At 37.9% G+C, this 144,179-nt stretch overlaps 2 protein-coding genes across 2 annotated transcripts in view; both read left to right on the top strand.

Annotated features, from left to right (window-relative positions):
- LOC127429784 (arsenite methyltransferase-like) overlaps window positions 1-41,924 on the top strand; it is a 57,491-nt gene extending 15,567 nt beyond the window's left edge. The window contains exons 1-3 of the transcript XR_007895339.1: window positions 6,152-6,648; window positions 8,501-8,568; window positions 41,649-41,924. The gene's annotated coding sequence lies outside the window, so the exon portion shown is untranslated. Of the gene's footprint in view, window positions 6,649-8,500; window positions 8,569-41,648 lie in introns of the transcript that reaches the window.
- A 25,890-nt stretch (window positions 41,925-67,814) lies between these two features.
- LOC127429660 (mucin-7-like) lies at window positions 67,815-106,365 on the top strand. Its single transcript, XM_051678772.1, has 8 exons — window positions 67,815-67,823; window positions 68,050-68,099; window positions 68,529-69,823; window positions 75,601-75,687; window positions 77,196-77,231; window positions 77,885-78,171; window positions 78,304-78,817; window positions 105,597-106,365. Exons 1-3 carry the CDS (start codon window positions 67,815-67,817, stop codon window positions 69,439-69,441), a joined length of 972 nt encoding a protein of 323 aa, XP_051534732.1. The 3' UTR covers window positions 69,442-69,823; window positions 75,601-75,687; window positions 77,196-77,231; window positions 77,885-78,171; window positions 78,304-78,817; window positions 105,597-106,365.
- Window positions 106,366-144,179: the final 37,814 nt, after the last annotated feature.

Below are 144,179 nucleotides of genomic sequence, written 5' to 3'. Positions count from 1 at the left end.
CTTTTTGCATGCACTTCACTTCTACCATTCGATTTTTGTTTAAAAATGTTATTAATTTATTGAAACACAAAAAGCTTAGACAAAAAATATTTCTACATTCAAGTTACATTTCAAATGAAACAAAAATATAATTAAAATAATGAAGTGGTAAAAAAACAATCTTATATAACCACCTACTCAAATCCAAATATTTTACCCTTTCCAACTTCTTCCTCTTTTGCAGTGACTTAAAAATCACTCTACAGTATGACAACAGGTGGAAAAATACCAATACAAATTAGATCATTATTACAATTGTAAATATAAACAATAATAATTATAACTGAAAAATAAATCATGAACTCTAGAAAGTTTATCACAAATCTCATACATTTTTGTGTCATGAAATGGCTAGAACAGTGATTGTCAGGGACATAATTTGATGTTCCACACTATTTTCAGATTTTCACATGAACGTTATTACCATCTGCTGGTGGAATCTCTATGCTGCAAATGCAGGAACTGAGATTAGACTTTGCGTTGACAATAGAGGTTGTCTATCTTAGCACATCTTAGCACATTGACCTATTTCATTATCATTTAATACATCCATAGTTTGCACACTCTCACGAAAATTAGATAAGGCATTGTGCGTGGCCGCTGCGCATTGGGCTGCACCTAGCGCAGTCACAAAAATAGAGCCTAAAGTGTGGCATTTTGTTGAATGTTTGTAGTACTGCATCACAATGTACATCATTGAGTTACAACAATGGTCAACATCATAGTCTGTCTTGCAGCATCTAAAACCACAGTGCAAACCTTGCTTCCTATTGTGAAATTGTATTGCTAGAATGCTGATGCTAGAAAACTGTTAATAAGAATTTTAGAATGTATTCCTAAATTATTCATAAAAGTCATTCAAGCTCATGATAGGGTTGTAGACCCAACATCTGTCTTTAAAAGTTTGTAAATATAAAGGTTTCACACTAATAAATGCTTTGATGCAATGATTTTGCTTTGATCCCTTTGGATTTTTTGATAAGCAAATATTTTTGTTCTTCACTATCTGCCTTTTGTGGCATTGTTCACTTCACAGAAGCCTCTTTTTTCTTTAGCATCCTTTCGTATAGTCGGTCTACTGTGAGTATACGTATTGATTCTCGTTATACTTCCCAGCATGAAGCAGCTTAGTCCTTGTTCAATGTCGCTTTCTGTTTTAATTAAAAGGTTATTAATACGGTATCAGGCAAGGAGATTAGCCCCGCGGTTATTGAGGGAGGGCTTTGTGCAATCACAATGTCCATTCTCTCGGGCCCTGTCAAATTTATCAGGTTCAAGGGCAACAATAGGCACTTGAATATCAGCTAACAGATCCGTGGAAGCCTTTGCCTTGGCCGCCGAGAGATCTAAATTGCCCTGTGTTGTTAAGCTAAAAGCTTATTCAAAGGAATGCTAAAACCCTCGCCTTTGATCTCTCAACCAGAAAAGGATGAAGGAGAAACGGAGGAGAAAAAACAGTGTTTGGTTTGAAGGATTTAATTATTCCCATTTGATCATGTGATTTAGTAGGTGCATTGATAGTATTTATTCCATTTCCAAGTGTCAGTTAATAAGGGAAATCCCATATTTGTAAAACAAACTGAATGGAGAGTGGAAAGAAAGGGGCTTTCCTTTTCCCATTGTGAGTTTTTTGATGGTCAAGAAGCCTGCAGACAGAACATCTTAGTTAAACATAACTGTTTCCAAATACAACCATAATAGTCCCTGAATCACCAAATAATCTTTTATTATTCCACTCTCTAGACATTTCGTGATTACAAGATAATTTAATATCCGATTTATGGAGGCTATATAATACTGATGTAGTCATTTCTTCATCCGCTGTTAATAAAGATAAAGAAATGGGAGGTAACCTGGAACTTTAAGGCAGGATGTCAGTGGAGATTTTGGTTATTATTTAAGAGTGTCAGAAAAATCTTGTCCTTTGTGTCTGTGTCATACTGCTCATTATCACAGGGGTCATTCCCAACGCAAGGTTACAGAAAATCACGGGAGTGATGTGGTGTTTTATTTTAAAACAGCACCTCCATAGAAATGCAGCAAATAACCCACACTTGATTCTCTCACACAGACAGGCTGTTTACTGTCACAAAACATCCAATAAATTTCTTTGCCTTGGCAAGTTGATGGGTCTGCCAGCTAAATAAATGTTGTTGTTGAGATGCTCATAAATGTGTTTTGCCCTAACTACCTTTGTTTAGTTTTATAGTCTTTGTGTGCTAGAAACATGTGACCATTTGAAGAACATGACAGTTTTATTACAAGTACTTAACAGTTAATAATGCTTTTAAATACTTTGAAATGTCATCATAGGGTTACTCAAACCCTTGAACTGCTCTTTTAGCAGAATGTTGTTAAAAAGCAATTGCTTGATTCTTTTCAGACCAAATATTTAATGCAATGGTATATATATATATATATATATATATCGTCCGATGACATAGGCTTTATAAACAATTTTGGTCATTTTTAATTTAGATGAAATTCTGTTAATTCCTTTAGAAATTTAGTAAATATATATCAGTACAGAAATATAGTGTGTATATATATATATATATATATATATATATATATATATATATATATATATATATATATATATATATATATATATATATGATCTAGTTTTAATCTGGTTACCTACATAAAAAGAGAGAGATTTCTTTTAATAAAGAAAATAACAAAGCTAAAAAACACACTGGAACGTTTATATTTGATCTTGGGACACGTAAAGGACCGAGAAATAAAGTGACACTTTGTCATCAGTATTTTTGCATACATTTTTTAATATGCTTGTGATCATTTTACAGTGGGCTAGGTGGCTGAAAATACTATGATGTGAACTGCACCTCATGAAATATTACCCCATTGCAATTCTAGAACATATGCAAATGGTAAGGCCACAGACAAAAAAAAATTAAAAAAAAATTGACAAAATGGCAGCTGATTGCAAACTGGTGAACAGCAGGATATAGTAGATCTTATTTTCTCAACATGTAATTATTACTGTTAATAATCATAATAATAACCATACAAAACAGCCTGTAAAAATTGTGTAATTCATGATGTTCGCTTTTCATGTGCACCTGGTGGGTGGGGACCAAATTTATCACTGGGTGGTGCCTAGAATGACATGAAATTATCAATGTTTCACAATGAGGGTAGAGCGCTCCAGGATTTATATTTTAGCATTTCACCCTCCTTACATAAACATCTCAAGGCTGTAGGACATTTCAATTCCCGGTAAATTCTGTTTGGGTGTTTGATGTTTTGATCTTTTTCTGTGTGCAGAAAAAAAAAAGTAGTTTTGGAATACATAATTCATATATTATGTTTGTTAAATCATCCAATTGGTGCATAACTGAGGAAAACTAGCCATTAAAGGGATAGTTCATTCAAAAATGAAAATTCTCTCATCATTTACTCACACTCATGCCATCACAGCTGTGTATCACTTTCTCTATTCTGTTTAACACAAACAAAGATTTTTAGAAGAATATCTCAGCTCTGTAGGTCCATACAATGCAAGTGAATGGTGATCAGACATTTGTAGCTCCAAAAATCACATAAAGGAAACATAAACGCAATCCATATGACTCCAGTGTTTAAATCCATATCTTCAGAAGTGATATGATAGATGTGGGTTTGAAATAGAACAACATTTAAGTCCTTTTTTACTCTAAATCTCCACTTTCACATTCACTTTCAGATGTGAAAGTAAAACTAAACAGGCACCACATGTTTCTTTCAGATGTAAAATTGTGTTCTGCAGAAGAAAGAAAGTCATACACATCTGGAATGACATGAGGCTGAGTAAATGATGAAATAATTTTAATTTTTGGGTGAATTATCCCTTTAACTGTTTAACTTCTTATTAATTCATATTATTAAAACAATTATTTTAAAAAGGTCCAGATTTGTCAGACATGAGCATAGTTAGGAAAAAATAAAGCACACAAAAATGTTCTGTGTGGTCATATATTTTTTCTTTCTTTTTTTTTTTTTTTTTTTTTTCTGTAAGGGCCTCATAGGTGGAGCAAACACTTTCTCCACTTGTCATTTGTGCTTTGCTGGCTTGAGTCCAAATGGGCATCTAATAGACCCTATTCTGGGCCCTCAGCACTGTGGTCTAGATCCCTGGGGTCTGATTAGTCTCAAGAATAATTCTCGAAAAGGGCACAGTGAAGACAAGGTTGATTCTAATTTAAGTGCTAAGCAGCACTGGAGCAAGTGTGTGGTCTGGAATAGACTTGAGCAGTTGATAGCTCTAAAGCCCTCTTGAGTTCTGCATATCTTGAGGTAGGAGTGCATTGCAAGAAATAGTGTTATTTTTGAAAAAGAGAGACTTCATGTCAGTTCATGTCTTGTGATTGCCTTAAGACAGTCTGGGGAAGGAAAAGGCCAGAGGAAGTGTATCCTGGTCATATGAGCATGAAGTTTGTGTTTATGGTCAACACTGATGTTCTGTTCATTGAGTGAGTGTGAAACCAGACAGAAAAAGTCTTCATGAGTTCACCACCTACATAAAAGCAAGTAACTTGCTTTTACTGCTACAATTTGATATGGAAAATGACCCTTGTCTCGTTTGACATCCAAAACATACACTTAAATAATAGTGAATGGAGAAGAGCCATGTGATATGATAAACTACATGTTTAGATCATTCGTTACATGACAGATATCATCCGATCCCCAGACATACACACTTGGAAATATAATGGTGGAAGAACGGTCCAAAATGACCTTCTTTTAACACGTCAGTAGAGGGTGAGTTGAGAAAATCTACAACCCATAAATATTTCTGACCAGCCATGAAACTGTATTTTGCATTATTTTTATAAAATATTTTTGTCCCTGTAAAAAATATAATCAGTTAGCTGTTATTCCCATGAATGTGTGACCTGCTCCAGTATTTTGAGTCACTTTGACCCAGAAACACACTTTGAGTTAAAGTAAAAAGGAAAGAATCAGTATATAAATGATCGTATCTTGGCAATGGTTTGACAATATAATAATTATTACATCATTAGAAAGCTGAGACTTTCCTTTATAGTTCAGTGCATTAATTAAAAATGTGTTCTGGGTCAAAGTGAATCAAAATTATGAAACAAGCCACAAATTAGTGACAAACAGAGCACCATTTTGACTTGCAGTATATGCAAGATGAGCCATTCTCTTTCTCTTAATACAAACGGAGCAAAATGTGAAGACACATCATGATTTTGTATCTAATATTTTTATTTTTGAGGCTTAATACGAGGAATAGTCAGGTATGTAATCAATGATCCTCAAGAGTAATGTATGTGGTAATTAATAAAAAACTCATATTGAAATACAAAGAATTTTATTTATTGTATTTTTGGTGCTAAATGTAAATTGTTATATTCCACTTTTTGAAACGTATTGTTCAGTTAAACTTTTATAATCATTTATAAGGTATCTGAGGTTTTTAGCTGCACATGTGCCTAGTCCAAGAAATATCCAATATTACAACTTCATTGTCATGACGACGATACGCCAGAAAACCCTGTAATCTGGTAAATGACGTAATGCCAGTAAATCCCTGATTCTGTCACACTAAAATTGTGTAAACACGTATAATTTTTATGTCTTGTGGCTATACTTTTGAAACACTGAGTGTTTTTATATTTTTAAGGACTGACCCCATTCACTTCCATTGTAACTGCCTTACTGTTTTTTTTTAAAAGAGGGATGAGTTGAAATTATTTTGTGCGGTAATCAACATTATGCCACAAATGATGTCGACTGAGCTTAACTTGTATTGAATATTCATTTTAACTACTGTATGTATTATGTTGCAGTTCCTAATAAGGTTACTAGAACTGGAAAGTAACATTTTATTTTTACTTACATTTGGCACTTGCTGAATATTAATTGTGGACTCAGAGTATTAGTGATTTTGATATATATATTATATATATATACACACACACACACACAGTGCAGTATATACGCATGTTAGTGTTAAACTTGAGGTCACTGAGAAGTGACTTGACTGAGTGGGCCTCTTGAAGCATGGCCTTTGCATTCCAGTGCTTAGACAAGGGCCAGAGGCTCATATGAGAGAGGGAGGAAGTTTCTGCAGGGAAGGGAATATGCGCAGTTTCCTCACTCGCAGAGCTTCGCCTCCTCCCCCTCCTAACCCTCTCGTTCTCTGTGCTCTATAAACTATGTCGGAAAAGCGCTGGCAACTTAAACCTGCTCCTCATGTACTCGACCCTGCAGACAGAATTATAAAGTCCTCGCTTCAGAGGTATCTTTTGCCCTTTACATTCCAACCCTTTTTTTTTTGAGTAAAAAAACACTGTCGTTGGAGAACGGATCGGGAAACATTACAGCTGCACAATGCTGAAGCCGGTTTTCTGCCTGACAGGCACTTAAAGCTATTCCACTCGTGGATGAGGTAGGAGGGGGTGCCGGATGGAGAGGGGAGGGGGTAATAGATTGTGGTGCTGTGGAAAGAGGACGGTCGTTTCATTTCTGTAGTTCCAAGTTTCAGCGTGGTCTAGACAGTAGATATTTGAAAACTTTAAATGGAATAGACTGTTATAAAGGAGGATGCTATACTCCCATTTACTCTAAACTATGGTAAGTGTGATCTTCCTTCTCTATGAAAAGTTTGTCTGTGCTGTTATTTGCTTGTGCGCATGCGAATGGACGGATTCTTTGGGAATCCAATACATTATTATTATTGTTTTATTTTATTTTTTCCAAATAATGGGGATTTTCTTTTTTTTTTCCTCTGTGCTTGTACTGACTCTTTAAACAAGCTCTGTGTGACTTATCAGCTGAAGCTGAAATTGGGCAAAAAGCCAGCTTTGTGCTTGAATTCCAGACAGGTTCACGGCCTGATCTGGATTTCCAGTCATTTACCTATTGCGTGAAGTGAAAACAAGAGGGTATATTTATTTTCAGCAGTTCCTGGTTCGATATTGTTTTTGGAGATTTTATGTAGGTATGTAATCAATGATTCTCAAGAGTAATATATGTGGTAATTAATAAAAAACTTATATTGAAATACATAGAATTTTATTTATTGTATTTTTGGTGCTAAATGTAAATGTTTTATTCAACTTTTTGAAATGTATTGTTCAGTTAAACATATCATTTATAAGGTATCTGAGGTTTTTAGCTGCACATGTGCCTAGTCCAGTTTTGTCTTTGCCCACAGCAAACAACATTAACTTTTCATCACTCCATGGTTCTACACACTCTCATGGCAAAATCATAAGGATTCATACGACTTTTCTAAATTTGGCTAATTTGTATGATATTGTATGACTGAATTCATATGACTTTCGCTACAGCCAATGACGTCGCTGGACATCATTTCCATTGAATACATGACAATTACTTGCTTCTGTCACACACAACAGCTTCCTATCATGTTTACACACTCTATTGATCGGTTAGGTTTAGATAAGGGGTTTGGGTATGGGAATAATATTAATAAGCATGTCCTTAACACCTCGTGTGTGAAACTCACGCTTACTTCCGCATTAGACATTTGCACGTGATGAAATCGTACAAATTTATACGAACGAACTCGTACAAAATCATATGAAATAGCCAACAGGTAAAATATGTGCGAATTTTCATGAGACTGGGTTGCATGTTTTTATATTAGAGTCCTATATGCTATATAATAGTGTAGTCTACCTAAAATTCCACTTTCAAGTTTCATATAAATGAGAAGAAAAAAAAATGCAAAAACACTTGCATTTGTTGTGGTGTCCATCTTTATCTAGTGCTTCGATCATCCATACAAACCATTTTTAAAGTTGACTGTAAAAAGATACGGACACATACTGTGGTGATGATTGACATTGCTGTGGGTGTGAAAAATCTTATTTACAGTGCAGGCGTTTAATGAAAGTTAAGTTAAAGACTAAAAGCAACCGTTTTGAGAATGCTTTTTTAAAGACATTATCGAGTTGGCATGATGACCCAATTAGCCAAGCTGAGGTTCCTGGTCTGAGTTGCCATGCATGGGAGTAGTAGGTCAAGTGTAGATCAAGAAAATTGGAATTGGAGTTCACAGAGGATCAAGACAGATTAGAAAAATCTTGTTTAAATTCCTCTGGTGATTGTGGAATTTCTTGAATCAAACAAAGTTAATTTGCTGAATGCATTTGTTATTTTTTCAAGAGCCTTTTGGGAGGCAATTAAAGAAATATTAGAAAAATTAATAACAGAAATGTCTGGCTAATGGTTGTAGTTTATATAAATATATATGTAAACGTATATTTAAATATTAGGTTAATATTTACTCTATTAAGATATACCCTAACTAATGGTATTTAGAAGAGCTGTATTAGACAGGTGAGAAGAGAGAACAGAGTTCAGATTTATATTGTTGTTGATTAGATGTTTCTGTTATATTCAATATTTATTGAAAAGAAAAGTACAGTTAATTTACTCTCATTTCCACTCCAATCAGTTCTTTGGGTTGAAGATGAATGTGTATGAGGAAATCCTGGTGCCTGCTGGAAAGAAGAGGCTTTCCTTGTGAGTTTATCTACCTGCAATCACTTATTACTTGCCATAGATAAAGGCTGATTAAACATTTACTTGAAATTACCATTCATGGAATATTTCAACATCAGAGTTCTAAATTCATTCCTGGCATGCTACATTTTGAATATTAGTTTTATGTTAATCTTGCTGGCTGATATCTCAATTAAACTAGAATCCAACTTTTGACTTTTCGACTTTTGAAGAGCAGAATTGTCAGAACATGCTTCTGCTGATGTTCTTTTCTCCTTTACAAGTATGTTGTACAAACACCTGTGACGAATACAAAGGAAGCATTACATTTCCAAAGTGTTTTGCCAAAATCAGGACACTTGTTTGGAGAAATGACAAGACAAAAGAAGCACTTCGGGTGTATAATGGTTCACTGATATCCACAGGAAATGTTCTCTGCTGTATTGCAGCGAGAGAAAGAGAGAGTCAGAATCAGCAAATTCATTCATGCTCATCACTATTGATGTGCGTTACAGTGTTTTTTGCAGCAAAGAAAAACAAAATGCTTTTTATATATACGTGTGTGTGTGTGTGTGTGTGTATATAAACACTGTTTGGTGTGGTTTATTATATGCAATATTCTGCCTGCCTGTTTTATGCTGTCTATTAATATTCAGTGTCTCTGACTAAAGAGGAGAAATGCAAGGAACTTTAATGATGCTATCTATTAATATAAGTGACAAAAATTAATAAGATAAAATAAAATATACATACATATTTTTACTGTGTACATATATACAGTATATATATAAAAACACTGAAAAGAAAGAAATGAATGCATGCCATTCTAGATATGTGGCAGTTGAGAATTGTAATGTTTTAATTGTATGGAAATCACATAACTACAGTCATTATACAATTGATAAATATTGGAACCATGACAACTGTAATTACTCTTGAATTATGTAACCCTACCAAAGACAGTTTATTATATTTAAAACAGAATGTGTTAAATGTGTTGACAAGAATTTGCACATCATGTTACATACCGAGCTAATCTCAAAATATATATTGTGAACAAAGTTTCCTGGGCAAAATTAACACAATACAATAAAATACATTACAGTTCAAACTTTTCCTGGACTGTAATATAAATGTAAATGTTTCTAGAGAATGTTCGTAAGAACCGTGTTTTATAGTCTTTATAAAGGGGGGGGGGGGGTTCATGTGATGTTATCACGTGACCACAGCCTCTTTTGTATTCTCAATTTGTGCCCAAGGGTTAAAAGTATCAGAATTAAGAGAGGAGGTGTATGATATGCCAGCTCTTCCAAGCTATGCACTTCCCAAACTATTGGAGAGAAAATGGTAGCGAAAACAGCTAGAGTTTCAGTTAAATAAGCCTCCTCCAGTCTGGGGCTCATTCTCCACTGTAATCCTTGAATAGATCTTCCAAATTACAAAGCCCTGATGTCATGCTCTCCTTCTATGTGTGTGTCAAGCTGGCAAGACATACCCTCGCTTCACAGCAAGATCTGTCCACAAGTCCAAAAACACTGATGAGTGAGGACATCCATGTCCACAAAGAGACGACTTAATCACGAGCAGAGCGCTGTATGAATAACAGATGCATATAATCACATTCAGCAGAAAAAGAGCCCTCCAGATACAAGTTAGACATGAGATAAAATGAGTTATTAAAGAGGAAGATTAAGAGATTTGAAATACAATAATCCGGAGATTTATAGGATATGATCATGACATGTCAGAAATAACTTTTTTATAGTGTTTTTTTATTTATTTATTTTTTATCTATCAATATTCAGTTAACAAATAAGTCAGTAGTTTACAACAGTTTGTGAACTTGTTTAATCTCTGACAGAACAAATAAAATGAAAATAATTTGAATTATAAAATGTAAGTCTTAAGTATGATGGTGATAATAAAATAGTTTTTATTATTATTATTGCATTTTGGGGTAATTCTGAACAGTGTTTGTGTTACTGGGTATTCAAGTTTGGAATTACTGTGTAAATACTAATTAACCACAAGTATTAGTGTTGTAATTTCGTAGATCTGCTTGTACATGCATATTACAATATAGTTATTACTAATAGGAAAATGTAATATGTGTAACTCAGTGTAAAAAGTGTTAACCATTTTTGGCTAAAGGAATATTCCAGGTTCAATAAAAGTAAAGCTCAATCGACAGCATTTGTGGCATCAAAAATGTATTTCGACTCGTCCCTCCTTTTCTTTATAAAAAGCAAAAATTGAGATTATAGTGAGGCACTTACAATTGAAGTGAATGGGGACAATTTTTTGGAGGGTTTAAAGGCAGATATTTGAAGCTTATAATTTTATAAAAGCACTTACGTTAATTCTTCTGTTAAAACTCATGTATTATTTGAGCTGTAAAGTTGTTTATATTGTCATTTTTACAGTCATTTTAGGGTTTGTTGACTACATCATCATGGCAAAGAAGTTGTCAAATTTGCTATAACTTTACACAGAAAAGGTTAATAAGTGATTTTATCACACATAAATCATGTTAACATGCTTATTGTTTATGTCTTGTGGATATTCTTTTGAAAAAGTGAGTATTTTAACGTTCAAAAATTGGCCCCCTTTCAAATCCATTGTGCCTCACTGTGACCTCGAGTTTTGCTTTTTTAAAGAAAAGGAGGGGCAAATCTATATTAATTTTTTGGGTAAACAATATTATGCCATAAATGCTGTCCATTCAGCATAACTTGTATTGAACCTGGAATATTCCTTTAACATTCATGTAAAGGTCAAGGTTGTAGATTTTACTACAGTTATTTAAATGTTTCTATTACATTAGGTAATACATTAGGTGAAACATTTGAACTCACTGCATGGTGCAAATATGCTAAATAAGAGACAGTAGGAGCAGGTTGATTTGTTGAGCTCCACTACCTTGTCCAATCATCATCTATCTCTCTAATTATTGGACAGCACACCTCTATGACATCACACAGAGAGGGAAGTCTTACACATTGTCGTTGTCAAGTCTGATGACCCAGGCTGATCTGTCTATGGAGGATGGGAGGGAATGGGGGTGTCTGTTTAAATGGATGGGGCATCAGAGGGCATGGGAAAGTGTGGCGGGGTCACTGGACACGTGTGTTATGCTCAAAGGAAAGTAATTAAACTGGCCAGCCCTTCAAGATGTGTCCTGCTCCATGTCCAGAAATCCCAAACTGTGATAGGCTTGAATATAGCTTATTTACCCAAACTAAAAATTTTGTGAAAATGCTTCTATTTTGCACTTTTACAATTTAATTTAAAAAAGTTTAACTATATAATTTTTTTAAATGACAGATTATATTATCAGCATAACAATTTAAGTGAAAAGTTGAACTAAAAAAATTACATGAATTTCTTAATATTTCTTATCCTTTTGCTTTAATGATATAGCATGCAACTTGTAAGGATTTTACAAGTCTGTGCAAAACCTGATGATCCATGTTATCCAGCATGATTTGAGAATGTTCCAAAGAGCATCTTGTGTGCTTCAATGGATGCAAGGAAGTCTGTACCTTTTGTAAAGGGAGTTAACATGGTCAATGTCTCAAATGTGCTTATTTGATTAGTGACCTGCTGCAGAATCCTCAGTTTATTATTTTACTTCACATAATTTCTTTGTTTTAAATTTGTCAAAAATCCCAAAGTGTTCTTTTTATTTCAAGGTTTAAATAAGATTTTGAATCCCATATTTTCAAAGTGGACTCAGATTTTTGAACCACACTGTACAGTATATATGAGAAGCCTCTGTTTACATGATATTGGTGTAACCATTATACTAAATCCTTCTTATCAGATAGTCTTATTACACAACAAAGCGTGACATTTTAGATGTGTATATGTCAAATGCATTGATTATTTAGGCATGAGTAATTTCCCATTTCGTAGTGTCTCTAAATATATGCTCTCTGTTGGTGTTTTATAAAGGCAAAGTTCACAGGTGGTTAGGCTAAAGAAGATTTTGTCAATAATGATGACATATGCTTTCGATGGGTTTAACAGGAGTGTTTCAGCTCAGAAGGAACAAAAGGGATGAGGCCATTTTAAAACTGAACGCCCCCTCACAGGACTGCTATTTTTTTTAACAATTCATATGGAAATCAGGGACAGGGAAGGACCAGATTCTCACATAAACTTGATGTGGCCATGAATGTGTCTCTGTGTTTGGCTTGACCCTGCTGTGGCATAAGACACTGCCTGCTAGGGCCTGAGGGGCAGACACAAAGAAAGAAATGAAAAGCAAGCACATTCCTGCATGGCACACAAAGGCAGCAGGAGAAAGGGAGAGGGAGAGAGAAAAGACAGAATGAACCCAATCTCTCTCCCCAGGCTTTTCTCCCAGTCATGCCTTTAGGTCATTCCTCTTCTGCTCAAACTCTCTCAAGATCAATAATCATACAGTTGGCACCAAAAGGGCACATTGCAAATCTGGAATCTTTTCATTGAAACTGAAATAAAGTTGTGGAATAAAAAATAAATAAACAAAGAAAAGCTATGACATTAAATGAAGATTAAATAGTTACGTTTCTGCACTATTTCAGCAAAACTAATCAAATGTAAACACATTTGTGACATTGACCATTTTAATGCCTTTATACAAAAGGTCAGATTTTCTTGCTTCCACTGAAGCACACAAGATGCTCTTTGAAACACTATCAAACCATGCAGGTTGACATGGATCACCAGGTTTTGCACAAACTTGAGGAACCTATGTCATCTCAAGTGCATGCTGTCATTAAAACAAAAGGGAGACATACCAAAGAAAAGAAAAAAAAGAAAAGAAAAGAAAGACATTCTGAAATTAATGCCCTTTTTTTTTTTTTTTTTTTATTGTTTTGGCTGGTAACATAATTTTAATTAAACATTTTGTATTATATTGAAAAAGAATGCAAAAGACAAGAACTTTAATTGCAATCTCAGATTTCTGTACCCCATTGCATGTTAGAACATGTCAAATAATCTCAAATATCTAAGTTAAATATTATACATTGTCTAAGAACATTTCAGTGCTGGATTCATATGTTTTATTTGTTTACTTGGACTTCTGTTTGCTCTATTCACATGTTTTTTCGCAAGACTCGTTTTATAGATATCTCAGACAAATGTTTTTATTAAAGCCGAGCCGTGTTTGCAAGTGACACACCAACACTGCTTTGGTTGGATTATTATAATTATTTTTTTTATTTTCTCCCCTTGTCTCCACAATTTGGAATGACCAATTCACAATGCGCTCTAAGTCCTGTGGTGGCGTAGTGACTCGCCTCAATCCGGGTGGCAGAGGACGAATCTCAGTTGCCGCCGTGTCTGAGACCGTCAATCTGCGCATCTTATCACGTGGCTTGTTGAGCGCATTACCACGGAGACGCAGCGCGTGGAAGCTTCACGCTATTCTCCACGGCATCCACGCACAACTCACCACGTGCCCCACCGACAGCAAGAACCACACATTATAGCGACCACAAGGAGGTTACCCTATGTGACTCTACCCTCCCTAGCAACCGGGCTAATTTGGTTGCTTAGGAGACCTGGCTGGAGTCACTCAGCATGCCCTGGATTCGAACTCCCAACTCCAGGGGTGGTAGTCAGCATCAATACTAGCTGAGCTACCCAGGCCCCAACTTTGGTTGGATTATTAAACATGGGCAGCAAAGTCTTATTGTCTGTTTCAGTGCTTCAACCTGTTTAAAAACAATTAAGTTTGTGTGTGTGTGTATGGTCAGGGTGCTTGCTGCATTTATGAGCAGGAGTCCTGCCTTTGGGGGGTGCAGGGGCAGTGTTGACCGTCATATTTTGTGGAATGACTCGTTTGAGCCACACTTCACAACAAGCTGTATCTTGACATATAAATAGAGGGCATTTATAGGTTTTCAGGCAATTAAACAGATACTGGTGTTTTATTAATCCGGGTAATGCAGAGAGGGACCTTTTTGTGCTGTTTACTGAGGGCGAAGTCCTGAACACACAAAAAAGAGAAGGCAGAATGTTAGGAACTTTTTCAGTAGCCATTCACTTTCATTGCATTTCTTTTTCCATCCAATGAAAGTGAATGGTGACTGAGGCAAATTTTTTGCCTAGCATCTCCTTTTGTGTTCCACAGAAGAATAAAAGACAAATCGTTTTGGAACAACATAAGGATAAGTAAATGATGACAGGATTTTTTTTTTTGAACTATCCCTTTAAATTGTTCATTTCTATAGAAATGAGAGATTTGTATGTATCTGTACCAGCAAAAAGGGAATTCTGTGTGTATGCGAGAAAGACAGATTAATGAGAGATAGAGAGACTAAAATAACAGCTCTATTAAAATGTATTATGAGGACAGCAAGGCAGCAAGAATGCTGGCAGATCGAGCGGGTTATCATTTGGTGACCAGAACGTGAATGTGCTGGAGACAATGTCATGCGGCAGGGTCAAGCTTTCAGCATAACCTACTGATGTGACTATAAATAATGCATAGAGTGAGCTCAACAGAAAATCACAGCTGGTCTTGGCTTCATTGTCTATTGTGAGTCACACGTTCGAGCGAGCTAAAAGAACATATTGATGGCTGTTTCAAAGTCAAAACACTAAAATGGACATTACAACTGACATGACCATTAATGCATACCACAAATCCTCAGTGATGTAATTGCAGTGTGGTGAAAGTCATTTGACGTTGGCCAATTATTGTCGTCTGTTTGTTTACTGCATTGGCTATGTACTCTCTCTTTGAACATACATTTTTTTTTTTTCTTTTTAAACAATTCAAATGCTTTTCAGAGCTTTTCCTAAAATTACTTTGAAGGGCACAAGGCATTAATTTAAATATAAAATATGTCTTTTATTTTTTTTTTCTTTCATAAAAATAATAACACTTGCTAATTCATATCTTCATGAGTCTAATTATACAAAATATTTAGCAAATCTAAAATGTAAAGATAAAAACAAGGAATTTTTTTAAAAATGGAAATAGCTTCTGTACATCAATATACCTACATCTCTCCTATGGATGCATTATGGCCTTAAGGCAGTAAAATTTATATTTAAAAATAATTAAATAATGGAGTGAAAATAATCGTAATATTCGAAAACCAAAAACTGCATACTCAGATCACAAAAACATGCTTAAAATGTTAAAAAGGCTTTGGCTTCTGAGCACCTGTTCAAGACACAAAGACTGGAAATGATTTACCAATTATTCTTTTAATGTTTTTGTAGTTTAATGTGTAAAAATGGCCAGTATTTTTATAACAATAGCCAGTAAAATGAAATCAGACAGAGTGTAATTTCCAGTCTAAATTCAGACCTTGAGCTTCCATTTTCTGTGACCTCACCGCCAGCTACTGACATGGCGCGTGTGGTACGCTGCACGGGGCTTCATCCAATCAAATTTCTCCAAAAATCCCTCTTAAACAACCTTAAACACCCAGTTTGGTGCATTCTCAATCTTTCACCAGAATTTAACTGAACAGGTCAAGAAAAATAAATTCATATTCACAACACTCAGTGAAACGATTAGTGGTTAATAATATACAAAGCTATTCATTTCCCATAAAACAGCAATGATCTAACAAATTTACAAATAAACAGCACAACTGAAATTTCTATATTATATGTAAATATATATTTTATACATTTAGAAATATATGGTACATTTTAGAAATACAAAAGCACAGAAATTGCAAGAATTTTTCACCCAAATGCCTTTTTTTGTTGTTGTTGGTTTTGCATAAAAGTAAACATTTATTTCATTTCATAAACATTTCATTTATGTTGTAATATTTCAAAATAATGTATTAAAACATAAACACTCATTACTTATTACTAACTTATTACACTTCTATATAATATATAAATTACTTTTATTTTTGCATATTATTTATTTTTCAAATTACAAATTTTTTATTGTATTTATTTTTTTTTTCATTTTTTACAAATACTTTTAAAGCACTAGGCAATACTGAGCACATACAAAATTTGAAGTAAAGGGTAAATCATATTTTTAATTATATCTTAAGCTTTAATGCTTTAAATCTTAGAAATACACTACACAATCACAAAAACATTTCTGTGTGCTTTTTCATATTAATATTATGTTTATACAGCCAGTTCAAACATAAATAATGTTGAAGTTTATATCACATATGAATATAGTGACAATTCAGTATATAAATAATTTCAACAGCATAAATGAATAAACTGAATGTTCTTACTTGCAATACAGCATGACTATGTTCATGTAAAAGGTCTTGCATTTTCATACCCCCAAATCAGAAACATAATGATTATCTAGCAAAATAATGATTTCTGTACTTCTGATATAATTTCAATGATGTCTGACATGAGTGAAAATGCACTCAGGAAATCTAATCACAGTGGCAACATAGTGAAAAGCCTAATAATCCCTCAATATTTGCAACACGTCATAGTGACCAGAGACACAGAAAAGTTTAAAGACTTACAGCTTTACTCGCAGCATATTTAACATATATGTTTAGGTAGACAATCAACATATTGTAATTTTACATCAACTAATTTACCTACATCTATTAAAAATTGATGCATGCAGTTGTATCAAATCCAAGACACAAGAACATAGTTACACTCACCTTATAAAAGATCAGTATTTCACAGAAAAAAAAAAAAATTCTCATGTGCATTGTTACGTGACTACAGCCTTATTATATATATATATTTTTTTTTCAAAGCAACTACTCCATTTGCCATGCAGACGTCTCTTTAAGATGCAATGGAAACATACCTAATAAAAGTAAAGCAATGCATTTGAAATAGTTTTTGATTCTATAGCTTAAAACTCAGTGGTTTGTCCTCATCCTGGTTGAGGCTGAAATCCACGGGTAACTGAAATCACATCAGGATCAATAACAAATGAAATAGCATTTATCTGAAGTATCACAACATGCTTATCCTGATGTTCAGATGATCAAAACAGAGAGGCGTGAGGACAAGACGAGAGAGAAAAGGGGAGAGAGAAAGCAGAAAGAAAAAGAAAATAACAGGTGAGAAAGAGGAATAAAGAGAAGTGGATACAGAAAAAGAGTGAGAGAGAGGGCGGGTTAGAAAGAGAGTGAGAGTGGTGGCGAAGTACGAGAGAGAGAGAGAGAGAGAGAGAGAGAGAGAGTGAGTTGGCCCACAATGCGAGCCTGATTAGAAAAAATGCTTACTAAGCTATCCGTTTCACACAAGCACAGACAGAGTGCTCGATATTCAGTCGATCAATGAGGCACAAAGGCAAAATCAGCCGGAGCTCCTTACAAATTCACATCTCCGATGTCCCCCCTGCAGCCTGCGGTGGTGCTACGCACAGGGAGCAAGGGTTACCTCAAGGCTGTTCCAGGGACCATGCAAACAAGTCTAGACCGGTGACCTGCTGAATTGCTTCCTTTGAGGGCCAGGCAAGTTCGGTCAGGAAGAAGAAAGTGAGGCGTGCCCTCTTTTCAATGAGGGAGCAAGGAGGTAAGGAGGGCAAGGAGAGTAGGCATCTGCTACCATGGTTACTAGCCAAGTATGAGGATTCTGCTATTCAAGCGGCTCCGTTCTCATGCTCTCAGCCAGCCAATGTCACACGATTAGAGGGAAGGAGAGCCACAGAACCAGGAGCACTTCTTTTAATACTTAAATGATACGTGGGCTGCCCACATGCCAGAGAAAAAACCATGGAGGATAGAAGGATGACTGTATGTCACATGACTGCGTATCATAGCTGGTTTTTATTTAATTATTTCCTTTAAAAGCAAAGCGTTATTTTTTGCTATTGCTTTGACAATTTTATAAAAAATGACCTGATACGGAGCATTTAATGTGTTGATCATTTACCCTACACTGCTTGCTTCCATTGAAAAATTGTCACCAAACGGTGACTACTTATAGAAGCCCTAATTCTTGACAATTTTGGTTAGCTGTTTTTGCTCAGATAGGGTGCTATCAGTGCAGATGATGAATTCTTTCAAAAATGTTACTGTCGCTTCTTGAATTTAGATAGTTTACACTTTAAAAAGTAGAAACCTGCAATTGTTTCTTTAAGAAGCTATTTCTACCTGATCTTACCCTTGAAATTAGTTTTGCTGGTGTTACCTGTATTAAGGTTGATTCAGTGATGTTAAATATTTGTGATTTATTTTTGATTTAAATAAAACCAGTTTATTGAGATGTTAGGTTAAAAAAAAATTCCCAATGTAATGTCTACATTTATCTTGGAGGTAATTATTTTGACATTTTAATTAGCCAATTATCGATTTAAATAATCTCCAAGAAAGTATCATTATGAAATTTTGATTCTTGTTATATTCTTTACAAACAAGCACAGAGATCATGGTGAAAATCATGCTTACCTCGGAAAAATTCCCTTTTCTTGTTCTGTCACAAGACTACGCTGAAAGAGAGAGAGAATGAGAGAGACATTATTTGGTGTTCCAACTTTTTCAGCAAAAAAAATAAATACTACAAATACTGAATGTATCATTTGTTACCAAAATATTTGTATGGCTGGCCAATTGTTTTGATGAAATCAGTTTTGGAATGCTGGACTTGTCCCAGCAGCTGACACTTGCTCTAGCATTCGCACTCTGAAACATAGACAGATGGCTGGGACAGAGGGAAGGGGCAGAGCAAAAAGAGATTTAGTGAGGGATCGTGGGAAAGTCTTGAGCTCAGTTCACCTGCTTAGAAGGAGGCAAGTGCAAGAATATGTTTGCTAACCAGTGACCCATGGTTAAAGGGAAGGCTAAAATTGTCCCATCAATATAAGCGTTGAACTTATTTGCAAATCTGTGATCATTAGAGTATGTTAGTTTAGTAAAATGCTTCAGCTTAGAGAATTTTAGTTTAATTTCATACAGGTTTAAATATCGACAGTGGTTAAAATAAAATAAAAAAACATTATTATATATATTCTTTTCTAAATATTTTGGCCAATGTTTGCCAATTTATTTTTAATCTTTGGTTTGGGTTTGGTTAGGCTGCCTTGAGTGTTTTTATTTATTTATGGCTTTGAATAGGCACTGGTATTTCTATTTTCTAGCAAGAGAGTTTATTTACTATGATCAAAATTCCATCTGGACATGCATGGATAATCAGCTTTTAACACGTTTTTATTTTATTTTTTGCCATGGCTGCTTGTGATACACCCTCTGTTTAAAACATAAGCTGAGGCCAGAGCAAGAACGTGTTGAAAAGAAAATTTCAACCCTGGACTCTGGCTGAATCCACGGTGTTGAAATTACTATTTTAATTCGTTTTGAAAAATGGCAAGATATTTTAAGGCAAAGAACATGAAAGATACATCTGAAAATGTATTAATTGCTATTTACCAAAACATTAGGTCCCAAATATTAATTCTTAAAAATATTGCTTTTATTTTTAATTTTATAGCTTGTATAAATCATGAAAATAACATTGTAAAGATAGGATTATTTGCTTTGATGTCAGTGGACATCTCAAAAAATGCTGCCATGTTACTTACAGATGAAAATGATACATCACACGACCTCAGTATTTACGCAGACCACCTTTTTAAGTAATTTTATCAAAAATGTGACCCACTCGCTCCACCTCAAATTTGTATCCACCAGGTTATAAAAACCTTTTTACAGTTACCACAATTTTAGTGCACTTGGATTTGAACAAATCAAAAACAAAAGGGGGATCATGTCACTCTAGGCACTTGCCCTACCGGGGTGGAGAAAGTGAGAAGGAAGTTAGGAAGTGTTACTGGTGTCTTATCCTCTTTACATCTATTGTTGTTAACAAAGGCCTGTCACAATAACGCCTGGGGTGGATGGCACTCCACTGAATAGCCACTTTGGTGGGATTTAACGGGTTAACCATACACAAAAGGGGTTGAGGCCATGTAACACAGCAGGGGTATAACATTGGAAACACCAGGAATTCACATGCTCCACTCCCCGGACAGTTGGCCTTAATTTAACTTTGGCTTTTGCATCTTTTCCATACATTTTGGGTTCTTTTTTGTGTGAATGCTGCCAGTTTGGTTTCATGAGTAATGCAAAAATGATTAGTTAGGTTACACAAAAGAAAAATCCCTCAGTGGTGTCGAGCATTCGCTGCCCTGATGTAGTGTACTTACAGTAAGCTGGAAAATGATTTAGACAAGGTTTAATTTTCTGCTTTACTCTGATTAGGTTATGCCAAATATTTATTATTGCAGTCTGGCTCTTTATTCGACTGGCTCTGATTTTGATTGTGAGTTTCTTTGGTTTGCTTTCCATAAAACTAGATCATAATAACCATTTATTCCCTGTCTCCCTGGAGTCATTTAAATCCTGGAGTCTGCTCTAGGGGGAATGAAGAGAGGGAATAAAAGCTAAAGAATGACCTGGGATTGACATCATTTTAAGGGGGTCGTTGCTGTGGATATTAGAGAGATTAAGAACTCATATATTCACACCTTTGAGCTCCATTAATAGATATTTTAAAGGGATGTTGTTCCACCCTTATGTTGCATGAATTACTTCAAACCTGCATGAATTAATTTCTGCCATGGAACACAAAAGGAGATGAATAACACAGACTGATAGCCTCAGTCACCATTAACTTTAATGTGGATGCTGCAGTCCTTAATATTCATCTCCTTTTGTGTTCCACAGATAGTTTCTGGGTGAGCTATCCCTATTAAAATAGGGTCAAAACTATGTATCATAACAATGAAAACATAGACTGTGTGCTATTTCTTTCCAGTGTATTGTCAGTTTAAGTTATTCATCAGATTTTTTTTTCCTGTCTGCTTCATGACAAATAAATATATTACATTAAATTACAAGGAAATATAAGTCTCTGTTTAATCCATGCAAGTAAATACAATGCCATTTGAGCAAGTCATGCATGTGTTTTTGCATTACACAGATTTGAGCCAACATCAAGTATTACTGTATTTTGATATATGTTTCTCATTCAAGACTTGATCTCAAAGCACTGTAATTTCAGAATCTTCTTTGTTTGCAACAAGCATTGATCACATTGTATCATGTGAAAAAAGGAATTATTCTCTTCTCGATGTAGTACCGTAATGATGAATATTATAGTAGGACTGAGTAGTATCACACAATCAAATCGTGCAGCAGTGAAATCGGAGTCTCAGTTTCATGAGGCTCCTTGTTTTGATTCCACCCCTGAGGAGTCCTTCGCCTCATTTGACCCCGGCTTTTATTATGATGCATTTCTACTCTCTTTCCATTAGGTGTACTGTTGAGGGATACCACTTTGCATTCCTTTTTCCTGTGCTGTGTACAGATTCCAAGATGCTAAACAATGCAAATATGTGGGAGTTTTCACACAGTCATCAAATGAATTTGGTTATGTTTAGGCAACAATATACAGTAGCTGAATAGAACAATTATAGAGATATCATACAATACAATACATTTGAGTCAAAACAAAAGACAATTCACTTTTTTTGTTCTTTAAGGTTTGTGTGTTGGGGACCCTTTACCTATAAAAACCATGATGATTCACTCGAGAGAGAAAAAAAAAACCATAAGTAGAAGGACAAACCAATCAACCATCATTTCGATGCAGAAAACTATTAAATATATATTACAGTAGTGTTTATTATAGTTTTGTTTAGTCCAAGTAAGAGTTAATGTACAGTCAGCTGGTTATTATTGAAAAATAAATCATAAACAGTTTGGCTCTCATTTTATAAAAATATTTAAGAGCAGAATACCGGGATTGACCAATCAGAATAAATTATTTTAAAGAGCCGTGAAATAAAGTGATATATATATATATGTATCTATATATAAGATTTGTCAGTGTCTTCTATTATCTGAATTAGATTTTATGTTATTTTACAACCATTGTCAAGAAAGCAGCCTGTATAGGTCTGGTCAATGCATGGCCATTCAGGTCCTATTTTTTATTCATTTAATTTTGAAAACCCATTCTCATGACCCTCTGAATTGCATTTAAGTTCCAAGCTTTAGTGACACCATAAAACATTGTTGTCTCACACTTTGTGGGGCTGTGGTAAATCCTTTTGTGTGTTTTTTTTTAAAGATATCAGAGAGGGTTGAGGTGCTATGTGTATACTTTAGGATATGGTGTCTGCTTTTGTGGTCCAGGCAAAGTTTAAAATATGATATTAAAATATGAACCAAAGTCTCCTAAATTAATTTACAGTTTTGAGCATTTTTGAAAATGGGGTTTACCATTTTCTGTCCTAATTATTACTCACCAGTGCTGTTATGATGGTGCCACCAGCACATTTGGTAATGTGTTCGCTATTCTTTATTGCAGTCATGTAAGGTGCTCTTTAGTAAGTATAGCCTGTAGCAATCGTAAGATCAGTGCTGTTCAGAATCTGAATGAATGGACAATTTCACTCGCTGTGATCTAGAATGGATCTAAAGGACAAGGCATAATGTTATTGATGTCAGACTTCTACGAAACTTAGAACTGGTTTTGTGAGAATTTTTATTTGGTACCCTATGTTTTTACTGTGATGTTTTACACCTTTTTGTGAATGGAACCTCATAAACAAGTAGTTTTTAATGAAAAATGCTTCTTGTTAAAAACATTCTTGTCTGGTCAGCTTCTGTTTGGTCTAGTATAGTCTAGTCTTTTCTGTTTTAATACTGAGTCATTGTTACTGGATACCGTGACATTCTGGATGCCTGGAATAAGGATTGCGTACCGTAAATCACATGAAATGGAGGGAATTTTTTGTTTTACATGCCAGCTGTTGAAACTAGGTTGTAAGCAATATTTTTGAACTAATGCAGGTGGGATTGTGCAGCTTGCATTGCTTTGTCAAGCTTAGTCAGGCTCAGATGAAATTTCCAGACTTTTGCAATTTCTCAGGAGAACATAAAAAATTAAGAAACAAAGTGGCAATTTCCTATATTAAATATATTTAAAGGTAAAGAACAACAGTGCTTACACTAAGTGATAGTGCTGGGTATTGATACAAATTTCCCAGTTTTGATTTGATTATGATTCACCAGCTCTCAATTTGATTTTGATTCAATTTGATTAAATTATTCTTATGGGTATATTTTAGTATTAATGTCCATTTTGCTTACATTTGAAGGAAATTATCTCTCAGCTAATGCTGTAAATTATACACGTTCTAACATGTTCATTAAAATTAACAGCAGGGCCCAAACCATGCAGTTAAAATGCTATTTATTTAACAGATATAATAATCACACAACTAAAACTGAAGTAAACTTTAAAGAAAAAGTTTGACCTTGGGATTTTACAAATATAAAAATTCATATTTTTACCCAGCCCTAATAAGTGATCAACTGAAACACCTTAAGAGAAACAGTTTTCGTATGGATTGCACTTTATATTGTATTAGTTCTGTTCATTTACATTTTCACATCCTCATTGTACTGGGCATCAACCTCTAATGGATAACATACACATGCCAATGGTAAGCAATTAACACTAAGCATAGTTAATCCACTGACAAGGAAAGTAATTAACAAAGAAAGTAATTAAACTGAAATGGCATTAGATTTTTTTGAAGGGCAGTTTAATTAATGCTTTCACGAGCCTTTTGAAATGCTGGGAGCATTGATCCTGAAATAATGCTTTATTTAGCCACATTCATGGCTATGTTTATTTTCAAGCCAAGATCATTTGAAATTCATAAAGTATTGATGTTTATCATAATCTCCAAATGTAGTGCTTGGCAGTAGTCAAGAAATCATGACAAGAAATTATCAATATATATGCTTCGAAACTCCCATCCATATTTCTCTTGGCCTCTACATGGCTTTTATGAGATGTAATTTTTCACAGAATACAAATGAACACAAAGTAAATGACTAAGCTGCCCAGCCCTTGTTTGGAAACTTTAGTCATCATGGTTTCTTTGTTACATTGACAATCTTTCCAGAAATGAAATAGCTTTTTACATAGTAAATTAAATACTTGGTCATACTGGTGTGTTATCATAATATTTACAATATTCAATTAAAGCAGCACAATGGAAAAGTCTGTCTATTAAAGGAATATTTCACCCAAAAATGTAAATTATGTCATCATTTCCTTAACCTCATGATGTTTCAAACCCATATGGACTTTCTTCTGTGAAATACAAAAGGATATGAGGAATATTACGAGTTTGATACAAGTTAAGCTTAATCGAGAGCATTTGTGGCATAAGCTGTGTCCCAAACGACACACTATACACTATGCACTTACAAAACTCAGCCATGTAGTGTATGAATTCTTAAAGTGTAGTATCGTCCCAAATGGAACACTTAACATTTTTTTTTTTTACTACACGGAAGTGTTCGCCGTTTAACAGCTGATGGAAGTGACATTTCAAGTGCTCGTGATGTGTTTCCACTAGCTTTAGCGCATTAGCCAACCTCAGTTCAACACTTGTATCTTAAACAATGAATATATTCATACAGATTGGGGTGATGGTAAATCATTCAACTCACATTTGTAAGGTGCTGTCTCCACTGAAGTTTTGCTAGCTGCTGTGTTCTTCATTATTTACAACTGTTTTGTCAGACCAGCAGCGGAGCCAGGTAACTCCGTCCCTTCCACTATGTACAGCAAGCCGCTTGCGCTGAGTGCATGAAGTGTCCAACATTCCCCAATCCTTTTTGACAGCTGAAAAAGTGCATCATCCAGGTACTTATAGTACACTCCTTTTTGTTGCATTTTCAGTGTTAATATACTACTCACACTACTTACATTACAAAATGGCGTAGAATAGTGCCGAAGTGTGCGGTTTGGGACGCACCTATAATGTTGATTACCACAAAAATTATTTCAACTTTTTTCTTTTTTACCATCTTTCCTTTAACCTCCTAAGACCAGAGCATGACTGATGTGTGCATTTTCCATTTTCCTTTTTGATTTGTGACTAGTAGCACCTAATAAACAAGCAATATAAATAAATAAATAAATCTAGAGAAAATAGTTTTCCTAAAAATGTATGTCGAAGTTGTGACATTTTAAATAACATCAAGCTATAGAAAGTCTATAGAAAAGTCTTTTCATCAAATTGTTTATTATGTTTCCAGGAAAGTTGGTTATTCATGTTTTTGAGACATTACAGACATCACAGACATTACTGTAAAACTGAATAAATAATCATGATTTAAAGTAATGGCCAGATCATCCAATCACTGCCAACCATGTTAAAATAAAATTTAGCATTACAAAATTCTGAATATATGTACTGATTATCATTGTCCCATGTCTGCCAACCATGTTGAGTGGTCCAAACATCATCTGCAGCCTGAAACTGAACTTTTGGTTGGATTTTAGGAGTGAATGCACTTTGCTGTATAGAAAGCTATAGGATGCTGGAGACAAGTGAATGACTTAACCTCCATTGAGCTGTCTGTCTGCACTGGTCTCAGAATTAAAAGAGTACTCAAGTAGTGAGTAATATCACTACAAATGACATAATAGATGTTTACTCCCCTATAGTCCATTACACAATACACACTGAACATGTATTACTGAATTATTATTATTATTATTATTATTATTATTATTATTATTATTATTAATGGATATTCTGTCATCACTCACCATCATGTTGTTCCAAACCCATATGACTTTCTTCCATGCAACACAATAAGGAGATATTAGACAGAATGTTTGCCTGAGTCACTATTTACTTTCAGTGAATGTTTATATATATATATATATATATATATATATATATATATATATATATATAGAAAGTGAATGGTGACTGAGACTGTCAGTCCCTAACATTCTGTCTAACATGTTTTGTGTTCCACATAATACAAAGCATCACGCTGGTTTGGAACAACATGAGGGTAGAGAAATGATGACAGAATATTAAATAATGGCTGAGCTATCACTTTAAAGGGGTAGTTTACCCAAAAATGAAAATTCTCTCATAATTTACTCACCCTCATGCCATCCCAGATGTGTATGACTTCCTTTCTTCTGCAGAACACAAATTAAGATTTTTGAAGAATATTTAATCCATAAGACTCCAGTGGTTAAATCCATGTCTTCAGAAGTGATATGATAGGTGTGGGTGAGAAACAGATCAATATTTGTCATTTTTTGCTAGAAAGCAGGGGGCGATATACAGAGAAAAATGTGAATCACCAAAAACACAAGAAGAAGAATGTGAAAGTGATCTGTTTCACTGTTTCTCATCCACACCTATCACATCACTTCTGAAGATACTGATTTAACCACTGGTGTCTTATGGATTACTTTTATGCTGACTTATGTGATTTTGTTTAGCTTTAAAATGTTGTCACCCATTCACTTGCATTGTATGGACCTACAGAGCTAAAAATCTTCATTTGAGTTCAGCAGATGAAAGAAAGTCATACACATCTGGGGTGGCATGAGGGTGAATAAATAATAATTGTAATTTTTGGGTGAACTATCCCTTTAAGGGCTCTTGTCAGGTCTGGAAGAATTTGTCAATAAGAAGAGAGGTTTGGAAACATTTCTAGTAATTATTACAGTGAAAACGTGAAAATTTCCCACAAGGACATTATATATAATGCTGAAATATAAACCAAAGCAAGATCATTCTTTATTAATGCCTTCTTTTGCTATTTCACAGCTTTTAAAGTCCTGTGTGGATTCATATTTCAGTGTAGTTACAGTTTTCAATGTCGAAAGAATTTAGATAATTAGTTCTGTACAGCAGTACTGCTGCTCTCTAAATGCAGAGTACACAGCCTAGTGCGTAGGGCACCAACCCCGGTCGTGGAACACTTGCTGTGTCTGAAACCGCTCCCTATCCACTATATAGTGCACTATTTCGGGTGTCTGCCATTTTTTAGGAGTGTCTGAATTATGAGTGAGCCACTCGTTCCTTACTTTTGTTCACTCATTCTTACCCACAATGCACTCTATTTTCAAGTGTACATTTGATGTACACTCGACAATGGTTAATTTCCCACAATCCACCACGGGGAAGACGTATGATCTGGGAGTTTACTGCTTCCTTCACTCCTGCAATGTTTTATTTCATGCTGAATGTAGTAAATTACTTTTTGACCAATCATTACTTGATTAAAATAACATAATAATATATAGAGAGACAAAACATACAGATACATTTTAAAATGTACTCTTTATTTGATAAAATGTCTTTACTCTTTATATTAACACACAGTATATATTAAAAATGACAAACAGATTGAAGATTTATTGTATTAATATATGATTTAATAAGAATAACAAGTAAGGTACAAGTATTTTAAAATTTCATATGTGACGTTTCTGCGACAGCCCCAAAGCTCCGACACTCTGTGAATACTTCAGCGTCCGAACTCACTCATTTCATTCACTTACTGCTGAGATATAGTGCACTAACTGCCATTCACTATATAGGAAATAGTGAATGAGTGAATGATTGTGGACACAGCCACTCTCTTCGCTATACAATCGCCTCGCGGCCACACATCTCACACGTGTGTGCCCCGCGCTGTGCACACGCAGATATGCTGTCTGTTCGTGCTCCAGTTGTCGATCACGCGAATGGCAGCGATTTACACTTAACTTGGATGTTTACATGGATTTATACAGTTAATCCACCTGAAGTAGCTGTGATAGTTTCCAGTACCCCCACAGGGTAAATGCATAAATACTGCTCATGACATGCGGGACGCGGGACAAAGTGCACTGATATATTGCTGCACTGATTTAAAAATGTACACTTTAAAACTGATGTCATAAGAGCCCAGTTACATTATCACCCTGAAAATTACCATCACATTCACACAGAAAAGCCCGCGTTAGGATTAGAGCCAAAACTTACCTTAGCGTGCTGCCTTAAATTGGAGCTGTAATTTTAATCTTGAAATATCAGCTTGTCTTGGTGTTAAATGAAGGCATTGCATGACGAAACTATTCGATTGGCCCCATTTACCTCCTTTGTAAATGCCTCACTGTAACCCAGATTTTTTTTTTTTTTTTTTTTAAGAAAAGGTGGGACAAGTCCTCTGAGCTTAACTTGTATTGAACCCCAGAATATTCATTTAAGCATGATCAAAAAATAATAGTTAACTTGTGCAGTAATGAAAATGTAATGTTTAAAACATGACCATGACATCACAAATGAATTACACTCTAAATAGGGAAAACTCTCTATAGTGATGGCCAGATTTCATAAATCTCAGGCCAAATGCTACTTTTGCAGACTTCCTAATGTATGCGAGTATGTTTACCGCAGCTTTATGTAACTCTCCCTGAGAAGGACCTGACTTTTCCCCTCAATCGCTTTCCTCACAGCTTCAAATACGACAACTGCTGCCAACAATTCCCGCTAAAATACTGACCATGTTTAGTCTGGCAATGTGCAAGGAGATTGATTGGCAGCTGGGTCAAACAAAGCCATTTTTTTTGGCGACTCTCCCAGCAAATTGCATTGAACTAGTGGTATTGGGTCCCTTTTCACAGGGGCTGACAAAAGACCTTTCCCTGCATGCCTCAGTACCTTTAGCCCATTCGACCATCCATCAAATCAATAATTGCTTAAACTTGACGCAAATGGATGAAAATGAGTGAAGGGCAGCAGGAAGAGAAATTACAGCTATTGCTCTGAATTATGATGTATGGAATATGAGCACCTCATGGACCTCATGGATACTCTACCTCCTGTGTACTGAGTCTGGGTAAAGATGGCTATTTATCAAGCAAGAAAGTGATTTGCTCTGTGACAACACTACAGTACATCTGGAAAAGTGCACTTTAAGTAGTCTTTGTGTAGTGCATAACACTTTGGGCTACAACATCCTCCTGGACAACCACACACAGGTGCATAACGCTGTTAAAATTGGCCATGAGTTACTGCGGACAGGCGTTGCCTAGGACCGTCTTTCAATTTGTCTGAATTTTAAACCGGAACTGTTTTTGTCATAATTTTTTCTATCATCTTAATCTATCATCTGATCTGTCATCTTAAAATCCATATCATTTGTTCATCTTCATTTTCTGTCTCCTTTTTTTTTATGGAATTTTTACAAGTATTAAAACAACTTTTGAACAGATGTGTCGATAAATGCACTTGGTGAAATACTAGATATTGACCGCTATGGATAATAAGTAACCTCCATTAATGTAGAGCAGCTTTATATAACTGGGAGCAGACTGATCTCACTATGAATTTGGCAAGAGTAGGTCGGAAGTTCTGCTTCTGAAATCAGACTATGCTTACCAAAATGTGAACCACAACACTCAGTGGCCAAAGCTGGAAGTGTTGTTGAACTTATGGACATGTGAGCTCCAATTTTCAGTTGAAATGTCCACAAAGTGGTGGCAAAAAAGGAGTTGTTTTTAGTTGTAAATGATGTAATACAGTTAACAGGAATGCCTTTTTGTTAACCATACACCCAAACCCCAACCCTAAACCTAACTGTCAGTGGTGTAAAAATGTCATCTTAGAGGCAAGGACTAAAATCCAAATGTTTTTCACTTCGGTTCGTTCTCAGCAGAATCAGTATTTTTTTCCCCTTCCGGTCCGGGCATTCCACAGCCGTCTTTTCAAATGGTAACCGGTTAGAATAAAATAAAAGAACAGTTAATAAAGTTATTTTTTAAAAATAACAGACTCTGTGATAATTGTTGGGTGAAATATCGGTTGCAGTGCACAATGTGCATTAAGGCAAAGAAATGTGTAATGCAGCAGTTTCTTTCAGAATCAAAGTACATGCTTATCATGTTCAACTAAAAAGAGTGAAGCCCCATGTTTTGGCCAACAGGAAGTGGTGTAAATCCAAAAATGTACTGTAATAAATCTTTTGGCCTTAGGCTTAACGAACATTTGAATTTATGCAAAACAGACTTACTGGAGATGGCGCTTCAGTTAGTCATTCGTCAATATGGTGTTGATTTCAGGGTACTGGAACATTCAGTTGCAACATGTCGTTTTCCAGTGAAATCATGTTGCCAGAAGACTGGATGTTTTTGTTCCTAAATTTTTCATGCTTCCTTATAGAAAAAAAAAAAAAAGAAAAAAAATATATATATATATATATATATATATATATATATATATATATATATATATATATATATATATATATATATATATATATAAAATATTCCCTAAACAGTTGGAGATTTAAATAAAATTCTGGTGATAGTTCCCTCTATGAACACATTGCTTTTAGATCATTCTAGGTGAGTGGTCATTGTCAACTGGTGGGTTGCAACCAAAAAATATGTTGCAGATCTATCAAACTTAAGAATATTTGTGCACAAATTCACCTGTCACCTGGTAAAAGCTATCCAAATGCATTGCATTAAATATGGGTGTGCATGCGACAAGCAAAATATGGTTGAAGCCAACCTCAATGTGTTTTGTGCTTTGAACTGTTTCTGAAAGCATGAAATCATAAAAAATAAATAAATAAAACAATGCTTCTGAATGGGATCAAAAAAATAGTTTACTTTACATTAGAATCTGGTGCTGTGTTGGGTCGACAATTGATGTCCAATGTAAAACCTAGTTCTGAAGCAAAACCTGTTGAGAACCATGGGTCTAAGACACAGGACTGCTCTTAAAATCATGCATGTGAGAGTTGCAGTGTGCAGTGTGGTGCATTTTCTCAGTGAATTTAATAAGATTCAGACAAGTCTTATTTTCACTCAGGAAAATACGGTGCAGTGTGTGAGTCACGAGTCCCGTCATATGTTTGAGTAATTGCTATGAACCGAGTGACTCCTCAACGCATGTAACACTGCCTTGTAGCCAAATGGCACGTGAGAGGCCCCACTCAACTGCTGCTTGCCTTTGCTTGTTTAAAGGCATCATTGAGTTCACTTCACGTGTGCACAAACAAATCAGCATGTAGTCCAAAATATTTCACTTTTCCAGATAAACTGCCCCAGCAATCCGTATCTTTCCATGACTTCATTATTTTTCTTAATGCTCGGGATCAGACTAATCGATCAGTCTAGGTTTCCATTCTCACGTGGAACACCAGGCATGTCAAAGAGTACAAATCAAATATAAGGGATGGAATTCATTATAGATTAAACTATTCTTCATAAATCACCAAAATGAACAATACTTTGTTAAACTCTAGGCTAATATTTAATATTTACAATGAAGTAACAGGCAATCTACAGTAAGTTACTGGAGAGAGGAAATAAACTGAGTTACGCAAGCATGTTTTTGAGGGCACAGATGTATAAAAGTCTATTTCAGATGGGTATGTAATAAGTGTAGTGTACTTATTTATATTACACAAATGCACTAGCAACAGTATACCAAACTGTGAAACTAATCTGGATTTAGTGACAGTAACAGCATGTTCTTTTTGGTGATGCTGGTTGACTTGCTGGTTAAGCTATTTTACCAGCTTAGTGCGGAAACCAGCATCCCAAACAAAACATATGCTAGTGACAAGCTATTCTGTTTTTTCAGCATAGTTAACACCAAAATATAAATTTTCTCATAATTTACTTAACCTTATGCAATCTCAAACTTGTATGAATTTATTTCTTCTGCAGAACACAAATGAAGACAAACAAAGTCAATGGGGTCCAAAAAGGACATAAAGGCAGCATAAAGGTAATAATAATAATAAAAAACTAAAAAAAACTTGAGTGGTTTAATCCATGTCTTCTGAAGAAATCCAAACAGTTTTGGGCGATTATCAGTCTGAAATGTAACATTTTTCACTATAAATTTTGACATCTGCAGTCTCCTTGGTGCGATCATGATTTGAAGCTCGATTACACTTCCTTAAACTTCCAAGTGATAGAGTTTGTAAATGATGAGAGAATGATCATTTTTCATATCAATTTATATTATCATTATCATTTTATCAGATCAAATATGACAGGTTTTTATTGTTAGTTCCTTGCATGAACACATGAGCCACTGTGAATAAGCTTCTCTCATAGTGCTCATGAACGTGCAATGGATGTCTAGATTTTAGTTGAAAAATGACTTTAAATTACGTGTTGGTCATATGCTGTCAAAGGACTAAGAATATGATGCACCAGTTGCATGGACTACTTTTATGATACTTTTAGGTGTTTTATCTTTAAAGTGAGGCACTTTTCACTGCCACTGTATTGCAAAGATGAAGGGTGATCTTTATAAAACATCTCCTTTTGTGTTCCACATAATAAAGATAATTATATGGATTTGGAATGACATTAGGCTGCGTAAATAATGACTTTCATTTTTGGGTCAACTATCCATTTAACTTTTCATGTTTTTTGGTACCAAAAAGAAGTAGAGATGTACAGCAGCAGCAGAAATATCTATTCTATATTTTTAAGACTGCCGAACTTGTACTTAAGTCTAATGCATAATACTAACACGGTCCATCCAGTTACCACCCTTACAAAAATCGAGAGTTCACTGCATATTTGCTGCGAACTTTCCACAAATTCGCCACTGATCATTTTCACATGCAAATGAGCTTTGTGGCAAACTTGCTGCAAATTATCTATCGTTGCCAAAGGTTTGATGCAGGTTTACCACTACTGGTGTAGAGCTGTAAACTTCTGGCACAAGCTCATTTGCATGTGAAAATAATCAGTGGAGAATTTGTGACAAGTTTACGGCAAAATTTGCAGTGAACTCTCGATTTTTGGAAGGTCGTTGCTGAGATACAGCTTTGCTCTCATCTGAGCAAGAGAAATCAAGTCTTCTCATCACAGAACTAATGTTGACAGCCCAGGGCGTGCCGGTATTTGAATTTCTGGCATGATTTTTGAAAAAGCAAGTTTACCTCAGTAACTCATGAGCACTGAATTGGGAAGGGCTGTTTTTTGGACTAGACAAGGGTTCTGCGCTATCAATCAGGGCACTTGTCAAAGATTTTAGTGGGGAATATAATCTGTTGAGGTATATGTTTTCTTAGAACCCTTTTCTGTGAACTAAGCTGAGAGCTTTCATCAAAGTAGAACTCCCCCCAAGCATCATTACTCTTTTACAGTTACATAAAGTTATAAATATTAGTGAGGGTTGCGGGTTCATTTTATTTTTACTTATCCAAATTCTGAAATATGTGCAAACTCAAGCAACCTCAGAGCAAACTGTGTGGTCAAGATCTACATACATTTGCAGATCTGATACATATGCTGTACAGATGATAAAACTGATGGTGTAAACTTCATGTACAATATTTTTTTTAATTCATGTTTTTAAATGCATATTGGATTTACAGGTATGTGCAGACAAAAAGAACTTCCCTTGTAGTGCACATTTCTTTGTTCATATGACACTTAAATACATCACAAAAAAGAAGCTTGTAAATATCTGTGTATTTAATGTTGGTAAAGTTTTGACTTCAGTAAATACTGTAGTTTACAATCACTGCAGTCTTTTGCTTTTCAAGTACATGATCAGTGAGCAGCCACTTGTCATTAACCCGTAGATCCGATCTTGTGATAAGTTTGATGGCACAAGCTTGTTTCTATGGGTCTCTGTCTCTGTGGTAGAAAATCAACCAACATTTTTCCAGCATGCATTAGAAACAATGCTGTTTGAGTGTTTGTTACTTTTTGCACATAATATTGGATACTTTTCCTTTGATCCCAGGCATAGCAAATTGCACAGACTTGTCTTGCAGTTTGATTTATTACTGATTGACGTTTGTATAAAATATTTCAAAAGTAAAGCTCAACAGGATATGCAGCAACCGAAACTGTGTGCATCCAGGTTGAGGTAGTAGGTTGTATGGTTTAGAATTTTGCCCTGGGAGTTAACTGTACAACCTTCTAGCTTTCCTTGGAGCTCACAAGCCATCGAGCAGCATTACAATACAGTGGCTGAAACCAAATTATAACTCTGAGACATACATTCTGCTTTTGAAAACATCTTAAAGACAATGAAGCAATATGATGTAATGCCTGATTGTCTGGAATGAGTGTATGGATCAAACGTATGTGTGTGTGTACCTTGACAAAACCAGGCAGTATATTTATATATCCTTTCACTGGTATTGAATGGGATTAAAATTTAATGCATAGTTGTTAATAATTGAGGATTATATCTGGCAGAAGTAAAGCTGCAGCCAATAATTTTAATCACAGCTGAAGTCAATAAAATACTCTGAAATGAATGTTGTTACAGAACAGTATTGCTAAGAGCTTTATTTCTTCTAATACTTTCTGAATCAAGATCATTTGTCAGCTTCCTTTATATTATTTGTTCCTTTTTTTACAGTTCATCTCAAGCATTTATTTTTTGGTAAAATATGCAATACGTAATGCTCTTATTTCAGCAACAGGTTGCACAAAACTGATTCTGGATTTGTCTACATCTCAGCTCACTAGTTTTAAAACCACCTGACTTGAACTTCAATCATAATCCTGGCATTTCAATAGCAACCCAAAAAACGTTTACACCCTACCATTCAGACTAGAGCAGTTTCATGAGCCCAGTGGCTGTTGTTTTTTTCTCTGAAGGTCTAATACTAATATGCATTTTGCTTAGCTTTGCCATTCCTCACAAACAAGTGATAAAGCTTGCTTTTGCTTCATGTCCAGTAAATAACCATAATGGATACATGGTGCACTGAGGTGTCATCGATTTGTCTGGACCTGGTCCTTTCGGTGCTGTCTGAGAGTCTCACAGATCAATGCTGACTCGCCCTTTGACCACTAAGAGAAATCAATAGCATTGCGCATGAGGGGCATGGGTAGCATCGATAGATTTAGCTGTCATGTAGTGTGACAAGACATGATAGTTATTAATGTTTGCACACTGCACCGTTGGTGAGTTTAGTCAATCTTGACTTGGAAAATTTGGACTGAGCTCAGTGTATCAGGACAGATTTTTCTTCATGTTCTTTAAGGTATTTTTAGCATAGTAGAGGAGATATTGTGAGTAGACTGTTTAGATTGATCTTTGAAAACTGGAAATATAAACGCAGGATCCTTAATGTCCAAAGGTGAATGTGGTGGGTGGGTGGGGGTCACCAATATCCAGACACCAAGGTAGAGGCTGTAATACAGTTGATTGATTACAGGCACTAGTTTAGGGCCTGCATTGATTTAATTTGCTTTAAAATTCCCTTGGTCCTTCAGAGTCTCCAGTGTCTGCAGTCTGGAGGCCATGCGGATTTGGACTTGAATTATGTGTTGCTGTGGAAATCGCTGCCTTCCTTGTGGTGCAGTGTAGATTATATACTGACATTCTGAGCGTTGTGCTCCACTGAGGATGGCCTACATAGCGCAGGGGTGTTAATGAAACGGGGAATAATGTGAACGACAGGATAAGCCATTCTGCAAGTCATTATATCATTACATGCAGTCACTCTCTCTTATTCATTGTTTGTGCTGTTAGGTTCGACATAGTTAAATTGGTCATTAGACATACACTACCAGTCAAACGTTTTGAAACGCTTGACTGAAATGTTTCTCATGATCTTAAAAATCTTTTGATCTGAAGGTGTATGCTTAAATGTTTGAAATTAGTTTTGTAGACAAAAATATAATCGTGCCACCATATTAATTTATTTCATTATAAAACTAAAATTTAATAAAAAAAAAAAGTTTTTGAAATTGATGACTTGGACCAAATAATAAACAAAAGCAGCCAATAAGTGCCCAACATAGATGGGAACTCCTTCAATACTGTTTAAGAAGCATCCCAGGGTGATACCTCAAGATGTTGGTTGAGAAAATGTCAAGAGTACATGTCTGCAAATTCTAGGCAAAGGGTGACTACTTTGAAGATGCTGACACAGTTTTGATTTATTTTGGATTTTGTTTAGTCACAACATAATTCCCATAGTTCCATTTATGTTATTACATTGTTTTGATGACTTTACTATTATTCTAAAATGTGGGGGAAAAAATTATAATAAAGAATGCGTAAGTGTTTCAAAACTTTTGACCGGTAGTGTAGATATTCATAACATGCTACAATGTTGAATCAGCAATAGTGTAAATGATTGCTTAACGGTTAATTTATCAAAGAATATGTCAGTGATCGACCCAGACCAACCGCAGAATAGTCCATGCTAAAGGTTTATTGCTCTCTTCAGTCAATTAAGGTTAGCGTCCCCTGAGCTGGGTTGGGGTTGATGAGTTCGGCTGTCAGATGGAGAAAGACATGGAGTCTGTGAGGTCTTTCTCTGGATTGCAGCAATAAGCTGACACAGAGATGACTTCTTAAATTAAGTGAGACATGCATGAGATTGTCAAACAGACAATCTTTATTTTTTCAAAGTCCATTTACCTGTGCCTGAAAGGAGCTCTCATCTTGCTGATGTGCCGTAGCTTCCTGCCACTGCGGGACAGGGTGAATGATGTCTCCCGTGCGCCAATGGCAGGGCATGCCGAGGCGGGAATAACCTGCGCCTTCAACCCGCCCCGCCCCCCTCCTCAGACCAGTCTGTGTCTAATTCAGCACCCAGCTCATCTCTTCATCTCAGAATCCGATTCTTTCCCTCAAAGATGGATAATGGCAGCGATAGCGTCTCGTTTGTTTGGAAAGCCAGAGGTAAATTGGGAATGCTGATAATAATCTGCTCATTCCCCGGAGCATCACCTTGGTCCATTTCCCCCCATCCACCTTAAGGGAGGACAGGGGGCATATGACCATGGTGGGGGCGAGAGGAGGGTGGGGGAGGAGCTGGGAGAGGTGATGAGAATAATATCACTCGTGTTTTGGCTGGGGTGAGTGACTGAATTGCCACCACAGATAGGAGAGATTTTATTGAGCAGACAGAATAGCGGCGGCAGAGGTAAAAGAGGGGGTGGGGTTTGGCGCGTGGCTGTTTGGCACATCTGTATGTAGTTGACAACTGGTCTTGAGGTGGTCTGGTGCATGCCAGGGGTGTCTAGAAAGAGAGAGTCTGATGCAGCTTGTTTCAAAGTATCCTAGACTTTAGCTGAGGGTTATTTTCTGTGTCTGCCGACCATTGTTTGATGTATATAACTGCAGCGTATGGTCGCTTTGCCCTACCTGTGATGTGGGTTGCAGCACCTTGAGTCTCTGCTGGGTGTCAGTGAGTTTGCAAACCAGATTTGTAATGTCATGACTTACAGACAGCACAGAGGACAAAGAGGAAGGACTGACCGTCTGCTGAGAGATAGGGGTGGGGGGGTGATTCCTCAGACAAAGACTGCAAAGCAGAGGGCATTTGTCTATCGAAGTGCAATTCAACAAAAAGAGGAAACAAGTGTCAGAAGTTCTCATTCAGCTCTCTGCGGTTACATTGTTCTTTTCAGCCCCATTATCTTGTTGTTATTTTGTCTTCTGTCTTGTGTGTAACAGATAATAACAGAATGTCTTTTTATTTTATTTGCTCATGAATGTCACTGCACTTCTCATGTTTAGGGATAATCTATTGTAAGCATAGCATAAAAGTAAATAATTGGGGAAGGGTTTACCATCTACCATTTTTTCTCTTTTCACAGGACGAAAGGTGCTATAGGACAAAAAGGCAAACAGATCATGACCTACACAGCCAGACATGGACACAGACACAAAGTATTGGCTAGGCAGACATGGCTAGCTTGGAGGCAGGGCAGTATTGGAGCTTCAAGTTCAGCTCTAATGAGAGCAGACCGATAGGCTCAGCTGGTAATGGCTGCCCTCCTCCTGTTCCCTGAGACCCTAACTCGTGAGTTCTTCTTTCAAAATCACGGGTCAGGAGCTTGGGAGACAGGTGGGGGGCTTCAGCACCTCTGACCAAAAACCTCCCTCACAAGACATAAGTCAAACAAGGAGACAGACAGCATAAATTGCACTGTGCAACAATGGTCTTGCCTTTGTGGCTGCTTCCCAAATGCTGTAATGTAGTAGGAAATGTTTTAAGCCCTGAACTTAACACAACTTAAAATTCTTAAATTTAACACATTGAAATCAACTTGAGGCACAACCGGTTTGTAAATTAGCAGGATATAGATAGATATATAGATATATAGATACTATAGCAAGAGTCTAATTAAATGCATCCAGTTGGACATCATAATAATTATGTGTAGTTTCTGTAAACCGAGATGTATTTTGTGTCTCTTTCACAAGCAGAGCTAATGCATTAAAAGGTGCATCAAAAGAAGAATTTAGTAGGAATTTAATATGTAAATAATGCATTGGGTTTGCTTCCTGCTGGGCATATGGTTACTATTACAGTATACTGGCATACAGTATAAAACATTTTTGAACAAAGTTCTCCGGCAGATTAATTAAAAGCAGATTGTCTCCTTTATTATAGAATTATCATGGAGGCAAGATATGAGGTGGAAATAAAAGGTGGAAAAGGTCTAGATATTCAATTACATCTCTCTCTAAGTGATGTCTGTGAATAATGAGGAGGATCAGAAATATATTTACAGTATATCGTCTAGATTGTTCTAAGAAGTCATTCTTAGAGGCGCTCAGGATTGGATGGGACTTGGTATTACTGTCACTGAAATATTTTCTTGTCATTCGCATTTTCCTGGACCAGATTCTAGTGGTCTTCTAAGGATGATTGCTTTGGTTTAAAATGTTATTGCTGAGATTATGACAGGTGTAAGCGAGTCTTCAAACCACTTAAAGATGGATTGCATAATTCTGCAGTCCCAACGCCATTTGGTATATTCCTGCCTGCTTCTTATGACATTCATATGAATAATTCCCTGTTCCAGGATCTGGTCTTTCATTTGCATTACATTAATTGTGGAAGTTTAATCATAAGGCCATGAATGGAAAAATATATTTTGTCTACAAAAATGTATTCAAAAGTTCACCCAAAAATGAAAATTTTGTCATCAATTACACACCCTCATGTCATATGACTTCCTTTCCTCCCTGAAAGACTCATTCAGAGCATTCACTTTCGTTGCATTGCTGAGGCTGTCAGTCCCTATCATTCTGCTTAACATCTCTTTTGTATTTTAAAAGAGTGTTGTTGTTTATTTTTGGGTGAACCAACTTTTAAAATGTTTCTAAAAGCAACAGAAAAATATCTGATTACATCATTCAGATTGAATCTCGCCCCTCTTATTCTTATTATTTTTCCAAATCTATGTCTCTTTTCAGTGAGTCTGAGAAAGAGGACATCTAAAAATGTAACCTCAACAAAAATGATTGTCCTCTGATGCCAACCATCCAATTACGCATGGTGTGCCTTTTATATATTTATTATATTTCACTCCAAGCAGTGGCAGTTTTCCAGCTAATAGGTGGTTGCTCCACAGAGCCCCCAGCAACAGTAGTGAGATAGTCATTCACCATGAATACAAAACAGTCAGGCATGGCACAGTAAGCCTGAAGCCACTAGACTCAGCAAGATGCACATGCCCACTAACAACCAGCCACAGCTATAAGATGGTCAAATCGGCAGACACCGTATTTACTTTGAAGTTATTTACTTTTGGGGTTCTATTCAGAATTGAATAGTAGTTATTTTAAATAGTTCAAAGAGGAAACAACTGACTTTATGTTTTATAGCTTCCTGAACATTTGTAATAGGATAAAGATTTATGATATACTATGCACACAGCAAAATAGATTTGGCCAATGTAAAAGAAAGAAGCAATACATTATGAGGTTAGTTGGGTCTTTTACTTGGGACGTTGGTTCACCATCAATATTTTTTTTAAATGACATATTTAAGGAATAGTTCACCCAAAAATAAATTCTGTAATTAATCACTCACCCTCATGTAATTCCAAATTAGTATGACTTTCTACCATAGAACACAAAAGGAGATGTTAAGTAGAATGTTAGCACACAAAAGGAGATGTTAAGTAGAACTTTAATCTCAGTCACCATACCCTTTCATTGCATATTTTTCCAACTGGAAATCTTTTGTGTTCCACAGAGTAAAGTCATATAGGTTTGAAACTACATGAGGGTTCCTTTTTACACAGTCTGAGATGGCACAGTCTTTACCCAATTTAAGCGATGCATTAAATATGTACTCAAATGAAGGAGAGGTCAAGGAAGGCCTTTTGGCAAGCAAGAAGCTTGAGGGTAAAGCTATTGTCTCCATTTACTAATTGAGAATGCAGTCAAATAAGAAAGCAGATGCTCCTTTGGTGCCCAATCTCTTTCTCTTTACTTTTCTCTCTGTCTCTTCCTTTCTATTATAATTTGTCAGACACAAACACACACTTGGGGGGAAATCAGTTGGCTGATGTCTGGTTTTTCAGACACTGCGTCATGCGACCAGACAGTCACCTGAAAACTCACTCTTTCTTTGAGATTACTACCGCCACGACTTTCACGCTCAATACAAATGTTATAAATTAATGCTGCATTTAAATGACAACATTTTCATTTAATTTTTGAATTGTAATTTGTGTACAAGATTATACACAATCATAATATTTTCTGTAAAATTTAAAATGTTGCTAAATAAATATTTGTTTGGATTATTTTAAGCATGCACTGACTACCATTAATGCCTGTGAGATTCACTTTAAGGTTGTGTGGTGGAAATAGTCTCTAACTGATGCAAATTATATTCTGGGTCCAGATCTCCCATTGTCCCCCCTTCACTCGGCTCCATCTCCTTGGCGCCCTCTACTGCACTGCTTTGTAGGTGTTGCCATGACAACCCAGTCCCTGTGCACCAATATTTCAGTTTACAAGGGACAGTGTACTCTGTGGCATTATTTGTAAGGTCACTTTTGCTCTGTTTGGTCCATTCTCACCACATGTGCCAAAGTCTGTAACCCTCACACCAGCCAGTGTGCTATTCTGCAGTTGTGTGGAAAGACAATATTTTAATTTAATATGTGTGTGTTCTAAAGCTATGATTGCATTTGTCTGTAAATTCTCAGCCACCAGGTCACATTTTGCTGGCATGTTTTCTTTAAAGCTGGCTAAATAATCCAATAAATTGAGGAAAACCTCACTGCACATCTCATATGCACTAAACCCAAGTTTTAACTTCACAGTAATTGTAGGGGTAATTTAATGGAATGTTTACCATCATTTTTCTCTGTTTGCAAAATTCTGCAAGTATTGTACCTCATATGGAAATGTAGCTGTTATTTATGGAAGAAATGTTGGTTAGCCACAGGTGAGTCTAGAGCCAAACTCTAAAACCTCTCATAAGCTGGTAAATGTGTGGTTTCAGCTTGAACCGAAATCCCACAGAGTGAGTGCCATTTTCAGTGATGTATATGTCCGATTGTTGCTGAAACAGTGCCGTGTGTTTCATTTACAGGCAAACGGCGGTGTTTAAGCGAACCTCCTCAGACTTAGCACGTCTCCACACAGATGAGCTGAGAGGTCATTGAGTTCCCTGCTGCCAAAGTGACTGCCAAGTACAACCAGACACACACTATTAGATGCAAAATAAAACTGTTGAAACTCTCTATCTCACCCTTTCTCTCACACTCACATATTCACTGTTGCATTACCCAAAACACTAAATAAATAAATTCTTTCATTACTTTCCAAAATGTGTTTTTACCAGACTTTTGTCAAATAAAGTACAAAAAGCAAATCACTTGTGTTCTTTTCTACAAAACAATTGATTTCAAGACTTAAAAAGTAAAAGGTATTAAAATACTTTAGCACCTTAAATACACGTTAGTGTTTTTAACTTAATTATAAAAAAAATAATAAAATAAAATAAAATATTTTCTTTTCTTTTTTAAATACCATGAGTTTTACAATTATGAATATCAAGAAGTGTTATTAGGTTTGACCTGAACGTGTCTTCATACAAATGTCAAAATATCTGATATTTTTTAAAACTTCACACACTGTCATGAGGGTCTAGAGGGGTCCTCCTTGTTTTACAGGGTGTATTCAAGTAAATGTTTTGTGTGGATTGCATTTTAAATGTATTTTTGACTAAATAGATCTGAAAAAAAGAGCCATAAATCCAACACATTTTGGTGAGGTTTGTGCTTTTACACATTGTGTATTGCCAGTGGGGTAAGAAAAGTAATGAGAAAAATAAAACTAAATTCTCAGAAACATTTTACTAGAAAACAAGACACAAATACTGATATATTTTTGCAGTGTAGTAGTAACAGGATATAATGTCATGTATGTATAGAATACACCACATCCACGCCAATCATGGTTGCAAAGACAGGAAAACAGACTGGTTTTTGCATGGCATTCTCCCAGCTAAAATCATTCATCTCTCTGCCATAGCCACCTCTCTCCACCAATCAGCCAAGGAAGGGGATAATGGCTGAATTCTAATAGTGCCACAGACACTACCTGCTACACAACCTTACCTTCTCTCCTCAATGCCTCCTCTATTGTTTGCTTGTCAAGGGCACACAAAGAATAGCTCCTTTTTCCCATAAGAGTGCTTTTTTCAACAAGCCACACTTTGAGTATTAGTGCTTTATTGAGACGTCCACTGAAAATGAATGAGGCAGATTAAAATGAAGCAGTGCTCTTTGTTTGGTTTAGATTTGGCAGACTGGCTTCCTAACATCCACAGGTCTCCAGTGGGTCTGTATTATCATATTACCATGAGTCTCGAATGTCAATTCATTAGTTATTGCAGTTGGATTCGTCTGCTCTAGCTGCATGCGTCAGATTTGCGTCAGGCACAAACCAGACAACCGTAGGTCTTGAGCTTATACGGAAGGACAAGTAATTCCCTGAGACAGCCAAGTCAAACATTCTTTGAAGTCATGCATTTTGCAGAGACATTAAGCAATCTAAAACACAAATATACTTTATTGTATTCCTCAAAGCATCAGATAGCATGAGGTCAAAATTATACAGGCGTTTCTTCAACTATGGGCACTTTTTGCCCTGTAGATTTTAGAAAAATATCTCTCTTAAAACACGCTTTCCACAAACTCACTAATTTGTATACTGACAATGTCAGTAGTGGCCATACATGCATGACAGGAGATTTATGCCATTCTCAGTTACATAAATCACATTTTAAGTTATGTATGGTGTTTAATAGAATTATCCAATAGAAAAGACTTTTTTAATGTTTTTCAAATAGAATGGCTGACTTTTCTTGCTAAGGCTAATTTCAGAGCTAACGAATTGTATGTATCCTTAATGCACACAATCAAATCATATTTTCAACATTTTTGCATAGTTTGGTAAAATTACAGCTTGATTGAAAATGACACCTTATAAAAATATTCTGCTCACTGCTTTCTTCAAACATCACTTTTATTTTTATATTTCATCTCAGACATACTCTTCACTGACACTTTTGTCAATTTGGTTATAAAGTACACTGACTTTTTTTTTTTTTTTTTTTTTTTTGGTGTGGTGGAAATGATATGGCATTTGAAAGGTAATAAAAATAGCATGGTTAAAAAAAAAAAAAAAAATCTGTCGGTTTTAACGTGACCTTCAAATAACAAAAAGAAAAAAGTTTGTTTTAATAAAAATCAACCCTTGAGACAAGAAATTGCCTGAAGTTGAAGAAACACCCATATACTGAGGCACTGAAGCAATGTATCCAAGGCCGGCCCGTGGCATAGGTGACATAGGCGGTTGCGGGCACAAAGTGACTTGGGGGTGCACAAGGGGCCTTACTTTGTGTTAATTTTCACTTAGGTGACCCATCATTCTCTGGTTTTACAGCATGAACATATGCCAATATTAATTATCTTTAGTATATGGAATAAAAATCATGTATTCATTATTGAGTAGATTAAGTCATAGTTTTTTCATATGACAGTAAGGCAGTGTTATAAGGCAACTGTAATGATAATTATTAAACACTAAGTGCAAATAGCCCATCTTGTTGGCAAAGGCTATTTACACTAACTCCGCCCACCATTGCTGAAACCAAGCTCAAGATAGCCACAACAAATTTCTTAGGGGACAACAGCTGGTCAAATGAAGGTGGGCATGTTTGAATTTTTTGCAATGGGGCAGAGACGTTGAACAGTTTAACGAGTTAGACGTTTAGTGGTTATTTGCACTCTAATAGTCTGATGGAAACACATGCATTTAAGACAAATTGCGTCCCCATGTGTTGCTGTGGTAGGGCTGAGTGTTATGAAGATGTGAGGATGTATTGTCATGCTTAAGATCTAGGTTCGAATCCGCCTTTTGTCATACTTTTTCCCATGTCTCCACTCTTAATATTTTTTAATAAATGTGATTCCTCGCAATGATTTGGTCACAGTGAAGGTCGGGCAGTTGAGAGAAAGGTTTGATCTGGCTAAAATTAACCATGATTTTACTGTAATATTGTAGTAACCATGTTTTTTGGCAGAAACTATAGTTTTGATGCAATTAACCATGGTATTACTACAGTAATATGTTGTTAATATAGTAACCATGTTTACTGTAGTAAAACCATGGTTAATTTTTTGTAAGATATGGTTAGGTTTAGGAGTAGGGGTTGGTGTAGGGTGTCTGAGAGACTCTAAATAAACACAATAAAAATGCTGCAGTGATGCCACTATACTGTATGTTAGTATTTAAACAGGGTGTAATAGTATCTGCCACTATTTGCACTAGAGTGCAAATAGCATCTAATGATATTTGCACTTTGTGCAAAGAAGATGCTTTTTGTTGCTTTTTACAATTAGTATAAATAGCATCTTAGTGCAAACAGCCTCTGCCTTATTAAACTGCAGGGCAATAGATTAAAAGTCTTTGGCAGTGTTCAGAGAAGTGTCTTTTGCTTTTGGGCTATATAGCATTGGGTAATTATCAAGTAATTTTAAACAAGTAATTTCATAATAAAACCACACTGGCATCCATTCAGGCAACTTTGCTCAGGACAAGTAATGTTAGGTAGAGCCCGACCGATATGGGATTTTTGAGACCGATTTTACAGGGGGAAAATTCACAGATTACCGATATGATGGCCGACATAGTTCATTTTTGAGCTGGAATGAAAACCTTTTCTATGTGGATCAGGCACCGATTTTGCACCGATATGTCTATGCAAAGGTACTCAGAAGGCATTATCTTCAACAAATATTTTTATCAAAGAATATTTGACATTATTATTATGCACTGTCAACAAATTCTAGAAATGAACACTGAGAAAATAAAGAATAAATAAAAATACAATAAATAGCTAAATAAACATCAGTACTGTATGTTCAGTATCAGTAAGTTGCTGACCATTTAAATAAAGAATAAATCAAAATGCTAAATGAATAAAAATCAGTACTGTATATTTAGTATCAGTCAATGGCTGACCATTTTTATGAAGAATAAATTAAAATTATAGCTAAATAAAAATCAGTACTGTATATTTAGTATCAGTCAATGGCTGACCATTTAAATAAAGAATAAATTAAAATGATAGCTAAATAAAAATCAGTATTGTATATTTAGTATCAGTCAATGGCTGACCATTTAAATAAAGAATAAATAAAAATTATAGATAAATAAACATCAGTACTGTTTAGTAAGTCAATTGCTGACCATTTAAATAAAGAATAAATTAAAACTATAGCTAAATAAAAATTAGTACTGTATATTTAGTATCAGTCAATGGCTGACCATTTAAATAAAGAATAAATTAAAATTATAGCTAAATAAAAATCAGTACTGTATATTTAGTACAAGTCAATGGCTGACCATTTAAATAAAGAATAAATAAAAATTATAGCTAAATAAAAATCAGTACTGTATATTTAGTATCAGTCAATGGCTGACCATTTAAATAAAGAATAAATAAAAATTATAGCTAAATAAATATCAGTACTGTATATTTAGTATCAGTCAATGGCTGACCATTTAAATAAAGAATAAATTAAAATTATAGCTAAATAAAAATCAGTACTGTATATTTAGTATCAGTCAATGGCTGACCATTTAAATAAAGAATAAATAAAAATTATAGATAAATAAACATCAGTACTGTTTAGTAAGTCAATTGCTGACCATTTAAATAAAGAATAAATTAAAACTATAGCTAAATAAAAATCAGTACTGTATATTTAGTATCAGTCAATGGCTGACCATTTAAATAAAGAATAAATAAAAATTATAGATAAATAAACATCAGTACTGTTTAGTAAGTCAATTGCTGACCATTTAAATAAAGAATAAATTAAAATTATAGCTAAATAAAAATCAGTACTGTATATTTAGTATCAGTCAATGGCTGACAATTTAAATAAAGAATAAATAAAAATTATAGATAAATAAACATCAGTACTGTTTAGTAAGTCAATGGCTGACCATTTAAATAAAGAATAAATTAAAATTATAGCTAAATAAATATCAGTACTGTATGTTTAGTATTAGTCAATGGCTGACCATTTTTATAAAGAATAAATTAAAATTATAGCTAAATAAAAATCAGTACTGTATATTTAGTATCAGTCAATGGCTGACCATTTAAATAAAGAATAAATCAAAATTATAGCTAAATAAAAATCAGTACTGTATATTTAGTATCAGTCAATGGCTGACCATTTTTATGAAGAATAAATTAAAATTATAGCTAAATAAAAATCAGTACTGTATATTTAGTATCAGTCAATGGCTGACCATTTAAATAAAGAATAAATCAAAATTATAGCTAAATAAAAATCAGTACTGTATATTTAGTATCAGTCAATGGCTGACTATTTTTATGAAGAATAAATTAAAATTATAGCTAAATAAAAATCAGTACTGTATATTTAGTATCAGTCAATGGCTGACCATTTAAATAAAGATTACATTAAAATGATAGCTAAATAAAAATCAGTACTGTTTAGTAAGTCAATTGCTGACCATTTAAATAAAGAACAAATTAAAATTATAGCTAAATAAACATCAGTACTGTTTAGTATCAGTCAATGGCTGACCATTTAAATAAAGAATAAATTAAAATTATAGCTAAATAAAAATCAGTACTGTATATTTAGTATCAATCAATGGCTGACCATTTAAATAAAGAATAAATTAAAATTATAGCTAAATAAATATCAGTACTGTATGTTTAGTATCAGTCAATGACTGACCAATTAAATAAATAATAAATACAAATTATAGCTAAATAAAAATCAGTACTGTATGTTTAGTATCAGTCAATGATTGACCAATTAAATAAATAATAAATACAAATTATAGCTAAATAAATATCAGTACTGTATGTTTAGTATCAGTCAATGACTGACCAATTAAATAAAGAATAAATTAAAATTATAGCTAAATAAACATCAGTACTGTTTAGTAAGTCAATTGATGACCATTTAAAAAAAAGAACAAATTAAAATTATAGCTAAATAAACATCAGTACTGTATGTTTAGTATCAGTCAATGGCTGACCATTTAAATAAAGAATAAATTAAAATTATAGCTAAATAAAAATCAGTACTGTATATTTAGTATCAGTCAATGGCTGACCATTTTTATGAAGAATAAACTAAAATTATAGTTAAATAAAAATTAGTACTGTATATTTAGTATCAGTCAATGGCTGACATTTTTATGAAGAATAAATTAAAATTATAGTTAAATAAAAATCAGTACTGTATATTTAGTACAAGTCAATGGCTGACCAATTAAATAAATAATAAATAAAAATGATAGCTAAATAAAATATCAGTACTGTATATTTAGTATCAGTCAATTGCTGACCATTTAAATAAAGAATAAATCAAAATTATAGCTAAATGAAAATCAGTACTGTATATTTAGTATCAGTCAATGGCTGACCAATTAAATAAATAATAAATATAAATGATAGCTAAATAAATATCAGTACTGTATGTTTAGTATTAGTCAATGGCTGACCATTTTTATAAAGAATAAATTAAAATTATAGCTAAATAAATATCAGTACTGTATGTTTAGTATCAGTCAATAACTGACCAATTAAATAAATAATAAATACAAATTATAGCTAAATAAAAATCAGTACTGTATATTTAGTATCAGTCAATGGCTGACCATTTAAATAAAGAATAAATAAAAATTATAGATAAATAAACATCAGTACTGTTTAGTAAGTCAATTGCTGACCATTTAAATAAAGAATGAATTAAAATTATAGCTAAATAAAAATCAGTACTGTATATTTAGTATCAGTCAATGGCTGACAATTTAAATAAAGAATAAATAAAAATTATAGATAAATAAACATCAGTACTGTTTAGTAAGTCAATGGCTGATCACTTAAATAAAGAATAAATTAAAATTATAGCTAAATAAATATCAGTACTGTATGTTTAGTATTAGTCAATGGCTGACCATTTTTATAAAGAATAAATTAAAATTATAGCTAAATAAAAATCAGTACTGTATATTTAGTATCAGTCAATGGCTGACCATTTAAATAAAGAATAAATCAAAATTATAGCTAAATAAAAATCAGTACTGTATATTTAGTATCAGTCAATGGCTGACCATTTTTATGAAGAATAAATTAAAATTATAGCTAAATAAAAATCAGTACTGTATATTTAGTATCAGTCAATGGCTGACCATTTTTATGAAGAATAAATTAAAATTATAGCTAAATAAAAATCAGTACTGTATATTTAGTATCAGTCAATGGCTGACCATTTAAATAAAGAATAAATCAAAATTATAGCTAAATAAAAATCAGTACTGTATATTTAGTATCAGTCAATGGCTGACCATTTAAATAAAGATTACATTAAAATGATAGCTAAATAAAAATCAGTACTGTTTAGTAAGTCAATTGCTGACCATTTAAATAAAGAACAAATTAAAATTATAGCTAAATAAACATCAGTACTGTTTAGTATCAGTCAATGGCTGACCATTTAAATAAAGAATAAATTAAAATTATAGCTAAATAAAAATCAGTACTGTATATTTAGTATCAATCAATGGCTGACCATTTAAATAAAGAATAAATTAAAATTATAGCTAAATAAATATCAGTACTGTATGTTTAGTATCAGTCAATGACTGACCAATTAAATAAATAATAAATACAAATTATAGCTAAATAAAAATCAGTACTGTATGTTTAGTATCAGTCAATGACTGACCAATTAAATAAAGAATAAATTAAAATTATAGCTAAATAAACATCAGTACTGTTTAGTAAGTCAATTGCTGACCATTTTAAAAAAAGAACAAATTAAAATTATAGCTAAATAAACATCAGTACTGTATGTTTAGTATCAGTCAATGGCTGACCATTTAAATAAAGAATAAATTAAAATTATAGCTAAATAAAAATCAGTACTGTATATTTAGTATCAGTCAATGGCTGACCATTTTTATGAAGAATAAACTAAAATTATAGTTAAATAAAAATTAGTACTGTATATTTAGTATCAGTCAATGGCTGACCATTTTTATGAAGAATAAATTAAAATTATAGTTAAATAAAAATCAGTACTGTATATTTAGTACAAGTCAATGGCTGACCAATTAAATAAATAATAAATAAAAATGATAGCTAAATAAAATATCAGTACTGTATATTTAGTATCAGTCAATTGCTGACCATTTAAATAAAGAATAAATCAAAATTATAGCTAAATGAAAATCAGTACTGTATATTTAGTATCAGTCAATGGCTGACCAATTAAATAAATAATAAATATAAATGATAGCTAAATAAATATCAGTACTGTATGTTTAGTATTAGTCAATGGCTGACCATTTTTATAAAGAATAAATTAAAATTATAGCTAAATAAATATCAGTACTGTATGTTTAGTATCAGTCAATAACTGACCAATTAAATAAATAATAAATACAAATTATAGCTAAATAAAAATCAGTACTGTATATTTAGTATCAGTCAATGGCTGACCATTTAAATAAAGAATAAAAAAAATTATAGATAAATAAACATCAGTACTGTTTAGTAAGTCAATTGCTGACCATTTAAATAAAGAATAAATTAAAATTATAGCTAAATAAAAATCAGTACTGTATATTTAGTATCAGTCAATGGCTGACAATTTAAATAAAGAATAAATTAAAATTATAGCTAAATAAATATCAGTACTGTATGTTTAGTATTAGTCAATGGCTGACCATTTTTATAAAGAATAAATTAAAATTATAGCTAAATAAATATCAGTACTGTATGTTTAGTATTAGTCAATGGCTGACCATTTTTATAAAGAATAAATTAAAATTATAGCTAAATAAAAATCAGTACTGTATATTTAGTATCAGTCAATGGCTGACCATTTAAATAAAGAATAAATCAAAATTATAGCTAAATAAAAATCAGTACTGTATATTTAGTATCAGTCAATGGCTGACCATTTTTATGAAGAATAAATTAAAATTATAGCTAAATAAAAATCAGTACTGTATATTTAGTATCAGTCAATGGCTGACCATTTTTATGAAGAATAAATTAAAATTATAGCTAAATAAAAATCAGTACTGTATATTTAGTATCAGTCAATGGCTGACCATTTAAATAAAGAATAAATCAAAATTATAGCTAAATAAAAATCAGTACTGTATATTTAGTATCAGTCAATGGCTGACCATTTAAATAAAGATTACATTAAAATGATAGCTAAATAAAAATCAGTACTGTTTAGTAAGTCAATTGCTGACCATTTAAATAAAGAACAAATTAAAATTATAGCTAAATAAACATCAGTACTGTTTAGTATCAGTCAATGGCTGACCATTTAAATAAAGAATAAATTAAAATTATAGCTAAATAAAAATCAGTACTGTATATTTAGTATCAATCAATGGCTGACCATTTAAATAAAGAATAAATTAAAATTATAGCTAAATAAATATCAGTACTGTATGTTTAGTATCAGTCAATGACTGACCAATTAAATAAATAATAAATACAAATTATAGCTAAATAAAAATCAGTACTGTATGTTTAGTATCAGTCAATGGCTGACCAATTAAATAAAGAATAAATTAAAATTATAGCTAAATAAACATCAGTACTGTTTAGTAAGTCAATTGCTGACCATTTTAAAAAAAGAACAAATTAAAATTATAGCTAAATAAACATCAGTACTGTATGTTTAGTATCAGTCAATGGCTGACCATTTAAATAAAGAATAAATTAAAATTATAGCTAAATAAAAATCAGTACTGTATATTTAGTATCAGTCAATGGCTGACCATTTTTATGAAGAATAAACTAAAATTATAGTTAAATAAAAATTAGTACTGTATATTTAGTATCAGTCAATGGCTGACCATTTTTATGAAGAATAAATTAAAATTATAGTTAAATAAAAATCAGTACTGTATATTTAGTACAAGTCAATGGCTGACCAATTAAATAAATAATAAATAAAAATGATAGCTAAATAAAATATCAGTACTGTATATTTAGTATCAGTCAATTGCTGACCATTTAAATAAAGAATAAATCAAAATTATAGCTAAATAAAAATCAGTACTGTATATTTAGTATCAGTCAATGGCTGACCAATTAAATAAATAATAAATATAAATGATAGCTAAATAAATATCAGTACTGTATGTTTAGTATTAGTCAATGGCTGACCATTTTTATAAAGAATAAATTAAAATTATAGCTAAATAAATATCAGTACTGTATGTTTAGTATCAGTCAATAACTGACCAATTAAATAAATAATAAATACAAATTATAGCTAAATAAAAATCAGTACTGTATATTTAGTATCAGTCAATGGCTGACCATTTAAATAAAGATTACGTTAAAATGATAGCTAAATAAAAATCAGTACTGTATATTTAGTATCAATCAATGGCTGACCAATTAAATAAATAATAAATAAAAATGATAGCTAAATAAAAATCAGTACTGTATATTTAGTATCAATCAATGGCTGACCATTTAAATAAAGAATAAATTAAAATTATAGCTAAATAAATATCAGTACTGTATGTTTAGTATTAGTCAATGGCTGACCATTTTTATAAAGAATAAATTAAAATTATAGCTAAATAAAAATCAGTACTGTATATTTAGTATCAGTCAATGGCTGACCATTTAAATAAAGAACAAATTAAAATTATAGCTAAATAAACATCAGTACTGTATATTTAGTATTAGTCAATGGCTGACCATTTAAATAAAGAATAAATTTAAATTATAGCTAAATAAAAATCAGTACTGTATGTTTAGTATCAGTCAATGGCTGACCAATTAAATAAATAATAAATAAAAATGATAGCTAAATAAATATCAGTACTGTATATTTAGTATCAGTCAATGGCTGACAATTTAAATAAAGAACAAATTAAAATTATAGCTAAATAAAAATCAGTACTGTATATTTAGTATCAGTCAATGGCTGACCATTTTTATGAAGAATAAATTAAAATTATAGATAAATAAAAATCAGTACTGTATATTTAGTACAAGTCAATGGCTGACCAATTAAATAAATAATAAATAAAAATGATAGCTAAATAAAAAATCAGTACTGTATATTTAGTATCAGTCAATGGCTGACCAATTAAATAAATAATAAATATAAATGATAGCTAAATAAATATCAGTACTGTATGTTTAGTATTAGCCAATGGCTGACCATTTTTATAAAGAATAAATTAAAATTATAGCTAAATAAAAATCAGTACTGTATATTTAGTATCAGTCAATGGCTGACCAATTAAATAAATAATTAATAAAAATGATAGCTAAATAAATATCAGTACTGTATGTTTAGTATTAGTCAATGGCTGACCATTTTTATAAAGAATAAATTAAAATTATAGCTAAATAAAAATCAGTACTGTATATTTAGTATCAGTCAATGGCTGACCAATTAAATAAATAATTAATAAAAATGATAGCTAAATAAATATCAGTACTGTATGTTTAGTATCAGTCAATGAATGACCAATTAAATAAATAATAAATACAAATTATAGCTAAATAAAAATCAGTACTGTATATTTAGTATCAGTCAATGGCTGACCATTTAAATAAAGATTACATTAAAATAATAGCTAAATAAAAATCAGTACTGTATATTTAGTATCAATCAATGGCTGACCATTTAAATAAAGAATAAATTAAAATTATAGCTAAATAAATATCAGTACTGTATGTTTAGTATCAGTCAATTGCTGACCATTTTTATAAAGAATAAATTAAAATTATAGCTAAATAAAAATCAGTACTGTATATTTAGTATCAGTCAATGGCTGACCATTTAAATAAAGAATAAATTAAAATGATAGCTAAATAAACATCAGTACTGTTTAGTATCAGTCAATGGCTGACCATTTAAATAAAGAATAAATTTAAATTATAGCTAAATAAAAATCAGTACTGTATGTTTAGTATCAATCAATGGCTGACCATTTAAATAAAGAATAAATTTAAATTATAGCTAAATAAAAATCAGTACTGTATATTTAGTATCAATCAATGGCTGACCATTTAAATAAAGAATAAATTTAAATTATAGCTAAATAAAAATCAGTACTGTATGTTTAGTATCAGTCAATGGCTGACCAATTAAATAAATAATAAATAAAAATGATAGCTAAATAAATATCAGTACTGTATATTTAGTATCAATCAATGGCTGACCATTTTTATAAAGAATAAATTAAAATTATAGATAAAAATCAGTACTGTATATTTAGTATCAGTCAATGGCTGACCATTTAAATAAAGAACAAATAAAAATGATAGCTAAATAAATATCAGTACTGTATGTTTAGTATCAGTTAATGGCTGACCAATTAAATAAATAATAAATAAAAATGATAGCTAAAAAAAATCAGTACTGTATGTTTAGTATTACTCAATGGCTGACCAATTAAATAAATAATAACTAAAAATGATAGCTAAATAAAAATCAGTACTGTATATTTAGAATCAGTCAATGGCTGACCAATTAAATAAATAATAAATAAAAATGATAGCTAAATAAATATCAGTACTGTATATTTAGTATCAGTCAATGGCTGACAATTTAAATAAAGAATAAATTAAAATTATAGATAAATAAAAATCTGTACTGTATGTTTACTATCAGTCAATGGCTGACCATTTAAATAAAGAATAAATTAAAATTATAGATAAATAAACATCAGTACTGTTTAGTAAGTCAATTGTTGACCATTTAAATAAAGAATAAATTAAAATTATAGCTAAATAAAAATCAGTACTGTATATTTAGTATCAGTCAATGGCTGACCATTTAAATAAAGAATAAATTAAAATTATAGATAAATAAAAATCAACACTGTATGTATAGTATCAGTCAATGGCTGACCATTTAAATAAAGAATAAATTAAAACTATAGATAAATAAACATCAGTACTGTTTAGTAAGTCAATTGCTGACCATTTAAATAAAGAATAAATTAAAATTATAGCTAAATAAAAATCAGTACTGTATATTTAGTATCAGTCAATGGCTGACCATTTAAATAAAGAATAAATTAAAATTATAGATAAATAAAAATCAACACTGTATGTATAGTATCAGTCAATGGCTGACCATTTAAATAAAGAATAAATTAAAACTATAGATAAATAAACATCAGTACTGTTTAGTAAGTCAATTGCTGACAACCTAAACAAAGAATAAATTTAAATTATAGCTAAATAAAAATCAGTACTGTATGTTTAGTGTCAGTCAATGGCTGACCATTTAAATAAAGAATAAATAAAAATAAAATAAATAGCTAAATAAACATCAGAAGTACTGTTTAGTATCAGTCAAATGCAGTCTGTATTAATACTGCCATTCAATTAGTGTCAAGTTGTAAAACAAGAAGCATTTACACCTGCCGAGTCAAGAGATAAACAGCGGCAGCGGTGTTACACCGTATTCTGCTATACAAGTTCAGGGGAAACTTTCAACAGTGGAAAACCAGACTTTTAAATATGACATTTTATAAATGCAATGACTGGAATTGTTTGCTTGAAGGGGGTACCAAACTGCAAATCCTGAACAAAACAGTTTGGTGAATACATGTTTTCACATTAGATTCCACTCAGCTGCAAGGTATGAAAGTAGCTACGTGATTAGCTAGTTAGCTATACGCTTGTTGTCATGGAGAGTAAAAGATGGACGTTGTTTATTTACTTTCCAGCACTGCATCTCACCAACTAGGTAACAACGTAGTGTGAAATCAACACTCAGCAGTCACAATCCACCACCGCACCGTTGTCTGCTGAGCTGCAAAAAGATGATCTGTTTACCTTTCAATCCGCTACGTTACTGACTGCATTGACAAACTATAGCTGGCTAACAGCAAACAGACGTGATAAATATGAGTGACATGGTTGTCAGGGACAGGGTTAACATTATATTAGTTATATTGGAAAGGGAAAATGATGGGGCCATTGTTTATTAACTTTCCAGTATGTATTTCACAAACTAGTTAGCAACTTACAGAGAAGACACCGCTCAACTCCGCCCTGTCTGCAGAGCCACCGTCAGCTCAGCTCTGTAAACAATGGAGTCTGAGTGTGCTCTGCTGGACAAACCACGTTATGACACCAATTCTAAATCACCCCGAGCATTGTTTTCTACATTATATTTTCGGAAACAACAGTTTTCATATCTGCGCATATCAGTAAACATATACACTGATACCGATAAATCTGTAAAAGGTTAATATCAGCTGATAATATTGGCCTAGGTGTGTCGGCTGTTTTTTAATTTCATAAACATTACGCAATAATATTTAATGTCAAAAATAATTATGTATTTTATCAATAACATTATATCGCCAAAATGGTTTGACATTTTGTTGTTTCAGAAATGTTTTTCTTCATATATGTTGTGCTTTTTTTTTATTTTGCTAGATTATGTTGAATAATTTACCACCTACCCTGAGAAATAGTCACTTGAGTAAACAGTGTGGCAAAAAGTGTGTCAAATTTCAGGTGACAATAGCTGCAACATGCAGGACCATACCCTTCCTTGTATAAAAGTTATTAACTCAGGTATAAAAGTTAATACAACTCAAATACTTTGCTGATTTTTTAAAGTGACATACACAGAGGAAAGGCACTCATCTTGAGCTCAAATTGCCAGTTCAAAGTGGAATGTTCCAGCTGCATATTGGAGGGAGTTATGAATGTTCTGAAGCTGGTAGCCTAAGGGCTGGAGAGATGCCTACCTCTCTCCCTTTACCAGGCCCCTGTCTAATTATACATTCCATTGAAAGATCTCCACTCAAATGGCCTGTTCCCTACATGCAGAAATTCATATTTCTATCCAACTGTAAGTTAGCCCAGAAAGACCCATTTGAGAAAAAACAAAACAAAAAACTGATCTAGTCAAAACAAGAATATTTCTAATATGAACAGCTTTGCAAACATAATAAATAACAGTGATCGAAATTCATTTTAAACCACAGGAGTAAAAATCTTCTCGTAATGTTTAGAGAACATGAGCACTTTCGATTGCTGAAATATGGTGACCTGCCAAAAACACGAGGTCCGAACCTCTTACCTGGTCCATAAAGAGCCCTGAGCTCTGTAGGAGGCAAAGCATACAGCATGTTCCTACCTTTCATCAAAAAGTGCTGACGTTTTACCTTGTGCTGCCAGGGCGTAGTATTTTACACAGAGAGCACTGCTTTCACCTACCTTCTCTAGTGTAAATATCAAAAGAAAAAGTAAGTGCTAATGCAAGGATGTTTTGTTCATAGCTCGAGTGTTTACACATGCTCTAAAGTTCACGTCTCTACTCTTAGACTCATGGGACAGCAGCTGTATGTATGCCAAAAGAACCAGGAGAAATTCATGAGAGAATTGACAATCACCACATTTTACCTGACTCTTTTGTCTTTAAAAAACATTATAATACATAATAAACACAGAAAAAGAAAAAAAAACCATTATCAGATTTTGATCAATCTTAGACAGCTAATTAGGGGTTTATGTTGTTTTATTCTTATTTAAATGGACATACTAAAGGGAAATGATTTGCTGGAGTTGTCCAAGCATGACTAGGCTCTTCCCGAATATATCCTGAAGATGGCGCTCTACTAAATGGCCAGAGCAAAATAGGTGGGTGAAGCAAAAAGATCCAGCCCAAAGATGAAGCTTTTCTGCCATCTAGTGTTGTAAAGCATGGATCGCGTGTATTCATTTTAGAAATGGGCATAACTCTCATGACATGAGAAAAAAGAAACATATCTGTCTTTACAGTTTTGAATGTCCCCCTGTTTTATAAGCAAACAAGCATTGTATATGGATATTCCTATACAAGGTGTCTAAACAAAGAACAATTCTATTTTTATTAACTAATATTGACAAAGATTAATATATACTGTAAAAAAAATCTATTGTTAATTTTTTGATCATGATACCTAATATGTTAATATATTAACGATAATTTAAGCTGTCAGTAGGCCTAATGATAGCCTAGTAATAAAAACGTGGTTTATCAATAAAATACTGCTATGTGTGACATTAATTAGATGGTCAGAAAGGATAATAAGATTTTCCAATTTTTTTAAATTACAAACATTTTTGGCGCACACAAATGTCATCCTGCGCATCCATTAAAATATTACATAAAATAAAATACAGTATTGTTATTACGCAAGTACCTATATTGCCCACAAGAGGGCAGTGTTTGTTTACAATGCAGCAATGGCGCTATAGGTTAATAAAACAATAATCAAACTCGCTTTGTTACATAGCAAGAAGGCCTACAATACAAACTTAAATATAAGTAAATATATATCATGCAGAGTCCACTCACGCAGAGAAAAGTCAATTTAATTAATCAGCACAATAATCATAATAACCAATTTCCTGCATCCTAATTTGCATATATGGATTTCACTAATATTTACACAATTGACTATCATTCATTCAGTAATTTCAAGCCTCACAGTTTCCCATTTCAATAAAACCAAATGATACACGGATCAAAATAACATCTCAATACCAAATGCTTCCAGGATATGCGATCAAACAAAGGCATATCATGCTGTACTATAATTAACTCTTAATGAATCTTCTCTCATTACCTGTCTCTACCTATCTCATTACCTTATGCAAAGTTTAGAACCAGTGTGGAAACATAATTGTGTGCAAACACTCTCCTGAGCCTGTGTACTCAGTATTGTTCAACAGAGTGCCTGCCACACAAACACACCATGATACTGTCAAGTGCTTCTTGTACACGGATACCTCCATGTCCTTGCGAGGCTGAACCGTGTTATAATAAGATTCAGGGTTACATAGTGACATAGTGCTGTCAAACCCTTTCGGAATTCCACCTTAAAGACATCACGGTGTTCTGCTCCCCTGCACATTTGATCAATCTGAGCTACAAATAGGAAACCTTACAGACAAGGCACACACTGTTCCATCCATACATATTGGTAGGTTTTTTTCTTAATCAAAGTGAATCAGGAGGAGCAGAACTGGGGCAATAAAAGCTTTTTCTCTCTTGGGGAAGAAAATCACTCCAACAGATTTTCAGGGCCTTTCTTTGTGTGTGCACATTTATTTCTGCCTGTGTATTTTCAACATTTGCTTTCATCCATCTTGTTGAATGACAATCGCAGAACTCTGCCTAGGCCAGGGCATCAATCTGGCCAGCACCGACCCTGGTCCATATGGACCATGTATCATTTACAGGTACTCTTCATTTTAAAGCACAAATCGAGCCCTGATCATTTAGAGATGGAATTTCGATCCTTCTCCCCTGCTGTCATCCATGTGATATTAGATGTCATATCCATATTTCCCCTGCCTCAGCCTCTCTCAATTTCTTTCTATCTCTGACACATCTGTGTGCAGCTGATCAAGAGCAACTGCCCCTTTGCCCCAGCCTCTCAACAAACCAATGAGAGTAAATGACTTTTTAAGCTCTCAGTAGACATTCTTAGTTATTCAGGCATACTGTACTGTATATGACTATCCACTCCAGAACCCTGCTGTATTATAAATAACTCCATACTACTGTGGCTGTTTCACAGGTGGGCTCAAAGCACTTCATGCCTTTACTGTGCATTTATGCCACCTCTTCAGATTTGTTTTTAGGTTTTTCTGTATTTTATGTTCTTAATGTATTTCTGAAGTTCCAAAACCATGCATATAATTTTTAAGAGCTCAGTATCTCAAATAAAATTTCAACCCCTGTACCTATTATTTCTCTTTTTTTAAATGCTGGTACAAAACCTTTCAAATCTTGTAAGTCTTTGAATTTTTGTGAAAGGAATATTTTGGGTTCAATACAAGTTAAGCTCAATCAACAGCACTTGTGGCATAATGCTAATTGCCACAAAAAGTAATTTTGGTTTGTCCCTCCTTTTCTTTAAAAAAGCAAAAATTTAGGTTACAGAGCGGCACTTACAATGGAAGTGAATGGGGCCAATCTGTAAACTTTAAAATACTCACTGTTTCAAAAGTACAGCCACAAGATGTAACAATATTAGCATGATTTTAGAGTGATAAAATCATGTACTAACCTTTTCATTATAAAGTTATGTCCAATTTTACAACTTCGTTGCCATAACGGTAAAACCTAAAACCCTAAAACAAGCGTAAAAGCGCAATTTAAACAGCTTTATCGCTCAAATAAAAAAGTTTTCACAGAAGAATTAATGCAAGTGCTTTTATAAAATTATAAGCTTCACATTTCTGCCTTTTAATCCTCTAAAAATTGGCCCCATTCACTTCAATTGTACGTACCTCACTGTAGCCTCGATTTTTGTCTTTTTAAAAGAAAATAGAGATGAGTCGAATTTAACTTTTGTGGTAATCAACATAGGCCTAATGTCACAAATACTGTCGATTGAGCTTAACATCTATTAAACCCAGAATATCACTTTCAATCTTCTGTTTTTATATTTTTTTTTTCTAAGCCAATCTCTGAATATAGAAAAGAACATTGGATTTTTGCTATGCCTTTATTAACTAAACAGCTTGCACTTAATTTCTTAATTTTACAAATCTTTAAATACAACACTCAATTAATAAGCAAGTCAAGATATGCTCTCAAAACACTTTCATGGCTTTCAGTTTTTCCAAAATGTGTGTGTGTGTAAATCAGTAGTAAAACTATTCTTACATACAGTGTCCCATTGAAGTCAAAGGGAATTTTTTATATATTGTACACACAAATATATTCTGGTCCATAGAAATTAAGAGCAGCTGACACTATAGTTGTGGGAAGACCAAATATAAATATAAATTTAAAATATAAGTAACAATCATCTTCTCTGTGATTAAAAATAAATAAATCTATGTAAAGACAATGACCACCGTTGTTGAAAGTGTACTCAATATTTACTACTTTATTTTTTTTTCTGTTGTCCTTATGTCAAAGAATCAACAAACAATGGCTGCTTTTTGATGGACAGTGAGTCTAGCAGTGTTTGCCCAACTTCCAGAAAATATTGGCAAAATTGGATTCAGAGTGACAATTGAAGAGGGAGCTGGGGGCCTGCAGTTGTGTCATTAATGACCTCTCCATAGCAGGTGTCTCGCCTATCTGACAGCAAAGAAGAGAAGGTGGGGATGTGTTTACAGGGCTGTAGGTGAGAAAGCACAGAGCACCTCTCAGGAGTTGACACTGTCAGTCACTGTCATTGAAGCTCATTTACTGTGTCATTTTCTATTGTCTCTAGAAGCACTGAGACCGAGCTCCAGCAGTCAGGCTGGGAGATATACTCAAGCTTATAAGATTGTGTCTGGATGATGGTATATTTTGAGGGTTTTATGCACAGTAGAAACCATAGCCATGTTTACAAGGGCACAGCTTTTCTAAGGCTTGTGGAAAGCAGCCTGTTTGCCCTTCTAGGCAGGGCTGGGGAGTAACGAAATACATGTAATGGGATTACGTATTTAAAATACAAAATAGAATTAACTGTATTCCACTACAGTTACAATTTAAATCATTGGTATTTAGAATAGTTACATTCAAAAAGCATCTTGATTACTGAAGAAATTGCTTTGAATTCTATTGTCATTTGTTTCATTTAATATTTAGTCCTTTCAGATGAAAAAAAAAAAAAAAAGATACATATAAATGCAATCCAAAGTACATTTGAACAGCGGTGAAACACTTTCTAATGAAGTGTTACATTCATACGAGCAGACAGAGAAGTTGAGCAGAAGAAATAGAAATAAACCTTGTATAAATTGTCAGATTTACACTAAGCTAAAATGCTATTGCTATCCATTTTACATGCACATGTTACCAGGCACGATCATTTTTGTTAATCAAGAAAATTCACGTTGGATCATAATTTATTTTTTCTTGTAAGACCTTTGATATTAGGGCAAAAATCATATTCTTGATCATTTCTGTATTGTTTTCCTGTAAAAATATCTAAAAATCCTTAACAAGATCAATTAAATGCAAAGATATTTAGGTTTTTCAGAGAATGTATTTTTAATATGTGTATTTTGTCTTACAGTACAGAGTTTTTATTGTCAAAACAAGTTGGAAAAAAAAAAATCTACCAGTGTGTAACGCTGGGTTCTTGGAGAGGAAGAGAGGAGACGCAGGAGCAGAATCTTTAAATCCTTTAATTATAAATGCTGGAGTGGAACAAACGATAGAGCTAACGTCACTAAATAACAAAACAAGGAAACACTTTATCATCATAAACTCAACACAACACTTCAAGGACTGACAAATGAGTTAACAAAACTAGAGGGTGTTTATACACAGAAAATTAATAAGGGAATGGAAGGCAGGTGAGGATGATGATGAACAGATGGAAGTGATTAGGGCAGTGAATTCTGGGAAATGTAGTGCAGGGGAAAACTTCAAAATTTCTTTGTTCTTGAAGACATGAGGGAGACAGACTGTGACAGTGCTGAAGAAGTAATCCAAAGTATTTAGAATACATTACTGACCTTGAGTAATCTAATGGAATACATTACAAATGACATTTTACAGCATGTATTCTGTAATCTGTAGTGGAATACATTTCAAAAGTAACCCTCCCAACCCTGCTTCTAGGTATTTAGTTGGGTATTTATTGCCATAAGAGGCCATTTCAAAATAATTGTAAATCTTTAGCCTCAACTGTATTACAGTGTGACCAAAGCTCATAACATAAAATATCAGCCAGGCCATGGAGAAGAATAATCTCAGTTTATGCTAACAGTTACATTCCTTTGCGAGTACACCGTGCACCATTCCTGGTTTTGTAGTGAGCATTAAAGCAATTTCAACCATGAGTTGCTTTACTATGCTGTCATGTAGTAAGTGTTTTTATGAGGCAATGATCATGTTATTGTTATTAGCATATTAATCTCCTTCTCTGACTGCAGCTGTCAACATTTTGCAAGGGAACTATCATCTACACAAGGTTTTTCAAACAGAGATGGTTCCTTTTCAATGGTAATGTAACATTTACTGATGTCTGATCTATACTAGCTGAATTAGATGCATTTTGAAGTGATTCATGGATGATTAATGCCTTTGCATGCAGAACTCAATTTGGATGGCCTCAGTGAATGCTTTTAAAAATGACTCCGATCCAGAAACCAATCGTTTTAGACCTGCTCATGATAGCAAACACTGTAATTACAAAATAGAGCACAAATAGACAAACAGGCACTCACAAGCAACACATTGAGCAATTTTTAAAACAACAAATTACAGCATTACAACTTTCTCAAATTCACTGCAGTATAATAACACTATAAATGCGATTTCCTTCATTTTTAATGTGCATATAGACATAAATGTTAAATGTGCATATAAGTCTATAAAAACATTTTAATATATAACTGACTATATAACGTTAACTAGCCTGAAAGAGCACTATTAACTTACCTCTTTAGGATTTGAACTTAAGTAAAAGAGTACTTTCAAAATTGAAGTATTCATGCAACCTCTCTCAAGCTGTCAAGTTGTTTATGCATATCATAATGAAGTGGTCCTTCAAAAGATGTGTCAAAAACTGTGTGCTAGAACTGCCTTTTATCTGGCAAACTTGCATTGCAGATTAGCACACACTGGCTTTTTTACTTCTTTGATTGCATTAAAAAAGAGCCCTGGATTTGTCAAAGAATTGGAAACTTAAGAAGATTAAAGAATGGATTTGCAGACATCCATGAAATACTAGGGAAAAAATTAAAGCTTAGCCATTAAAAATGAACCTGTTTGTGGTTCAGATCAGTCAGAATGCTAAAACTCTCAAGGACTGCCCTAATTTTTAGAACTCTGTTGAATATGATGCCACAATAATACTAATAATAGGATAATCATATTCTAAAAGTCGGAGGCTATGGCAGAATAAACATACACTGTCAATTTAAAAGCAATTGATTACAATACTAATCAGCTTTTTTGGTAAATTCTCTGTAGCCTGCCAGACAATTAGTTATTTAAAGTGGATAAACTGGACACAAATCAATCAATAGAGTTGATCAATGGTTAAAATATGCAGAGGTAAATCCAATCATTGTCTTTGTTACCCCATAGTCCTGGATGTTAAGTAAAATCTTTGGAGAAAGCATAATTTATCTTGTGAATTCATGATGGGATGAGTGAGTTACTGTATTTTCCCAGACCAGAATTTGATTCGAGTTACTGACAAAAAGACTGTTTTGGATTTCTTCACAAACGTGCTCATGCCAGGCTGTTTTTGCATTTTGGGTTCATGGTCTGAGACTGACTGGTAGAGCTGGGAAACAGAAGTGCAATTAGCACTTAAAAGTTTTTATTAGGCCTATAAGGAATGCTAATGACAGAACTCTTCATGTGGTAATTTCCAAATGAAAATAATTTGCCAGCTTTAAGTGAGTCAATTAAGGGAAAAAAGATTGTATGGCTGCTAGTGCCCGACCGATATATCGGTCGGCCGATATTAGCCTTTCACCGATATATCAGTATCGGCGTATATGTTTACTGATATGTGCAGATATGAAAACTTTTTTTCAGAACATATAATGCAGAAAACAATGCTTTAGAATTTAGAACAATGCAATGTCATTACGTAGTTTGTCCAACAGAGCATGCTCCGACTCCATTGTTTACAGAACTGACTCTGAGCTGACAGTAGCTCTGCAGACAGGGCGGAGTTAAGCGGTGCAGAGTTGAGCGTTGTCTTCTCGGTAAGTTGCTAACTAGTTTGTGAAATACATACTGGAAAGTTAATAAAAAATGATCCCATCATTTTCCCTTTTCAATATAACTAATATAACGTTAACCCTTTCCCTGACAACCATGTCACTCATGTCTGTTTGCTGTTAGCCAGCTACAGTTTGTCAGTGCAGTAAGTAATGTAGCAGATTGAAAGTTAAACATCAGAGCATCTTTTTGCAGCTCAGCAGACGACGGTGCGGTGGTGGATTGTGTCTGTTGAGTGTTGATTTCACGCTACGCTGTTACCTACTTGGTGAGACGCAATGCTGGTCCATCTTTTACTCTCCATGTCAACGAGCTTATAGCTAACTAGCTAACCACATAGCTACTTTCATTGCTTGTCTGCTGAGTGGAAGCTAATGTGTAAACATGTATTCACCAAACTGTTTTGTTCAGGATTCACAGTTTGGTACCCCCTTCAACCGAACAATTCCAGTCGTAGCATTTATAAAACGTCATATTTAATTAATACGGTTTTCCACCGTTGAAAGTTTCCCCTGAACTTGTATAGCAGAATACAGTGTAACACTGCTGCCGCTGTTTTTCTTGTCTCGGCAGGTGTAAATGCTTCTTGTTTTACAACCTGCCAATAACTGACTGGCACTATTAAAATAGTCAGCATTTAACTACTAAACAGTACTACTGATGTTTATTTAGCTATTTATTTTATTTGAATTTATTCTTTATTTTCTCAGTGTTCATTTCTAGAATTTGTTGACAATATATAATAATAATGTCAAATATTCTTTGATCAAAATATTTGTTTAAGAAAGCAGCCTTCCTGAGTACCTTTGCATTGTCATATCACTGCAAAATTGGTGCACAATCCACATAGAAAAGGTCTGTTTTCATTCCAGCTCAAAGATTAACTATATCGGCCACCATATCGGTCTCAAAAATCCCATATCGGTCAGGCTCTAATGGCTGCTTCCTTCAAGAGATTGCTTTTCAGAGTGATTCTTGAATTAGCATTGAGAAATAGCTACTTTCTGTGTGTAATGTACGTACGTACATGGTAGTTACTATACCTCTCCTTTTCATTCTGTTTCATTGTGAAGAACAATAGAAGAGAACTGCAATGCAAAGTCATGTAAGCCTTAATATTAAAGTCTAGCCTGCAATCATTATTTTTCTGAATATTGCATGATTTGCATATAGCAATAACCCAGATAGCAAGGAGACATCGATTCAGTGTCTACACTGCGTGCCCAATTATTAGGCAAGTGAGTATTCTGATCTTATCATTATTTCCATGCACATTTTCCAACTCCAAACCATATAAACTTGAATGCTTTTTGGATTCAATCATTTTCAGGTGGTATGTATTTGTATAAAGAGGGAGGGTGTGGCGAAAGTGACTAACACCTTATATCAAGGTGTGCATAATTATTAGGCAGCTTCATTACCTCAGGTAAAATGGGCCAAAAAAGAGATTTAACTGACACTGAAATGTCAAATATTGTAAATTGCCTTTCAGACGAATGCAACACTCTTGAAATAGCTAAACTATTGAGGCATGACCACCAGACAATCAAACGTTTTGTTGCGAATAGTCAACTGGGGCGCAAAAAACGCATGAAGAAAAAAAGGAGCAAATTAACTGCAAAAGACTTGAGAAGAATTAAACGTGAAGCTACCAGGAACCCATTATCCTCCAGTGCCACCATATCCAGAACTGCAACCTACCTGTATTGTCCAGAAGTACAAGGTGCCAAGTGCTCAGAGACATGGGCAAGGTCAAGAAGGCTGAAACACGACCACCACTGAATATATTCACAAGTTGAAGCATCAATATTGGGCAAAGAAATACATGAATACAGATTTTTCAAAGGTTTTATGGACAGATGATATGAGAATGACTCTTGATGGACCAAATGGATGGGCCTGTGGCTGGATCACTAATGGACACAGGGCACCACTTCAAGTCAGATGCCAGCAAGGTGGAGGAGGGGTACTGGTATGGGCTGCTATCATTAAGGATGAGATAGTTGGACCTTTTTGAGTTGAAGATGGACTGAAAATCAACTCTCAAACCTACTGCCAGTTTCTGGAAAGTACTTTCTTCAAGCAGTGGTACAGGAAGAAGTCCACAGCATTCAAGAAGGCCATGATCTTTATGCAGGACAATGCTCCATCACATGTATCCAAGTACTCCACTGCTTGGCTAGCCAGCAAGGGCCTCAAAGATGCCCAAATAATGACTTGGCCCCCTTCCTCACCTGACTTAAATCCTACTGAGAACTTGTTGGCCCTTCTCAAACGTGAGATTTACAGTGAAGGAAGACAATACACCTCTTTGAACAGCATTTGGGAGGCTGTGGTTGCTGCTTCAGTGAAAGTTGATCGTGAACAGATCAAGAAACTGACAGACTCCATGGATGGAAGGCTCATGGCAGTTATTGAAAAGAATGGTGGCTATATTGGTCACTGAATATTTTTGAAAGGCCAAAAATGTTATTTAATTGTCACTTTGTGTTACTTATTTGTTGCACCTACTCTAAAAATTGAGAATAAACAACTGAGTTGGGAGAAATTCTTTTTGTAATTTAGTTGCCTAATAATTGTGCAGACTAATAGTTGCCTAATAATTGTGCATACTTATATATTCCCCTGAGAAAGACAAAACTGACTTTTTCTTTGTTAAACATTCAGGTTTGAGGTTCACTAACATTTTGGATTGACTGAGAGCATTGTGTTTATTCAACAAAAAAATGTATCCTGAGGAATACAATCTGCCTAATAATTGGGCATGCAGTGTATTTTTAGTTGAAAGGGTCTGGATCAGTCAACATTCACTATTTGGTCGGTACATCAGAACATTGTTAGGTCGAAAATAGAACATACATTCAACGTCGGAATGAGGTTGATTCATCAACATGTACCGCTGACCAATTTGGTCAAAATCATAACGTTTGTTCTATGTTGAAACTTGGTTAGAGATGTCGGAGATCTGTGCATGCGCGTTTTTGAATCTACAAGGGGCCAACCGTCAGTGGATGCGTCGCTAGAAGAAGGTAAGCATAAATTTACTTTTATTCATCATTTTACACAATGTTTTGTCAGTCTATCTTTGAACATCACTTTAGATTTGAATTGTTTTTGAATTCCCACTTGGTAATGTTGCAATTAAATACCCTATTTGCACACTGCCCAGTTTTCCATGAGGCAGCCGGTAACTGAGGTAAATCTAGATAATTCACCATGTTTGACTCATTTCAGTTGTTGTAGAAGGTCAACTTCAGCATGATCAATTTCACTCATATTTTCGAAACTTTAACTTTAGTTCATTAATTTATCTGTCTTCCGCTCATGAATGTCCTATGACGCGCGTGATCATGAGTGAATAATACACAAGGTGAATAAATGTTAAAACTATCATTACTTTCTCAAAGACTGTTTTAATTTTAGGGACAAACCTTAAGGCATTTTCTGCACTAATGTTCATAGAGTTCCAAATGAGCATGGCAAAGGTAGACGTCTAAAGTTATTTTGATAATATTACAGTTGTATGTCTCACAACAATATAACATACATTTAAATATATTGCCACCTGCTGTACCTATCAATTGTGTTGGGAAACAATTGGTGTCTTTTGTGTTTTACTTAAAGGATTAAATATGATTTTGTGATTATGATTAGTAGTAGGACTGTTATACTGCTTAATAATGTCACTTGTATGTATTTTTTCTATTTCAGAGAGACATCCAAGGCCTTATCCCTGTTTCATTTGCTTCATGCTTCAGAAGGTAATAGTTTTTAGACAATATTTTTTACATTGTTGAAACTTTTCAGCTGCATTTTTGTTTTGTTTTTGTTGATTGCCTTTGCAGTAAATCCACCCCGAAGAGGCTCAAATACAGAAGATAGTGGTATTCTTTTTGAGTACTGTATTGTAATGCCAAATATCTCAAAATAATGTTTGATATTGTCATGATTCACTGTTGTTTTGCCCTGTGTTTTGCCTCTGTCATCTGTCTCTAGTCTCTCTTGCACTACATTTCCCATAATTCACTGCCCTGATCACTATAAGCTGTTCCCTATTGTCTCACCTGTGTTTCATTTACCTCTTTTATCCCTGTGTATATATTTCCCTGATGTCTGTTTAACCTTTATCAGTTTCTCTCTAGTTCATGCTCTGGTTTGTATCCTATTTGTTTTTGCTTTCTGGTTCCCAGTCTTGCCCGTTCCAGCATTTCTCTGCCCGTGCCCACGACCACAGAGATCATTCCCAAGGCTCCACGCCATGTCACCCCCACGCCCGAGTCTGCTCCACGCCATGTCACCGCCACGCCCGAGTCTGCTCCACGCCATGTCACCGCCACGCCCGAGTCTGCTCCACGCCATGTCACCGCCACGCCCGAGTCTGCTCCACGCCATGTCACCGCCACGCCCGAGTCTTCTCCACGCCATGTCACCGCCACGCCGGAGTCTTCTCCACGCCATGTCACCGCCACGCCCGAGTCTTCTCCACGCCATGTCACAGCCACGCCCGAGTCTGCTCCACGCCATGTCACAGCCACGCCCGAGTCTGCTCCACGCCATGTCACAGCCACGCCCGAGTCTGCTCCACGCCATGTCACAGCCACGCCCGAGTCTGCTCCACGCCATGTCACAGCCACGCCCGAGTCTGCTCCACGCCATGTCACAGCCACGCCCGAGTCTGCTCCACGCCATGTCACAGCCACGCCAGAGTCTGCTCCACGCCATGTCACAGCCACGCCTGAGTCTGCTCCACGCCATGTCATAGCCAAGCTGCCCACGACTACTTGCTCCACACCTGCCACGGCCACCAAGCCAATGCCCACGCCTGCCATGGCCACTGAGCCTGAAGCCTCGTCCATCCCAGAGCCAGCGCTGCCAGCCTCGTCCGTCCCAGAGCCAGCGTACACGTCCGCCCGGAAGCGGAGGAGAAGAAGGCTTCTGCTCCCAAGTCTCTGCCCGTGCCCACGACCACAGAGGTCGTTCCCGAGTCTCCGCCCGTGCCCACGACCACAGAGGTCATTCCCGAGTCTCTGCCCATGCCCACGACCACATGTCATTATTCACTGTTGTTTAGCCCTATGTTTTGCCTCTGTCGTTTGTCTCTAGTTTCCCTTGCACTACATTTCCCATAATTCACTGCCCTGATCACTACCAGCTGTTCCCTATTGTTCTCACGTGTGTTTTATTTACCTCTTTTATCCCTGTGTATATATTGTCCTGATGTCTGTTTTACCTTTGTCAGTTGTTGTGTTTCTCTCCAGTTCGTGCTCCGGTTTGTATTCTGTTTGTTTATGTTACGTATATACTGTAGGATGAAGTTAAAATAGAATAACCTGTTATTTCTTTATAATTCTAGAATTTACATTCATAAGACTTGATTTTATTATGGAATGACCCACTGTTGAAATGCAGTTTCACTGTGATTGACGCCTTCTATTTTACCTTAAGGAAGGAACTCCTCAATAGAGCCACAGCACATCACTGAATGGTAAAGGCTTTCTCATTATTGATCACAATTTTCCACCTTTGCAAGCTTACATGATGCAGACCAAAAAAAAATAAATAAATGTCAGTGGAAATGTTGCCTGTACACTTACTGATGCACATTAATTTATCTGGGAAAAAGTACTTGTAAAATATTTTGTAAGCCTGCTGATCATTAACCCTTAAAAGGGTAAGAACATAAAAATATCTCATAATATAATTTATGAAAACAAATTAATTTATTGCTATTTTCTAACATATTAAATTTCTTCAACATACTACTTTTATTGACAATTTTGCAACATGTAGCCTGTTTGTCATTAATTAACATGTAAAAGGTAGGAACATTTGGCATGAGGTCAGTGGTAAAACATCTCACTGCTGTACATTTCTCATCTACTAATTATGGTCTTTCACTGTAGAATTTATCCATTGAGCATCAGCATGAAAACAGTTGAAAACATCGTCACACAGACAGTTCAGTAAAACACTGTTCCATTTTATACTCCGTAATAATGCCAGTTTCAAAACACGTGAAGCACTCACAAAAGCCAATGCTGCATAGAAATGAACAAACTCTCAAAATGTCTAATGAACTTTCAGCACATGTACACACACCTGTTAGCACAATAATTCTATTGTTTATGTAATTCATTGCGCTCCGTTTCTGGGCGTCTATCACAGCCGGACCGTAACGGTGGATAATATATGTAATCCCCGCTGTTGACTTCTTGCCAATAAAGTGAAAAGAGCACACAAACTAATTAATCAAAGCTTTTTTTCAAACAGATGTTTCTAATGCCTCCTACACATTACACGACTTTCAAAGACGTTTGATTTGTGGTACCGTTCATATTACACAACTGTCTGTCTTGTCATGGAAGTCGTAGGGTTTTCAAATAACACGAGGAATCGGCGACAGGGGTGAACACATTACAAAACATTTCACTATTGACAAATCCCCGACGACTCTGCCTGGACTCCAAATTACATTTCACAACAGAGTACACGCGAGAAGTGATACGAGATAAGAAAACAAATGCATGATCATATGTTATGCATTTCAGAATATAATGTGTATGTTTGCCTTTACATAATGTGTAAAGTCATCATATATTTTATTGGTTACAATGAAAAAGTACCTCCTACTGAAAAATCTGCCTATTTGCTTACCTGACTGTCCAAGAGAATTGGCAATTTCTCTCCAACACTTCTCTTTCTCCACCCAGTTGTGGTACAGTTCAGAGGAAACATCAAATAGGCACTGGTGCTGCTGCCAATGTTCCACAAATTTTTCCTCCATTTCTTCAGTCCAATGAGATTTTCTTGATACCGCAGCCATGCTAGTTGATGTTCTGTTGCAGGTACATCAGGACTTCTCCCACTGAAACTTCCCGTGCCCCGTTTCTTGCTCTCTCATTGGCTGTAGGTCAATTGTATTCAGTCAAAACACATTTCACATTGCGCGATTTGGAATCGCAGACAGGTCCAGATATTTAACATGCTAGATATCTCGCTGACATCGGCGACGCGTCGGCGCTTCTCTCAGATCGCCTCTTTGATAATTCATACATTGCGTTTGTCGCTCACGAGAGTGAGCTCTGATTTGCCTATGATTTCGGGCTTTTGTCGGCAATCTCCACAAAACTGTCGGCGAGTGAAAATCGGGCCTAAAATCGTGTAGTGTAAACTCGGCATAAGTCAATCCATCTGTTGGCAGCTGATGGAAGAAGCAGCACCTGGGACTGGAGCGCTTTGCTTTGAAAGTGGTTTCTGATCATAACATTGCTGTTTTAAACTAAACTTTAGTTTCGCTTGATTAATAGAATAACCATTAACTGCACACATGGTCTGGGAAATTTATAAGACATCTCGCAACATTTAAAAAGCAAGAATCTAACCGCATGACACGCAAGCAAGTTGTGACAGGTGTTGTGCCGAAATCGGTGACCTAGAGAAATTTGTGACTAGAGGTCGCTGTTCATTAAATGTTCGCACGAGAATGCGCCTGACGCTCGTGCACATCATCGCGAGCGTGCCTGGAGGAGAGTGTGTTGACGTGCTTGCAAAGAAAGCTGACTCGCTGAGTGAATGGTGAAAAACAGATTCCTTTTCGCATTTAATATGGTTATTTGACGAGTGCTGTTGCATTCTCTAATATCATGATTTATTTTTTTCGGTTTGTTTTACCATTCTGAATGTTATTTATTAATCAAAATCATTAATAATGATAATTATTCATTTTAATTATTTGTAGTTTTAACATATAGTGTGTGTGTGTGTGTGTGTGTGTGTGTAAGTAATATATTATCTGTATTATTTATTATTAATAATAATACAAATATTTTCACAAAATTCACTCTGTCTAATCTCCTCTGTGTCATATTTCAGAAAGCATTTTGGTCTGATGTGAGCAGTTGCAGACATACAGCAGGGTTACCAAATCCGACAGGGCAGTATTAGAGGTTACCGAAATTCGTTACCCCTCTCTCACACAAAATTGATTTATTGTTACCCAAATTCACTCTGGTGATGCCTGGACTGCTCTATTTTTTATTTTTTTCCTGGAAACCGCATTGTTCTGATGTGAACTGCCATAGAGATACAGCAGGGTCACCAAATCTGACAAGGCAGTATTAGAGGTTACCAAAATCTGTTACCCCTCTCTGTTTCACACAGAATGTATTAAATGATACTCAGATTCACTGTGGTGATGTCTAATCTCCTCTGTGTCATATTCCAGAAAGCACAGTTGCAGACATACAGCAGGGTCACCAAATCTGACAGGGCAGTATTAGAGGTTACCGAAATTTGTTACCCCTCTCTATTCCACACAAAATGGATTTAATATTACCCAAATTCACTCTGGGGATGCCTGGACTTCTCTATTTTGTTTCCTGGAAACCGCATTGTTCTGATGTGAACTGCCATAGAGATACAGCAGGGTCACCAAATCTGACAAGGCAGTAACATATTTGTAACATACAGTATTCACTATTAGTAGTAGAGCTCTTTTTTAATGTGACCATTCATTTCAATTACTTGAATAAGGAGCTCAATGGCAGACTGACATGTGTTTTCGCAAAAAATAAAAATAAATAAATCAATAAATATTAAAGGTTCTTAAAGTGAGATGACTCTGTGTAAGGTGTTTTAAAGGGTTTGTGAAGTTTATTCACAAATGGAAAAAACATTTAGTTAACTATATATAGTATAACAAATGAAGTCTATATACTACTTGTATGCTGTGTGAAGTACATTGTCAGTCCCACCACAAAGTCTTGAACAGAATAAATAAAATGTTGACACAGGACAAATAAATTTAAAGGCATGCTGGACAAAGAAATTATTGTCAGTCCCAACAGTCTTGGTGGAACCACCTGCTACAATTTTCACACTGAATCTGTGAGAAAAAACAAAACAAAAAACCCCAAGAATGAAAAGCACAAGACACACATAAAAATGCTTCACCTAGCAATGTTATACAAGTCCATATTCTGTCATGGCTACTTCTATTATGTTGTGTCTGTATAGTTCACAAAACAGCATCAACTGAATATATAACCTATTTGTTTTGGAGTTCTGAGTAATACTAAACAAAGTGATTTAAACATTTTCAAATGATTGCTGTTCTAATTGTAAATAAGCACTGTAGAGAGGGCCAGTGTATACTGTATGCATTACTGGGGCTCCTTGATGAAACAAGCACAAGCACAAATTTCAGCGTTCAACTTTCTTAAAACCATTCTTCAGTTACTGCATTGAAGTGAATGTGACAATTTATGTAAGAATGGTTTTACAAACAATTTACACTGAAATTTGCTCTGCTCATTCTCATCTATTGACTCACTAAGGATGCTCCTTACCCAGTTGATGGTGGAGCGACGGGTCTGGAGCGACACCTTCTTCTGAGGCTTTTGTTGCCATCTTTCATGCCACAGTAGTGGCACAGGTCAGACAGATCATCTAGATGAAATACAGACGTAGAAAGGCCAGACCAAGATTTAACATCATATGTAAATTTCAGTGGTTACATACAGTTGTGCTCAAAGGTTTGCATACCCTGGCAGAAATTGTGAAATATTGGCATTGATTTTGAAAATATGACTGATCATGCAAAAAAAAAAAAAAAAATTAACTGTCTTTTATTTAAGGATAGTGATCATAAGAAGCCATTTATTATCACATAGTTGTTTGGCTCCTTTTTAAATCATAATGATAACAGAAATCACCCAAATGGCCCTGATCAAAAGTTTACACACCCTTGAATGTTTGGCCTTGTTACAGACACACAAGGTGACACACACAGGTTTAAATGGCAATTAAAAGTTAATTTCCCACACCTGTGGCTTTTAAATTTGCAATTAGTGTCTGTGTATAAATTGTCAATGTGTTTGTTAGCTCTCACGTGGATGCACTGAGCAGGCTAGATACTGAGCCATGGGGAGCAGAAAAGAAATGCCAAAAGACCTGCGTAACAAGGTAATGGAACTTTATAAAGATGGAAAAGGATATAAAAAGATATCCAAAGCCTTGAAAATGCCAGTCAGTACTATTCAATCACTTATTAAGAAGTGGAAAATTCAGGGATCTCTTGATACCAAGCCATGGTCAGGTAGACCAAGAAAGATTTCAGCCACAACTGCCAGAAGAATTGTTCAGGATACAAAGAAAAAGATGGTGTGGTTGTTTCAAGGAGCACAATACAACGATACTTGAACAAAAATGAGCTGCATGGTCGAGTTGCCAAAAAGAAGCCTTTACTGCACCAATGCCACAAAAATACCCGGTTACAATATGCCCAACAACACCTTGACACGCCTCGCAGCTTCTGGCACACTGTAATTTGGAGTGACGAGACCAAAATAGAGCTTTATGGTCACAACCATAAGCGCTATGTTTGGAGAGGGGTCAACAAGGCCTATAGTGAAAAGAATACCATCCCCACTGTGAAGCATGGTGGTGGCTCACTGATGTTTTGTGGGATGTGTGAGCTCTAAAGGCACAGGGAATCTTGTGAAAATTGATGGCAAGATGAATGCAGCATGTTATCAGAAAATACCGCGAGACAATTTGCATTCTTCTGCACGAAAGCTGCGCATGGGATGCTCTTGGACTTTTCAGCACAACAATGACCCTAAGCACAAGGATAAGTTGACCCTCCAGTGGTTACAGCAGAAAAAGTTGAAGGTTCTGGAGTGGCCATCACAGTCTCCTGACCTCAATGTCATCGAGCCACTCTGGGGAGATCTCAAACGTGCGGTTCATGCAAGATGACCAAAGACTTTGCATGACCTGGAGGCATTTTGCCAAGACGAATGGGCAGCTATACCACCTGTAAGAATTTGGGGCCTCATAGACAACTATTACAAAAGACTGCACGCTGTATTAGGAACTAAGGGTATGCAGACTTTTGAACAGGGGTCATTTTTTGTTTTCTTTGTTGCCATGTTTTGTTTTATGATTGTGCCATTCTGTTATAACCTACAGTTGAATATGAATCCCATAAGAAATAAAAGAAATGTGTTTTGCCTGCTCACTCATGTTTTCTTTAAAAAAAAATGGTACATATATTACCAATTCTCCAAGGGTATGCAAACTTTTGAGCACAGCATAAAGGTTGAAAAGTTTAATATAAAACACAAACAAATGTAAACACTGGTGCTTGTTTATCATAGATACTAAATAGCAAAACCTTGTAAACAAATGTATAAAAAACTAAAGAATAAAACGTGTCTTTTCAAGGAGAGTGAGTGCTATCTCCTTTCTGTATTTCTCCAGGTCATTGGTACAAGATGGGAAGTGAATGCTCTCAGCTGTCTTTTCATTAAGGACATTTTCAGCAAACTAAATGAAAAGACAAAAACAGTAAGTTAAAAATAGCAAGCTATATTAAATTTAACAGTTTAACAATAATAATTTAAATTATTATGACAAAGAACATAATATTGATATGAACTAATTACATTAAACATATATTATTAACAGCAAAAAAGAAAAACAATTTCCAAAGTCTAAACATGAATTCTAGTTTTTAAACACGCATCATAAGTGCAACACTTTTGTATTGCTTTCAATACAGTTCAACATTAAATTTGTGTTTTGGTGATTAAATCTGTCTTGTGCCAAAGGCAGGCATTTGCCATTTCACATACAATAATACATACTTTCAGAACAAATACACCACGCAACGTTACATCTGCTTGCACTGGGTGAGGAAGCATCTCAGAGGTCCACCTTCAGACTACACAGCCTCGGCTCCGCATAAATGCTCTTTTAAAAAAATAATTCAATTACTCCACTTCATTACGGTCAACCCAATCATTGTCAGGAAAATAATCAAGTATCTACATACTAAGTATCAAGTAAAATATCAAGATATCCAGATACCACAATGTACCTTGTGGACTCCAGGCATCTTGTGAGTATGAAAGCTGTTGCTTTCAAAGGATCCAGCAGCACGGTCCTCTGCTGTTTTGGGTAGATTATCTAAAATTTTGAAACCCCAAACATACCCAAAGAACATGTGGTTACACACAACAAAGGCTGCTGCTATAAAACATATTGCTATATCAGTTTTTATGTCTTACCAGTGTTGGTTATCATTAACAACATCCAAAATTATCTCAGAATTTTCAGGATCATGCTATAACTGTCATGTTTATGTGTTTTGTTCTTGTTTTCAAGTTTAGTTCCTGTTCCTGTTCCTGTTCCTGTCATGTCATGTCATGTCATGTGATTTCCTGTTCCCTCATGTGATCTTGTCATGTGTTTCCCCTGTTCATGTGTCTTGTTTTCATTGGTTCACTGTTTGATTACTTTGTTATTAGTCTTGTCTTTTCATTGGTTAAAGTTAATTTAGTCTTGTTATCTTGTTTTTAGTTTAGTCTTGTGATTGGTTGTCTTGTTTACCTGTTACCCATGTCCTTGTATTTAAGCCCTCATGTTTGTCATTGTTTGTTGTCTTGTCTTGTCTTTGGACTTCCCACTGTTCCAGATTCAAGTAATTTCAAATGAAACAGGAAAAAGGGCCTTTTCCTGATGGAGCATGTTGTACTTCTCACCAGTAACAATTCATAGGCATTGACAACCTTGAAATAAAAATGGAATAAAAAATAAATAAAAGACCTGTAAAGGAAAAACAAAAAATGGTGTCAAAGATGACCTTCACAGAACAGTTCTTACCTCACTCTCCAATTCTTGGTCTGGGCCTGTCTTTCTAATGTCCCAATAAAATATTTTATAGGGACCAATCCGAGACAGTAGTACATGTACATGCTTCCTAGCCCAAGCATCACTTATGTCTGCATAGAATAATGACTGATATTTGTTTTGCATTTTTTTTACCAAGATAATATTTTTTTCCTGTTTCACAGGAGAAGCGATTTATCTACAGGAGTCTGCAGTTGTGTGTAAGTGTGTTTATTTCATTGTTTTACTTTGTTGTAGAGTGGTATTCATTGCTAGACTTGTGCTGCTTGTTTACTGGCTTGAACTCGCATCGCTTAAACATGTATTGGTGTGTGTGCTATATTATTTTGACTTGTCCCAGGGTGTTCACTGCTAGATTTAGAGTTGTTTGTCCAGTGTGTGTAAAACCATCATTATTTTTAGTGTCTATAAACAGTGCTTCACTTGTTTTACAGTATTATTTATTGCTAAAATGTAGCATAATTTATTTACAGTGTACTGAAGTCGCATTTGTTCCCACGCTGTTCACCTCGCTCGACCCGTAGTTTCGGTTGCCCACGTGACTAGCTTTGTGCTAAGTAGCATTAAGGCGTGTCCTCCTTTTTTCACTGTACGGCTCGTTAGCATCGTGTATATATTTGACGTGAATGCTGAAGCGGTAGCAGCAGCGGAAGTGGTAGCCCTCATGTAATGCCCTCTATGTGTGAAGACCTACTTGTGTAAAGACCAGTGAGTCTACCTGTGACAAGGCGCCACTCACCATAGCACTTAAGTATCTTTTAATTTGATCTCTTTTCTTATTTTCCTTGTTCATACTAACGTCTACTTCACGAGTAACATATGCCTTCAAGCACATCCCTGTTATCTGTTACAGACTGTTTACACGATATAGATGCAAGACAAAACGCAACCCACACAACCTACGGCCACTTTGCACTTCAGCACCTGCTCCACTCTCTTTCTCAGTGGGACTCTGGAACTGCTAGTCAGCTATGAACAAAGCTGACTTCATTCCAGCCTTTGCAACACAGTCCACCCTTAGCATCCAGGCACTGACAGAAACATGGATATGTCCAGAGGATACAGCAACACCTGCTGCTCTCTCCAACAACTTCTCCTTCTCTCACACCCCTCGACACTCCGGTAGGGGTGGGGGAACAGGTTTGCTTATTCATAACATCTGGACTTTTTCACCACACACTTCTCTATGTAACAATACTACTTTTGAATTCCATGCTATTGCTACAATGCAACCCACAAAAATACATGTTGTTGTCATTTATCACCTTCCAGGTCAGCTGGCAAACTTTCTTGAGGAGTTGGATGTCCTGCTGTCCTCCTTCCCAGAGGATGATAAGCCACTTGTGGTTCTTGGTGATTTCAACATACACCAAGACAAGCCCCAGGCCACTGAACTGAATGCTCTTCTGGCCTCATTTGACTTGGAAAGACTAAGCACCACAGCAACTCATAGATCGGGCAAAGATCCCATCTACATTAAAACAGACTCCACCTTTGGTTTCCTTTCGCCGTAACCTCCGTTCTCTTTCACCATCTCGCCTTTTCACTGCTGTCTCTACCTCTTTTCCCACACAAAATGTATGTTCCACCCTTGATGTAAACACTGCCAAAGACACACTAAGTTCTACTTTAGTAACCTATCTAGACAACATCTGTCCTCTCTCCTCAAGGCCAGCGTGTACTACACCACCCAGCCCCTGGCTCTCTGACGCCCTTTGTGAACATCGGACTGACCTCAGGGCAGCTGAGAGGAGATGGCGGAAATCTAAAGATCCACCTGATCTAGGTAAGTATCAGTCTCTGCTTGCAACTTTTTCAGATAACATTAAATCTGCAAAAACTTCCTACTACCAGAACAAGGTCAACAGCACCACAGACACTCGCAGCTTGTTTAGAACATTCAACACACTTCTCTGTCCTCCCCCTCCGCCTGACACATCACTGACTAGATCCACAGATTTGCCATCTATTTTTGTGATTGTAAAAGGACCAAGAAAATCAGGGTCCAGTTTGCCCCCTTTTCATTGCTGTGCACGGATATTCTTCCTCCAGACAAAATCGCCGGTGTGATATTTCTTGCCCATCTTCTTTTCCATTCTTTCTTTTGCTTTCTGTCTTGAGGCCTGATTGCACTGCTATAAAACTTTCAAAAGTTCTTCATGTTTCTATATGCCAGAGAACACCTCCTCTTCTCCAATGACGACTTCAATGCTATTTTCAATCTACACAGTCACCATAAGAAATTACATATCAAGAAACACTTCATTCAAAAATTCAGAAATTGACAGAGATAATAAAATAGCTTGCATCATTTTCTCAAACCTGGTAGTGTTCAGGGATCTCAGATGGATAGCGTGCCTCTTTGCCAAACATCAGGTAGAATGGAGAGTGTTTGGTGGTTATTTGTTTTTTGTCCCGAGGCCGAACATCACAGCATCCAAGTACTGATTCCATGTGTTAGGTTTACTGTTAACCAGTTTTCCCAGGGCCTTGATTTTTCAGACATCAGGTTGCAAGAAAGCCATAAAAATAATTTTCAAATTGGGTGTAAATCATTTATTGTTAAAACAACTTATTTTGTCTTTGTTTCCTACAACATCAATAATAATAATAATAATACATTTCACCTCTGCACGGTTCACATACCAGGCCATTGGTTTGTGGGTGATAAGGGGCACACAGGCTCCTCTTGATGCCCAGTATTCTGCACACATCACTGTTGATCTGAAAATAGATAGACAATTGAGAGTTGCTCTGGAATCATAATTTTAGAATAAAATTCATATTTTAACATGTATTATGGTATGTAAACAATGAGTTCAAGAAAACTACTTATGATTAAAGGTGAAGATAGTAATTTCTGTGCCAGCAGTATCTCCAAACTGAATTACAATAATAACCAGATTACAGGTACATTATCTGAAGAAAAGTCGAGTGGTGCTTGCCTGTGGCAACAGCTTGCTGCCTCAAATGTCTAAGAATGAATGAATGAATTAATTAATGTTACATTTATATAGCGCTTTTCTGACACTAAACTCAAAGCGCTTTACACAGTGAACAAGGGGAATCTCCTCAACCACCACCAGTGTGCAGCATCCACCTGGATGATGCGATGGCAGCCATAGTGCGCCAGAATGCTCAACACACACTAGCTATTGGTGGAGAGTAGAGTGATAGAGCCAATTAATGGATAGGGATTATTAGGAGGCTATGACTGATAAGGGCCAAGAGGGGGGAATTTGCCCAGGACACTTCTCGAAAAGAGTAGGGGTGTAACCCCGGTGTCCTGAGCAAATTAAAAATCCTGGGATTTTCAATGACCACAGACTGTCAGGACCTCGGTTTAACGTCTCATCCAAAGGATGGTGCCTTTTTACAGTATAGTGTCCCCATCACTATACTGGAGCATTAGGACCACAGGGTGAGCACCCCCTGCTGGACTCCCTAATACCTCTTCCTCTATGGCATTCAGATCTGCAGATATGATCACTCTGGTCACTTTTCAATGTAAGTCTATGGGATTTTTTAGCCCAGAAGGCGTGAATTGTACGCTCGATTGCTCATGTCCATAGCACAAACAGTGCAGGATGATTTAGATGTAAAAGTTTAGAAGAAGATGTATGTGAGACAATAATAGTGATGCAGACACCACTGAAGGCTGTTCCCCTATTCTGTCATTGATTGTACAAACTTATATTCCCTCCCCAAAATCATGCCATTGGTTAAGCCAGAAGTTGACATTTCAGAATGGTTGATCAAACAGCTACTGTATGTGCAATTTTTGGAGAATCGGGCAAAGAATGGCTTACTTACAGTTGTATCTGCACATTAAAGAATTACACACTTCACCTTTAACTTTGACATTTAGCAAAATAAATTTTTAACGCAAACTTACTAGATTTCAATTCAATTAATTAATTAAAAGTAATTTTGTAATCTAGGTACATATGGAATTCACAAATTCCTTTCCTTGATCAGTGAGGATTCTTTTTGGTGCCTCGAACTGATAAAAGAACTTTACTATACAGTTGGTAACCTCACTGGCTGACTTGGACTTCAGGGGATAGGCCTGAGGCCACTTTGTGAAGTAATCAATGAGGACACAGATATATTGATATCCTTCCTCTGTCATTGTCAGCTTCCCAATGAGATCCATTCCAAGGAGCTCAAAGGGGGCAGTGACCTGATAAATTATATAAGAAAACATTAAGCATAAACAGAGCAAACAATGTTTATTAACCATGATTGCACTTGTTGAAAAAACCTAAGTAAAAAAAAAAAAAAGAAAAGCTCAAATATTTTTCCATTTTCTCCATAAAGTGTCATCCTATTCAATGAGGGGAAAATTTGTACTGCAGATAATCATAGGGAAAAGAATAACAAACTGAGTTGATGCTCTTCATGATTGAAATGGCTGATTCACAGCTGTATGTAAACCAAATATAATCCGGATATTTGCAGGTTCAGTTCCACATTATCACTTTTTGACAACACCCTGCACAGATGAGACCATTTAACACTTCAAGAATAGTGAATAAAATCAAACTTTTCATCACATTTTCTTTGAACGTTCGGTTTTCATCATCGATTTATCTTTTACATTTATTCATTTGGCAGACGCTTTTATCCAAAGTGACTTACAAAAGAGGAAAACATAAGCGAATCATCTTAAGGAGACAGTTGTATGAAAAGTGCCATGTTACAAAGTTTCACTAACATCAGAATAGTAGCATTCAAAACAGATTAAAGTGCAAGAAGAGAACATCTTTTGTTGCCTGAGATGTGCATACACACTGACAACATTTCTGTAACAACTGCGGTGATAATTTTTTACATCTGTAGATTTGACCGCACTCCAAACAACTAAGCAATTTTATATAAATATTTGATTGAAAAATATTTGATTGAACTGTGTAGAGAGCGCTCTGGTATTTCAGACAGCGAGGCCATTTTATAAAAAATCAGTTGGACCAAGATGACTGGTGGGTCAGATTTGGGCTACGGGCTGCCAGTTGACTAGCCCTGGTATACACTCTCAGAAAAAAGCTACCATTGGTGGTATCCTTCTTTTGGATACAGACTTTGAGACAAATAGGTATTTTTTTTTTTTTTACCCAGATGAACAAAACATATAAATGTACCTTTAAAGGTACACATTAGGGTACACAATTCCATATTCTATTGTATTTTAAGGAAAATACAATCACCTGAGCTGCATTACAACGTCTATGTATATGGAAAACAAGTACTTGGAGACTACCTTCTTTATTCACAGACAGTGTTGCACAGATTTTAGACTCACACCCACATTTAATTTTTCCAATAAAGATCTAGCTTCACAATAATTTATCCATCATTGAAAGTGGAAAACAAAGGACTATACCCTGTAAACCTGAGTTAAAAAGTGTGGTAATAAAATAAGATGATAGGACTTCCTATCTCTGGGGGACGTATACTGTACATGTGGTTTAATATTCATGAGTGCAAATTTATGTCTGCATGTTTAAATAACACAGAGCCTCCAGCAGAAAGCGTGAACTTGCCACGCATCTGCCACTAACCAGGGTCCTTCCACTTGTTTTATCATTTTGTTTACTTCTGAATAATTCATAAAGTTGAAAAGCTGTGGGCAGTAACAGGGATGCAAAGGATAGCCAACAATCGTCTGTCTACTGAAGATGATATTGAAAAGGGCTTTTCCATAGAATTATATTACGTATTCAGCTGCCATTACAGGAAAGTACTCTCTGTATGACTTAGTGTTATTTTTTTTTTCTTCTTCTTTTGGCTCTAAATTTCAGCCAGGGCCGTATTCACCATAGGCATTGAAGACTTTAAATGTATTTATTTTTCCCCGTTGTGAAGTCATGGAGCCAAAAACAAGTCACTTGCCAAGAAATAACAAATGTATTTACTCTTTTTTTTTTTTTTTTAGTTATTAGACATAGGAGAGAGAGCAAAATTTCATTTGTAGAGTGGTATGAAGTTAGTCTTCCCGTCTTTCTCTGAAGATGCTAACTCGTACAGGGCATATTTAAGTACATCCGTATAAAAAAAAAAAAAAAAAAAAAATCCTTCCATTGTTTAAAATGAGCACATTTTACTTCCCCATCCCTCCTAATTTGAATCACATGTCTCTGAAAAGTCCTTCTCGTATGTCCAAACAATACAGATGTAGGCAACTTATATAAGACTTGCATAAAGGATTTATAAAGTTTGACTTGCACTAGGCATACATATTAGACATAATATAAAAGCATAAGTGTAATAATGTAATAGTAATGATCAATAATGCTACTTGTAGCAAGGACTCCGAGGCAGGAGTGTTAAGATCCATATGCAGTTTTAATAACAGTATAAATAGTAAAACAAAATTAACAAAACAGAGAAAAAAGGCAGGCAGTGGTTCAGTACACAGGCAGACAGTCCAGAAAGGCTAACCAAGTAAATCCGATGGGCAGAAGGGTAATCCAGTAAACAGGCAATAAATCCACAAAACTCACAAGCAGGCTGGGAAATACGAGAAACAGGCAGGAGTCAAAACACAGGGAAAACAGGATGGGTAAATAACGCTCAGAAATGTTGTCAAGGCAAACAAGACTTTGCACTGAATGCGAGAAAACAGGGAACTTAATGATGGCGATCTCTGGCGGCGTACAAGAGAGATAGCAGGCGCTGCAGGTATAACAGAGCCCCCAACCCTGCGAAGGCTCCTGACGTGAGGAGGTTGTCTACATGGGGGTCTATCTCAACCTCTGGGAGAGGGACGATTAGGAAAATTGTGGTGGAATTCAGCGATAAAAGCAGGATCTAGAATGTCCTCTGAGTTCCTCAGGGCCATAGCCCTCCCAGTCCAACAAGTATTGAAGCATCCGACCCTGGCGCCGAGAGTCCGGGAGCTTGTGTATCCGAAAGGCTTCCTCTCCGTCAATGAGGAATGGAAGGGGTCTCTGGGGGTCTTGAGGGTCCTCCTCTCTCGGAGGCACCGCGGGTTTGAGCAGAGAAACATGAAAGGTAGGGGAAATGCGGTAATTAGCAGGGAGCTGAATTTAAATGATACTGGATTGATTTGACGAAGAATCTTGAAAGGACCCACATACTTGGGACTTAGTTTCTTGCACAGGAGTCACATACAAAGATCTAGGGTAGATAGCCAAACCCATTGTTCAGGAGCATAGTTAGGGCCAGGGCGCCGATGGAGATTGGCCTGTTCACTCTGTCGGCGAATGGCATGCTGTAAGTGGATGTGAGCTTGATCCCAGATAGCCTCGCTGCATCCAGTCATTGACTGCAGGTACACTGGATGGCTCCCCGGACCAGGGAAAGAGTGGGGGTTGAAAACCTAGGATACATTTGAATGGCGTGGTTCCGGAAGCTGGTTTGAATAGTGAGTTCTGAGCATATTCTGCCCAGGGCAGGAAACGGCTCCAGTCATGCTGGTTGACTTGAAAGTAGGCCCGGAGTAATTTACCAAGGTCCTGATTTAGACGTTCGGCTTGACCATTGGATTGAGGATGGTAACCAGAGGTTAGACTCACATTGACATTGAGTAGTTTGAAGAATGCAGACCAGACTCAGGATGTGAATTGGGGACCACGGTCAGAGACAATGTCTTCGGGTAGGCCATAAAAGCAGAAGACGTACTGAAACAGGTTCTCAGCACATTCCATTGACGAGGGGAGCTTGGGTAGAGGGATGAATCTACAGGCCTTAGAGAAAACCTTGAGTTGGGTAGATCCGTGACAAAATCTACAGCGATATGGGACCAAGGACGTTGAGGGGCAGGTAGAGGCTGAAGGAGACCAGACGGGAGCTGTCGAATAGATTTAGAGGTAGCACACACATTGCAGTTCTTTACATAGTCAGCGACCTCAGTCGCTAGGTTCTCCCACCAAAACCGGTTTTGCACTAACCTGCAAGTAGCTTGAGCACCAGGATGTCCCGAGCAGGCTGAGTCATGAACCCACTGTAGAACTCTGTTGCGTAAGGAGCTGGGAACAAAGATCTTATCTGGAGGGCAGTCAGCGGGAGTGGGTTCTTGGTTCTGAGCTTGGGTGATGTCTGCCATTATGTCCCATTGTACGGGAGTGACAATGAGAGTGGGTGGAATAATGGAAGTCACAGGGTTGTTGCCAGTAGTGGACCCGTGAATGCGGGACAAGGCGTCAGCTTTGGTGTTCTTGGAGCCAGGTCAAAAGGTGATGGTGAAATCGAACCTGGAGAAGAAGAGACCATTGAGCTTGACAAGGATTTAAGTGTTTAGCAGATTGAATGTACTCTAGGTTACGATGATCTGTGATCACCATAAAAGGATGACGAGCTTCCTCTAACCAATGTCTCCACTCCTTGAAAGCCGCCTTCATGGCTAAGAGTTCTTGATTGCCAACATCGTAGTTTCTCTCAGCTGCAGATAACTTGCGTGAGTAGAAGGCACAGGGATGGAGTTTGGCGGGAGATCCTTGTCATTGGGAGAGTACCGCACCAACACCTGAATCAGAGGCATCAATTTCCAACACGAAGGGTCAAGTGGGGTCTGGATGAAGAATGGGGGCAGTAGCGAAGTGCCGTTTAAGGTCATCAAAAACTAAAGTTTAGTTTCTGGGCTTTACCTCGGAGCAGTGAGGTTAGTGGGGCCACCACAGAGCTAAAACCTTGGATGAATCATCTGTAGAAGTTGGCAAAACCAAGGAAGTGCTGTAGTTCTTTGACTGACACAGGCAGTGGCCACTGCAGTACGGCTTGTACCTTGGAAGAGTCCATGGTGACCCCCTCGGAGATGACATACCCCAGGAAAGAGATGGTAGACTGATGAAACTCGCATTTCTCCATCTTGGCATAAAGTTGATGTTGGATGAGGCGGTTGAGTACCACTCGGACATGCTGAATGTGCTCATCAAGGGAAGAAGTGTATATCAAAATGTCATAAATGTAGACTATAACACATTTACCAGTGATATCGTGAAAAATGTAATTTACAAAGGCTTGGAAGACAGATGGACTGTTGGAAAGTCTGAAAGGCATTACCTGGTATTCGTAGTGGCCGATGTGTGTAGAAAAGGCTGTCTTCCATTCATCCCCCTCCCGGATACGGATTAAATTGCAGGCGTTACGAAGATCCAATTTGGTGTCGATTTTGGCATTTCGTAACTGCTCCAATGCTGCTGGTACCAGGGGAAGGGGATAGCGATACATGATGGTAACAGTGTTCAGGCCTCGGTAGTCAATACATGGACAAAGACCCCCGACCTTCTTTCCTATGAAGAAGAAGGCAGCAGAAGCAGGAGAAGTGGATGGTCGAATTAAACGTTTTTCAAGGGACTCCGAAATGTACTCCTCCATAGCTTTAGTCTCTGGTTCGGATAGGGGTATATCTGTCCACATGGAGGAGAGGAGCCTGAAGGTCGAAGGTCAATGGCACAATCACAGGAATGGTGAGGAGGAAGCTGTGTAGCCTTAGATTTGCTGAAAGCCTCCTGGAGATCAGAATAACAATGTGGTAGGATCGAAATCTCCTATTCAGGGGGAATCATCATGGTGCTTACAGGAGGGAGAGAGATGGGTTCAGGAAGGTTGAGGCAAGACTGGAAACAGGAAGTACTCCAATGAGTAATTTGTCCATCTCTCCAGGAGATCTCTGGGTTGTGAAGTCTCAGCCATGGCAGGCCAAGAACAATCGGATTCTTAGGAAAGTGAATGACAAGGAACTGAATCTCCTCATGATGAAGGATTCCAACTTGAAGACGAATGGGTTGAGTGATTTTTAGAATCTTGCCAGAGCCCAGGGGTCGTCCATCTAGCGCTGAGACATGTAGAGGAGGGACACAAGGGACAAAAGACAAATTTAGATTCGTGGCGAGACCCAGGTCAGTAAAGTTACCTGCAGCCCCTGAATCTAAGATGGCAGATAATTGATGTTCACTATTTTGAACATACAATGTAACAAAAAGTTCAAACTGTTCAATAAGAATAGTGTTTGAAATTTCTAAACTCACTGCCGTGTCCCCCTTCCTAATGTACCGACTGTCCACAGTAAATATACAATCTCTCTCAAAGACTGCGTTGTCGTTCCTCGGAGGAGAGAGAGAAGAGTGACCCACTTGCATGGGCTCGTGATGACTGGTTACAGCGATATCAGAGTGAAGTGTCTGAAGGGAACTGACTGGACGACGGGCTCTGAATAGATTCAGGCGAATGGCTAGTTTGATGAATTCATCAAGAGATCTCCCCTCATCATGACATGCTAGCTCAGTCTGAAGATCAGGATTTAACCCCTGACAGAACAACAGCTTCAATGTGTCCTCCACCCACACAGTTTGCGCTGCTAGCGTGCAGAAGGATAAGGCGAATTCAGCAGCAGACCTATTCCCCTGTTTTAAACTCAATAGAAGTTCTCCCGGGTCCTTCCCACCCTCAGAGTGCTCAAAAACCTCCTGAAACGAGCAAGAAAGTGAGACAGGGACCCCTTTAGAATGTTCTCACTACTCCAGAACTACCGTAGCCCAGTCTAGTGATTTTCCTGACAGCAGTGATACGACGAAGGAAACACGAGCTTCATCATTGGGATACGTGAGAGGTAGTTAAGACAGAAAAAGCTCACATTGTAAGAGAAAACCTCGACACTTACTGGGTGATCCATCAAACTTTTCTGGAAGCGAGAGTCAAGGATTGACAACAGCTGAAGAGTGCATTGTGCAGCCGGGAGAGTTGTTAGTGGAAAAACCCTTCGGAGATACTTGCGGGTTTGGCTGCATGGATTAAAAAAATGTCTTCCGTGATTGAGGTGAGCTTGCACAGCTGCTGGTGGTGACTGGTAAGCATGGCTGCTTGCGCTGAATCAAGCTTATGTAACTGTTGGAAAGCTGCTGGATCTAAGTTTGGCGAAGTCTTCTGTAGCAAGGACGCCAAGGCAGGAGTGTTAAGATCCATATGCAGTTTTCATAACAGTATAAATAGTAAAACAAAGTAACAAAACAGAGAAAAAAAGGCAGGCAGTGGTTCAGTACACAGGCAGACAGTCCAGGAAGGCTAACCAAGTAAATCCGATGGGCTGAAGGGTAATCCAGTAAACAGGCAATAGTTTGATACACAGGTAAACAGTCCAGAAAGGCAAACCAAGTAAATCCAATAGGCAGAAGGTAATCCAGTAAACTGGCAATAAATCCACAAAACTCACAAGCAGGCTGGGAAATATGAGAAACAGGCAGGAGTCAAAAAACAGGGAAAACAGGATGGGTAAATAACACTCAGAAATGTTGACAAGGCAAACAAGACTTCGCACTGAATGCAAAAAAACAGGGAACTTAAATAACCAGAGTTAATGTGAACTGGATGTGAGAGTAATCAGTCTGAGTGGAGGATTATTGGAAATGTAGTTCGTGAGAAGTTAGTACTCTGGGGATGGCGACCTCTGGCGGCGTACAGGAGAGATAGCAGGTGCTGCAGGTGTAACACTACTAAATGATTATGAATACTGGTGATAATAACATTAATAAGCATAAGAATTTAGTCTACAGACATTGTGGGGAATATGTCCCACCCCCATGTCCTTATTATTCATAATAGTGGTCTATTGATATGTTTTTTTTTTCTGTGGTTGATTATTAAATTATTATATTTGGTCCCCCCAATCCTGAGTATGTGGTTACATCCTTGATGTCAGCCATGTTATTTATTTATTTAATTTAGCAAAATTGCAGAAATCGTATATGATTTCTTTTGTTGTAGGGAAGAACTACCAGTTCTTGATTGTTTAGTGTGAAATGTTTGCCAACTGCCAGTTAATTTCTTTGCAGTGAATCTTCCAATGAAATTCTGATGTATTGACTGTGCGTATAAGAGCTGTAAACTTTTTATCGTGGTACTTTAATGACGAGTTGGATGTATGTACTGTATAGAAAATGAACTTATTTTGTGGTTTAAAAGACTGTATGAGTAACTGTTTGAGCGAATATAAATAACAGGCGCTTGACCGGTGCAGCCTGTGTCGGCACAAAAGCCGATTTGAATCTGGCAGCTTGTAACGTAACTGGCTGTTGCAGAAACACATTCTGTATGTGTGACGCTACTCTGCGGGGCCCAGTTGGTACGAATGAAAGGTGTTACAACCCTGGGCGTGATGCTATTTTTTGTCTACCAGATGGCGGTGTCTCTTCCAAGGTGGAGTTTAGGAGCATGTTATTCTGAATTACCTGAGATGAGAGCTGGAATGAGCAGCCCATAAAAAGGCCCTTCTCCCCAGTGTGTTTGCCTCCCCTAACCAGCACTTTGATTTGTTTCTGTTGATTTTTTTTATTTATTGTTCTTTGTTTTTCTTTTCATTTCTTTATTACATACTTTGTTACTTTGACTTTAAAATAAATAATATTTTTTGTTTAAATCTTATCCATGTGTGGCCTCCCCTTTATGTTACTCTGCCTTGAGCCGGGTGGTTTGTAACATATGGGGGCTCGTAGTCCGAGATTTTAGCTGGAATCAGGTCAGAAAATATTTGGGAATATTTGTTTTTCACAACACATTATGTGAGAGGTATTGTGTTCCCTTTCGTAGGAACTCGAGCTGTGTAATCGCATTGGGACACACCCTGATTGTCACGTGGTCTGAAGCCCTTATACAATCATGGCAATTTATTGGCTGATGGTGCTTAAGTGACACCCCTAGGGAGCCACATCATGGGCTCCATAAAGGCGCTCGCTTCGTGCCATTGAGTCAGAGTTTCTGTTCTTCAGTGCACTATCTCGTCTGGTCTGTGTTGTACCAATGACTCACATTGAAGCGAGGTTTATTATTATTCTCCCTTTTGAGTGGCAACACAGGATAGAATTTAAGAAGCGACTCATGTCATTTTATACAGTGTAATTTCAAAGCAATTTTGATGTGGTTTTTTCAGACATTACAAGGGTCCGACAGGGACAACGGCACTGTTCTAGGCTCACAATTTCTCACCACTAGGTGATATCCCCACTTGTTCCAGTTCCACGGATTCCAGATTGGAGCTCTGTGTGCAGGGGCAGTTTGGGATTTCGGCTTTGTGTCTGAAAAGACAGGAATGTGAACGGACATCGGATTCTTCCTCGTGTTTGTTGCCCTCCCCTTGAGCTGAAGCGTGAGTCTCGCTGGACATGCTTTGAGGCCTATCCCTATTGTTTTTTTCTGTGTCGTTCTGGGAGAATGAACATGAATAAGGCAATGGAGAAGTGGCCTCAACCTTTCTCTCTCTCCCATCCCCGTTCAAAGCGAACTGCTCATGGCGGAGGGGATCATGCATGATCCCCCGGCCGCAGAATGAGGGGGCTGGAATAAGAGATTATTTCCCAACAAAGTGATGGCGAACCGAAGTGTGAGCGCTTCGTCGGTGCTATTATTCTTTTCGGATGATATCAAGAGGTGCAAGGTATTTTATCTAGTTTCTTTGGTCTTTCACACATTCGTAGACCACGCAGGCATTCTGATGAGTCAAGAGATGTGCACTGCTATCTCTGCTCGATTTTTCAGTGGCAGCATGGATGTCACTCTTTTCAGTCAGCTGTTGGATCTGCAAATGATGGTTTTGCAGTCCAACCAAGCACATCGCGTTATGGAATGACTTTGAGCTAATATCCCTCATTTTTCCCCCATGGCTCGCGCTGGGGAACGAGTTGGTCAAGGCGATGCTTTTGTTCGCGAGGGTGTTTCACCTTATCTGGGTACTACTGGTTGTTCCCCCATTATATGTATGGACCGGTTTAGTTCTAACCTGTTTTTCAGTGCACCAATTTAGCTCAGTCTCCCCCGTAATTTACGCTGGCGAATGAGCATTGAATATTTTCAGCTTGAGTTTTGCCTCTGCCTCCATGACTAAGTGTCTCGGGGAATGCATAATATACCTCAGTGTATGATAAAATAGGTCTACACACAAGCCTGACGGGCTTGCTGTGTAACAAAGGATGAGTCCATATTCAGTGAATGAAATTAGACTGTATAAACATATCTGTTTCTCTCCTGTTTGCCCTTCGGTCAGTATCAGGATGAGTTCGCCATTGTATGTGCCTCGAACGTCCGACAACCAGAATATGGTTCAGTTTTCCCCCGCAGCTTTCTGGGGAGTGAACATTATTAAAAAAAAAAGCTTCCCGAATTCAGCCTCTGCCTCCATGTCCAAGGGTCTCGAGACATGCACAACAGAATTCGATGTTCATCGAGCACAAGTGTACACAAAACATACAGTATAGTGAACATATGCACCTCACCTCACCTTATCCCTCCATATAAATGCTGGGACCATTGTGGTGAGCCTTCTTGCTCTCGATTCCCCTCCATGTTCGCACATTCTTCCCCGTTCTATGCTAGGGAAGATGGCTTATCTGGCGTCCTCTGCTGTAAATACATTCAGAGTGACTTATTTTTAAACTGCCTGATCTAATTCTGCTTCTGTCTCCATGACCAAGGGTTTTGGGAAATGCATAACATAATTCGATGTTCATCGAGCACAAGTGTACACAAAACATACAGTATAGTGAACATAAGCATCACACGTTGTCCCCCCATAATGAATGCTGGGGCCAATGTGGTGAACCAGTTTTCTGAAATAAACATTTCCCCCAATGTTCATATACTTTCCCCCATCAAATACCAGAGAAAATTTTTATTCTGTCAGTGTCCCTGCTATAGATATTTTCAGGGCACTCATCATTTATGCTTAAATACAATAAAGGCAAAAACATTATCAAATTCCCTTCAACCAGCCACAGTAACAGAGGAGTGAAGTCTTTCCTCCGCTATGCCGCAGGTTTGGGGGCAGTCACCAAAAGTAAGCCAAGCGCAGTGGTTACAGGTCAAGCTGCAGGCAAGAGCCATGCATTAATCCCTCTGTCTGCCTGTCTGTCTGCTTGGCAGCAGCTGAAAGGCATTTCGAACTGGATACTTCAAACAATAAAACATGGTTATGTAATTCAATTCAGGCGAACTCCGCCGGTGTTCAGTGGGGTTGTTCTGACAGACGCTTCTGATTTGGGAAATTCATTCTCTCTTAGAAAAAGGGGCACTATAGCAGATTCTCCCTTCTCAGAGAGAGTGCGGCTTTTACAGGTATTATTTTCTGGCCCTGAAAAAAGTCGGCAGCTTGCGTCTCATTTTGGATTAGAGACATTTTGCATTCCATACTAGTGAAATGTCAATTCGGAATGCTGTCAGAAGCAAATAATGTCACAAGTGCAGCCGGGTGACTGTTTTGTGACAATAGATTTGAAGGATGCTTATTTCCATATTCAGATTGCACCGAAGCACAGGTGCTTTCTCAGATTCGCTTTAGGGGGCAAAGCATACAAATTTTGCATCCTTCCGTTCGAACTTGCGCTGGCACCATGCACTTTCAAAAAATGCATGGTTGCGTCTTTGATGCCCTTGAGGCTTCAGGGCATCCGCGTTATGAATTATCTCGACGATTGTTTGGTGTTAACCCACTCAGAGACTTTGGCTGCCAACATCAAGATCAAGATGTCATTCTCAGCTGTTTGAGCAAAATAGGGCTGTGTGTAAACCTAGACAAGAGTGTCCTGTTGCCAAGGCAACAGACTCTGTTTCTAGGAATGGAGCTAGATTTGTGGGTGATTCAGGCACGTCTGTCTCCAGTTCGTTTTCTGTCACTCTACCGGTGTCTAGTGATGTTCAGAGTGGGACGTGTTCTCCCTGTGAGAACATTTCCCAGGCTTTTGGGGCTCATGATCGCATCTTTCGCTGTCATTCCCCTGGGCATGTTGCATGTGAGACCTTCTCAGTGCTGGATGAACTCCATAAAGGGACTTCAACCACTGACGCATGCATTCCGTCTCTTCAAAGTGACACGTGGGTGCTACCGAACTCTGTCACCATGGAAACGGACCCGCCTTCTGATGTCGGGCATTCTGTTGGGTCAGGTGTGTCGCAACAAAGTTATAATGACAGACGCCTCTTCCATGGGTTGGGGCGCTATATACAAGGGTCATCCAGCCTGTGGGGTTTGGACGGGCCAGCGGCAATATTGGCACATAAACTGTCTTGAGTGCTGCTGGTGTTAATGTTTTTCCACCCAGAGATTCAGGGCAGTCATGTCCTTATCTGGCTGGACAACAGGACAGTGGTGTCCTACATCAATCGCCAGGGAGGAGTGCACTCTCATGCCATGCTGAGGCTGGCATATCGCATTCTTTTGTAGGCATGGGAAAATATGCTGTCTCTACGAGCCATGCATGTTCTGGGCTGGTTAAATTTGGGGGCAGATCTCCTGTCCAGACAGGGCTTGATGCCCTGAGAGTGGACATTACATCCTCAGATTATGGAACAAATCTGGAGATGGTTCGGCAGAGCGGAAGTGGATCTATTCGCTTTGAGGGAGACGTCACACTGTCCCCTCTGGTTTTCCCTCTCGTCCTCAGCACCGTTGGGCATTGAGGGTTGTTCATCAGTGGCTGTCAACACATCTTTACACATTTCTACCGATCAGTTTGCTGCACACAGTTCTGCAGAGAGTTCGGGAGGATCGGGTTAAGCTTCTGTTAGTGGCGCCATTTTGGCCATCTCAAGTATGGTTTTCAACTCTGGTCTCTCTCCTGGAGAAAGTGCCTTGCGAGATTCCAGTCAGAACAGACATGTTGTCTCGGGCACGGGGAAGCATTTGGCACCCCTGGCCAGACTTGTGGAAATTATGGGTATGGCCCCTCAATGAGGTGAACTTTTGAGTGATGGGTTATCCCCGCTGTGGTTAATACCATTCTGAATACTAGAGCTCCTTTAACTAGAAAGCTTTATATATTCAAGTGGTGTATCTTTGCTTCTTGGTGTACAGCACGAGGTGAAGATCCAGTTCACTGCCCTGTCGGTACAGTGCTGGATTTTTTTAAGAGCAAGAGCCCCGGCAATGCTTAAAGTCTGTGTTGCCGCTATAGTGGCTGAGTATGCGCTTATCAGTGGAGTCTCTGTCAGTAGACATTCTCTTGTATCTCGTTTTATGTATGGGGTACACAGGCTTAGACCTTTTCATCCCATCTGCGTTCCTTTCTGGGATTTATCTGTTTTTTTAGAGGTGCTCTCGTGTGCTCCGTTTGAGCCCTTGGCAACAGTCTCTGATAAGTTTCTGACTCTTAAAACAGCCCTGCTTGTGGCATTGGCGTCATTTAAAAAGGTTGGTGATTTGCATGCCCTGTCGATTAATTCCTTATGCATGGATTTTGTGCCAGGGTGTTCAAGGGTGTTGTTAAGACCTCGCTTGGACTATTTGCCCAAGTTCTACATCAGTTCACTAATAAACTATTAATTTTCAGGCTTTCTATTCTTCCCCATTTGAGTTGGAGGAGCATGAAAAATTTCATAAGCTTTTCCCAGTTCAGTCACTGTGAGTTTATATTGACTGTACTAGCTAGTGGCTTAAATCAGAGCAGTTGTTTGTGTACTTTGGTGGCCGCAACAGGGGTGTTTCTGTGTCCAAACAAAGACTGTCTCATTGGCTTGTTGATGCAATTTCAAGTGCTTACGAAGCGTATGGTTTACCTTCACCTCCAGGTATTCGACCTCATTCTATGAGGAGCATGACATCCTCATGGGTACTGGCTAGAGGTGCGTCCTTGTAGGGAATTTGTATGGTGGCAGGATGTTCCTCTTCGCATACTTTTGTTAGATTTTATAATCTGGATGAGGGTTTGACTCCTGCTTCCCAGGTTCTCTATGCTGGTATAGGAATATACATAATTCCATAATTTAGCTAGCTTGTGCACCACTATATGCTTGCCACACGGGCACAGACAGTTGGCAGCTACTGTTCACATAGCATGAATGTGTATCATTCCTCATTCATGTACAGTTCCTATGAAAGGGAACATCTCGGTTCTGTGAAGCGTAACCCTGGTTCCCTGAGTGGGAACGAGATGCTGTGTAAGCTGGCCATACACTCTAGCAGCTGCACAGGCTCATGCCTTCATGCAGAAAATCTGACTCAATGGCGTGAAGCGAGCACCTTTATGGAGCCCATGACGTAGCTACCTAGACGTTAGTGTTGGTTTGAAATATTTGGATGGGCCTGTTTACTAGTTGGCAAGTCAATCATTTAATGGTATTTGATTGATTGTAAATTGGGCCTATTTGGTTTTGGGAGTGCTGCGTGGATTTATTGTTTGGTGAAATTTTTTTATTTTGGTTAACTTTGAAAATATTTTTCCTTTTGTTGGATGTTTTTCCCCCTGGTGCTGGAGACGGGAATGCCAAGATGGTCCTGCGGTCAAAGTTCCAGTACTTTGACGGGGTTAGCTTTTGCTGCACATGATCAATTACGGTGAGTGCGAGATTGTGTTACGTTTGCTGGAGAAAAGGTTAAGTTGTGGTTTAAGTGTTACTTTAGTTTGTTATTTTAGTTTATTGTTTTTGGTGTGTTGGACGTGGGTAGACTTATTAGCAGTTTAGCTGCATGTGGGCGTACCGCTAGGGTTAAGATTAATTAATTGGTCTGTTAGTTTAGATATGGGGCAGCTCCTAAACTTATGTTTTCTCCCGGCATTGCTGCACTGTCTGCACTGCTCCATTGGTCATGCGCAGTCAAGGGAATTTGGGTAAGTGGGGATCAATAATTTGTTTGATTGGGCTCTTTTTCAATTGATTCTAATTGGTAGGTAATTTGGTTGGCTCAGTAGAAATTTGGAGTTGTGATTTTTTTAAGTTACAAAAATGGATAGGTTGGAGGAGTTTTTGTTGCACCTATGGAGGAAAGACTTGATTGTCTTACGAAGGTTAAGCTGTGGAGTGCTATTGAACATTTCAATTTTGAGGTATCTTTAACTAAATGTACTAAATTAAAACAACTTAAGAAAGTGGTTAAAGAAAAACTGGTTGGAAGGTTAATATTGACTTTAGATATGCAGTCTGATGAGGAAGTGCTGTCACCGAAAGCCACCTCAACTCTGCATACGGTTGCGGGCATTGAAACTGGTGGGTTAACTTTTGAGCAGTAAAAGAACTCATGAAAAGTCGAAGTCAGGAGCATGAATTAGATCGCCAATTAGAAAAGGTAAGAGCAGAGTTTGAAAAGTTTAAATATCAGCAAAGAATTGAAGAGATTAAATTGGCAGAAGAAGTGGAATGTTTGAGATTGATTGCTGAGGGAAAAATGCCAAGCCGGGGCGCTTATTCCTCAGGTGACCAGCCAAGTTCAAAAATTGGCCGATCATCAGATATCACGAGTATGATTAAATTGTTGCCCAAATTTAACAGAAAAGATCCAGACATATTTTTTTCTTTGTTTGAGAATATGGCTGATGATAGAGCATGGGATGATGCCGAGCGCACTCTCTTTTTGCAAAGTGTTTTTGAGGGTAAAGCACTATGACTGCTCTACAACCTTCTTTACCTGTAGAAGGTTTAGACATAATTTAGGGAAATTATTTGGCCAGAGGACGTGTGTGGGGTGGTGTCCCACCGCCTCCTGTTGTCAAAATGACCCCATTTCTCTCAGCTGAGTCTGATAAGAGTGTGCAAGACATTCCGGACCTGTTTGTATCTTGCGCTGTAACTCATGCCATGAACCTTGCTTCGGGAGATGCAAATTTAAATGAGCGAGAAATATCTCTCATTAAACCAGCAAGAATGCCCGCTCTTCCTCTGTCGATCTCCTGTAGCGAGTTAATCTCGGGTCAGAAAAAAGATGCAGGTTTGGCAATGTTGTTTGCAGAAATTAGGCCCAATGAATATCTAGAGAGTGTTGCTAGTGGCTATTTCATGCAAGATGGAGTGTTGGTTCATAAATGGTCACCATGTAATGACAGTGCCGTGGGTGAACTCATGTTTCAGATAGTCATACCAGCTGACTTGCGTGACTGGATATTACAAACCACACATGGTGATGTAGCTGGACATTTAGGGGATAAGAAAACCTATGATAGAGTGATGCACTATTTCTTTTGGCCTCACTTGAAGAGAGATGTGGCTAGTTTTCTTAAAACATGTCATACCTGTCAATGAACTGGAAAACCTAATCAGGTCATAGCACCTGCATCATTATATCCTGTTCCCGCCATAAGCACTCCTTTTGAACATATGATTATTGATTGCGTTGGTCCACTGAGTCCGTCTAAGTTAGGTTCCATGTACCTTTTGACTGTCATGTGTCAGGCAACAAGTTATCCAGCTGCATATCCGTTACGATCCATTAACACCAAGTCAGTTGTGAAAGTGTTAACCCAATTCATTTCAATCTTTGGTATTCTAAAAACTATCCAAAGAGATAGGGGGTCTAATTTCACATCTGGAATGTTCACTCAAATATGGCAGCAGTTACGTGTTAACCATCAGAAAAGTAGCATGTATCATCCGCAGAGTCAGGGAGCTCTCAGTTATTGCAGTTAATTGTCGGCTTAATTCACTGAGCTTAAAGACTGGGAAGAGGGACTTCCGTGGTTGATGTTGGCCGTGCGAGAAGTTACCCAGGAGAGCACAGGCTTTAGCCCCAATAACTTGGTGTTTGGGAATAGAGTGAGAGGTCCTTTAGAGTTAATAAAAACCGAGTATCCAGTGAACCTGTTGAAGTCTGTAAATGGGTTTTGACACAAGTTACTTTCAGCAGGTAAGTTGGCCAGTGAAAAGTTGTGTAAGGCCAAATCAAAAATGAAAACCTGGTTTGATTGCAGGGCTGAGCATTTACAATTTAGTCCTGGTGATCAAGTGCTTTTAGCTAAATTTGTGGGCCCTTATACAGTTGTTTTTGAGGTGTCCGAACAAAATGATGTACTGTCAACCCCTGACCATTAAAGATCTACACAGCTCTGTTATGTAAATCTATTGAAACCTTATTACAGTCGTGTGTCCAGTTTCAGAAGACACTGTTTAAGGTGCTGAAGTGAAGTCCGTCACGCTGGTCACAGGAAATGTATCCGCCTCTTCCTTGCAAATGGTGTTTTTTTTGTTTGTGCTCAGGAGGGGAATGTTCCTGATTACTGTGTTGTCCAGCCTTGGCTTTGTAATTCAGAAGAGTTGGACAACATGTTTGGACAATTGCCAAAGGTAAACCATGTAGTGACTGTCTCCTCAATGAAATTTAAAACATACCAATAATTGAAAGAGAAGCGTTGGCATTGATTTGGGCATTTCAGCATTTTGACGTGTATGTGGGTGGTGGTTCAGTACCTGTAGTGGTGTTTTCTGACCACAATCCACTCACAATTTTACATTCTTTGCATAGCCCAAATAAGCGTCTTATTTGCTGGGCTTTATTTTTTACAGCCATACAGTCTGGAGATCTGTCATATTCGAGGGGTGGACAGTGTTATGGCTAATACATTGTCCCGTTCCCTGACTGAATGATGTTGCCAGTTTTACTGCCCTCTCTCTCTCTCCTTACTTTCCCATGTCCTATTTGTTCCGTATTTTTCAAGGCGCCTGAAAATTGCTGGAGGATGGGGCTGTGGATTGGCGAGCAGTTAGAGCGGACTATGTTGATGTCAGCTGGTTGAGTTTTTCTGGTGACTGTACAAACATCTTCAATTTTTATTGGATAAGTAGCCTTATTGAATGAATTTTTAAATAAGTATGTTTTGTTTTTTGGTAGGTATCCAAGGTTACTGAGTCGCTCTTCGAGGAGTCTCTGTTTTAAGGGGGGAGGTGTTACAACCCTGGGCGTGATGCTATTTTCTTTCCATATTTGTCTCTTCCAGGGTGGAGTTTAGGAGCAGGTGTTCTGAATTAAAGGTGCACTCAGTAACTTTTGTCTTTGTGTCATCTTGGACTTACACTGACACCTTGCGGCTTGGATGCAGCATCATTTAAAATCAATAGTTTTCAGTTTCAGATGTCATTGTAGAAATGTAGTATTCACAGTCAGCCATGATTATGTTAATCAATGAGTGAAAGTGTCAAATAACATAACGGATACTGAGATTAAGCGAGTAGTAATCAGCTGGTCATGTGATTCGAACATGGCAGCCCCCATATGCGGACCCTCTCCATGTAAAATTAAACAACATTTTTAAGGTTATTGATATGACTGGAGTCTTCATTTTAATGTGAGTGCTCATGATTTCCTACATACAGTATATTGCAAAATTACAATTCATGTCTTTAGAAGTTAAAGAACTTTTTGCACCTTTAACCTGAGATGAGAGCTGGAATGAGCAGCCCATAAAAAGGCCCTTCTCCCCAGTGTGTTTGCCTCCCCTCACCAGCACCTTGATTTGTTTCTGTTTATTTATTTTTTTTGATTTATTGTTCTTTGTTTTTCTTTTCATTTACATTTACATTTATTCATTTGGCAGATGCTTTTATCCAAAGCGACTTACAAGAGAGGAAAAACATAAGCGAATCATCTTAGGAGACAGTGGTATGAAAAGTGCTGTATTACAAAGTATCACTTGCATCATAATAGTATTCAAAACAGAATAAAGTGCAACAGAATTTTTTTTTTTAATTTTTTTAATTACATATTTTGATTGTTACTTTGACTTTAAAATAAATCATATTTTTTGTTTAAATCTTATTCACATGTGGCCTCCCCTTTATATTATTCTGCCTTGTGCCAGGTGGTTTGTAACAAAGGGTTAATATAACGAAACTACAGTAGCTACAAAAACTATCAATATAGAATTGAAAAAAACTCCACAAAAAGATAACAAATTTGCTATTTATTAACAAAGTTATGTTGTTTATTAATAATTAAGTAATTTGAACTGTAATATGGACACTGATGTAAAGATAGACCTTTTTTCTTTACCAGTATAAGTATAAGAAAGAAATATGATGTGAAACATGAAATATAACATAGACAGCCTTATATAGTGATTCTATGAATTTCATTCAGCAGAAGTGATGAAATTGTTCAAAGCATAAAACTTCACAAAAAGAGCCAATAAAAGGGATTTCATCAAAGCTGTTCAAGTCCTGATTTCACTGTAGCCACTTGCTGAGCAATTCTGTGATTAAGCTGTGTGAGTGGTTTAGCAAGAACATATATGCTGTTTGATGTATTTCCAATATATTTTACTGTAAATCACTGTATTTATAGAACCTTTCATATCACTTTTTAGCAATATATTTCTTGTATATTAGTATATTGGTTATGTATTACATTGTATTGAATATACTCTATTAAATATATGTTTTTCTTTATTTTCTTCTGAAACAGCATTACTTTTTTCTTTTCTTCTCAAATTGGTTTACTTTGCTAAAATAATAGCATTTTTATTTAAAGTAAAGCAATTTTGACAGCTGAAGTTTAAATAAAAGGTTTCCAGATGATTTAGCTTATGGCATATCTGTAGCAAATACTGCAGCAAAAATATAAATTGTCCTTGTGTTGAGTACCTTGATCTACATTTCCACTGTTACAATATCACTGACCTCAGCCTTAGTTGTCCTTTGATAGACAGTCTGTGCCTCTCACTCTTGACTATAGCTGTACAGAATATCAGATTTACATTTAAAAGCGTTCTTCTAAACCCTTCATTTGGTTTTCTGATTCAGGCGACAAAACTCTCCTTTGACATAATACAAGGATCTATGCAGTTGGGAAACAGAAGCAAGCTACCCTAAGCCCTTTAATAAATGGTTGTTGTTGTTCACTCTGTCACCAAAGGACCCAGGTGGCATGAAGCTGTCCATTCTGTATTTTAAATGAGATACCATTTTATATTGAGAAACAGCTTTGCCTGCAGTGAAGCTATTAGAATTTCACCTCAAAATTAGGCATTGGGAGTTATTGCATCTGCAAAGTTTTAGTTTTAGTATGCAATGTTTTAGTGCAATAACCATTGCTTAACTGTGACTCCAGTGATTCAGAGACAATTAATAGAGATGGGAAGTCCGATTCTTTTCCGTGAACTGGTTAAACGATTCACCAGTTCGTTTACATCATCACGCAATGACGTCACTAATATGTAATGCTATTATCCCGGCAGATGAAAATACACGGTCAAAACACATTCAAATAAAGTCATGTGTAAGCGCATATAGCTGATTTACATTTTATTTCCTACATTAAAGTTTTTCAACTAAAGCACCCAAGAAGGGCAATGTTGTGCAAACGCAGATGTTTTAGCTACATGTCTAAAGTATATAAAGTAAAAAAGTCTTCTTAATCAACTCAACTTTTCACAGAAACCATGAAAAACCATAAAGAAACGTATATTTCGCTCCCCTCATTCAAGTCATCGGTTCACGCATGCTTGTTATCAGCAGCTCATCGGTTCTCAGCAGACATGTCCAAGACTCCGAGTCCAAACTGTTTTTTCAGTTCAGTGTACTGGTGACTCATCGGTTCTTCGGACATGTCCGAAAGAGACAGTTCTCAGTTCGTGTGTACTGTGTACTGGCTCACGGGCTGTCAGAGACTCGTGACTGTCAATGTAATGTTGATGTGAATTTTTGCGACCAGATAATCATTGATAAATCTATGACAATTATGACACAACATATTTCCAGAATGTTTTATGTGTTATTATCCTTATATGCTGCTCTGTACAGAAGAAGTTTTCATTTCGTCCCCACACACTCCAACTCTCGGTACACGCATGCTCAGTTTCAGGCAGCAGCTTGAGATACTGTTCTCAGTTCAGTGTACTGGTGACTCATCGGTTCTTCGGACACGTCCGAAAGAGACAGTTCACAGTTCAGTATACTGTTGGAGTAACTGGAGCGCTGATAATAAGAAGAGTTGGCAAAAACTGGCATCATAGGGGCATCATAAGATTATATACTCTGGGATATTGGCTCATTTCGAGTAGGAGTGACTGTCAGGAACGTGCGAAAGTGAGTTTTGATTGAGTAACTTGTGGATCAATGTTGACTTGAGCCGCGAACTGTTTCAGATGATCCAGTTCACTAAAAAGAACCGGTTCAAAAGAATGATTTGTTCACGAACCGGACATCACTAATAATTAAACAGCAGTTCTGGTTCTCTAATTTGATTGGCTAAGAGGCTGTCAGACTGTGTGTTGCTTGGCAATATGCAAAGCTTGATGCTTTGGCTTCTATTGGAACTATTTTCATTGGAGAAAAAACAAAAATAACTGGCCAGTTTATGCCTCAAACATTAGTTATACTTCTAATGTTAGATACTTCTAATATTAATATTAATAAAACTTCTTATTTGGAGAAGAGTTGCATGAAAATAACCAAAACTAACAATTCTAAAATAACAAAATAATAATGGCAGTAAGTGATTTGTTAGTACTTACATTTAAAATCACTCTGAAAAATCTATCTAGCTCTTTGTTAAGTGCTCACTGTGTCAAGCAATAGAAAGTGAAAATGAGATCCAAAATGATCTTAATGGCTAATTTTGCCTTCGGGGCCAGAAACACATGCTTTTGAGATAACTTTATTCTAAAGCAAAAGCCTAATTATAGCAACATTTTATCTTAAAGACCTCAGATGCTAAAGCAATTTTGGCCAAGTAATTGAAAGAGAGGGCAGAAATAGCTGTTCAGTTATTTATAAACCTGTACTGTCGTTATTCATACTAAAGGAGGTGAATGTTATGGTCACCATTGCATGGTCAAGGAGAGAGGAATTAAAACTGTGATATACATAATAAGAATTACAGGCTCATGAAATCTGTGTGAAAGCATCATTTAAGAAGAGAAAACTAATAAAAGTATTTTCTGATTAATGATGCTGCCTCCTAATTAATTTTCATGGTCTACTTAAACCATTGAAGTCAATTAGTTTTAAACACTGCATGAATGCAGTCCATTGAATGAAGTGTGGGGCATCACAAATAAAACAGCTGGTCAAGGTTTGTAACTGAACAAATCAGAACGTCTCCTTCAGAGTTGTGAAACGGATCTCTCTTTGTGGATCACGTCTTCTATCTTCATTGAGATTTCAGTGTACAGAGTCCCTGCATGCCCGACGAGAAGTGTATCCTTACATTTATTATTGTATTTTGTGTGTTTTTCCAACAGGCAAAAACAAACCAAAAGAGTAACACTGATATATACATCCTTTTCAGGACAGAATATCGCAAGTGTAGATCCTTCAGAAGACACATTCCACAGGACGGGTACGTTCGCTGTCTTTCATGCCTGGACAGTGCCCACGCTGAAGCAGCATTTGTGGATGTGCAATGCATTCACTGTGAACACGTGCATCAAGACGCTATGTTCACGGTTGGCGTTCTTCTTGAAGGAAGCCACCATGTCTACATCCTCCCACAGCACCCCCGTTGTGGCTCCAGATGGGACACAGGCTCAGACATTGAGTGTGGAGAATTAAGGAAGGCCTCTCACCGGCGCAAGCTTTGCGGGCTTCCTGCTCTCCATCTACAGCATTTTTGCCCATGGAATATGCCAGTGAAGTTCCCCATCACTCTGTTTGAACGGATGGGCGGACATCGCTTGGCATATCCCCAGATGATATGTGGTGTCTATTGCAGTGTGGAAGATGGGGCACGGTACAGTTCAGCAGAACTCTCCAAAAAGTGGTGTGCACCCTAATCGGCTTGTAGGCAAGTTTCATGAGTGAATGCCTCTGCCATGCTGAACCACACGGAGAAGAAGGGCTTTACCACCCTCCCGCAGATGGGAAAGGCATTTGCGGCACACTTATGCCAGGCTTCTAGGGCTGGGTTGAAAATATTGTTTAATTGATTTTAATCGTTGTTCATTTTAATGAACTGATATCGATTTGTGAAATCCCGTGATCGATTTTTTAACGTGTGTGTTTTACTTCAGAGGATGTGTGAACATTATCTGTACTTCGCCTTCCATCCTGAAGATGTTGCCGTCTTTTTAGTTGCTCCTGAGATTAAGACTAAAACTAAGATAAGTCTACATAAGTTTATAAAAACAGAGGATCATGGGGGAAGGTCATGGTAGTCAACTAAACCAGCGCCGGTGAAATTGAAATCTGATGTGTGAAAATATTTTGTGTTCAAAAACCTTGATGGGAAAGATGCGATTGACAAAACCACCATTGTTTGCAAGTTGTGCTCGCAAGAGTTAAAATACTGCAGCAATACAACAAGCCTACAAACCATCTGTCCAGACATTGAGCTGAAACGTTTAGCTCCTCTGCCCGGTCATGTGGTTCTGGACAACAACGACTAGACAATGCATTTGCCTGCAATCTACTGTCAAATTCACCACGTGCTAAGAAAATACCAGACTCCATTGTAATGCTAATTTGCAAGGATTTACGCCCCTATAGCATAGTTGAGAATGAGGGATTTCAATCTAATTAATGTATTGGAGCCACGGTAAAGCTGTATACAGCATCACCATTGGATTCTCGTTTCAAGGCCCTTCCCACATTTTTAAGACTGATGAGGGAGGTTGTTGATCTGGAGCAAATGAAATCATTGAATGTAAATTGTATCAGTTTAGAAAGAAAATAGTGTTCTTGGTTTATTTTGATCAGAACTTCCAAATGGTCTTTTCTTTGTGATAAAAATTTATTTATTGAGTTAAATTATTTTTTTATGGTTTCATCCTGATTGTTTAATTGTTTCATCTTTAAGCAGCAGGGAACTGCTGATGATATGACGGTGGTAGGTCTGATCACTGACAATGATGAAACAGCCTACAAAGAGGAGGTGCACACTCTGACACGCTGGTGTCAGGAGCACAACCTCTCCCTCAACGTCAGCAAGACCAAGGAGCTTGTGGTGGACTTTAGGAGAAAAGACAGAGAACACAGCCCCATCACCATCAATGGAGCACCAGTGGAGAGAGTCAGCAGCTTCAAGTTCCTCTGTGTCCACATCACTGAGGAACTCACATGGTCTGTCCACACTGAGGCTGTTGTGAAGAAGGCTCACCAGCACCTCTTATTCCTGAAATGGCTGAGGAAGTCAGGAATGAACCACCACATCCTCACACAGTTCTACACCAGCACTGTAGAGAGCATCCTGACTGGCTGCATCACCGCCCTCAACTGCAAAACCCTGCAAAGGGTGGTGCTAACTGCCAGACACATTATCAGAGGTGAGCTTCCTTCCCTCCAGGACATCTATACTAGGCAGTGTGGGAAAAAAGCTCGGAAGATCTTCAGAGACTCCAGCCACCCGAGCCATGGGCTGCTCTCACTGCTACCATCATGCAGGCGGCATCGCAGCATAAGGACCCACACCAGCCAACTTCATGACAGCTTCTTCCCCCAAGCAATCAGACTTTTGAGCTCTTGATCTCTCATGATCAATATACATCAGCACTACACTTTATTAATCTCACACTGGACTGTCATAAATTATATTATCTCTTAACAACACACTGACAACTGACTATCAACTGACAGCCTGAATGTCAATACAGCACAATACAACCTACTGTATATTTTATATATACTATTTTTACTGTATACTGTGTATTCTATATTGTATGTATATTCTATATTGTGTGTATTGTATACTGTACATTGTATATTATTATTTGTATATTAGATATGTAAATTGTGTTGTGTAAATCTGATGTTTATTGTTAATTGCTATATGTCTCATCACTGTCATGACTGCTATGTTGCTCGGAACTGCACCTAAGACTTTCACCCACTGTTGCTCTTGTGTATATGGTTGAGTGACAAAAAAGTGATTTGATTGATTGATTTGAACTGATGGTGCTGATGGTGAATCCACTGTGCCTGTTCAGCAGGAGGACAACTCCCTGGGTCCTGATGATGTGGATGATGCAGAAGCCCCAGCATCACCCAAAAAAATCAGAGATATCTTCTGCACTGATGGATCTCCTTGGACCAGTTTACAAACCAGCAGCCAGAGCATCAGAGAAAACTGAGACTGACATTGTAAAAGAGGAAGTGGCAAGATACAGGAAAGTCAAACCTGTTCCACTCAATGAAAACCCACTAATATGGTGGAAGATGCATGCTGAAGAGTATCCTCTTTTAGCACGCCAAGCAAAGTGGTATCTCTGTGTTCCTGGGACCAGTGTTCCTGCAGAGAGATTTTTCTCAACCACTGGCGATATAGTCACAGCACAAAGAAGCTGCCTTAAGTCAGACCATATCGATCAGCTGCTTTTCTTGCACAAAAATCTGGTAATCACCCAAAAATTAGTAGGCTATAGTAAAGAGCTGTTTATGGACAGTTAGTATGTTTTAAAGACACAATGTCCAGGGGCTTTATGAGCCTGTTTTGAAAACTGTTTGATTTCTTAAACATGTTTCAAGGTATATAACTCTGATCTCAGTGCATAATTCTTTTTCAGTTTGGGTCTGTTAACTGTAATATTTAAAAGTGCATTGTTGTTGTTAATGACTTGCACTGTTGCACTTTACTTTAACATTTACAATGTCATGGGTACTTTTTTTTTTTTTTCCAATAAGCAGTTTGTGCTAACTATGTGTGTATTGTATGTGCATATTTATTATTTTCTTGTTACAATGATTGTTACTTAAAGTAAAAAGTAATTGAACATAATTGTGTTGGCCCTGTTGTTAATATGTAAACGTGTATTTCAGTTGCCAGTTTCCAGCATTTATATTTGAATGTGGATTCCATTTTTACAAATTAACATTTTAAATGAAATATTGCTAACTGAATTGATATCGAATTGAATCGAAATCGAAATTGCATCGAATCATAACCGTATTAATCAGAATCTAATCGAACTGGCAAGCTAGTGTCAATACCCAGCCCTACAGGCTTTTTCACCTAGCTGGTGAAGAAGCCTGTAGAGCCCTTCACACTCATCCAGACTGTGCAGACTTACATCCACTCTTGTGGCTAAATCTTACAAGGCCTCAGGACAAGCCATATCAGATCTGCACATAGTGCCATTTTGCTTGTCTTTCAGGGAAAATCCTGGAGGACATGGACAAATTGAATCCCGACCTTGCGCTCTTCAGGAAGTTGCGCAATGTGCATTGCGTTGCGTGCCACTGAGATAACTGCCCTGGCCATTGGAAGATCGCTAGACAATTTTGTGGCACTCGAGCAGCATCTCGGGGTAAACCTTTCAGAGATGCAAGAGGCAAACAAGATAAGGCTTCCTGACACTCCGGTGTCACAGCCAAGCTTGTTTGGAGATACGAACACGTTTTCTCCGAAAAACTATAAGCTACAAAGAAGCACTCTCAGGCTATGAAACATTTTCTGCCTATTCGGGCTGCAGCCACTGAAAATCCATTTCACTCATGATATTCATCAGGGCCACACCCTGCCACTGCTCCTCCAGCTTCAGCCCCATCAAGCGGTGCCGAGCTGGTAGTGAGACTACAGTTCCACAACGGGGGAAAACCCTCGGGCCAGCCAAAGCACTCCTCACTGTCAGATCGGCAAAAGAGGAAACCAGAGCTCTAAATCATTATTTGCCCCAGCCCAGAAGAAGGCTCGGTTCATGTCTCTTCTCCCCGCAATCACTGCCGGGAGAGAGTAAAAATCATATGGTCTTGAAAACATAAAAATTAGAGAATTTGAACTGTTACCCAGAGATGTAGTTACATACTCGAAAAAGAGCTTTTTGTCTCACTTTGCCACCAGTTTTGGATAACGTTACTTTTAAAAGTAACTCATTAGAATATTGCGTTACTCCTTAAAAAAGTAACTTAATTAAAAAGTAATTTTACTTTACTTTAAAAAGCATTACTTTTGCATCACTTTTTCTCACAGCCACTTTCTCTTCTGCTATGCTATGCATTCCATACAAATAAGCCATGCATTGCATACAAGATACATTACAGGTCATGCTAGCTACTGTTCAACTCTCATGTCAAAACAACATTGTAAACAAACAGATATTTAGAAAGTAGGTCTTCACATCATATTTATAATAAAGAATCAACAACATGAATATGCATGATTTGTTTTTCCATCAATATGGCAGCCAATATGAATAATGAAGAATAACCACTGTCTTTCCTAAAGCAGCAAAGTCCAACACTTGAACCTGCATCATATCTGGCATCATATGCTGTGCCCATCGACAATGTCAGAGTCAACTTAAGATGTTTTTCAAAAGTCAGGATAAAATTATTTGGGGAATGCCAGCCTAACATGTTCAAGGAATAAGTCTGATGAATAAATTAATATTTTTCACTTGTCATCTCAGTGTACGCTTGTTTTGAGTTGATCCACGGTGCGTACAAATGCCACAACTTCAAAGGCACATGCTGATACAACTTGAATGGAATTGTTTTTAATGCTACCAAAAATGTCATAAATTAAACTACTTGTTTATTATAAAATAAAAATGTAGAATCTTTTTAGAAACTAAGACATTTTCTCTGCATCCACAATCGATGTAGAACGTTACTTGGAGTCACTGATACAGATTCAGATTTTCTCCTCCCATTCTCCCAGTTACAGGGAGCTCTAACACGGATCAGTTCGGCTGCATAAGTCCATGAATTGAGCGAGTATTTCACCCTGTGTATCATGTTGTGTTCAGTGGAAGACTAGTCTTAAAATCCCTCTGCCTAAATGCGTTTACTGATTTTTTTTTAATGCAGTATGTATTAACACATGAATCAATCGTGTTTCACTCAACCGAATGTTGTTGACCTCACATCACGCTAAAAACACAAAATGCGCATGCACGTTAATAAGTTGATTGGCAGGTGATGTCTGTAACTAAAAGGTGAATGGCCCTTTTACCTGCAAGGCGAGACTTCCTTTCTACATCCATTGACTGTTGGGTGCTACAGCTTCTTGGTTGGGCATTCAAATTTCACCCATTCATTTAAATAGAAGTGACTCATCTCAATCTGCTAAATAATCTCTGGTCTCACACTCTATAGAAATACAATGCCAATCATGCACTTCGTCTCCTCCCCAAAGTTTGCACACTTTTACTCCTGATTTCTTGCAATACAGGGACAGTAGAGGTGTACAAAAGCAATGCGTTATTTTATTTAAAAAGTAACTCTGATTTTAAAAGAAAAAATATTGCGTTACTTTACTCGTTACTCGAAAAAGTAATCTGATTACGTAACGTGCGTTACTTTTACCGCGTTGCCCCAACACTGTTTGCCACAAACCCAATCACCACACATGCCCTCTTGCGCTTCATGCAAATGCTTTGAGCGCGTTACCAGGCATTTTCAGGTGAGAACCATGATGTACGGTTACACAGATTAATGCACAAGGCGGCTGCCTCCTTTTAACGGCGTTGCGTTCTCCACGATTGAGTGCAGGACACGTTTACACTGCGTTCAGAGGTGAAGAACCTCTTTATGGGCTTTTGTAGCCATTACTTTCTTCAGCACCTCATCACCTCAGCTGCTGCCACACCACATTGCACATTAGACCCCTACAATGTAGGTCGGTGCAAGAGTGCTGTAGAACGCATGATGTCACAAAATTACCGCCTTCTAACAATATGCGCTGTCTACTTGAAAAGAAGCACTAGTTCGAATGACCAAGCACAGTATTATCACCACAAACAAGTCCAATAGGGCTAAAATGGCATATAAAGTGCCTAAAATAACTGGCAGTATTTCTAGCTCCAAAATATTTTCAACCAGAACTTCAAGTATAAAGAAGTTTGATTCAAACAAACAACACATCAGTGGTGACATAAAATACACCAGAAAGGAGGTTGGTGGCGTTCAATGTTGAATTTGACGCACCATCTGCCCTTGCGGTGTCAAAACACCTTGAATCGATCCGGGCAGTATAAACTTTCCTGGCCAAGAAATTTGCGGAGCTGATTCGATTCTGCACAAAAGTGGTAATGTCACTCTAGTGGCATCAGTCTTTTTTGTATACTACCCATATGGTTAGTTACACTAAGAAGTCACTTCTGAAGGTTAACCAATTTTGTGCCTGCATAAAAAAGAGTGTTCCCTCTTGGCAGACACCTCTAGTTGTGCAATTTGCCCAACTTCAAGTTGGCTGGGAGATTTTTTGACTCTCTCTACAATGTAAGAGATCAATTCTATCTCAAGTCATGCAGCACTGTTGTGTCTGCAGGACAGCTGGTCCCTAAAATTATGTTTTAACTGCCTCCCAAAAAGGTAAGTCAGTTATCACATTGTTTTTATCCTATGGTGAGATTAGGAAGAATTGGACACTTCCCCAGAAGGGAGTCTCTCTCTATCACCTTAACTGCCTTAAGGAAGTTACTAGGATCATTTAATCTAGCGTTTTTTTCCCCCCTTGATTCCAAATCTTCTTTCAGTCAGTTTAAGGTGCTTCCCGCTGGCGGTCCCTTTTACAACCATGATCAAAGGACTATGAATTCAGTCCTCCTTCCAAACAGTTAATCATCTCACCTGACATAAATTCTGTGGAGAAAAATGGCTACCTTCAGAATATAACAGTGTCATGAGGTGTCACTCACTGTCCCAGACTCTTCCCCACTTAAGTGTGAAATGAAATTGGCATGATGGAGAGCCATTCATAGTCCTTTTCCACCAAAATGGCGATGGTTCTAGTGTTGAGCCTGTGCTCCGCTGGTTCACAGCAGGGGCAGTCTGGAGCCTTTCATAAATGAGCTGCACTTTTCCACTGACTTGAGAACCAAACGATGGCATAACGGGCTACGAGATAGTTTCACGTGGCTACCTCACCTGCCCACAAACAAGCATGATGTATCACAGTGTTTGTATACAGCTCTTACTTTTGTTTTTGAGGACATATTTAAACAAATGGAGTGATGCAATCCAACGCTATTACATTGCTCAACAAGATCGTCAGAGACGACATCTACACTAAAGATGACAGGTAATGTAATTACATTATTTTGTATGAACTATGGCTTAACTTGCTAATTTCCATAAACTGTAACAGTGGAATCATTATTAACATTGATGTAGCAGATGGTTCTATTTGGAGTTTTGCCATAGCATATAATATTATGTTTACGTCTTGATTGAGAATCCCACCGGTTTACATAACAGGTAGCCACGATCTTCTGAACTTAGTGAGTAGCTGTTCAAAAATCCCCTTACAGAACAAAACAATGCACAAAACAAGAGGACAGCAGTGTAAGGAAAGCTAACAAAGTTGTCAAATATAATAACTTACTGAGATCAGCTCCAGAGGACACCGGCGATTTGAGTGTGACTAACTGAATTCAATGCCCTGGTTAGATAGCAGCCTGGTAGTGTCCAAGTCCAAACCATCGTTGCTTCATCCACTGCTGCTTTTATTTAGGTCATTTTTACAGTCCCTGCACTCCCTTAAGTGTTTTTCAATTTGTTTATAATTTGGTCAGTTGTCTGATTGAAGCCGACGTGGATAAATTCGTGCTGTGTCTTCTCATAGACATTTTTTTCCCTTTGCGATCTCTCTAGAGTAGAGTGCTCGTGTCGTCCACGTTACCTGAATGCTTTTGATGTCTGATAATAAAAAATAAAAAAAAAACTATTTATAGAGTGAAGTAGCTACTCTTGTTGTTTGGGAAAACTTTGGTGACAAACATTATACCTCCCTACGCCCCCTGACGTAATCGGTACCTGCATGGAGAGCAGCATGCTTTTGGGGCCGGTGTCAAACCAGGTTTTCGGCCCCAGAACGGACTTTTCTGCAGTGAAAATGGTTCCTTTCAAGGAACTGGGATTACAATAGTAACCTAGACATTCTCCAATCTCAGCTAAATAGCCCATGCAGTGACAACTATAAGTAAATAATTTGTAGGTTGATTTTCCCCAAAAGTGTAAACACTGTGGCTCTGTGTGCTATCAAAACATTGCTCTGTTTGTTAGAGCAGCTCAACACAGCAACAATGGCTCAAACAATGGTGTGAGTTTGGGGTGGGACTATCTTTTTGTCGACCAATAGCAATGTTCTGGAAACCTGGTTGAATACAATCATTTCTACAATTCCATTTTGTGATGGTAGTTGTGTAGAAATTATACACTTCAAATTTAATACCCATACTTTAAAAAAAAAAAAGCCTCTTTAAAAAAATATGATATGCAACATTTAAAGATCTTACATCAGTGGCGGACTGGCCATTGGGAGAACCGGGACTTTTCCCGGTGGGCCGGCCGCGAAATGGGGCCGTATGGGCCGCCGCGTTATGCAGAACACGCCACAAAACAGCGCCACAATATGTGGAAGGGGGCAGCGATATGCAGAAAAGGACGGTCTTACATTATTTTATTCAGGCAGAGTTATCTACCATTCTTACATTTACATTTATTCATTTAGCAGACGTTTTCATCCAAAGTGACTTACAAATGAGGAATACAGCAAAAGCAATTCATGTAGTCAATAACATGAAAATTGCTGCAATACAAAGTTTCAAATTGCTCAGAGAAGTACAAGTAGGAAGGAGAGAGACAGTGGTGGATAAAAAATGAGATTTATTTATTTATTTTTAGTAAGAAAGAATTGGGTCAAGTGTTCATGATAGAGATTAGTATTTAGATGATTCTTGGAAGTAGTTAGAGAATCATCCGCTTGGGTGGAGTTTGGAAGGTCGTTCCAGCAGAGAGGAAAGGTGGAAGTGAAAGTCAGAGAAAGCAAATTTGAGCCCATGAGATGGCACCACGAGGCGCTGTTCACCCACTAAACGCAAGCCTCTGGAGGGCACATAGACTTGAAGTAGTGAGCGTAGATAGGGGGGTACAGAACCAGTGGCTTTTTAGTAAGCAATCATCAATACCTTGAAGTTGATGTGAGCAACCATTGGCAGCCAGTGCAGTTCAATGAAGAGAAGCGTGATATGCGCTCTCTTAGGCTCATTGAAACCCAAACGCGCCACCACATTCTGAATCAACTGCAGAGGTTTGACTGTATGTAACTGGGTATAGTTTGTCTGTGTTGTGTTTTTGTGTGGGTACAATGAGCGCAACTCATTTCCTTTCAGAGGAGTTTATTTTCTGATGAGCTAAAGATGCCCATAATGCCATCATTTAACTTCATGTCATGACATGTTGGAACAGGGAAGAGGAAATCGGGAAACAGAAGTTAAGAAGGGTGACCCAAGGGATTGGAGTTATGCAGGCACAGGAGAACATGCACCCAATAAGCTCATCAGGGAAAGAACAATGGGGGAATTTCTTTTGTAATTATAACGCTTTTTTATAAATCTGCTACATGTGTCATGGCTCTGGTGTTTGCCGGTTCAATCTGTTGTTTGTTTTTTTCTCTCCCTCGTGTTTCACAGGTGGAGTTGGTAAGCGTAATCAGCATTTCCTTGGGAACACTGACCGCTCCTGAGGAGACGTTGATTATGGTAATGGATTTCTCACACACTGCACTGGTCTTCCTCTGATTGCATGCCCTATTTTATCCCTTATGTGTTCCCTGTATGTTTGCTGGTTTATTGTTTGCTGTACATTGACGTTGTTCTCCTGTTTAGTGTGAAGTTCCATTTTGTTGGTTGCTTTGTCTCCAGTGGTGTTTGCCCATCAGATTGCCATTGCCTGGGGATCGCGCTCGAGGAGGATTCCTTGGTTACTGCCTGTGTGTTGGGAGATTAGTTCTGGGCTCTGCTTCGCACCACACCACTCTTCAATTGATCTTTCTGGACCTATACAGCACACACAATGATGAACACACTATCCTCGCCCCAGTGGCTTCCTTATTGAGCTTGACTGAGCTGGCGCTGTAGCGCTCTTGTGTAGACTGATTCATTAAAGACTTGTGAGCTTAACCTCTGCGTTTGGGTTCTGTCTTTCCCAGTGTGACAACATGTGCATTTAGGAAGTGCTGCCAGAAGAGCATTGCAGTAGTCCAATCTAGATATGACAAGAGCTTGAACAAGAAGTTGTATAGCATGCTCAGATAGGAAAGGTCAGATCATCCTAATGTTGTACAGTGCAAATCTGCATGATCAGGCTGTCTTAGCGATGTGGTCCTTGAAGTTTAAATGATCGTCAAACACTACCCCTATATTTATGATGGACCTGGATGGTGTAATTGTTGAAAAGTCTAGATCACAGGTGTCAAACTCAAGGGCCGTGGGCCAAATCCAGCCCGCCACTTCATTTCATGTGGGCTGCGAGCTAATTTCAAAAACATAAGATAGCATGTGAACAGAAAGTCTCACTGACCAATCAGTTAGCGCTTTCCACGTCATATTAATGTGCCTTCCCCTGTCATCCTAACCATACTTTTTGGAGCACATTTTGCTCACTCCAAAAGCTAAACGAAACAGCGCTATCCGCAGCAATTATCAGCACGGGTCAATGGAAAGAGCAGTGCGAGCGCAGAGTAGGTGCATTTATTGTGGACCGGTAAAAACCATGCAGCACACATCTTTATCAACAGAGCTAGTATCCCGACCAATTTTCAGAACAACAGAATGGCAAGATGTGCGCGAGCACAAAGCAGACACGTTTATTCACAGACTGCTAGGCAATTAACAGCGCTCTGATCGCAAAAATTTTCAGTGCTGTTTTCTGAAGGAATTTACAGACACTGACTGAGTGGCACTGGCTGAGTGGATCCTCATTTTCACCTCACAATAATGGTAAGATAAGATATAATTCTTCTATGACTTATTATTGTTGGTACACCTAAATTACCAGATGTAAATAATATTTATCTTAAAACTAAATACCATCGCTAGAGTTTAATTAATGTGCAAGCAGCTAATATGCACGTAGTTTTGCAGGTATTTATCAAACACTACATGTTCGCTCACTATTAAACAGCTGTAAAGTTATAACATTAATACTATATGGTAAATATCTTTGTCCATTTATTATGCTGCGCCTACGACAAGCGTCCCTCCCTCATGATCTTTAAATACACAATCCATGCTGATGAACATTAGTGATAGCAGAAAAACAATTCAAAATAGTATCTCAAACTATAATATTTAAGAGTTATGTCATATTTATAGCTCTTCCATACACTATGTATCTCAGCAAGGGTGACCACTATTTGAATTCTAAAAATGTGTCTATTACTCTCATTAACATATCAAAATGACTAATTTGAATCAAAATATCGAATTATTCTTTGAATTTTTGGTAGGGATTTCCGTTGTGTTTCTTGGGGAGTCATGCTTGCGTCTGACGTAATTATTCATTTCAAATGTTATAGACAGTCACGTGTTTTCGTAGCTACTCTTTTCGCGGGGTGAGTCCGTGGAAGCGGACTCCTAAGCGCTCGGACTCAATTCGAACACTGACTGTCAGAATAATTTAATTTACAGTAGACCTATAGAAATTATGTTATTTTTTCACAGATGTTACTGTTAATATCATAATTTACATCTGCATCCCAAACTAAAAATCAATGCTTACTGTCAAATGTGAATTTCATTGAACAAATTACAGTATGCAGTATTATAGGTAATTGAATGGGTGCTACCAAATCAGCTTCCGGTGCTACATTTTCACCTGGCTTTTTTAGAGGGCACACATAATGATGATGTGGCTTTGGCTGAAACTGAGTTTGACATCCCTGGTCTAGCTGAATGTTGAAGTTATTAACATAACAAGAAGAATTACTTCTTGATATTTGTCTCATATTTATTTTGTGTGTGTGACTGTGGTCCGGACAGGAGATAGATGCACCAAGTGAAATAGCTCACGCTGATGGATCAATGCAAACATATCTGTTGACAAGGATAAATGTGAATACAGAACTAACACATTACAATGCATCACTTTTGATATATGAGCTGTGTAGTCTACCTACCGAGACAGTTTGGTTATTTCACTGTGATATTTGTATCAAAACAGATTAGCTAAAATCTTATAAGAGATTAGTCGTGCTTTGCATGCTCAAATATGCCCTGTGATGATAGCAATAAATAAAGAGTGCAGAGATTAATGTGGGCTGTTATTAGCATAATGAACTTTTGCCAGTGTCGTGAGCTGATACATTTGGGTCAATTCACTACCTGTCTGTGTTATTAAATTTAAGCTTTGAAAGTAACAATTATGTAAACACACACTTTAGATTCAGAGGTGCAAGTTATGAAAAAATAAAAAATAATAAAAATAACCGCGGAATGCAGCGAAAAGTCACGTGAGGGGAGACATTGGCTCCGATTAGCACTGATTCGTTCAATACACTGTCAATCAATCAATCAATGCGATAGTGCCCGCTTCTCATGCCCATGTCCTCACAGCTAGGGATGGGCGATACCACTTATTTTCTTTTCGATCCGATACCAAGTACTTTTAGGCCAGTATCGCCGATATCGATACCAATACCAATACCTCTAATGAATTTAATTTTTATGAATTCTTTGGATAAAATTAGTAACTTAAATTATTACTTAATTTTTTTATATATTTATAGGCCTAAGCAGAAATTACAAAATTATTAGGCTGCTTTGTTTACCCTTTAAAAATTAGTAAGTATAAGCCACATATAAAACCACAAAATTAACTATAGATATTGTTATATGGTTACAATTACTAAAACCAAGTTACAATATGGATACTACAGTAATTCTGTAGCAAAACCATGGTTACTGCCAAAAAAAAAAAAAAAAAAAAAAACGATTACTACAGTCGTGGTTACTAGTCATGCTTAATACAATATTACTACAGTTAATCCATGGGTATTTTTTATGAGGGTATCATTTATTAACGAGGATTACAGATTATCAATGTTTTAACAACTCTGAATTTAAATAATCCTGGTCACACAAGTCCATTATAATACGTCACATTTAGATTTGTCATTACTTAGTGTGAATAACTCCAGATGCTGTTTTTGTGTCATTACCTCAGGAAAGCCCTCTTTGAACGAGCGCTATGACTGAAAGGGTGAGCGCTGTCTGCTGGTGTATTTCAGCATTTCTGCACGTCAAGATGAGCGGAAGAAAAAATAGTTCCGGTGCCATGTAACAATTGGCTCATATAATTATTCTTTTCCGCTTCGAAGCTCATGAGATGCATTAATATTCATGTTATCAAATAATAAGATCACTAGTTTTATAAAAATAAAATAAAAATAATAACAAAACCTTCAGAATCTATATTTTTATGTGAGGATCGATATTCTTGATACCACATCAGTATCGGAAGTATCGATTCTTTAGTATCAATCCTCCCATCCCTACTCACAGTGTTGCTATGAATGGGATGAACTGATGGAAGTGCAGAGAAAACAACTAACTGACACAGACAACTGCATTTTTGGGCACATCCAAATCTAAATTAACTTGAAATTACTTGAAATCTGAAGTGGTATGTGAGTGACATGCTTTTTAGTGAGCACTTGCTCTTAAAGGTACAGATCCGTGCCATCATGAACCCTGTTTACCAAGAAGTAGATAACAGATGATCCAAAAATAACATTAAAAATAAAAAAATAAAAAACTATAGAAATAATAGATGAACAGAGTTGCTGTATTCTTGTAGGTATTGTTTTTGAGGCAATGAAAAATGAATAATTATAAAACAATGCATACACTTGATAAGTCTTTGATTTGACTTGATTTAATAAATAGTGTTAATATAAACTTACAAATATAAGTATTTCATGCTTATTCACAGTGTCAGAAATCTGATATATGGCAACTGATATATATAATATAAATTTTTTGGGCATATTTATACATAGCCTATACATGTGATAATAAACTGATTTAAGGAAAATACTGTGTATGTTACATATAGAACAAAAGCAATTTTTAGTATTTTGTTATTATGTTGTGGCATTTATAAGAAAATACGTGACTTTTTATATTATATATTTTTATGCAGGCCTACTTTTTCATATCATATGTTGTGATAAATCAGATTTCAGGTTTGTATGGGTTTAACCTGAAAGCTATTTAAAGGGATAGTTCACACAAAAATGAAAATTCTCTCATTATTTACTCACCCTGATATCCCAGATGTGTATGACTTTCTTTCTTCACCAGAACACATTTGAAGAATATATATATAGTCAGCATAAACGTCATCCATACGACACTTGCTAGTAAATTAATGTCTTCTAAAGCAACACAATCGCTTTTGGTGCAAAAAATATAAAAATTGAAGTACTTTTTTAACTCTACATTATGCTTCCGGTCAGCAGAAGTATGCGCGAGGGACGTAATCACATTGGCACTTGAGACGCGAGAACTGAGGCATGTGCATCACAGCTGGAAGAGCAACACTGTTTACAACTGAGTAGAAGGAACGCTGTACAGAAGCTTCATTGGTTTTGGTTTAGATCTGTATTTCTCTGTTTCTTTACTCACAATGGTGTGTTTGTGTGCTTAACTGAGTGGAGAATGTGAGATTACATCTGTATCATGGCAACGCAAATATGTCACATGAGAGACCGCTTGAACTCCACCCTCTCATGAAACTTATCAGAAGAATTGGATTATAGTTAAATATTGATATTTTTCGCACCAAAAGCGATCGTATTGCTTTAGAAGAAATTAATTTAACCGCTGAAGTCATATATATGATGTTTATGCTGATTGTCTGTGAGTTTTTGGAGCTTCAAAAGTGAAATCACCATCCACTTGCATTTTAAGGAACTTCTGAGCTAAAATATTTTTCTATTTTTCTTCAAATATGTTCTGCAGAAGAAATAAAGTCATAAACATCTGGGATATCATGAGGGTGAGTAAATAATGAGAACATTTTATTTTGGGGTGAACTATCCCTTTAAATGTCAACTGGAACTAAGATAGCACTCTGCCTCCTTATTTCAAAAGTCCACCACACGCCACTGGTATATACAGTATGCTTATAAAACATTCAAATGTATCAAATGTATATACAGTATATGTGCTCGGGACAAAATTATAAAGGCGGGGTCCACTCATCAAAGGGCAAGGGACAATGTATCCAGACAAATGCCCTGTAGTAAAATGTAAAACTGGAATTTGTAATTACTTAACGTGGGCTCCAGTACTGGGTTGCTCAAAAAATCCACAACAAATTACTAAATACTTCTCTAAATTTGGTTACTTTAAAATTTATCTTAAAGTTGACTTCATCGAAGTAGTCACATTACTAAATAATTTTAAGTTAAGAAATATATGTAATCGAGGTAATAAACTGCTACTCAGCAACTGTAATCTGATTAAAAGAATTTAAAATGTAATGGGCTATAATACTTTTTGTAATAAAAAGTAATTAGATTACACTTAAAAGTGATTAGCCTCAATTGTTGTACTTGAAAAGATAGCATATCTGAATCTGAAAAAAGCTTTCATACTCATATTCTTGGCCCAAATTCCTACAAAGTAGCAAAAAGTATAAAAGTTGCCACCATATTAGTTCAATAACAAATGAACATCAATAAAAGGCATACTCATATGTGTCTCTGTCCTTTCAAAGCATTGACAAAACACTGGTTATCCGTGTTTTGCTCTTGGGGAGGTAAATCCAGTGCATGGTCAGAATCTAAATGAGTTAGCTCTCCCAGCTGCCCCCACCACACACACACCTCAGCCACTGATCCTGCTTAAAACTGCCAGACAGGAATTATTAAACACTGGATTTGGAGGCTCCCTGATGGATTGAGCTGGCAGGTCATAAGACTGGGCGAGGATCCAATAACCTTTCACTGACAAAGTGCCTGTGTCACTTAAGAAAACACAACCACTCTTTAATTTAGCCCTCCTCCGTTCAGGTGAGAGAAACAGCTAATAGATTAAGAACCAGTGAATATCTATCAGGGGGCTTCAAGATTTGTTTATCATTGAAAAAGACTGGAAGTAGGTGGCTGCTAACTGTGTTTTAAATGTACCCCATCCAACGTGTTGTTCCTTGACCTGGTTCCTTTATTTGCAGACTGTAGGTTGTAATCTATGCTTCTGTTGAGGAGAACAGCAGGAATTATTTAAATCGGCCACACTTATGAAAACGTGCTGGAATTGGTCCCGGCAAGCAACAACATATTGCCAATCTGGAAAATTATTCAGTACATGGCATTCAGCTTGCACCGAAGAAATTTCATCTGTCATTTTCAAATACAGGAAGCGTAGGTAAGCATTTGTGGTTGTGCATGAGGCAAAATTTAGGCCAGTGCGACAATGAGCTAGTTTATTGCTGGAATAAACAAACAGGGTATTTGGAACATTCTATTTTTGTGCCGTAATGACAAAATGCATTGTGCTGGGCCACCTGAAATATTTACACAATTAACCTCAATCATGGTAATGGCTCTGGAACTGACAGAAATGACTGAGTGAGTTTTTCTAGGACCTGAGACTTAGACCAATTTTTGTAATGAAAAGGCTTGGCTGTCTTTCAGAACTGGAGAAGGGAGGAAACAAGGGGAGGAGGGGAGAGGGTCAGTGTTGCAGGGATGAGTGGCACCGGAGTGGAGGTATAGCTGGGGTTTTCAATTGATGCCACAAGAGCTCCCCGACTCATTAGCCAAGAGAGTGATTGGTGTGTGTGTGTGTGTGTGTGGAGTGAAGGGACATGCTCTGAATCTTAATCCTGGATGAGCGTGACCGTGGGACCGGAGCAAAAACCTCTTGTTCTGAGGAGAGTTATGGTGGCTCGTGTGTCAGTAGGCCTGTTCTGAGAGTGATTGACTGCTCCTCTGGGTGCTGATATTCTCTCATAGCTGACTGAGAACTGGATGAACCCGGTTGGAAACTGTCTGTATGAGGACAGACAGGTGTAACTAGTATAAGAAATACAGTACCTTCCTCTCTTTCCTATCTTCTGTTTGTGTGAATGTGTTGATGCAAGTTGCAGTGGAACAGTGTGACCTTAGAATTACAAATTTTTCAGTGTGCTGCCCTCCACTGAGGTCCGCTGAGTGGTGTGCATGCTCATCGCATCACTTCCTGCACACTAGACCATATCTCACTTTTTTTTTGTAGGGAGTCATTGAGCCAAATGCAGTGGGGTCTCAAAATATGAGACTACTTGTGAAAATAATTATATTTTTACTCAAAATGATATTATCAGCGTAACAATTTGTGAAAAAAGTTGAACCAAAAAATGAACATGAATTTCAGAATTTCGTAGCCCCCTTTTGACAGGACTCTTTATGAAAAACTTCATGATCTATGCAGCAGGATTTGAGAATGTTCCAAAGGGCATCTAGTGTGCTTCAGTGGAAGTAAGGAAATCTGAGCTTCCCTATCTGTCACTCACTCGATGTTGTGTCGATGTAGTGACACTAGGGGTCACTCTTGGGAGCCCGAGACACCTCTGGTCTTTGATAAAAGGCCAATGAAAATTGGCGAATGGTATTTTCATACCACTCCCCCGGACATACGGGTATAAAAGGAGCTGTTATGCAACCACTCATTCAGATTTTCTCTTCGGAGCCGAATGGTCATGCTCACTGAGCTGAATTCCCATGACTGTTCATTCACCTCTACTGGATCTGACGGCACGTTTCAGCGGCTTCTCCCCCCTCTGAACTGGTGCACTGCAGAGAATGCCCCTGAGCACTTTGGCAGAAATAAAAGAGTATATTTCTCTAAAAGAGTATATATCTCTAAAAGAGTGGAACACACGGAACGTCTTTTTAAAGACGCGTCTCTCCGTTTGTGTTATTCCTGGTTGCACTCGTTATCTCTCGCCTTCTGACGGTCACGATCACTGTCTTTCATGTCTGGGCACTGCTCACGCGGAGACAGCGTTTGTGGATGGGTCATGTACTCATTGCGAGAACATGTCCATTGCAACGATGCGGTCGCGGCTTAACTTCGTAAGAAAGCAAGCCACCCTAGAGGCTCCCCGCTTCGGTCCTTCTACCCACGGGCATGAGGCCAGTGCGGCTAGCACTTGGGGCGATTTGGGAACCCTAATGGGACCACCTCCACCGGGTATCCCCCCATGGACCTCCCATTCCCCAGCACGCTCGTCTGCCCCAATCAGGCTTCCGGATGAGTCCGCCGGCTCATCTTACGGCGATTTCGACCTCTTATTCGGAGACCGCGAAGGTGATGAGCTCTCAAGTGCAGCATCGGAGAGCGGGCTCATCCAGTCGGATGCAGAAGCCTCAGCTGGGCTCCTCCCTTCGGGTGCAGTCGCCCAGTCACAGGCTGACGTGGAGATGACGACATGCTTTCCCGGGCAGCCTTGAGCGTCGGGCTAGAGTGGAACCCTCCCCTCTCCCCTGAACCCACGCGGCTCGATGATTGGTTCCTGGGCTCGCGGCACCGCTCAAAGCCATGCCCCGCCCCATTCCTTTCTTCCCGGAAGTGCATGAAGAGCTGACAAGGTCTTGGGAGGCACTTTTTACTGCCTGGTCCCAATCTTTCAGCTTCCCCGCCCTCACTACCCTCGATGGTGGTAGGTTTACGTTGTCTCTGACGACCAAGGCCTACGGTGCCACTGGACAAGCCGCCTCCGCTCTGCACGCCATGGCTCTCCTGCGAGTCCACCAAGCCAAGGTGCTAAAGGAACTGCACAAGGGTAGTTCTGCCCCAGGACTGATGCAGGAGCTGCGCTTTGGCTCAACCTGGTTGAGATGGGAGAGGCCGAAAAGGCACGGTTCCTTGCTGCCCCCATTTCCCAAGTTGGCCAGTCCGGCAACACCAAGGTCTTTGCCCAGCAGTTCTCAGCGGTGAAGCAGCAGATGGAGGTTATCCGGCACATCCTGCCCCGGTCGAGGGCCGGGAGGAGAATCTTTTGTTACCTTTGCATTTAATTGCACTGCATGCCCAAGTGGCTGCAGTACCCAAGAGTTCAGCAAGAGCGGTTTCCTTGTTCCCTTGGTCACATACCCGTTTTGCACGGCCGTCATCACGACCACCGGCCACCACTCCATTTTGGCAGGTTTGGTGCTCCAGCGGCGGTCTCCCCGCCCCTGAGCGCCCAGCTGTGGCACAAGTCCACCCCCAATGTGACAGTCTCCACGGGTCATGAGGACAGGCCTCTTCCTCCCCTGTCCCAGGCTGTTCCGGGCGTGGTCACAAGGAGCCAGGTAAGTACTTCGATGTCCCTGAACTCAGCACGGCCACGACATGGTGTGGCACCTCAGGCTCCGCCCCACCGCTCCGCCCCACCCGCCGGTACGTCTGACAAGATTGTCCCTCCGGCCGAGATGAAGAAGGGGTTTTACAGCCCCTACTTCATTGTTCCAAAAAAAGGCGGTGGGTTGCGGCCAATCTTGGACCTGCGAGTACTGAACCAGGCTTTACACAGACTCCCGTCCTAGATGCTGACGCAAAGATGCACTCTAGTGAGCGTCCGGCATCAAGATTGGTTCACGGTGGTAGACCTGAAGGACGCATACTTCCACGTCTCGATTCTACCTCGACACAGACCCTTCCTGCGGTTTGCATTCGAGGGTCGGGCGTATCAGTACAAGGTCCTCCCTTTCGGTCTGTCCTTGTTCTCTCGCGTCTTCACGAAGGTCGCAGAGGCAGCCCTTGCCCCGCTAAAGGAAGTGGGCATGCGCATCTTCAATTATCCCGATGGTTGGCTAATCCTAGCTCACACTCGGGATGTGTTGTGTGCACACAGGGACCTGGTGCATTCGCACCTCAGCTGACTAGGGCTTCGGGTCAAATGGGAAAAGAGCAAGCTCCTCTCGGTTCAGAGCATCTCTTTTCTCGGTTTGGAGTTGGACTCATTCTCGTTGATGGTGCGCCTCACAAACGAGCGCACACAGTCGGTGCTGACCTGTTTGAAGGCGTTCCAACCGAAAACAGCGGCTCCACTGAAACTTTTCAGAGGCTCCTGGGGCATATGGCATCATCAGCGGTGGCCACTCCGCTTGGGTTGATGCATATGAGACCGCTTCAGCACTGGCTTCAGACTTGAGTTCCGAGATGGGCATGGTGCCGTGGGACACATTGCGTGGCCATCACACCGATCTGTCACCGTCTCTTCAGCCCTTGGACCGACCTCACATTTCTACGGGCAGGCGGTCTCCAGGCACGTTGTGGTCATGACAGATGCCTCCAAAACGGGCTGGGGTGCTGTTTGCAGCGGGCACGCAGCCGCCGGCTTATGGACGGGCCCGCGGCTGCGTTGGCACATCAACTGCCTCTAGTTGCTGGCAATTCTGCTCGCCCTGCGGAGGTTCCGGCCATTGATCCAGGGCAAGCATGTGTTAGTTTGGACAGACAACATGGCAACAGTAGCATATGTCAACTGTCAAGGCGGTCTGCGCTCCCGTTGTATGTCACAACTCGCCCGCCGTCTCCTCCTCTGGAGTCAGCAGCACCTCAAGTCGCTGCGAGCCACTCACATCCCGGGCAACCTGAACACTGCCACGGCAGGTTACTCTCAGGGGAGAGTGGAGACTCCACCCTCAGGTGGTCCAGCTGATCTGGGGTCGATTTGGATAGGCACAGGTAGACCTGTTCGCCTCCCAGGAATCCTCCCACTGCCCGGTCTGGTACACCCTGACCGAGGCACCTCTCGGTATAGATGTGCTGGCACACAGCTGGCCCCCTGGACTGTGCAAATATGCATTTCCCCCAGTGAGCCTACTTGCACAGACCCTGTGCAAGGTCAGGGAGGACGAGGAGCAGGTCTTCCTGGTAGAACCCTACTGGCCCACCCAGACGTGGTCCTCGGACCTCACGCTCCTCGCGACAGGGACGGGGCACCATCTGGCACCCATGACCAAACCTCTGGAATCTCCATGTCTGGCCCCTGGACGGGACACAGAAGACCTAAGCAGTCTACCACCCGCGGTGGTAGACATGATCACTCAGGCTAGGGCCCCCTCTATGAGACGCCTGTATGCCTTTAAGTGGCGTCTGTTCATTAAGTGGTGTTCTTCCCGATGGGAAGACCCCCAGAGATGCGCAGTCAGATCGGTGCTTTCCTTCTTGCAGGAGAGGTGGTAAGGGCAGCTGTCCCCTTCCACCTTGAAGGTGTATGTAACCGCTATAGCGGCACACCACGACACAGTGGACGGTAAGTCCTTAGAGAAGCACAACCTGATCATCAGGTTCCTGAGAGGTGCCAGGAGGCTGAATCCCTCCAGACCGTGCCTCGTTCCCTCATGGGACCTCTCTGTAGTTCTTCAGGGTCTACAGAGAGCCCCATTTGAGCCTTTGCAGTCAGCTGAGCTTAAGGCACTCTCCTTGAAGACTGCCTTCCTGACTGTGCTCACTTCCATCAAGAGGGTAGGAGACCTGCAAGCATTCTCTGTCAGTGAAACGTGCCTGGATTTCGGTCCGGGCTACTCTCAAGTGATCCTGAGACCCTGACCGGGCTATGTGCCCAAGGTTCCCACGACCCCTTTTAGGGACCAGGTGGTGACTACTTGTGTAACCTCCGTTCCCTGATGGAGGGAACGAGACGTTGCGTCCCTCCTGCCACAATGCTGAACTACCCGCTGAAATGGCCAGGACCTTGTCTCGGTGCCTCAGCATCAAACCTGAATGAGTGGTTGCATACCAGCTCCTTTTATACCCGTATGTCCGGGGGAGTGGTATGCAAATACCACTCGCCAATTTTCATTTGCCTTTTATCAAAGACCAGAGGTGTCTCGGGCTCCCAGGAGTGACCCCTAGTGTCACTACATCGACACAACATCTCGTTCCCTCCATCAGGGAATGGAGGTTACGCAAGTAACCAGGACATTTTGTACAAAGGAGCTAGAATGGTCAGTGTAAAAAATTAAAACTGGTGCCACACTAGCAGACTCCAAACATCTCTATTTTGGCCGAGGGTGTCACACATATGGACTGTTTTGCTAAGATCTCACTTTCTTTAACCAGTGGTATAGCACACTTGCCGATACAAAGTGGTGAAGGGGTGATAAACATACCAACTCACCCCAACTCTCTCTCTCTCTGATTCCCTGTTATATGGAACTCACCGCAATAACAACCGGAGTACTGTATGAGCATAAACAATTGTAATAGAGTGATTTAGGGCGTATATATATATATATATATTAAAATTATATACTTGTAAAAATGTGTCAAAGGGTACAAATATTCTTGTATTGTTTGTGTTATACAATTATGCAAAACGTCACTGCATGGTACAGAATGTGCGTTCCAGTCAAAGGTTGCTGACACACAGATGGTTATTTTTATCCATCACGAGTAGCATTTGCATTATTTCTGCACTGAAAAGTACCTGTTTGCACAGTCACAGAGCTCTCCCTCTCCCTCTCATGCTGCACACACACACACACACACACACACACACACACACACACAAACACTTGTTTTTATACCATTGTGGGGACTCTCCATAGACTTCTATGCATTTTATGGATTGTATACAGATCTAAGGATAATTTCTATCCCCTAAACCTCACAGAAACCTTTTTGCATTTTTACATTTTCAAAAAAACATAGTTTAGTATGTTTAATAAGCCTTTTCTCTTATAGGGACCGCTGGCTGGGCCCCACAATGTAGGTGATCTCAGGTTTTACTATCCTTGTGGGGACATTTGGTCTGAGTAACTTAATGGATCCAATGAAAAGAAAAAGAATGAGTGTCTTGCCTATCAAGCTTCTAATCCAATCAGAGTTCGCCATATTCAATGCTCGTGCTGAAAATGAAAGAAGAGCGAGTGCGATATTGCTCCGCCCTCCTGTTGATCCGCCTGCACGTGGTAAATTTAACATATACAGGTGCATCTCAATAAATTAGAATGTCGTGGAAAAGTTCATTTATTTCAGTAATTCAACTCAAATTGTGAAACTCGTGTGTTAAATAAATTCAGTGCACACAGACTGAAGTAGTTTAAGTCTTTGGTTCTTTTAATTGTGATGATTTTGGCTCACAGTTAACAAAAACCCACCAATTCACTATCTCAAAAAATTAGAATACATCATAAGACCAATAAAAAAACACTTTTAGTGAATTGTTGGCCTTCTGGAAAGTATGTTCATTTACTGTATATGTACTCAATACTTGGTAGGGGCTCCTTTTGCTTTAATTACTGCCTCAATTCGGCGTGGCATGGAGGTGATCAGTTTGTGGCACTGCTGAGGTGGTATGGAAGCCCAGGTTTCTTTGACAGTGGCCTTCAGCTCATCTGCATTTTTTGGTCTCTTGTTTCTCATTGTCCTCTTGACAATACCCCATAGATTCTCTATGGGGTTCAGGTCTGGTGAGTTTGCTGGCCAGTCAAGCACACCAACACCATGGTCATTTAACCAACTTTTGGTGCTTTTGGCAGTGTGGGCAGGTGCCAAATCCTGCTGGAAAATGAAATCAGCATCTTTAAAAAGCTGGTCAGCAGAAGGAAGCATGAAGTGCTCCAAAATTTCTTGGTAAACGGGTGCAGTGACTTTGGTTTTCAAAAAACACAATGGACCAACACCAGCAGACGACATTGCACCCCAAATCATCACAGACTGTGGAAACTTAACACTGGACTTCAAGCAACTTGGGCTATGAGCTTCTCCACCCTTCCTCCAGACTCTAGGACCTTGGTTTCCAAATGAAAACAAAACCTGCTCTCATCTGAAAAGAGGACTTTGGAACACTGGGCAACAGTCCAGTTCTTCTTTTCCTTAGCTCAGGTAAGACGCCTCTGACGTTGTCTGTGGTTCAGGAGTGGCTTAACAAGAGGAATACAACAACTGTAGCCAAATTCCTTGACACGTCTGTGTGTGGTGGCTCTTGATGCCTTGACCCCAGCCTCAGTCCATTCCTTGTGAAGTTCACCCAAATTCTTGAATCGATTTTGCTTGACAATCCTCATAAGGCTGCGGTTCTCTCGGTTGGTTGTGCATCTTTTTCTTCCACACTTTTTCCTTCCACTCAACTTTCTGTTAACATGCTTGGATACAGCACTCTGTGAACAGCCAGCTTCTTTGGCAATGAATGTTTGTGGCTTACCCTCCTTGTGAAGGGTGTCAATGATTGTCTTCTGGACAACTGTCAGATCAGCAGTCTTCCCCATGATTGTGTAGCCTAGTGAACCAAACTGAGAGACCATTTTGAAGGCTCAGGAAACTTTTGCAGGTGTTTTGAGTTGATTAGCTGATTGGCATGTCACCATATTCTAATTTTTTGAGATAGTGAATTGGTGGGTTTTTGTTAAATGTGAGCCAAAATCATCACAATTAAAAGAACCAAAGACTTAAACTACTTCAGTCTGTGTGCATTGAATTTATTTAATACACGAGTTTCACAATTTGAGTAAAATTACTGAAATAAATGAACTTTTCCACGACATTCTAATTTATTGAGATGCACCTGTATTCTGTTCTGTTCATACCGAACATAGGCAAAGGAGGAAACATGTCAAATTAATTTGATAAAAACTGTTTCATATTTACAGAGTGGTCTGTCTAGATGGAAGTACAAATGTGGAATTGGCCTCATTCTTGCACACGGTTTACTCTCCGAATTCTGCTGAAGTCTTGTGGAGATCAACACACTTGTCCTTTAGACACATAATTTTATTATTTACTTTATGTTAAGAGATAAGACTTTTAAAATATGTAGTAACCATGAGCACCAGCAATTAAAATCATTATCCTGCTAAAGGTTTGTAGCCTATGCAATTATGTTCAATTATTTCAATAATTCATAATTCAATGCCAGAGAATTTTTTTTTTTGAATGTCTGTGAATGTTCGTTAACTATCTGTTTGATTAAATGAATAAAATGTAGGAAAAATCATTTGAGTATTCATTAATATCTGACAAGTAACACCTCAGTTACTATTAATGGTTTATAATGTGTTTTATTAACTTTGTTAATAATAATGAATGAATAATAATGGTCCAGATAACATTTAACTCCCAAGAAAGGAAACAGTAAGATCTCATTAATTAATAATGCGTTACCATGACCCTCACTTTAAAATAATGGTCCAGATCATTAGTAATTCCTTCATACTTATGTGGTAACACTCGACTCATTACTTATGGGTTACTGGAATTATTTAAAAAAGACCTTAAGCAATATCAAACATGCAGAAGTTAATAATTTTTGAATGAACAGAAGAGATATCTCAAGGAATACACAGGTTGAGCACATACATCCCTATATTTCTGTAAGGTACCCCCCCCCCCAAGTAATTAGTACTTATTTTAAATTACCCATAGTGAGTTAATAGTTCTCAATGAGTCAAATTCAGTAATTATTGATTACCTAACAGTGAACTACCTCAGTCATCAGTTCACTATTACTTACTGATTGGTTAATCATGTTTCCATATTAGTTAATAGTAGTAACTAAAGTGTTAATGTAGTACTACTCATTAGTCCTGCATTAATTCCTGCATTATTTCCTATTAATGTCTGACCATTATTATAAAGTGTTACCAATTTTCCTTTTAAGAAGTTCATTTTGCTGGTGCCCCAGCTGTTACCTTGGCATTGTACAAGGTCTAGTGATTGTCTTTGCTTTTGTGTTGTGCTATTTAATTCTTGCCCTGTAAAATCGAATTCTCAAGAAAATGCAGCTGGATAAATGTGTTTGTGACATTTCTGCATGAAAATGCCAGAAGCCACCCACCTATTAACTTATATTACACAGATTCTTTGGAAATGTAATCTAATCTGGCTTTCCCATCATGATTCACATCTGTAAGATCACCCAGATTCACTTTGATCCCTTAAGCGTAAACAACCTGCCACACAAACATTCCAAAAAGAAACAGTCCCCGTTGGATTTCATCTGTTATCTACTGCGGAACTGGAACACGTACCACTCACTCCCTTTTTCTTCCCTGAGACGGCTATGGTTGTATGCTTTGCGAGGTGCCTTTGGGCACCCGAGCTTGATCTTCAGTAGTTCAGTGAGAAGTTGTTATGACTGTGCTTTGTTCCCGTTCCTCTCGTTTGCCATTTTTCCCTCAGCTGCCTCGAAACATGCAATAACTGTGGTGAAGGGCAAAGCTTCTTTATGAGATTATCAATTCAAACCTATCTTATATATTACATTACCTCCAATGCTCAGGCTCTTCCTGAATTTAAATGAAGTTTCTGGGCAATCATCATTCTTGCAGGACTTATTGGAATGTGCATAAAATCATACATAAGGGAGAGTGCTGCATAAGCATTATTTTACTGATTATGGAGCGGATTTAGCAGCTGTCACAAAGTATTGTGTTTAGACATGTTGGAGGGTTTTGAACAATGTTGGATAATAGTGTGGGGCTACACCATAACAATCCAATTGTTTATCCCTGTCAGACTAGATGCACAAGTGTGTTTTCCTGAAATGTGACAATGAAGGATTGCTTAAAAAAAGAAATAACACAATACTGCACTATTCTGAAAATGTTTACATGTTTACATCAGCTAAGCCTATAAAGATTGCCTTGTTTGTTAATACTTTTAGAAAAAAGTCAATTATGCCCACAGGGGTTTTAATTCCATAGGGTTTATATATATATATATATATATATATATATATATATAAAACCCTAAGCAATATCACACGAGCCAGAGTGCGATATGGCCCTATATGAGCACTGCTGTGTTGCCGAGTGCCGTAGGTAATGTGCTGATTTAGGGCTATATAGCACAATTACGAGTGTGATATTGCTTATATACAACAGTTCAATGAACAAATAAATTAAAAATAATAAGGAAAAACTGAGTACGGTCACAAAAAACACATCTGTGCATGGAACTTCTTTCTTACGCAATGGATCAGAACCGTTGGTGGTTCAAACCAAATGATGCATCCAAGCCTCTCAAAAACATTACTTCAGAATTACTAGTATCACAGCTTGGGCTGTTTCTAACATGTTATTGGAGAAACAAGGATGTGTGTGTGTGTGTGTGTGTGTGTGTGTGTGTGAGAGAGAGAGAGAGAGAGAGAGAGAGAGAGAGTGCGCGATCACCTGTTGATGATGCTGTAGTCTGTTAGTCAGCTTTCTGAAGATTATGTCATTTTGGTCAAAGTCAAATCCTATTTTCTCTGTGGAAAAATAGCCATTCAGGCAGGGGTATTCCTCCCTATTTCTCGGTAGCCGGTGCGCAAGAGTCTTTCACTATAGAAACCTCAATCTCCTCCGCCATTTTGCCCTCTCCAATGTGGAAAGTCCGGTAAGAGGTAAGCACTTTTAGGTTGTGTAATTAATCAGTCTGTTGTGTCTCTCAGCTGTGATGAGCCTTAATGCTGAAGTTGTTAGTTTAAAGCCGTTTAAAGCTATTTTCTAGCTTTTGTAGTAATACGAGCGATCACAAAGTGTTGTTGAATATAAACACTGAGTGATGCTGACTCACTTCACGTCACCAACTGGCTCATATTGCACACAAAAATAATCTTTTGCCTCCACCTTCTGGCTAAAATATGTAATGTCACAAAATTAAATGTAAACAGACAGATGGCTCTTAACACATTTGCACTGCTCTTACACTTTAGTTTAGAGCGGCACTGTGGTGAGCAGGGCGGAGCCGAGCGGCATCTGGGCAGAGTGAGGCCGGGAAGATAAGTGGTGAATGACTTCCACCTGAGCACCACACAGGCCTCGTGTTCCTGTGAGGGGAGGCAGGAGTATTTAAGGAGAAGAGACTGCGGCAGACAGGAGAGAGATATACGAAGCTTGTCCGCATGTTTGAGTATTTTTATTTGACGTAGCTGGCTGAAAAGCAGTGCGTGTTTTTGTTTCTTTGTACGCTGGAAAGTGTCATTAAATGTCTATGTGTTTGTCAAGCCGGTCCCAGCTTCCTCCTGACCTTTTAATTGTTACAGGCACGAACACATGCAGAGTGATGCACACAGTGAAGCGTCGGAGTGCTGATGGTGTGAGACTATCAGTACTCATGGAACGTCTCTCGTCCAACTAACTGTTGTGTATATATATATATATATATATATATATATATATATATATATATATATATATATATATATATATACACTATATTGCCAAAAGTATTCGCTCACCCATCCAAATAATTGAATTCAGGTGTTCCAATCACTTCCATGGCCACAGGTGTATAAAATGAAGCACCTAGGCATGCAGACTGCTTCTACAAACATTTGTGAAAGAATGGGCCGCTCTCAGGAGCTCAGTGAATTCCAGCGTGGTACTGTGATAGGATGCCACCTGTGCAACAAGTCCAGTCGTGAAATTTCCTCGCTACTAAATATTCCACAGTCAACTGTCAGTGGTATTATAACAAAGTGGAAGCGATTGGGAATGACAGCAACTCAGCCACGAAGTGGTAAGCCACGTAAAATGACAGAGCGTTGTCAGCGGATGCTGAGGCGCATAGTGCGCAGAGGTTGCCAACTTTCTGCAGAGTCAATCGCTACAGACCTCCAAAGTTCATGTGGCCTTCAGATTAGCTCAAGAACAGTGCATAGAGAGCTTCATGGAATGGGTTTCCATGGCCGAGCAGCTGCATCCAAGCCATACATCTTCAAGTGCAATGCAAAGCGTCGGATGCAGTGCTGTAAAGCACGCCGCCACTGGACTCTAGAGCAGTGGAGACGCGTTCTCTGGAGTGACGAATCACGCTTCTCCATCTGGCAATCTGATGGACGAGTCTGGGTTTGGCAGTTGCCAGGAGAACGGTACTTGTCTGACTGAATTGTGCCAACTGTGATGTTTGGTGGAGGGGGGATTATGGTGTGGGGTTGTTTTTCAGGAGCTGGGCTTGGCCCCTTAGTTCCAGTGAAAGGAACTCTGAATGCTTCAGCATACCAAGAGATTTTGGACAATTCCATGCTCCCAACTTTGTGGGAACAGTTTGGGGATGGCCCCTTCCTGTTCCAACATGACTGCGCACCAGTGCACAAAGCAAGGTCCATAAAGACATGGATGAGTGAGTTTGGTGTGGAAGAACTTGACTGGCCTGCACAGAGTCCTGACCTCAACCCGATAGAGCACCTTTGGGATGAATTAGAGCGAAGACTGGGAGCCAGGCCTTCTTGTCCAACATCAGTGTCTGACCTCACAAATACGCTTCTGGAAGAATGGTTAAAAATTCCCATAAACACACTCCTAAACCTTGTGGAAAGCCTTCCCAGAAGAGTTGAAGCTGTTATAGCTGCAAAGGGTGGGTCGACGTCATATTAAACCCTATGGATTAAGAATGGGATGTCACTTAAGTTCATATGCGTCTAAAGGCAGATGAGCGAATACTTTTGGCAATATAGTGTATATATATACACACACACACACACACACAGTATGTACTGTATAAGTCTACATCAACCTAATTTTTTGTCTACTCATACTTTGTTGTAAAGTAGAATATTGCAAATTAAAAGTGTTAAGGAAGATATCAGTTTCTTGGTATGATGAAACACTTTCTACAACAATATCATTAAGATAAAGAGTACTTAATTGGTCTTGATTATCTCAGTTAAGGTTTTAATTACACTTTTTTAATGTAAACATTTGTTTTATTATAGTTGAAGTCAGAAGTTTACATACACTTACTGTAGGCTAAATTTTTCCAACAATTGTTTATAGACAGATTGTTTCACTTTTAATTGTCTTTAGGCAATTAGACAATTAGCTGCTGATAGGAGGTGTACTGAATTGTAGGTGTACCTGTGGATGTATTTTAAGACCTACCTTCAAACTCAGTGCCTCTTTGCTTGAAACAAAAAATTAACTTTTTGGCCAAAATGTCCATCGTTATATTAGGAGGAAAAAGGGTGAGGCTTGCAAGCTGAAGAACACAACCGTGAAGCATGAGGGAGGCAGCATCATGTTGTGGGGGTGCTTTGATGCAGGAGGGACTGGTGCACTTCACAAAATAGATGGCATCATGAGGAAGGAAAATTAGGTGGATATATTGAAGCAACATCTCAAGACATCAGCCATGAAGTTAAAGCTCAGTCGCAAATGGGTCTTCCAAAGGACAATGACCCCAAGTATACCTCCAAAGTTGTGGCAAAATGGCTTAAGGACAACAAAGTCAAGGTATTGCAGTGGCCATCACAAAGCCCTGACCTCAATCTGATAGAAAATTTGTGGGCAGAACTGAAAAAGCATGTGCAAGCAAGGAGGCCTACAAACCTGACTCAGTTACACCAGTTCTGTCTGGAGGAATGGGCCAAAATTCCAGCAACTTATTGTGAGAAGCTTGTGGAAGGCTACCCAAAACGTTTGACTCAAGTTAAACAATTTAAATGCAATGCTACCAAATACTAACAAAGTGTATGTAAACTTCTGACTCACCGGGAATATGATGAAAGAAATAAAAGCTGAAATAAATAATTCTCTCTACTATTATTCTCTACTATTTCACATTCTTAAAATAAAGTTGTGATCCTAACTGCCCTAAGACAGGGAATTGTTTCTACAATTAAATGTCAGGAATTGTGAAAAACTGAGTTTAAATGTATTTGTTGAAGGTGTATGTAAACTTCTTACTTCAACTGTGCTTACCACTTTTCTTCCATAAAGAGATTTTGATAATGAGAACATTATTCCCATTAACATTACTAATGGTTAATGATGACTACAGGTTGTTATTTTGTAAAATTGAAAATTAATTTACTCACCCTCATGTTATTCCAAACCTGTACAACTTTTCATTCATGGAACACAAAAGGAGAAATGTTGAAGAATGTTGATGCTGCTCTTTTTTCATACAATAAAAGTGAATGGTTACTGATGCTAACACTCTGCCTAACATCTCCTTTTGTGTTCCTCAAAAGAAAGAAAGTAATACTGGTTTGGAAAATGAGGGTGAGTCAATGATGACTGAACTATATATCTTGTTTGTTTTTGTTTTTTTTGTTTGTTTGTTTTTTTACCAGAGCTTTTGGAATAATAGTTTCCAAATTGACAAATTGTACGTATAACAATGTGGCAGGGAGGAGGGCAGGGCCAGGTCATGATGCTGCACACCCGGCCCCTAATCAGGCAAATCAAGCTCTCGAGATGGATAAAGACGACCGGAGGTGGCAGTTCGAGAGAGAGAGAATTACGGGCAGCTGCCCTGCATGTGTTTATGTTTGTGTCTTTTTGTTTTATGAAAAGATTATTTATATTGTCAAGCCGGTTCTTGCCTCCACCTTTACATTGAACTTTGTTACACTGGTGCCAAAACCCGGAAAAGAGGAGGGATGCACCATAGTAGAGTCCTCGCCACTACCATCCACCCCAACGGAGCAGCCGCGGCCATCCACCGGGGGACGGAGCAGCCCAGCTGGCTGAGAGCGGAGGAACGACCGCCGACCGCGAGGGGAGGAGGGGCTCCTAGCCGACCGCCTGGAGCGGGAGAACCACTGCTGCCCTACGAAAATGCGGCAGGGCATTCTGTCCACCAGGGGCTGGAGGACTGCCTCCAATCCACCTGGGGAGGTGCAGCTGTCGTCCACTAGAGGGTGGAGGAGTGGCCAAGGACCAGGCTATGGTGTATCGGAGAACCTCTCTCTCTCTCCACTCTCTCTCCCGCTGTCGCTCTGTGTTGGCCTTTCCCTCTCATTTTTTTGTTGTTGTTGTTTTTTCCCTCCCCTTGTCACCCTTCCAGGTCCAAAGAGGTGGGGATGACCTGCCGGCAGGTGGGGCCAGAAGGTCGGGGGGGGATGTACGTCATGCCGGGGGCTTCCATGGCCTGAAGGAAAGGAGGGAGGAGTGTGGCAGGGAGGAGGGTGCGGCCGGGTCGTGATGCTGCACACCCGGACCCTAATCAGGCTGATCAAGCCCTCGAGAGGGATAAAGGTGACCGGAGGCGGCAGTTTGAGAGAGAGTTACGGGCAGCTGCCCTGCATGTGTTTATGTTGTTTCTTTATTAGTAACACTTTATTTGGGTGGTCCCAAGTAGATGTTTAACTGACTATAAGTGACTTATCAACTGGCTTGCTATAGCTAGTAAACATTGTTTCAACAAACATTCAGTAGACTTTCAGTAGCCTGTATATACATATCTATTAATGACCTACTTACATTATTGTTGAGAACATCAGTTCATTAAAAGGTCATTAATAAAGATCTATATACAGGCTACTGAAAGTCTACTGAATGTTTGTTGAAACACTGTTTACTAGCTATAGCAAGTCAGTCGATAAGCTGTTATTTTGCTGCTGTTATACAGGCTATTGATAGTCTACTGAATGTTTGTTGAAACATTGTTTATTAGCTATAGCAAGCCAGTTGATAAGTCACTTATAGTCAGTTAAATAGTCACTTACAGTCAGTTAAATATCTACTTGGGACCATCAAAATAAAGTGTTACCTCTTTTTGTTTTGTTAAAAGATTGTTTATATTGTCAAGCCGGCTCTTGCCTCCTCCTTTCCATTGAACTTTGTTACAAACAACAAATCTAAACATCAGTAAAATGGCATGGCATGTATTACAACTAAGGTTGTGTGTGGTTGGACTGAACTGACTTTGTGAAGCTTTTTGTAAATAGGATATGCTTTTTTTCTGTCCACATTAGCCCTTCATCATGGCTGAAATGTAAAAATATCTCATCATTGTGAAACAATTTCAAGGCTACATTTGCACACAAGTGCAGGTTTCGTTTGGAGTGTGATTGATGCTTTGTGCTCATTACAGCTCCAAGAAGTCAAGTTAGTCATGGTCCACAGTTACACCACCAAGGGCATATACTATAGTAGAAAAAACATTTTCCACTGCACAGAGACTATTTTCCTCAACAATAAATAAATAATAATAATAAAAAAAGTAATTAGGAAATGTTCTTTGCTCATTCAGGAAATCAGCTGTAAATTTTATTAAAAACAAAAGCGGCAGATGAAGGTTGAGAGGTTTGAACATGCCATTAGTGTAATGATAGAATAGCATTTGAATTCTGCCTATGTGGTATGCTGTATGAGCCCATTCTTTTTTAGATGCATAAGGCATCTTGGAAATGAAAGCTATTTCAATGCTAATGTGTTACTAAGTCTTGTACTGGGGCTAAAAATACCATCTGTATGGCTGCATCAACATGCCTTTCAGTTCCACCCTTGTTCAAAAGGTGAAATGTCTCAAATAGAGGGTCCATCTGTTCAATCAAAACAATTAGTTTCTCTAAACTGAAGTCACCTGGCTGAGTCTGACCTGGGCTGATTAGATCTTGGAGAAGCTTGGTGGTGCATTTAAAGGGATAGTTCACCCAAAAATGAAAATTCTCTCATCATTTACTCACCCTTATGCCATCACAGATGTGTATGACTTTCTTTCATCTGCAGAACACAAATGAAGATTTTTAGAAGAATTTCTCTTTTGGTCAATACAATGCAAGTGAATGGGTGCCAAAATTTTGCAGCTTCAAAAAGCACATAAATCAGCATAAAAGTAATCCATAAATCAGTCAGTCTCCACTGTAAACTTTCACATTCACATTCTTCTTCTTGTGTTTTTGAGTTGTTGAATCTGTTTCTCACCCACACCTATTGTATATCTAATCACTTCTGAAGATATGGATTAAAACACCGGAGTTGTATGGATTACTTTTATAAGGCCTTTATGTGCTTTTTGCTTAAAAATGTTGGCACCCATTCACTTGCATTGTATGGACCTACAGAGCTGAAATATTCTTCTAAAAATCATAATTTGTGTTCTGCAGAAGAAAGAAAGTCATACACATCTGGGATGGCATGAGGGTGAGTAAATGAGAGAATTTTCATTTTTGGGTGAACTATCCCTTTAAGCAAACATACATGCACATATGCACACACATTTACTTACTGTATCAAAATGAAAACAGACTTCTATATTTAAAAAAAAAAAAAAAAAGCATAATCAATTTATAACAACTATAGATTAACCCTTATTTATAAACTGATTTTCCAATGGATATAGGCTATATATGGTTGTTGGCAGATGGGATGCTCCAAGCTTCTTGGAGAACTTGCCACATCTGTTTAGGCTGTCTCAATTACTTCTGTCTCTTCATGTAATTTGTTACTTTTGAGATGTTTACTGTTGTACAACCACTTTTTGCTTTGTCAGTGTACTCAGATAAACCTTTGCATTTTCATGCTTTTGCTAAATTCACTGCCACAGTGCTCCTTTTCATCTCAGACATGTTTGAACTGTACATGCATGAGATAGGGCAAGAGTTAGTTGTGTTAAACTGGAGCTGCCATGAGAGAGGCACACCAATATTTTTAAAAGACAGACTGCCTGCAGCTTCAAATGACACAAGGGAATGAATATGCAGCCTTTATCTCTTTGGTGTTCTCTAAGCGGGCTCAAAGCAATGAACATAGAGAGAGAACAAAAATATGAAAAAGGTGTGATGCAAGACAGATGCAGGCACCCCATCTTCTAAGAGAGGCAGCAAATCATAGACTAGAAACTTTAAAACCCTTTTAAAGACATTTTTGGGTGAACATATACACACACACACACATATATATATATATATATATATATATATATATATATATATATATATAAACAATAAATTACATAGAATAAAGAGTACATTTTATAGATTCTTTTGAATAAATTCTGAATTTTGAATGTTGTTAAAGGGTTAGTTCACCCAAAAATGGCCAAAAAAAATGTAAGCTCCAAAATCCACATAAGGGCAACATAAAAGTACTCCAGATATGATAGGTGTGGGTGAGAAACAGATTAATATTTAAGTCCTTTTTCCTTCACTTTCACTTTTTCCTTCTTTTGTTTTTGGCGATTCACATTCTTCATGCATATCGCCCCCTACTGGGTAGGGAGGAGAAATTATGATAAAAAATGACTTAAATGTTGTTCTGTTTCTCGCCCACACCTATCATATCATGTATAGCACATAGATTTAAACACTGAAGTCATATAGATTAATTTTATGCCCCCATTATGTGGATTTTGGAGCCTATTCACATGACAAGGGAACCACATGACATGAAACAGGAACTAGAATTTCAAAATAAAATACATGAAAAACATGAACCAACAAAATACACATGACATATTCCCCCCACTAAGGGGTGGATACCGACGCCCCAACACATGAACAAACACATAAAACATGGCATCAACCCAAAGTTCTGTAGGGAGCTGGGGGCAGGGGTGGTGGTTCTTAAAGTGTGGTTAGACAAGACATGGTGTGGGGCATGGCCTGGCAAAGTCAATGGAAAATGGGGCCCTGAGAGGCTCGAGGGGTGGAGCCATGGAGGGCGGGGCCGTGATAGACTTGAGGGGCAACACCAAGGAACTTGGTGCCCGGAGAGTAGCTGACGGCTCGAAGGACCATGGTGGAGCCGGAGGTTCGGAGTACTGAGGTAGCGCACAAGGACCGAGGTAGAGCTGGGGCATCGGAGGACAGAGGCGGAGCCGGTGGGACTGAGGACAATGGCGGAGCTGTAGAGAAGGAGGTCCCCGGTGAAGCCGCAGGCTCGGATTGACGATGCGCAGCTGTGGGATTGGAGAGCTCAGGCAGAACCAGGTGACTGACTGACCAAGGTGGAGCTGGAGGGACGAGGGACCCTGGAGAAGCCGATTGGCCGAAGGACCATGGTGGAGCTGAAGGGACATAGAGCCAAGGTGAAACTGAGGGCTCAGAGAACCAAGGCGGAGTCCAGGGCTCAGAGGATCTAGGCGAATTCAGAGGGTCAGAAGTTCCCTTTGTCTGATCCTGAGGAAACATCCATAGGGTGGGTACAAGGGCAGGAACCATCTCCAGGTCCAATAGCTCAGATGTGGCTATGACATGGTATGGAACAGACTCAGGCGTGGGTGTGATGTGGCATGGAGCAGGCTAAGGAGTGGCTGTGACATGACATGGAGCAGGCTGATGTGTTGCTGTGACATGGCATAAAGCAGGCTGAGGCGTTGCTGTGACATGGTATGGAGCAGGCTGAGGCATTGCTGTGACATGGCATGGAGCAGGCTGAGGCATGGCTGTGACATGGCATGGAGCAGGCTGAGGTGTTGCTGTGACATGGCATGAAGCAGGTTGAGGATCCGGGGCAAAATATGGTGCTAGCTCAGCGACCACGATGAGGAACTCTGGCTTGGCGGCCATGATGTGGAACTCTGGCTCGGCGGCCATGTCGTGGAACTCTGGCTCGGCGGCCATGACGTGGAACTCTGGCTCAGCATCCGCCTCCCCCACAGTGAACGTGGAACCAATAATCTGAAGGGCGAGGTCGATATATTGAGCCAGGCTGTGGGTACTCTGACTGCCTGGCATCAGCAAAGAGATAGACTCAGTCAGTCCAAAATGAAAAATTTCTTTGAGGGCAACTTCATTAAAGTCCACCTGACATGCCAGAGCACAAAAGTCCTCCATGTATTCCTCCAAGGGACGATTCCCCTGACGAAGTCAAAGAAGCTGGATTGCTGGGTTCATATTGGTGGGTCAGGTATTCTGTAACGTTCTGTAACGTCTGTAATGATGCTGCTGGCGCTGGCAATGACAAAGACGATGACGAATGTGTAAAGAACCCAAGTGCAAATTTATTCCAACATGTAAATCCATAAACCCTAACTACAATCATAAATAAAACATGAATATGACCCTGACTTGACAATAACTTGGCTTGACATAAACTTGACATGACATAAACTTGAACTAACCACCAAAGTTACAACAACAAACATCAAACAATACCTGACCATGGACAATGGAAAACATGAGGGTTATATACATGAACATGGGAGAACACATGACAAGGATAACCAATAAACACAAAGAACTCTAAACAAGATAAGACAATCAACCAATGAAAAACAAGACACAAGAACATGGAGGGAAACATGAAATCACATGAAAAGGGAACCACATGACATGAAACAGGAACTAAAATTTAAAAATAAAAGACATGAAAAACATGAACCAACAAAATATACACCGTCGCTCTTCTAATTAATTTCCCTCTCGCTCTGCCCCCACCCCCATCCTGTGCACGCACAAGAACCACCCCCTGTTACTGATTGGCTGGAGTAGTGTTGTGTGGATTGGTCTGTTCCACTTGGTTTTTGTCCCATTTACAGAGCCAGGGCTGTGTACAAATACTAGATTTTTTTGTTCAGCCCACCCACAGAATGGACAGCTGGCAGACTGTGAGGAGATATTTGTAGAATTTGACAAAAAGTGTATTGGATTAGAATTACTGAGTGCACCTTTAAGAGTTGTGCTAGTTAATTCTGGTAGCTTCAAAAAAGTCAATGTGAAACTGCATTTGCAACCAGTCTGATATATTTCTGAGTGAAACAGGATAGACAAAGAGAACAATTAAAGGGTAGAACTTGATTTTATTAATCAAATTTATTTGATCATGATTGGATTGCGGATGGTTAGAAAAATAAGAGGGATTGGAGAAAAAGAAAATAAGTTGTTTCAGAGGCAGAGGAATGTATTACATTTTGATGATACATTTCAATTTTTTTCCCTTTGAAATAACATGCAATGATGAATCTTGCACAAAAAGACCAGGAATGTGTATTTTATGAAAGTAAAAAAGGGTCCATTTTGATTTCATGTAGACTTAAAGCACTGAAATACCAGCACAAAATGCATGGTAAACATTGAAGAAATAATTCAGGATGTTTTTATTTGTTGTAATTATTTTATGCTGAATATCTTAAGAGTGAGTCACTGAACACCTTAAACATTCAAGTGACATTATAGCCTCAAACAATCTTTTGTCAAAGCTTCTGAGAAAAAAGGGAGAAAAGGCACCTGCTTCCATCATGAATTGTATTTTATTCAGTGTGTTTTCACATTAGCAGTAAAACCTTGGGGGCTGGCCCCTCTCAATAGCGCCACACAAGCGAATATCAGTCACCAAGTCTGAACGACTTCAAGAGAGTTTCAAATAAAAAAAAAGACTTTAGCCCATTATGCCTCTTGTTCCTTTGCTCTAAGATGGCAGAAAAAGAACCAATTTTCTGAACATAATGAATTCATGAACAGAATGAGGCACTTGAACATAAGCACAAGTGTGCGTGCATACACATACAACACATAGGCAATCACACACTACCATACTTTGATGTTGCGCATATGTGTACCGTATACTGCAGCAATCTTTAACTTAAGCATGGAAATAAAAGTCCTTTTCATTTAGACATTAATCTGTCACAGTTCTCCAGACAAAACTCAATGACCTCAGCACCAAGCCTGCAGGAAATCACAGTGGGGGTGCAATAGAATTCATTTATAATTCATACTGGGTGCACATCATTCTATTCTCCACGGCACAGGCTTGCTGAATCCCTTTTTTTTTTTTGTTTTTTTTTGACGATTAAGGGGGAAAGCTGTAGAGACTAACCTATATCATATATATTTAATTAAACCTGACATATGGCTCACATTATTCATACTTATTTTGAGATCACAGATGCATCTTTTCCAGAATCCTTTGGGCATATATATGTATATTTATATATCAAACACTGCTGAAAGCTATTTGGTTCATTAAATGAACCTTAACATTGGCTTTGTGTTTGAGTTAATATTAGGTCAAAAATGGCAAAAAAAAGAAACAGCTTTCTCTAGAAACTCATCAGTCAATCATTGTTTGAGGAATGAAGGATATACAATTCTTAAAATTGCCAAAAAAACTGAAGATTTCATACAAAGATGTACACTACAGTCTTCAAAGACAAAGGACACCTGGCTCTAACAAGGACAGAAAGAGATGTGGAAGGCCCAGATGTACAACTAAACAAGAGGATAAGTACATCAGAGTTTGAGAAATAGATGCCACACGTCCTCAGCTGACAGCTTCATTGAATTCTACCCGCTCAACACAGTTTTATGTACAACAGTAAAGAGAAGACTCAGGGGTCCATGCCTTATGGGAAGAATTGCAAAGAAAAAGCCACTTTTGAAACAGAAAAACAAAAAGAAAAGGTTAGAGTGGGCAAAAAAACACAGACATTGGACAACAGATAATTGGAAAAGAGCAGTGGTGAATTCTCAGGGCCAGCAAAGCCTTCTCTGCTGGCCTGACATGCCAAATAAATACATATTTTTCATCCTTTCATTCTCAGTCACCTTTTTGACTATGTATTTTTAATTGCTTTCCACTCTTAATTAATCTACAAACAAATAGAGAAAAACGAAAAGTTTATCCAGTCAGAATGTACTCCTTGATGCTCACAAGCAAAGTGTGACAACTATTTCATAAATCACATGCCCGAAGCAGCAAGTGAGTTTGAGCTCCACCCCGTCAGGCATTCAGAATTTCTTCAGAATCCTTCAACAGTGCAAATGAATGGGCAACTAAAGTCAGATGTCAGATTCATCAGCCAATCAGATTGATTTATTTGTTCTTAGTGGGTGTGATCTTTAGGATATGTCCCGGTCAAGGCCTTCTAGCTGGCCTTGAGTGACGCAATCACGCTTTACGTGATGTACGTAATTTGAAAGCGAAGAGAGCAAGATCTTGCTGATGAGTTGGCTTTCATCACTGCTGTTATTACCATTGAGAAAGAGATCCTTATGGATTTAAAAACACGAGATGTTCTGCATGACCGTGTGATTGCTTAATTTATTAAACAGGAAAGGAGGACTGATTTTCACTTCAAGCAAATTGGTAAGTGCTTTTTGCATTGTTGCAACATCAGGAGTTTTCTATGTGTAAATTAGGCTGATTGAGCATTCAGTGTCGGATCAAGTTTTGCAAAGTAGTGCTGTGTTCCATTCAACTCGGAAAGTCGGATTTTACAACTTCCTACTAGGAAAAGTGCAGTGGAATGCATCTTGAAGTCAGAATTACAACTTGTAGGCTTGTGCAGAAATTCTCAACTCCGATTTCGCCGAGATGCAGGTGCATGATGTCACACAAACATGTCGACACTCAGGGAGATATACAAAGTAAGTGATTAACATTCACTTTATTAAGTAATATGAGTTCGTTTCCACATTACATGATATTAAAGCTTGTTTAACAAATGCCTGCAGAAATAGGTGTATAAAACATGGTAAATTATAATCTCTTTTGATAATCGTACACCTGTAGCACAAATGCTAGCATTGCAGCATTGTTTATCAGTTGGGTTGCTAGGAGACATCTGTAATGAGAGTCAAACCCCTGTTAAGCTAACGGGAGCATTGCAGTTTTGTTTCCTTAAACTTTATCTTCCGAATATCGGGGAATGGAATGCATTTATGGTCGGAGATATCAAGTAGGAATATCCAACATCCAACTTGAATGATACGCAGCATAACCATTTATTGCAAGCAACATTTAAATCGCAAATATTATTAGATAGATTTTTCCAGGTATTATAGACCTCCTTGGTAGATTTATATGAAAAATTATGATTTTTGAATGTCTGTTCGGGGGACGTTCGTTTCACAAAACAGTCATGCTGCAGTTAAAATTAGGCTTGCTTGTGCATTAAGTGTAGTTTCAAGTTCTGGCTTTCGTGCGCGGATGTGTTTTTAAAATGTAAATTGGTATTACTAGTTAGCTGCAACATAATTTATGATGCCCAAAGGCATAGGGTGTCTTATTCATTGTGAAACAGTGTTTTCTTAATGGCATGAATCACACTGAAGGCCTAGACTTAAAATGCACGGCCTGCCACTGGAAAAGAGTGTTATGGATCTTAACCCCATTGAGCTTTTGTGGGATCAGCTAGACTGTAATGTGCGTGAGAAGTGACCGACAAGACAGCTAGGAAGCTTGGGGTGAAATGTCACCTGCGTATCTGGATAAA

This window comes from Myxocyprinus asiaticus, chromosome 39 (genome assembly GCF_019703515.2).
Source record: "Myxocyprinus asiaticus isolate MX2 ecotype Aquarium Trade chromosome 39, UBuf_Myxa_2, whole genome shotgun sequence".
In the NCBI taxonomy this organism is placed as follows: Eukaryota; Metazoa; Chordata; class Actinopteri; order Cypriniformes; family Catostomidae; genus Myxocyprinus; species Myxocyprinus asiaticus.
The sequence above is the reverse complement of the archived record's forward strand: the minus strand, read 5'-3'. Positions and strand labels throughout refer to the sequence as shown.

What these genes read in the sequence shown, in the direction of transcription:
- LOC127429660 (XM_051678772.1), top strand. An exon ending in TTTGCTTCATGCTTCAGAAG is followed by an intron (nt 68,100 to 68,528) that starts GTAATAGTTTTT and finishes TCTGGTTCCCAG; the next exon opens with TCTTGCCCGTTCCAGCATTT.